Here is a 144,179-nt window from a genome sequence, read left to right on the forward strand (position 1 = left end):
ACCAGTTTGTATACCATGGGTCAGTGGGACTGGGCTGTGGAGTGACACTACTGTAGGTTTGGGCGTACGAGCATCTGCCTATTATGCGACCGATACATTTCAGAGGGAGAGGTCATGGATGGAGTTTTGTTCATCTGTATGACATGATCACCTCGTAGCCATGGATTGGTAGGTTAGAGCATTGGCGGCGAGTGATAGATGACATTGACGTAGTCATCTTGAGGCCATATCTAGGATGCAAGGAGTGGGAGGATGATGTAGTGGAGCTGCCTTACACCTTCTAGAGTAGGTATCTGATTGGGCGGATGCCCTATATACTGGAGAGAGAGCTGGTGGACAGAGTATGTAGGCAGTATGGCAGGATCCAGAGGATGCCACGAGGCTCGGGTATGTATGCCCGTACAGTTAGGGATCAGGCGCAGTTCGGGCCTTTATTATCATATGATCAGGCGCTGACACAGCTGGCAAAGATGGTGCCCCTACCCTGGGATATGTGCCCAGAGATCAAGGATGCCGGGATGGATGCGGAGTATGTAGCATATTGGGCCGAGCATCCATTCCCTCGATTGACAGATCTAGGAGAGCTACTGGAGGGAGATGGAGGAGGAGATGATGATGATGATGGTGGGGGTGATGGGGGCCGAGGCCGACAGAGGTGGAGGGGAGTAGTTGGGGAGAGGAGGGTGGCACCTCGGAGGGAGGGTGGATAGGAGGGACAGGCCTAGGTGGTGAGGGGTCGCGGTGGATTGCCCCTATAGGTACCAGCAGCACAGGGTCCTAGAGCACAGGGACAGAGATAGGGACAGGTACAGGGACAGGTGCCAGTACAGGCACAGGAGTAGGGACAGGGATAGGTGCCAGTATAGGCACAGGAGCGGGGACAGAGACAGGTACAGGGACCTAGGCATGTACCGAGATAGGTACCCATTCAGGCACCAGTACAGGTACAGGGACAGGCACAGGGACAGGCACCCGCAGAGGGAGAGCCACAGGCAGAGGCAGAGGGTGGGGATCTAGAGGAGGATGAGCTGATTGAGCTCAGGGAGATCTGCCAGGGCCAGGTAGATGAGATATAGGATCTAGAGAGGGAGAGAGACCGTCTCAAGATGAGGCTCAGGGATACTGAGCGAGAGAGGGATCAGGCGATTCAGTGCTATACGGAGGCTGAGACAGCGCTGAGGGCAGGGAGGCAGGTGGCGGAGGATGCAGGAGTAGGCTACACATATGTCTTGCGAGTTGGAGAGGAGATTTCCTACTGGAGGGATATTTATTATGGTGCGATGCCAAGAGATCAGTGGGCGAGGAGCTTCCATAGACCATCGTGGATAGCGATAGCTACGGGAGGGAGCCGGAGGAGATAGGCATCGAGTGGTGGGGTCATGGGTCCTCCACCACCACCAGATAGAGGGGATAGGCAGGGCGGGTCCTTCGAGGGCTCAGATTCCATCGAGGCCAGGCGGCTCCGAGGGAGGGAGTTCATCATAGCCATAGAGGGCTCCCTTGTATCAGTATTTGTACCATTTTTGTATTGTAGACACCTGCGGGTGATTTTGTAGCCATATGATTTTTTTGACATCATTGTACCATGACACTTTATATATATATGAGATGATTCATTTTTGCGGCAGCTATATGCATGTGTACCTATGTGATGAGATGTTCTTATGATGTATGTTTTATGATATGGATGCAAATATGTATATGATGCAATGCAATATTTTTGTTCTTTTATGTTGTATATGTGATGCATGATGCAAATGTAAGTGTATGTAATGCAAATGAATATGATAATGCAAATGTAAATTGTGCTAACAGGTGTTGTGTGCAGGATGTGATGCAGTTGTGATATCTATATGTATGTATGAAATGCTTATATGTGGTAATGCAGGTGCAAACTAAATGAAATGCAAATATTTTTGGTGTGTCATTATACTCAGTCATGTGATAGCAGGCTACGCGGACTCGAGAAGGATGATGGAAGTCAATCAAGAAAGGGGGATGGAAGATAGAAGATATGAAAGTGAAAGAGCTTCTTGTGCATTATCATCATTGATTATTATGGCAAGTAGGTTATGATAATCGAGGCATATATTTGACCCAGAAAGTCATTGTACCTGTTTCCATGGAGACAAGACAGTCACAAACAAGGAATGCCCTAGTTCATACTAGACTCACAGTGTCCTCATATCCTCGGACAAGTCATAGCATTACTAAGAGACAATCCACAGACAGCAAATGCAAATAGGTGACGATACCCCATCCTCGCCTTTCTAGTCAAAGACATCCTGGAGATAGAATCTCTAGTCAGAGACATCCCGGAAAAGCTAAAAGACATGTCACCAAAAGATAAAATCAAAAGAAAACCAAGACTCAACACCAACATCCACTGTAGTCCTCAAGTTTAGTGTCTCTTGTCACTTGTATAAGTCAAATTTTGATTGTGGTCACAATGTTTACTTTCACAAAAAGGATAGATAGCACTGAACCATATGTTGTCTGAGTCTGTTGAAAGATTTGATTTGTTGAAGCCCATTGTCGCTGCTGTGTCTCATCTGAAACTGAGTGAATCCATGAAACCGATACTTTATTGCGAAGGAGATGAAACTTTATTGCAGATCTATGATGCAAATGTTGCTCTATTACGGATTGTGCGTGGATAGACTGAAGGAAGCTAGAAGAAACTGTACTCCTCAAAACATGTGATGTTCTCAGTTCCACACCCATCACTAGACGTAGGATTTGCCTTAGCCACAGATAGGATCTAGTTTATTATCGATGGAAAAGGAGGTGAAAAGGGAGGTTTATTATGAATGGCTAACCAATCTTGGGTAGATCAATAACAAGCCATGATGGGAATGGGTAAGTTTATTGTGAGTGAATGGGTTGTGAGTGTGTGCAAAGTGAAATGATGAAAGAGAATCCTGAAGGAGGGAGGAGCAAAGTCTCTATGCATGGTGCTGGGAACCTAGTTTTCACCATGGTACTTGCCCAAGGCACCAACAAAGTGGTTTTCACCATTGGACGAAATTATTTCTCTTTACTTTTTTCGATTTTTCAATGTTTTTGTGTCACAAGGCGCCTGTTTGCCAGGTTTTCACCAAGTAACGATTTTTTTGTTTTATAATTTTTTTGTATTTTTGAATTAGGATATTCTGAAGAGCTATGTGTAGAACCTGCGAAGGTGCATGCTGTTGATAGGATCCTCCAAAGGTTCACCTTCTGTAGTTGAGAGCTGATATGCACCTGATCCATATGCTGTTGTAATGATGTAAGGACCAAGCCAATTTGGTTCGAACTTGCCCCTCTTCTCTCTGTCTTGCTGATCCTTGGGGTTTTCTCTGAGAACCAAGTCATCTACCTCAAATGTGCAAGGCTTGACTTTGTGATTGTAGCTGTGACTCATTCGTTGTTGGTAAGCCTTGAGATGATTAAAAGCAGTTTGCCTCCGTTCATCCAGCAGTTCTAGTTCTTGTAAGCGAGAGACCCTGTAATCTTCATCAGTGATGATGTTTTGCAAAGAGACCCGTAAAGAAGGTAACTCGACCTCAATAGGCAAGATTGTTTTAGCGTCGTAGACAAGTGAGTAGGGTGTAGCTCCTGTAGGTGTGCGGACACTTGTGCGGTAGACCCAAAGTGCAGGATTGAGTTGGATATGCCAGTTACGGCCAGTGTCGTCGACTGTCTTTTTGAGGATTTTAAGAATTGTTTTATTAGACACCTCAGCTTGGCCATTACCTTGGGGGTAATATGGTGTGGAGAAATGATGGGAAATATGGAAGCGGTCAAAGAGTTCATGAACATCTTGATTTTTGAAGGGACGCCCGTTATCAGTAATAATGGAATCAGGAATACCATATCGGCAAATGATATAGTTAAGGATCAAGGTAGCAATTTGTTTTCCAGTGACTTGTGTGAGAGGCACAGCTTTAATCCACTTTGTGATATACTCTGTGGTTGTGATAATGAATTTATGACCATTGGAAGAAGGAGGGTGAATCTTGCCTATGAGATCAAGTCCCCACTGACAAAAGGGCCAAGGAGACGTGAGTGGTTGTAGTTCTTGTGTTGGTGCATGTATGAGGTCTCCATGAATTTGACATTGCTTACATTTCTTGACAAACTGATATGAGTCTTTTTCCATATTCGGCCAGTAATATCCAGTCCTGATGAGTTTCTTGGCCAAGGTAGGACCACTAGCATGCGGACCACATATCCCTTCATGCACTTCACGTAACACAATCTGAGCTTTGTCGCTTTCTAAACATCTAAGAAGAGTGCCATCTAGACCTCGTCGGTATAGGATATCAGCTAGAATGACATATCAAGAGGATTGGCGAATGAAAGTACGGCGTTGGTTATTTGATAGATCAGGAGGTAAGGTATTGTCGCAAAGATATGTGAATATGGAACCATATAACTGAGATTCGGGACCAACAACACATATCATTTCAGTAGGAGTGATCTCATATGAAGGAACCAATAGGTTGTCTACCAGGAACTCATAGCAAGTTTCATTTTGAGGTAGATCAATTAGTGAAGCAATTGTAGCCATGGCATCTGCAGCACGATTCTGCTCTCTTGGTATCTGCTCAAAATCTATCTTTGTGAAGTGTTGTTTCAAATCATCCACCATTTGTTTGTAAGGCATTAATTTTTCATCTTTTGTTTGGTAATCATCAGTTTCTTGATGGATGACAAGTTGAGAATCCCCAAAAACATGAAGTTCTTGGATCTTCCATTGAACTGCAATTTGTAATCCAATTGTTAATGCCTCATATTCCGCTATATTGTTAGTGCATGGAAATGATAAGCGATATGATTTTGGTATAGAATCGCCTTGAGGAGTTATAAAGAGAATACCAGCGCCTACCCCATGCTGTGTGTATGAACCGTCAAAGTACAGTTGCCATGGCTTTGCATGTGATATTGTTAAAATGGATTCATTTGGAAATTCTGAATTTAGAGGAACATCATCAATCATGGGGGCATCTGCCAATTGATCCATGATTGCTTGTCCTTTTATTGCTTTTCTATCTACATACTCGATGTCGAATTCACTCAGGATCATTACCCACTTGGCCAGTCACCTAGTAAGTGTTGCTTTATTGAGAAGATATTTTAATGGATCAATTCTTGCAATCAACTTAGTCTTATGAGTAAGCATATAATTGTGTAATTTCTGTGAAGAAAAGACCACAGCGAGACATGCACGCTTGATTGGTGTGTAGTTTAGCTCATATCCCACCAATGTGCGACTGATATAGTATACTGCTTTTTCCTTGCCATCAGCAATTTGTTGTGCTAGGAGTGCCCCTAGTGCTGTTGGAGTAGCTGATATGTATAGTAGCAAAGGCTGATCTAGAATTAGTGGCATCAAAACTGGCGGATTCAAAAGATAATCTTTGAGCATCTGAAAAGCTTGTTGACAGTTATCATCCCATTTGAACTTGATATTTTTATGTAGCAGGTGCTGAAAAGGATTACACTTATCTGCAAGTTGTGCTATGAATCTTTGTATAGACTAGAGTCTCCCTTGTAAGGATCAAAGTTGACTGATATTTCTGGGTGGCGGCATGTCCAAGATAGCCTTGACTTTTGTAGGATTGGCTTCGATTCCTCTTTTGGACACAATGAATCCAAGGAGCTTCCCGGAGGTTACTCCAAAGACACATTTCTTAGGGTTTAATCTTACTTTGTATTTTTCCAACCGATCAAAGATGACTGAAAGTATGTCCAAATGTGTATCTCTGTCTATTAATTTACCCAAGAGATCATCAACATAATCTTCCATGGTTATATGCATGAGATCATGAAAGATAGTGGTCATTGTTCTTTGATATGTAGCACCTGCATTTTTCAGCCCAAAGGGCATGACATTCCAATAGAAAGTTCCCCACAGACAAGTGAATGATGATTTGTGTTGATCCTCGGGTGCAATCCTGATTTGATTATAACCAGAAAATCCATCCATTAAAGATAACATTTCATGACCTGTTGTGAGATCAACGATCAAGTCAATATTTGGTAATGGGAAGTCATCTTTCGGACAAGCTTTGTTGATGTCTCTAAAATCTGTACATATTCTGATGCTGTGATCTGGTTTACTGACAGGTACTAAATTGGAGATCCATTTGGGAAAATCAATTGGGTGTATGAATCCGACATCCAATAATTTCTCTAGCTCTTCCTTGACTAGTAATGCCACTTGTGGATGCATTTTCCTCAATTTCTGTTTCACTGGCTTTGCCCCCGGTTTGACTGTCAAATGATGCATTACCAAATCTGGATCTAGTCTAGGGATATCAGCATATGACCATGCAAAGTTGATTTGTCATTCTTTGAAGAAGCTTATGAATTTTGACCTTTTGGACTCTGTCAATGATTGAGCCAGGAATATATTGTGTGGAACTTCTTCTGTACCAATGTTTGTTTTGATAGTATCCTCTACCAACGTGGATGACTTTTCCTCATATGATGCTGGAAGAATGTCGAGCCTTCCATCTTCGGGTGCCTCAGAGAGTTTTTCGCCCTCAGATACATCCTTTCTTTTTACTCTTTTGGGATCAGATAGCACCACAGTGTGGTTTTCACCATAAGACCCTTGATTTGTTCTTATTTTCACATTTTTGCGACTGGAAGGTCCGACACCCTCACCAAAATATGCCATGTTTTTTAGTTCTATGGTGTATCCTGCTTTATGGTCCCCAGGGGGAAGATCGTCTCGTATGCCAAGATAGTCAATAATAGCTTCGTCATTTTGAAATGTGTCAAATTGTGCTGGTCCTTCATAATCCCAGTCAATGAGTTGGTGGTGAACAAGGGGAAGGCTTTTAATGTTTTCGGAGTTTGCAGGGCTAAGAGTGAAGATGTGGTTATATTCAGGTATATCGAGGCAATCATCGAGGTCATCGATGGCACTCTCCTCATCAGTTTCGATCGCAAGCGAATCCAAATTGTCGTCACTAGTAGCGCCTTCCGGGACAGGTGTCCTCATCCTATGTGATTTCGACTTAGAACCTTGAGACGAAGACTGTGTGCAATCCTTATGGGTTGTTTCTTGACCAACTCTGAACTTTTTATAAAATTCCTCTTCTTCTGTGGGTTCATCTAGCTCTCTGAATGTCTCAGTGAGCTCATAGTCACTGGAGGATTTGTCTGAACCCCATTCCCATTCGTTGGAATCTGTGGAATAGTAATCCTCTTGTTGAACTTTGGCAACTTTGATTTGTGATGCCTCTTCTGTCCTTTTAGTGTGGATCTTGGAAGTCAGAAAACCAAGTCCCTTCGAGCGTTCCCTTTTTACAGTCAATTCATGTTGTAAGGGCTCCATAACGCCTTCTTTACGTAACCCAAGAGGGCTTTTTCCATCATACCCAAATTTTTGTAGAATCTTGAATCCTTTGCCATATTTCTCACAAGGTATATTGATCTGATCTTGTGTGTCATCTTCAATGTCTTTATAGATCATTTTGTATAAATCTTCCTCTTCTAGTTCACCCCATCTTTGAAAGGTAGTAGGATCCCATTTGAGTATCATGATGGATATTTTCTTGTTAGGATGTGGCCTTCCATATTCTTTTGGAGAGCTCATGACTTGTCATAAATACATGATCTGATTTAAAGTGTATTCTCCCATGCCTTTGTCCTAAAATTTTCCTTTAAGTTCACCTTGTTTTGATGTCAAAGGTTTCAATGACTTAGGGTCAATGTATGCCGAAGAAGGAGCAGCCTCATGATTACTGGGAATGATGGTTTCAGTATGTGATCTCGGGTTATTGCAATATATGAACGGATTAGGATCACCGTTAACTGTTACCTTGACTCCATTATGAGGAAACTTAATGCATTGATGATATGTCGATGGGACTGCCCTCATTTCATGAATCTAAGGATGTCCTAGCAATATATTATAAGTGAGATCCAGATCTAGGACCTGACAAACCACATCCTTTGTGCCTGGCCCAATTCTTAGAGGTAAGGTGACTGTGCCCTTGGATGAGCGCTCTTCATCATCATATGCCTTGATGGTGATTTGATTTGTTGAATTCACAGCTTTATCAGAATATCCCAATTGTTTAATTGTGCTCAATGTACAAATGTTTAGACCTGCTCCTCCATCTATCAGGACTCGTTTGATTCTATGTTTGTGTATGAAGGCTTCAATGTGTAAAGGTGCATTATGTGGCTAACTTACGGAGGCATCATCGGCTTCTATGAATGTAAGGGAATGTGGAACGGATAGGTATCCCACCATGGCTTGAAACTAGTCCACGTTCAGATCAGTAGGAATGGTGGTGTCTCTCAAGATTTTGTCAAGAATAGCTTTATGAGCGTGGGATATGCGTAAGAGCTCAAGGATGGAAATGAGCGCGGGTGTCTTCCCTAACTATTCTACAAGGTCATACTCAGGTTTGGTTGATGAAGAAGCGGTATTTTTAGTGGATGCACCTGGCAACATAATTTTACCTTGACGAGTTGTAACATGACATTCAGAGGTATGTTCGGAAGAAGATCCAACACCTCTTAGGACAATCTTGGGTCTTTGAGGAGGATTCTCAGGATTTTTGTTCTTGATGGTAATAGTAGAGATATGATTGTCCATCGAGATGTGATTGATAGTTGAATCATAGTTGTAAGGTGCTCTAGTATAGTTGGCCTGATCATCTGTGACTTTGGCTTTTCCCTTGTCATGCTTTGGGAATAGTTCCTTAAACATCTCATGTTCTTGATTAGATGAGTGTCCCTCAATCTCAATATCACCTCTATCAATGAGATCTTGCACAATGTTCTTCAGTCGATGGCAATTTCCTATCTTATGACCCTTGCTCTTATGAAATTCACAATACTCATCATCATTCCACCAATTTGGTTTGACCTTTGGTTCATATGGAGGAAAATCTGGAATTGTGATCACTTTGTTTTCCACAAGCTTTTTGAAGACTGATTCAAGTGGTTCTCCCAATGGGGTGTACTTCCTTTGTGGTCTAGAAGTTGTTTGAGTATTCACTTGATTGTTTGTAGAACTTGATCCCGAAAAGATGAATTTGGGTCGCACTGTGTTGGCATCAACAACACCATCATTGATTGTGTTTTTGTTTTTATTCCAAAATCTTGGCTTGTCTTTTCCTTTAAAGTCATCTTTGTTTTCCTTGAATATCTTAATGACTCCTTGTTCAATTAGAACCTTTTCTGTTGCTAAGCCTTTTTCAATAACATCCTTGAAGGTGGACAAACAAGTTTTCCTTAGATCATAGCCAATGTCCTTGTTAACATTTTGAGTGAACATTTCTACCATTTGTTTCTGTTGAATTTCACAAGAGCATCTGCTGGCTAGATTTCTCCATCTTTGTAAAAATGACGCAAAAGATTCTCCTTCTTTTTGCTTAGTATTGCACAAAGTAGTGATTGAGATATCTGTCTCTATATTGTAGGAGAAATGTTGAATAAATGCCTCTGCTAAGTCACCCCATGACTTAATACTAGGTGGTAGTTGAGAGAACCATTCCATAGCTTGATCGCCTAAACTTTGTGGGAACAATCTCATCAAATATGTTTCTTCTGCCGCTACCTCAATGCAAGCTATGAAAAATTGTCTTATGTGTGCCTTGGGGTCCCCTTTTCCTCTATACTTGTCAAATTTAGGCATCACAAAGTGTGCAGGAAATGGAGGCATTGGAATGCTCTTGTCAAATGGATAAGGACATATGTCTCTCATTGTGTACGTTGGCTTTGGTGCATTTATGTCCTCCATTTTCTTTTGTAAATCTTTGATTTGTTGCTCCAAATTGCTTTTAGGTGGAGATCGACTTCTTGAAGCATACCCCATGTTTGAAGCACCAATTTGAGGAGGGGCATATTGCATATATGGATGATATTGATCATATACATGTTCATATGGAGGAGGTCTATATTGATGCGGTATATATGGAGCACTTGGTATAGCTTCATGTTGAGGAACCTCATATCTATTTTGTGCATGTATACCATATTCTATAGGCATGTCATGTTCTAATGTGTTGCCCCCAAATTTGACATGAGGTTTCCTTGTGTCCAAATTTTGAGCATGCCTTTGAATGTCCAATTGTTTTGGTTGATCCATAGCTTGAGCATATCTATCTGCATAAGACTTCCATAATGGTCTTCGAAGGTAAGTATCATATGTTTGAGCATGTGTATGTGGGACTTCTAGTTTTTGAAGTAAAGCTGATGGTGATTTAGGTACCATATGTGGTCCTCTATTTCCTCCACTATTAGGTCTCCTTTGATCCATGTTGAAGTGATTTTGTTGCAAAGGTCGGTTTTCCATAAGTTGAGACATGTCAAACTCATGAGGTATTTTAGCTCCACTTTGTGCCATCATGTGTAAAAAGTATTGTCTATCCCTCCTCATTATTTCCTCAACCAATTTATTGAAATGGGGATTCATAATGGATTCTTCTACATCTACTGAATGTATTGAAAAGTTGTCCACATTGTCATTGTGTGTAGCATTGTTGTTTGTAGTGTCTGTGTTTTCCACATTTGGAATGTTTCTATAAACATCCATGTCAGGCAATGTAGTGTGCTCAGGATTGAAAAATAAATCGTTATCATACTCATAAGAACTCATGTTTGCGGATTCTTGAGCCTCTTTAGCTTTTCTCCTAGATTTTTGAAGACGGGTTTCAACCATGAACTAGGTATTGACCAAGATGTGAGAGACTAGATGAAAATGGAAAGAGTATGGAAGACCAAGAGTTGTATGGAGTGTAAATGAATCTGAGGTGTACTTGCAATGTCCAAAATGTAAGACCAAGTATGTATGTAGTAGAGTAGGTGTGACTTCCAAAGAGAGGATAGTTTCTCTTGATGAGGTAAGCTGACCTTGACTCTAAGTAAGACCAAATGAGACCCAAAGGTAAGAAACCTTGATGAGGGACCACTTAGCAAAGTGTAGTTGTATGTAGTGTGTTGACAAAGTATGATGAGGACAAGCAAGTTACCTTTTGACTCAAGTTTAGACAAGTATGAATGTAAAATGAGATGTGAAGCAATGATGGACTGTATGAGACCCAAAGACAGGTTGAATGCTAGATGAAACTTGAAGAAACAACCTAGGAAGCTCAAGTATTCTGAAACTAATTTCTCTTGTTTGCTGGACTGTAAAATTTTTCAATTCTAGACACAGACTCTTCTTTATACTTCACAGACGCGATTCCCAGACACAGACGTGTCTCTGTTCGACACAGACGCTGCTAGACACACAGACGCTATTATGCCCTTCACAGACATGCTTATATGACTCAGATGCGGTTAAAACAGACACAGACACGTTTCTGTAAACTTTGTGCAATTTTTCCAATCTGTGAAGTCATTTTGTTGTGACCAAATTCGACTGTTTGACTATTTTTCGTGACAAGAGGACACAATGTTGATGAGGACTCAATGTTTGCAAGTTTTTTAGACTCCAAAAGTGTGTTGTTTGATGTAAAATGTTTTGCATACACTTGAAGACACAAAAGACACAATGTTTTTTTGTTTGGTCTTGAATGTTTGAATGTTTAACATAAGACAAGCACAATTCTTATGGCTGGCCAAGACAATAGTTGTTGATCCCACATAGGGTTTTACCCCCGAGGCTACGCTATTCAAAGTGGATACTTAGATGGTTGACCTCACTGGCTCCACCCTCGGCACTCACTTCTTGGGACAGCCAAGCATCAGTCCCCATGAAAACTCCCCATGGCAAACTTTGTATCTCTACTAAGAACCGTATGTGTGTGGGCCGCTACCAGAGGTCCGACCTCTTGCCCCAACAACTAGAAGGATTTGGGCTTCTAAAACAAAAAGGTGCTAGTAAGGGCATCCACTCGTGTGGCCATACATGCGGCACTTTCAGCTCTGTAAATATAGAAGGCTCCCAGCCGGCAGGGGTTACGCCCTACAAATGATCAAATAAATTTGATCAAATGGGTTTATGGGGAGACATAGTGTCGGTATGAACTAATCAGCACACATTATTCATAGTTTTCACCATGAATACATTTGATTATAGTGGTTCGGATGAGGTGGGTTTTCCTCGCTACCACTTGGGTCGTTCTCTTCTCACTAGTAGTCCTAATGACCACACGGGAAGATAGGCCCTCTAAAGATTAAACAAAAAGAGCCTATTGCTCAAGACACAAAAGACAATGATTCAATTTTAGTGCACCATTTGAAGTGTTTTCTAGTCTATGAAAACAAGGCACACAACAAAATTTCAAAACCCTAGCCAAGGACCTGCAACAAAATTTGTTAGTAGTTTGGGTTGTTTCAAATGATCACCCCTTCTTGCAAGCACACAAGTTAGGTAAATTTTAGAAACCCAAAAGACTTTGTGAAAGAGGGGCCTTCAACAAAAACGTTTTGCTTCCAAGACAAGCTGCACAAACTTAGTTAGCTAGATCTGAAAGGGTTAGTCCAAAAATAAACCAGATCTGAAACCCTAAGTGTGAAATCCAAAAATTGAATCAATGAAAATTTGGAAATTTCGAAACAGTAAATACACAGATGCTGTTACCCTCGACACAGATGCGTCTAGATTACACAGACGTGGTTTTGTGATTCACAGATGCACTTTAAAATCACAGATGGCCTTCTCCAACACAGACGCGGGTAGAAACAACACAGATGCGTTTCTAAAACACAGACGCTCCAGTCTGAAACCTGCAAAATAAAATTTGTCAAAAACACAGACACGATTCCAGATTCCATAGATGCACCTGAAAATCAAAGACACGATCCGAAAGTTCGCAGACGTGCAAAAACCTAAAATGTTGTCGAAAAATGTCTGATCTGCAACTTCAAAAACACAAAATCTGCAACAAGAAGGTTAAATGCAAAGGGACAAGAGTCCCACCAGGCGTGCCAAAATGTATATGGTGAAAATGGATAACAATAATAACAATATTGAAAGGCTAAATGAATCCAACCACAAAACCCTAGCCTAACAACAACAAAGATCCACCATAACATATGAAGATTACCTAAGACAATGCAAATAAAACAAAATCACAAAGATTATACCATCACATGTCCAATATGGTTTTGATCTCCATTCTTCCTATCTCCATTGATCTTGCTTGATATATTTGCTCTCAGATTTTATATGCACAAGAGCTCAACAAAGAACGGAATGTGGTTGCAAGTAGGATCGTAATGTAGTCAAAATGATCATTAGCATGAGTGATTAGGTTTTGATAATGAAGAAGGCATCTCCTTAAATAGAAGACACAATATGAAATGGAGGGATAAGATTGAGAGGTGTAAAAAGGAGGTCGGCTATGATTAGAGGGTAGGTAAAAGAAATAATAAAATAATGAAAGGGGTAGGTAGTGTAGGAATTAAGAGATGAATGACATGTGTCATGTGTAGAAAAAGCTAATGAATTAATTAAATAAATAAAGATTTATTTAATTAATAGAAGAAGTAGGATAATTAAATAAATAAAAATATTTATTTAATTTAGGAAAAGGATAATTTAAATAAATAAATGTATTTATTTAAATGAGAAATAAGGCTAGAAGAGGATAAATGAATTAATTAAATAAATAAAGATTTATTTAATTAATAGAAGAATTAGGCTTAGATAATTAAATAAATAAAATATTTATTTAATTAGACTGGACAATTTTGGGTGTCTACAGGTACTAGACCTATTCTGGGTCCACCATGCCAAAGCAATGTCTTCAAGCAATTTAAGCATGATCATAGAACATCTTCATCATCCTAAAATCCATCTATAAGCTGCACCAACACCACTTATGCATCCTATCATGATTCCTCAATGAAATCTATGCTAATAAAGCCATAAACCAATGTCGGTAAGGGTTTACAAGAGTGTATGATAGTATCCAATACCAAGTCAATAACAAATAAGCAAAACATGCTCCAGTAGAATGTATCACATGTAACCAATCACATTCCATAGATTCACACATGTCAAAAGTGTTCAATAGATAATCCCTTTTTCCGGTAACACTAGATCTTCTACCGGTAATGAGAACAAGTCTGTCAATAACCATCCATAACAGCTAGTGCTAGTAACCAACCATAATAGATAGTGTTGACATCAATGACAAAACATCAATGCAATGCATAAATCATTCATCCATAATGCCAACATTTTTATCATCAATTATAAGTAATTAAGGTTTACTCTTTGGAGTTGCTCGAGATTGTTTTCTCTCATCCTAGGATCTAGCACACACACAAGGTTCTTGCATGCACTATTTTACTTTACAAATCAGCTATTCATTAAGGTGGGAATCCCCAAAATAGGGGTTTTACTAAGGAAAAACCCTACATAACCACCCAAAACCCTATTTTTTACCTCTAGTTACAGCTTCAGATCCGAGCATCGCTGCATGCTTCAGGACTGGCAAACTTTACAAAGATTGTTCTAGAGGGCATAATTCATCAAAAACCCCTAGGACAGGGGTGTGGCACCCAGGTCTTGCCCCAGGATAGGGGAGTGGTGCCCTGGTCCTCCCTATTTTAAGAAAGATTTAGGAGAGCAACAACTTTTAGGTCTTAGATTCTAGTTTTACAGGTATAGCTTGAGGTCTGCAGAATCAGGATAGTGGTGCAACACCATAGTCTAGCACATTTTATCTCAGATTTATGATATAGGTGCACCTATGAATTTTCTTCTTAATCCGTACTTTCCAGCATAATTTCAGTTATTCTCAATCTTTCATTTTTATACTAGGGTTACTAGTGTATACTTTCATCTTTCCTATCTCTCATTTGTAGAAAGGGAATAAAAACCCTAAGAGGTAATCCTTGTCTCTCTCTTCCTTAGAAGAAGTTTCTAAAGTATGTTACCTCTCTAGGCTCTTTCATATTCTTTGAGTGTGTATGTAAGATTGGGATTAATGTTTTCTTGCCTAGTCTTACTTTTTCCCATAGACAATATGATATAGATAAAATATGTTGTTTTTGGTTTTAAACTCTCTAGAATATATCTTGAAAATGTCATTCCACAATAATGCATTGTTGGGGACTCATCATTCCAATTGAAAAATTACCCTCTCTCTCTCTATCAGTCCCCAAATACTCATGCCTTCCTTATTCAATCATACAGAGGGGTTTGTATCTATTGTGTAGAAGCTATATCTTTATTTAGTACTATTATTATTGATTTTAGGGGTTTTCATGCCCCTTAATGGCATGATCACCTCTCTACCCAACCCTGTGCTATTCCCATATTAACTTTGGTGTCTCATCTTATAGGTTTATTCATAAATTCTATGGTCTTGACCATATTTGTTTAATACTAGATGTCCCTTGCAATAATGTTTGACAAATCAAACCCAATTACAGTGGTGATACCCATTTGGATGCACCACATTGTTCTAATGTAAAAATATTTAATATATTTATCTTTCTTATTTGCTTTTATTTTTCTCAATTTATTTATATACATGATCTTAAAATGTCAACTTGTAATGTTTTTCAATATAGTCTTTTACAATAATATCTATTTGTCTTAAAATAACTAAAAGTTCCATTAATTTAAATTACCACTTGATCAATTCATACTCATTAATAATAACTTTTTACAAAATTACTTGTCACAACTAAGAAGTCTTATACTTATTGTTACACTCATTCTTGAATCATGGAAGCATGAAGTCTATGTTGACAGGGACCATTATAAGCATACTGGTAAAATCTACATATACTAAGATACATGGTATTTTTAAGTTTAACTTAAATATCTATAATATTTGAGAGAATAGTATGACTATTCCTTAATCATCAATAGATAAGGTTTAAATATAATAAAACATATTGCATAAGGCTGCTAGTATTTTTTTCATATAATATTAAGCCTTTTGAGTTAGTTGATCCTCAAATATTTTAACTTTGTATCACTAGAGAATATTCATAAAAAATAGTAATCGATAGCTCTTGATATATTTCACCTACATCGTAAGGGTAAGTCCGGTTATAGTCTATTATACAATGGGTAGCACTTGACATCCATTAGATACATGTTCCTTACAACAATATGTTATAACCTAAGATATGGTGATTATCCATTGGTATTAATTATTTGCATGTATCTCTATGTGTGATCAAGTCTTACCACCAATCCAAAAGTGAATGTATTTTTTATTCTACTAGGTCAGAGACTTAGTGGAGAGCTTATGTACCTTGTTGGCATTGCACACTCCAATGAGAAATTTTAGGTGATTGAAGGTATTTTCATTGATGACAACCTTAAAATTATGTGATATTGGCAGACACCAGCACTAATGGACTCTACACCGATGTACAGTTCACCAGCATTGAAAAGGAAGATTACTATCACCCTGGCCGGAAAGAATTTTGTGTAAATGTATTTTGTATTTAATTGTAAAAACCTTTTGTAAGACGAATTGGTGGATTGCACTATGACTCATATAAGTATGAGATCATTATAGATCATTTAGATGTAGATGGAAGGATTATTGTAGACCTAATATACAAATTGTAAGGCGAATTTTGGATAAAGGTTTATGTATATTGCAGAGTTTAAACCGGTATTGAACCTAGCATAGTAGATGTTGATCTGAAGCAATACATGACATTGGATTTGTATAATCCATTTTGTAAGTCAGTGTGACTTCTTTTGTAACTGAGCAATGAGCTGTAGGCACTTGGCCTTCCTACATGTGCAGGCCCCTATTGCAAACATTAATATTGTCTAATTGGTCAGTGAGCAAATATTATGGGTCACAAATCCCACCGAGGTTTTTCCCACACTAGTTTTCCTCATCAAAAATACTGTGTTATGGTGTGTCTTTCATGTTGTGGTTGTTGCTCTTGTTTACTGCATTATTTCTGGTTTACCGGTACACAATTTTGAAATGCTTTTCATGTTATAATTCAAGTAAATTCTTTTACCGGTCAGATACTGATTCACCCCCCCTCTTAGTATCTTTGGGAATCCTAACATACCTAGCATCCAGAATTCCTAAAAATTAAATGATGGCGAAGATCTTTTCAATAATTCATCTAATTATCAAATCATATTTTATCAAACTTTAAATTTAGTGAAAAGGATTAAAAAATCACAATATCACAAAGTGAAAGACCACTCAATTTGCATTTGTAACAATTAAGAAAGTACAATATCATTATTATGCATATTTAGAATAATAATATTTCATATTTGAATATAATATTTAGACTAATTCTTTCTCTAAAGAAAAGGTTGAGAGATTTAAAATAATCCATATTACTATGATGACAACATTTAACTTAATTCACAAATGGGTATATTTTTAAATAATTTATGTTATAAGTTAAATTTCTCAAGGTTATTATTGATAAAAATTAAAGAGAATGAATAAAATTTTCTATGTCTCAAATAGTTGGATCCAAAGAATCTTAAATAGGCACATTAGTGGAGAGTTATGCTTCTTTCAAGAGACTTGTCTCTACATGACAAATATATTTAAACTAGAGTTTATATTTTAACACCCCCCATAAACTATATTTTATCATATAACGTAACTAGATGATGGGGTCCACCTATAACAAATAGGTGGGTTAGAAACCCATGTACAATAAAGAATACTTAACATAATTTCTTTAAAAAATATATAGTTTATCTTTCCTTGTTCATTAGTATTCAAGAGTAAGATGTCTTTCTTGATTATCTCTAGAAAGAAGGTGATGCATTTTGAATATCTATGTGATAAAAACCCTCTCAAATATTGGTAAAAAAAAGTAAAGTGTTTCTATATATCTTTGCGATCAAAATATTCACAAGTATCAACACAAAAGGATGGAAAGTTTCATAATATCTTTTCAATCAAAACCTTCATAAATATCAATAAAGAAATGAAGTGTTTCCAAAGATCTTTGCAATCTAAACCTTCATAAATAGAAATAAACAAATTGTTTCCATAGGATCTTTGCAAATAAAAAAATTTAACGATCTTTATGACGAAATTTTTTAATGATCTTTGCAATCTATTGAAAAAATGATAAGTTGCAATCAAGTCTTCCACAACCAACACAACAACTTCAATTATTTTTGCAACCAATATTGTAGCATTTAAAATATGATTTTTGCAAACAATATTACTTAGTTTTGTATATATATTTTTTTTCCTAACATAAGAATATTTATGCTTCTAAAATATCTGGAACATAGTTGTAATGTTTTGCAAATTAGATGTATCAATCTATTCACAATTAATTTGTATACTACTTTTTAAAGGTTGCTCCTTTCACTTTCTAGTCCAATATAATTTTTATAAATGATTCTTCAATCTACATATGGTACAAGGATGAAGATCCCAAGATGCTTCCTTTTTGTGTCCTTGTCTATGACAATGAAAACAATGCACGTATTGCATTATGCTAGTTGTTTTGTTTGAACTTGTAGTATTTGCATCATCAATTTTATTTTTGTCACCATTAACATATCCAAGCCCTTCTATTTTTTATCTCACTATTTCATCAATAGTTTCTACAATTCCTTGTCCAATTTTTCTCAAACCTTAACCTTCATATCCTAATTTTTTCATTATCTTAAACCCAACATTTGCTAAGATACATTTATTTTCATTATCCATACAACAAGCCTCACAAATAGTAGGAATTAAAGATTGAACAATTATGTTCTTATCTTCAATAATACATTTTTTATCAGAGAGTTATTTAACTATATCACATTGTTCATTGATTGAATAAAATAAATAATTTGTATTTGATGCAAGAGCATCCCCAGTTCATGGCAATCTTGAATCAACCAAAAATATTTTCCTTTTGTTTTGCTTTATGTTTGTAGTTTCAAAATTTCTTTCTGTGTGTACTGGGTTTGTCTCACTGGAACCTATGGAGTTGGATTCTACTTGAAGACTTCATCATCTTTCTTATTTTTGGACAACATCACATTAGGATCATTTTAAGGCAAGTTATCACTATCAGTTTCCAAGAATGTTTGTTGGTACCGGTTGACAGTTCTTTGCTACCAGTTGCTTGAATCTATTTTGGTAATCTATCAGAACCCCTTCCAAAGCTTCAGGAGCCTAGGGCATTGATTCCGATGTCCATTGGCATGTGGCCAATGTTGGCATATCAACAGAGTTGGATGACATGATGATATTGTATGTTGTCACTGATGCCAATATGTTGAAGGGTGAACCGGTATATGTAAAAGAGTGAAGTGGTATGTTGTTGGCAAGTGAATCGGTATATGATATGAGAACTGGTATATGTGAAAAAGTGAAGTAGTATGTTGGAATGAGAACTGGTATATGGGAAGCTTTGTATTGGGGTTTCATTTGTTATGACTACCGGTTGGTAGTCTCAACTTTAGGGTTTCCAGTTGATGGATTCCAGGCTTGTGTGATTCAACTGATGACATCTTGTGATGAGTTAGCATAGTTATGAAGATCAAATCGTGTTGCCACATTAGACTTGTACGCATGAAGGATCTTGCATGAAGAATATTTATCCTATCTACCTCAAGAATGTGTAAAGTCTTTGTAAATAGTGGAGAGCACGTGATGGGCTATCAGCTTCCTGAAGCGACAAAGAATGAATGTCGGAGAACATCTTGAGATCTTTTCAAAGACTGTTGTATTTAATGCACTATGATTAACGGTCAGGATTGAACCGACTAAATTGATAAACCTAAATGTTTAGGGTTTAGGGTTTATGCTACCAACCTATCTATTTTCTGTAAGGTCCATGATGTTTTTCATTTTATAGTTGTTGGCAAATGTTATGTGTGTATCCAAGTGAAGAGATGCCCGATTCTTGCCAAACCGGAGTAGTGTGTGTATACTTGCAGAGAATGATTGTAGAAGCAAAGGAACAAAAGAGGATCTGCCTTGGCATTGTGTGTTGTTTTTTAGATCAACGATTTAGCTATTGACTTCTAACCATTTCAGCAGATGGAAATCCCTTAACCGGGTAGCTTTAACAGGAATTTGTGTAAATCCTTTAACATGGTGACTCAATTCAATGAGTTCTTCAAATCCTCTTGCGAGGTAACCTTTAACAGGGCTCTAACCTTTAATCAGGTATTTAACAATCCCTTAATCGGCAAAGAAGATATTGTGGGTATTCATCCCCACTGTGGTTTTTCCCAGTTGGGTTTCCATGTGAAAAATCTATGTGTCATGTGTGATGCTTTTTCATGTGATGATTAGAGTTTTATGTTAAGTGGTAATGCATGCTAGTCCTGTGATTATTATATGTCTAATGATGTATTACCTGTCTATGCATATGAGTGAAGTGAAAATGAGATGTTTGGTGAGGTAAAGATATAAGTATTATCTAGTTTTTATGCTTGTCACAGTCATTCTGTGTTTTACCAGTTGTATCCTATCTTCGATGGGTGATACTATTTTCTGGTGAGTGTTGTTTTTGCTATTTAAGTTGTTGAGAAAAGTTTTTTCTTGTACTGATTCACCCTCCCTCTCAGTACCAGTTTGGTACTAACTATTCATCATTATTCATCAATTGGTATCAGAGCATCCTCTAGGTCCTCTGTGTTGTAAGCTTAACCGCTCGAGGAAAAGATCCTTCTCTAATGATGAAGAGGGAAGGTCCAAAGTTTAAGAGAGATAACTTTAAGATATGAAAGGACAAAATGAAGATTTACATTAGAAGAATGGGTGCTCAACACTGGAGCTATGTTAAGAATTCTTATGTTATACCTACTGGTACTCTCACTGATGATCAAAAAAGAGAGATTCAAGAGGATGGGCAATTCATGGAAGCCCTAATCAACAGTCTATCTGACATTGAGTTTATTGATGTTTTGGATAAAGACAGTTGCAAAGAAGTATGGGATACTCTAAAAAATATCTATGGAGGTGATGAGCATGTAAAACAAGCTAAGGAAGAGAGCCTTAGGAGAAATTTTGAAGACATATAGATGATTGAAGGAGAGACCTTTCAACAATATAGAATAAGAATCAAGACTATTGTTGGAGACATCAAGAGTGCAAGAGGTAAAATAGATAATGCGACTGTTGTCAGCAAATTCTCAAGATCCTTGTTACTAGTCTATGCAATAATGGTTGCTGCTATTCAGGAGTTGAGGTCTATAGACAAGACAAAGGTATCCCTAGACTCCATTATTGCTAAGTTGACTATGTATGAGATAAATAATTATGATGGTAGTATTCAGAAGACTGAATCAACCTTTAGAGCATTTGCTACTCCATCTAGAAAGGGAAAAGAAGCTAGTACCAGCTATGAACGAAGACAAAGCAAAGAAATGGATGATGAGGAGATCCTGATTGAATTTGAATCTCTACTTGCCAAGAGACTTCCTAAGGGAATTGGTAAATACAGAGGTAAGATCCCTTTGAAATGCTTCTCTTGCAATAGGATAGGACACATTTCTATAAACTATCCTAATGGTGATCATAAGGACAAACCAGAGAAGTTCAAGAAGTTCAAAGGAGGAAATAGCAGAAACTATTTTGTAGTAGTTGATGAAGGTGTCACTGGTGAGGAATCAGAAGATGAAGAAAGTGAAGACATTATGTTTGTAGCAGTAAAGGAAGATGTGTCAGACAAGAAGGCTCTTATCTCCCGCTTTGGTAATTCCAATGAGTGCATTATTGACAATGGTTGTTCTCACCACATGATTGGTGACCAGAGTAAGTTTCTATCTCTAGAAGAGTATGATGGTGGTGTGGTTCGATTTGGTAGTGATGCACCATGTATTGGAAAAGGTAGAGGGTCCATCTCTCTTAATGAAAAAAGAAGAGCTGATAATGTGTATTGGGTAGAAGGTCTCAGGCACAATCTTTTGAGTGTTGCCCATCTGAATGACAATGGACTCACTCTAGAATTCAAAAATAAAGTGTGCAAAATAAAAGGAAAGAGTGGTGAACTGATGGCCACCTATATGCAGACCAGAGGTAACTTATTTCAGTTAAATGCAAACATTAGTACATGTTTAATGGAGAAGTTTGATTATAGATGGATATGGCATAGGAGACTCTGCCATGTAAAATTTGATAGTATTGTGAAGGCTAGTAAGATCAAGGTAGTTAGAGGATTACCTGTGCTAAACAAACCAAATAATCCTTTGTGCAAAGAGTGTCAACTAGGGAAAATGTCTTCCTCAACCTTCAAAGGTAAATCTTTCACTGCAGATAATTTACTTGATCTTGTGATACTGATTTGTATGGTCCTATGAAAAGAAAAAGTGTGCAGGGAGATAGGTACTTCATGATTCTCACTAATGACTACTCAAGAATGATGTGGGTCACATTCTTGAAAGACAAGTCTGAAGCTTTTGGAAAGTTCAAAGCCTTCAGAGCACATGTTGAAAAAGAAAGTGGTAAGAGAATCAAATGCCTTAAAACTGACCAAGGGGGTGAGTTCACTTCTAGTGAGTTCAATAAGTACTATGAAGAAAATGGCATCAAGAGGCAACTATTTGCCCCTTGAACTCCATAGTAGAATGGCCTAGCAGAAAGGAACAACTAGACTATAGTTGAAGCAACTAGAACTATGTTGATCTAAGGAAATGTTGCTCACACTTTTTGGAGAGAAGCAGTGAGCACTGCAGTCTACACAATGAATTGGGTACTCATCAAGAAAGGTAAGGATAAAACACCTTATGAGTATTAGATCAGTAAGACTCCTATAGTAAGCTACTTTAGAGTGTTTGGTAGCGAGTGTTATATCAAGAGAAGTGAAGACCAAAGAAAGTTTGATGCAAAATATGATGAAGAAATATTCCTAGGGTATTCCACCAAGAGTAAAGCTCTCAAGTGTTTCAACAATAGGACTCAGAAAATTGTTGAAAGTATCAATGTAAGAGTTGATGAAACTTCTGAGAAACCTAAGGAAACTGATATTGAGCAAGTGGTAGATGAACCAGTTGTAACCTTCTGGGAACCGGTTACAAAATAGCCAAGTTCCAGTAATAGTGCTTCTACACCAGTAGATGTTGATGATGATTAAGATGAGGATGAAGAAGAAAAGAAAGAAGAATCTATTAAGATCATACATAGGTATGTAAAGCTGAATCATGATCCAAAACTGATCATAGGAGACAAGGATGCAAGAATTCTTACAAGAAGAAAGGTCAAAGAAAACTCTTGCATGATCTCTAAATTTGAGCCTAAAACATTTAAAGAGGCACATAAAGATGAAGAGTGGATCAAGGCAATGGAAGAGTAACTTGACCAGATAGAAAAGAATGGTATATGGTCCTTGGTATCTAGACCAGAGCATAAAAATGTCATTGGCAGCAAATGGGTTTTTAGAAATAAGCTGAATGAAGATGGCACAGTCATAAGAAACAAAGCCAGACTAGTGTGAAAGGGATACACTCAAGAAGAAGGAGAAGACTATGGAGAAACCTTTGCTCCAGTAGCTAGATTGGAAGGAGTTTATATGCTTCTTGCATATGCAGCCTTGAAGGGATTCAAAATATATCAAATGGATGTAAAATCTGCATTCCTGGATGGAATACTTGAAGAGGAGGTGTATATAAAGCAACCAGATGGGTTTTCCCTATTAGAGAATAATGACATGGTATGCAAGCTACACAAAGCCTTGTATGGATTGAAGCAAGCACCTAGAGCATTGTATGAATGCTTACACTCCTATCTTGTGAAGATTGGATTTGAAAGGACAAGTGAAGATAGCAATATCTACTTGAAGTCAGACGGAGACTAGATTCTAATATGTGAAGTATTTGTTGATGACATAATTTTTGGTGGAGATGACAAGATGAGTCATGATCTTATAGATGAGATGAAGAAGGAGTTTGAGATGTGACTTAGAGGGGAGATTAAGTTCTTCATTGGACTATAGATTCAACAAATGAAAAATGGTATCTTTATCACTCAATCCAAGTATGTCAAAGAGGTGTTGAAGACCTTTGGAATGGAAGATGAAAAAACCAGTTAGTACACCCATGGTGATCAGTTGTAAATTGTCAAAAGAGGATGACTCAGCATTGGTGAATGAGAAGGAATACTGATCAATGATTGGTAACTGCCATTATGTAGTACATAGCAGACCAGACATTGCACATGCAGTGGGCATTACTGCACGGTTCTAGAAAAGTCCAAGAGAATCCCACTTAGTAGTAGTTAAATGGATTCTTAGATATCTGAAGGGAACTATTGACTATCGATTGTGGTATCCATACAGTAACGATTTAAACCTCAAAGTGTTTACAAATGTTGACTGGGCTGGCAATGTGGATGACTGAAAGAGCACAACCGGTGGTGCATTCTTTCTTGGTGGTAGACTAGTCTCATGGATGAGTAAGAAGTAAAGTTGTATCTCTCAGTCTACAGCAAAAGCAAAATATGTTTTAGCAAACATGAACTGCACTTAGATGATATGGATGAAGCATGTGTTAAGTGGTTTCAAAGTTCATGTATCTGAACCAGTGAGTATATTCTGTGACAACACAAGTACAATTAATATTTCCAAGAATCTGATTTTGCATGCTAGAACCAAGCACTTCAAGCTCAAGTATCATTTCTTAAGGGAGAAGGTTCAAAACAAAGAGGTTGTATTGGAACATGTTTCCAGTAAGGAGCAATTAGCAGACATATTCACCAAGCCTCTACCGAAGGCTACATTTACATATTTGAGAGGTGAATTAGGGGTGCTGCCCCTTTAAGAGGTAAACTAAAGGTGTATGTTCCACATTAGTCAGGTATTGCATTGACAAATCTTTTTCAGGATTGGTGTGTTGAAGGATGCTACTCCTTAGGGGGAGCAACATAGTGGAACATATCTGTTTGTGCCTCCACTTTGGCATTGTTGTCAAAGGGGGAGAAGATATGTATAGTATTGGGGAGAAGATGTGAAGTGGAGAGATATCTTTGTATATTTCCATCAATGCCAAAGGGGGAGATTGTTGGCATATGAACAGATTTGAATGACATGATGATATTGTATATTGTCATTGATGTCAATATGCTGAAGGGTGAACCGGTATACTGATGAAAGCATACTGACATATGAACTGGTATATGTGAAAGAGTGAAGCAGTATGTTGTTGGCAAGTGAACTGGTATATGATATGCGAACCAATATATGTGAAAAAGTGAAGTGGTATGTTGAAATGAGAACAGGTATATGGGAAGCTTTGTATCGGGGTTTCATTTGTTATGACTACCAATTGGTAGTCTCTGCTTCAAGGTTTCTGGTTGATGCATTCCAGGCCTATGTGATTCAGCCGATGACATCTTGTGATGAGTTAGCATAGTTATGAAGATCATATCATGTTACCATGTCAGCCTTGTGAGCATGAAGGATCTTGCATGATGAAGATTGATCCTATCTACCTCGGGAATGCCCGAAGTCTCTATAAACGGTGGAGAGTGTGTGATGGGCTATCAGCTTCTTGAACTAGCAAAGAATGAACGTTGGAGAACATCTTGAGATTTGTTCAAAGACTATTATATTCAATGCAATGTGATTAATGGTCAGGATTGAACCGACTAAATTGATAAAACTAAATGTTTAGGGTTTAGGGTTTATGGTACCAATCTATCTATTTTCTATAAGGTTGATGATGTTTTTCATTTCGTAGTTGTTGGCGAATGCTATGTGTGTATCCAATATAAGAGATACCTAATTCTTGCTAGACTAGAGTAGTGTGTGTATACCTGCAGAGTATGATTGCAAAAGAAAAGTAATAAAAGAGGATTTACCTTGGCATTGTGTGCTATTTTTTAGATCAATGATTTACCTGTTGACTTCTAATCATTTCAGCAGTTGGAAATCCCCTAACCGGGTAGCTTTAACAGGCTTTTGTGTAAATCCTTTAATAGGGTGACTCAAGTCAATGAGTTCTTCAAATCCTTTTGCGAGGTAACCTTTAACAAGGTTCTAACCTTTAACCGAGTATTTAGCCATCCCTTAATTGGGTGATCCCTAGCAGGATCAGTTTCTAGCAGAACCTATTGTAAAAGTCTTTAACCGAACTAGGCTCCTAGCAGAGCGGAATTCAAAAGAGTTCAAAGAACAACTTGTGGGTATTCATCCCCACCATGGTTTTTCTCAGTTAGGTTTCCACGTGAAAAATCTGTGTGTCATGTGTGATGCTTTTTCATATGATGATTAGTGTTTTCTATTAAGTGGTAATGCATGTTGGTCCAGTGATTATTATATGTCTGATGATGTATTACCTATCTATGGATATGAGTGTAGTGAAAAGGATATTTTTGGTGAGGTAAAGATCTAAGTATTAACCATTTTTTATGCTTGTCAAAGTCATTTTGTGTTTTACTGGTTGTATCCGGTCTTAGATCGGTGATACTGTTTTCTAGTTAGTGTTGTTTCTACTGTTTAAGTTGATGAAATTTTTTTTGCTTGTACTGATTCACCGCCCCCCTCTTAGTACCAGTTTGGTACTAACTATTTATCATTATTCATCAACTGACCCTTTCCCATGATCTAAACTTCAACCTTTGGATTTTTTGGAGGAATCTCTTGGTGGAGGCCGACCTTGTTGCTTTTACATGTTAGGTCTTTTTCTTTGAGCTTTGATTCCTTTTTGGGCCGACTAGATCCTCTGGGATCATATACATTATTGTAATTGAACATTAGAATGTAGAAGGAAGTAATTAGACTGAGCATACAAGATAGATATTAAGATTTAAGGTCCTGGTTGTGACCTATTCTGCATATTCTAGTAGGCCTACGTGTCAGTTTATGTAACCCAAATGATTACCGATTGATTGTATTCAAATTTCATGTTATAATTAAAGTTGTTCTACATTGCCTCCATCATATCCTTGTGTTTTTGTTGTTGCAGTTGTAGAGGACTAGTGAAGTATGGTGCAGAGAGGAACTAGGAATGGTGGAGCACATGGGAATGCAGACCCTGCTATGATGAAAATGTTATGGAGGATAGCAGATTAGTTGGAAGTCATGGAGACAACATAGAGAAGAGGGTAACATATTGAAGATGTAAGGGAAGATAAAGGAGAAGAATCCCCAGTATAATAAGTAAACCTATCAGTGGTTGATTTGGATGAGGAGAGGTTTTTAAGGGTTTTGAGTAGAGATAATACTAAACCACATTTTACCCCACTAAAATATGATGGAAAGTTGGATTCTAATGAATCGATGGATTGGATCTCAAAGATTGAAAATTATTTCTTGATTTTTAGAACACCACAGAGGGAACGAAGGTGAAATATGCATGTACCTAGTTAAAAGTTCATGCATCTCTTTGGGGGAAACATTTGTATGTTGATAGATAAAGGAGAGGTAAAAAGGAGATTAAGACATGGGATTAGATGGTTGCTAAGTTGAAATCAAAGTTTATACTGGTTGATTATCAAGTGATTCTATTCCAAAAGTTACAAAATTTGAGATAGAAGGAATCTAGTGTGAAGGAATACATTGATGAATTTTATAAGTTGCCTATCAGATATGGACATGTTGATAATGAAGTGAAACAAGTTGCAATATATTTGAATGGATTGTACATGTCTATACAAGATGACCTCAGTTTGATCAAATTCCAGAATTTTGAAGAGGCTTACCAGTATGCCCTAAAAGAAGAAGAGAAGTTAAACTAAACACATGAGCAAAGATAGAGAGGGAGAGGTGGAAGATTTACTAGAGGTACATTTCAAGGAAAGAAAGGATACACCAGAGGTAGAGGAACCTGTATAGATTAGACCAAGGACAAGGAAGTAAATAAATAAGGTAATTAATACCAGAAAGATGATAGAAATCTATACTGGAGGAGAGAATGAGATGGCTGCCAGAGTGTGAATTTTAGAAGACAAGACAAAAGAACATTTAGAGGAACTTTCTATAAGTGTGGAGGAGGAGGACATCATACATTTCAATGCAAAAAGAAGGAGAATACCGAAAGAGTAGTAGTGGTGGAAGAAAACCCCACCGGTTTAGCTAGAAAACTAGAAGATGGAGATTTGTTGATGATGAGGAGAGTTTTGTGTCATACTGGAGAAGACAAAGAACCCTTGGAGAGGAGAAATTTGTCAAAGAACAAATGTAATGTATCCGGTAATTTTTGCAAAGTTGTTATTGATAGTGGTAGTTTAGATAATCTTGTTTCAGAAGAGATGGTGAATAAGTTGAACTTGGAAAGGTCGAAACACCCTATGCCTTATCAGATAGCATGGATTCAGGATGAACATAGGTTGTTGGTAAGTGAGCAATATTTGGTGAAATAAAAAATTGGTAATTATCATGATGAAGTCTTGTGTGATATTATGCCTATGGATATTTGTCACCTCTTGTTAGGTTGAACTTGGTAGTTTGATAGACATGAAATACATGATGGGACCTAAAGATCATGTTGGTTACCCAAAATGGATGGGTTTACATTGCCACTGGATAGAGACTAAGCCGATTCCTCCAAATATCTATGGAGAGCCATCTCTAAATATCAATATCCATCAAGCTTGGACCAACATTAACAAAGACATAAAGTCCTTGTACACTTTGGGCTTTGCAGGACCCGAGAGAGTGATCCCTTCAGTGAATCTCTTGCTCTCTGCAATGATACTTTGGAATTAACTGAAAACAAAGCATATTGTCTCATGAAAGAAGTCAAAAAAAAGGGAGAATGCTCAAGGATGGAAAGTCCTTCAGTGATCCTCAACCTTAAGCTAGAGTATGAGAAAGGGAGGGACAACTTTTAGAAAATACATAAAACTTTAACAAGTGATATCCCATTTTCTTAAAAGAAGATAAAATCATGCACAGGAGAGTAAAGATTAGGAAATATATTTGCATTAATATCATAAGTTATATTTTATCAGATAATAGTCAACAAATTCAAGTATAGAATAACCAATTTGAAAAGGAAACTCACAACTGTTCTATTACTTTTTGCTCTGCAAAATTACATTATAGTCCCTACTATTTCCTATGACTCTCTAGAACTACATGGAACCTAACACTGCAGAATAGACCTATCTTTACATAGAACCTTCTCAGAAAATTTAGAACACTAACTAATGGCCTTGATTTCCCTTTTATAGAAATCAAGGGAGCAACAAGCTTCAGGCCAAAAGACACTTGTTATAAAAATCAAGAATTATAGGTTGTATATAATTTTGTTACAAAATATTTTGTATCCACATGCTAGTGCTCATGATGAGGTGGAACTAAAATCTTTAACCGATTATTGGTAGAAAAAAAAACACTTGAGTTGCATCGATATCACCCAGACACTTCCAGATGGACCCTTAGATGCTCAGTCTTCTCTATAGCATTTTTCTTCCTTAAAAGGAAAACAAATCCCAACATGCAACAATAATTTCCCACTGAAATAGAGGAAAATCTCCATCCCTTATGCCCCGAATTAGAGAAAATGGAAAGAGTAGCTTGGGGGTAAACATGATTTATTGAGAACGCATTGCAACTTCCATGTTGCTGCAGAGATGATTGGCTGCCAATCCTCCCTGGAACAAATCCTTCTTTCAAATTCTTGTGAGCTCCTTCTTCGAACACGCTGCCAATGAAATGTAGAGTAAGAGAAGAGGATATGCCCTGGGTGGCTTTTCCTAATAAGAAAATTCTTTCACGCCCCCTCTAAAAATCCTTTGATCTTTTGCAACCGGTATGATAATGAGCAACATCATACTAGAGAAAAAACATCCATCCAGTGTCACAAAATATGCAACAACTCTATTCATAATTTTGTTCAAACACCATCCTCTCATGATGAAGATTTCTTCTCAGAAAAATGAAGAACCTTGTATTTGTTTCTACCCATTCTATCATCTTCCTAGTGAATTTATAATCAGAAATCCTTTCAATGGGAAGCAGTGCTAATGCACATGAAGAATTATCATCTTGGTATCTTCTGCTCACTTTGTCAGCTATGGATTTCAGTAATCATGCCTACAACTCAAGACATCACCATTTTATAGGCCATCACTTCATTGCCATCTACATGTGTTCATCTTATGTAAATGATTTTATTCTGATCTTATTTCTTTCGCATTGTATAGTTTCCTGCTTCAGGATTCCTATCAACAAGCAAATATTTGAGTTTATCAGAGAACTCGTAATCCATCATATCAAAACGTGAAGCTTTTCTTGATCCTTTCATATCTCTAAGCTATCATCTTGGACTATCTAATCAATCATGAGTCGACAAGTGTGTATCCATGTTAATCTTACTTCTTCCCCATGGGCTACGACCATTGCCTCTAAAATCCCTCCTAATTTCACATTTGAAACTCAACTACAGATCTCACCCAACATGGCAAATCTAATGGTCATTTTTTATCGACTTAGCATTTGTCCTTCCATCTGTATTCACGGACCCACAAAATCTGACTACATAGTTCCATATCATCTTTCAATCTAACTCTATCAGTGTTCTTACCATAGGTCTTCCTGGTTTGTCTGGCACACGTGTCATCATCTCATGATTCCATGGTCCATAACCTCCTTGCAACTTCCACCGCTGGGATACGGGGGTCGTTAGCTTTGTTCAAACTTTACTTCTTTGCATAATGCCCATTAATTCTTCCAGAATTTATAAATCAAGCACCTTTTACCTCAGGATAAAATATCTCCTTTCATTTTAAACACGTACAAATTAATGGGACTGTTAGTAGACCAACCTTTACTTCCTAAGAATTGATAACACAATGCTTCAACTACTTATACTGCCAACCTTATTGGTTTCCACTGATAACACGTGGCACAATCTCGTGATGTCATGGTCTTTATAATCCTCGCATCTTTGATTACAAGAAAGCACAAACCATTGGATCCATTCTATCTTTAGAAACCTGCTAAAATACTTAGGAACTTTGGACTCAAAGAAATCATGGGTACAAATATTTAAAAGGAGACCGATCATATGGAAATTTTTGCAACTTTAGGAAAAATCATATTTCACAAACCGGTTAACCACTCCTTAACACTTAGGAAATAAAATGGCCTCGCCCATGGTAAGCAACCCTTGGCTTTAAAGTGGGATAAAGTAACAACAACATTTATCATTGCTAGGGTTTTCTTCACAAAACATAAGGAATCTTGATAAGTAGTAAACCCTAGACCTTGGATCATTTACAGAGAATACAAATAAAACTAGAAAAATTAATGTTTGAGCTCAAAATTGAAAATTTCATGCAATCCATTTTCAGAGCTATCAGATCATATACACCATTATGCTAAATGGGATGTCGCAAAGTTTGTTACCTTTGGCAAAGCCTTTGAAGAGTGAAGTCTGTACAAATGCTAGGATTTATTTGGTGGATGGAACAAAATTCCTGGGTGGAATGAGGCATGAGAATGTATGTTTTTCCTTGGTTCCTAATAAGACTAAGAGATCAGAACCAAAAGAGGAACAATCAGAGGAGGTAATGAGTTGCTGACAAAATATGAAGATATCATTTCAGATAATGTTCCTAATGGATTACCACTAGTAAGAAGTGTCAGTCATTGCATGGATTTGATTTGCGGATCTAGTTTTCCTAACAAAGCTATACATCAGTTGACACCGACAAAGAATGAAGAGGTAAATAGGAAATTGCATGAACTATTGAAGAAAGGTTTGATTAGAGAAAGTTTGAGCCCTTGTGTAGTTCTAGTAGTTCTAGCACCTAAGAAGAATGGAGAGTTGAGGATGTGTACCAATTCAAGAGCAATAAACAAGATCACTATGAAATAGCGGTTTTCTTTGCCTAGGATAGATGACATAATGGACTATTTGAGTGGAGCAAAACTTTTTACAAAGATAGATTTGAAGAGTGGATATCATCAAATTAGGATCAAAGAAGGAGATGAGTGGAAGACAACATTCAAGACAAATGAATCACTATATGAATGGTTGGTAATGCCTTTTGGGTTAACTAATGCACCAAGTAATTTCATGACGTTGATGAATGAGGTATTGAAGAAATTATTAGGTAAGTCTTTTATTGTTTATTTGGATGATATTATGATTTTCAACAAGACAAAGGAGGAGCATTTGTTGCATTTGAGACAAGTTTTGTAGAGGTTGAGAGAAGAGAAGTTGCTGATAAATCTTAAGAAATGTACTTTCATGAAGGAAGAGTTAGATTATTTGGGATTTTTGACATCTGCTAATGGATTGAAGATGGAACCTAAGAAAGTAAAAGCAATTGTTGAGTGGCCTACACCAGAAAGAATTGGAGAGGTAAGATAATTTTATGAATTGCCTGGTTTCTACCAAAACTTTATTAGAAATTTCAATTCAGTTTGTAACCCTATGACTAAGACCATGAGAGGAGACAAGAAAGAATTCAGGTGGACCACTGGAGCAAACAAAATTTTTGAGCTATTGAAGTAGAAAGTGACTGAGCGGCCTGTGTTAGCCTTACCGGATTTTAGCAGAGTATTTCAAGTTGATTGTGATGCAAGTGGGATAGCAATAGAAGCTGTCTTGAGTCAAGAAAGGAGAGAAGTAGCTTATTTTAGTGAGAAGTTGAATGATTCTAGGAGAAGATATTTAATGTATGATTAGGAATCCTATACCATAGTTCAAGCCTTCAAGAAGTGCAGACATTACTTGTTCCCTAAGGAGTTTGTGTTGTATACAGATCATCAAGCTTTGCAATATTTGAATAGTGACGGTAAGTTGAATCAGAGACATATGAGATGGGTAGAATTCTAATAGAGTTATACCTTTGTGTTGAAGCATAGAAGTGGGAAATATAACAAAGTTGTTGATGCATTAAGTAGGAGAAGGAATTTTCTGACAAAGATGAGGGTGATAGTATTAGGATTTGAAGAGTTGAATACCATGTATGATGATGACTTGGATTTTGGAGAACCTTGGAAAGCATGTAAATAATAGGTTATGGAAGATAGGAGTAAGTGGCTGGATTATTTCATTCAAAATGAGATTTTATACAATGGAGTTCAATTGTGCATACCTAAGAGTTCTATGAGGAAGAATCTGATTAAGGAGAAACATAATGGAGGATTATCTGGACACTTTGATGTTGACAAAAATGTAACATTGGTGAGTGAGCAATACTTTTAGCCCCGGATTCATAAGGATGTTAGGAAATATGTGTAAAGTCGTAAAGTTTGTCAAGTTGCAAAAGCGAGCAATTAGAATGTGGGATTGTGTAAACCTTTGACAATACCGATAAGACCTTGGGAGGATATAAGCATGGATTTCATACTAGGATTGCCTAAAACATAGAGAGGGAATGATTATATATTTGTGGTGGTGGATAGATTCTCTAAGATGGCTCATTTAATATCTTGTAGGAAGATATCAGATGCAGTGCATCTACTAGACCTATTTTTCAAGGAAATAGTGAGATTACATGGGTTACCTAAAAGCATAGTTTGGAATAGAGATACTAAGTTTGTTGGTTACTTTTGTAGAACACTTTGGAACAAGATGAAGATAGATTTAGGATTCACTTATACTTTTCACCCACAGACTGATGTATAGACAGAGGTAGTAAACTAGAGCTTGGAAAATTTGCTGAGATGTTTAGTTAGAGATAAAACCCAAAGTTGGGATTTGATTTTAGCACAACAAAAGTTTTCCTATGATAATTAAATGAGTAGGAGTACCAAAAAATACCTTTTGAGATTGTTACTGGAGTGCATCCTCAAGGTATATCAGAATTAAGGGATATTAACAGTGAAGACAACAGAAGTTCAGAAGCAGAAGACTTTGCAGATCACATGGCAGCCTTGCATATTTAGGTTAAGCAATATTTTGAAGACATGAACAATATGTATAAGGAAAGGGAAAATGAGTAGAGGAAACATAAGGAATTTGAAGTTGGTGATGAAGTGATGGTGAATTTGAAAAAAAAAAGAGATTCCCAGTTGGAACCTATAAAAAGTTGTAGATGAAGAAGCTTGGAACCTGTAAGATCTTGAGGAAATTCAGTTCTAGAAATGCATATGAAGTGGAGATAGCACATGAATTAAACATATCACCTATATTCAATATTGCAGACCTTCATAAGTATCATGAACTAGAATTCAGTGAAGATAGTGTAGTAGCCTTGGAGAAATAGTTGCCCCAAAAGGAGCCAAATCAGATTGAGGACATTTTGCATAGTAGGATTAGGCATAGCACCCAAAGTAGTCAGTATAAGGAATACCTGGTGAAGTGGAAGAGCAAACCAATGGAAGATTCATCCTAGATTTCTTAGGCAGAGGTAGACCACCTTGGTTTTCTTCTGACCCCAACAAAGTGAAAGAGTCACTTTTTCAACGACCTTGGATGTCTGATGTAGGAGCATCTCAGGTTCATGGCAATCTTGCATCAACCAAAAATATTTTCCTTTTGTTTGCATTTTCAGCATTTCTTTCTTTGTGTATCGGGTTGACTCACCGGATCGTGTGGATTTGGATTCTACTTGAAGACTTTATCATGTTTCTTATTTCTAGACCACATCACATTTGGATTGTTTTTTGACAAGTTATTGCTATCAGTTTCCAGGATAGTTTCATGTTACCAATTGACAGTTTTTTGTTACCAGTTGCTTGGACCTATTTTGGTGATCTAACAAAACCCCTTCCAAAGCTTGTAGATCCTTTGGCATTGGTTTTGATGTTCCTTGGTGTGTGACCGATCTTTTTTCATGATTCAACCTTTGTATTTTCTGAAGGAATCTCTTGGTGAAGGTCGACCTTGTTGGTTTTACATGTTAGGTCTTGTTCTTTTGGTTTTCATTCCTTCTTTCACCAAACAGATCCTCTTGGATGATAAATATCATTGTAATTGCACATTAGAATATAGACAGAAGTGACTAGACTAAGCATAGAAGATAGATCTTGAGATTTAAGGTCTTGGTTGTGACCTATTTTGAATGTTCTAGTAGGCATGTGTGATGGTTTATATAATCTAGATGATTACGCGTTGATTATATTCATATTTCATGTTATAATTAAACTTGTTCTGCATTTCCTCCATCATATCCTTGTTTTTCTATTGTGTTTACTCTAGCTGGCCAGTTTGGACTGATCTCTTTGAGGTTCCTCCTTACTGGTGACTACTTCAGTATCACACGAAATATTACATAATGTAGGCTTCATGTTTAGACTCTAATTTTCTTTTATGTATGCTTCAAGGAATTGACTAAAAAGATTAGCTTCCCTCAATTTTAATTTTTCTTCCCTATGTAACATGTTTTCCTCTTTTAAGTCTTTATTTTGTTCTCTATTTTTCTCTAATTAATTTTCCAAAGTATCTTTCACACTTATTAAGTTTTCATTCTCTTTCTTAGTTTTCTACCCACTCTTTCCCATTAAAATAAATGATTAAAATTTACCTTGTTTAAATAGTTGAAAAAGAAATTCTTGCAAGCTTCAACCATTGCAAAATTTGTTGTCCTTGATAGTTATTTCCCTTATCTTTTGTTACCTCTTCTTTCAAGAATGCAACTTCTCTCAAATAATAAGACTATGATTATATCTTGTCACAAAATTTTAGCATTTCCGTTCAATTTTTTCAATAATGATCATGACAATTATTCTTAGAGCACATTGATAATTATCACAAATTTGCACATGTCTACCTCTTTGAATTCATGGAAATCATCTTTTTTAAAATCCTCTTTTTATTGATCTCAATCTTTATCTAATCAATGACACTTTCTCTTGTGGCTTACTTGAATTCTTAAAGAAATTTTAATCTTTCTTAGATGTTTCAATAAAAAACTTTTGTCCCATGATATCCTTTCACTGATAATGTGATCTCACTTAAAATGGTGGCAAGAAATACCACAACTTTTTTGTTTGAAGACTCCAATCACATTTTAGCAATTTCCTTTGCATTTTTTATGACTCTTGGTAGCAAAGGTATAGCTTTAGTCCTTCCATGTCTTAATAGGCTTCGATTGTCCTTTAGCAACTAGTGACTTTTGTAGGTTTGGTATGCATAGAAAAATGTAGAATCTAGATTTGATGCATTCATATTTGGCTAGTTGACATCTGTCCACACACCTAACGACTATTGTCAAAATATGTAACATCACTATATTTCCTTCACTCAATGAATTTCTTTCAATTACCCAACAAATTGCCTAACTTGCAATGCCTTCTTAAAATCACTTTTTCTGGTTTTGAATTTCTCTTCACAACATAGGTTCAATCATTAGCTTTGATACCATGATAAAGATTAGAGAACATGAATAATACTTTTAGTGTATCAAATAGTTGGATCCAAAGATCCTTAAATAGGTACCTTAGTGGAGAGTTGTGTCTCTTACAAGAGACTTGTCTCTAGATGACAAATATATTGAAAATATAGATTATATTTTAACACTTATCACATGCCAACTCAAAATCAAAGTTAGAAAGCACTATATGCTTAGGGTTTCTAAAGAATAAAATATTTGTAATCATGATGCATCTAGTGTATGTCTAAACATTATCCTTTTTCATATTTTAAATTTTATTTTACATATTGTAGAGAAAAAAAAAAGTAATACACGATTTCAATTTAAATTCAACTTTAAGAAGAAATAAATTGTAAAACACTTTGAATTTTAAGATAAATGTATAATGGATACAAGCTTTTATTAATGAAAACATGCATTATTAAATATATTTTATTTTAACATAAATATTATTATTTCTTTTAAATTTAAGATGTAATAGCCTAATTCTAATTAAGTTATTCTAATATGCCGACCCTGGGGAACATCAAATAAGTTCTTGAAAACTTGAATTAGGGTCTAACGAATAGAGTAGAAAGGCCCAAAATATTTATCAGATTCAGTTCTCACTTGACTTCCTCATTTTGTCGCTCTGATGTGGGAAAGTTGGAAGGAGTATGAGAGAACGAAGAGTGCACAAAAGTGTATAGATGCCTCTTTAATATTTTCTGCCAAACCGTCAGTACCATGTTTTACATAAACTCCAAAACCAGCATCATTATCGTTATTCTATTTCCATTGCTGACACAAACAAGATGAGATTTTTCCTCTTCCAAGCACCTCAAACAAAACGGCACCTGCCAACCTGAACTATCAAACACTGCCGGTAGTTCAATCACTCCTCAAACAAGATGAGATTATTAATTCACATGTTTTTCCCACCTACTCTTGAACACAACGCCCCAATCCTCTTATTTAAGCACAGCATACACTGTTATTCAATCACTCGTCAAACAAGAATGGATCCAAAGAAATTAGGAGTCATGTAGTTTGCGAAGAAGTTTTTAATACTATTAATGTTGGTGTTTATATTTGAAGGGGTGAGAATGGTTTCAGCGCAGTGCGACACTGACAACGAGTGTTTTAGCCACGATGAATGTCCTCCTGCCCACTTTTGCTGCCCTTGGGAGATTGCACGCTGCGCTGATGGTGGAGGCGTCTGTGCAAGAAATTGTGCCTGACCACCATATCATATTTCCCTACGTTTGTTGCCCGGATGCTCCTTGTCAGTTGCTGTTTTGTTGGTAAGTAGCTGTAGAAATAAATGCTATCTTCATGGCTTATAATCAAGTATCAGTCCTAAATAGCATGTATTAGTCCTAAATAAAGAGAGCCATGTAATACACACAGTCTTCATGGCTTGAAACTTATGTATTCTTTTTGTAGGCTTGTGAGTGGAGAGGGATTATATGTAATCAAGTATGTGGTATGTAGCATGTATTAGTCATAAATAAAGAAGAGCCATGTAATACACTCAGTCTTCATGGCTTTTGAATATTGCAGAAACATATGTTTTCCTTTGTGGGCGTTTGAAGTGCATTTGTTTTGAATGACTGCGCTGCATCAAGGAAAATTTGTTAGTGAAATTCTGCGTGTTTAAAATTTATTTCTCTCTAAAATATGTTTTATTGAATGGTCAAATGCCAACAAATAATCTCTTACATTCATGTAAAAATAAACTATTTATAATCACTTGAATTTCAATAATATGGGTTATAATCATACATTCAAACTTCGTACAAAAGAAAATAATTAACTTTCAAACTTAATGCAAATCAACACAAAGCAGTTCAGAACCCATCTGAATGCATCTAATTCCCTTTCTCTATTGCAAATATTAATATAAACCTTCAATACGTTCGGCGAATCAAAATCTCACAATAACCTTTAAGCCGCGAATATCTTTTATTTCAATAAGGCAAAACTTAAGGAGAGCAGCAAATATAAGGTATTCGGGCACTACAATGAACTCGTTGAGAGAACATTATTTAAAAATATTTTTACTTTAAAGAAGATTTCTATTATTTTTGAAATATTATATATGTAAAATGTTTATAATTTTTTGTGAAATTAAAAGATATATAGAGTTTCATGAGGATCAAATTTTATTGGGTAAGTTTGTGATATTTTATATGGATAAGATTGAGATTGCATTTCAAATAGCTTTGGCAGAATGGAAAATTTTCAATCCTTATGTTTAAGATGAAAGAGGTGATTTCAACATACAGCAGTGTGGTTTGAACTCTTGATTCTAGTGGGTTGTTAAAGATATTTAAAAATATTTATCCTCGTATTAAAATATATATTTTTTCATCATTTAAATACTAAAATACATTAGTAAAATACCTATGCTATTTCTTATCAAGTTTATGCTTACATTGATGTGAATCCTTTAATATGATAACATATCAACAAGTGATTAACTCTTTATTAGGTTAATCTCATGGTTGTATCCTTAAGTATCTTCAATTCACCTTGTTTGTGTTAATAACCATTTCACCTTTATAGGCATTAATTCATAGAAATTTCTGCCTAATTCAATATTGTCACTTTATCCCTAAAGGTCACTTTTTGAGTCACTTGAAATTGATTGTGGTCAACCTTTAAGAGTGCAATAATTATATGTTAATCCTAAGACGTCAAATTATACTTCTAACTTTCCCATCCTTTCTATTAGTTGCTATTATCTAACTAAACAATATTCCATGTGACATATTTCTATTTTATAGTGTTCATAGACATTCATTTAGCACTCAAACACATTATGATGGAATTGAAGAATCATTAGAGTCATTTACTTTCAAATTAAGAGTGTTTAAGGAAACAAATCTACATCGTCGTCATCATATTTCCACTTCCTTCATTTTATTTATCCCACAATTAATGTAATGAACCCTAATTAAGCTCACGCGCAAACCATTTATCAGTTGCATACATTCCAACTTCCCATAAAAATATAATATTCACATCAATTTTATTACTAAATAAGATTTAGATGTCAAAATCTTTATTTCTAATACAAACTCCAACATTTCAAATTTATTTCCAATGTCCAGGCTTCACTGTTCCTAATTTGGAGACTTAAAATCTCCCAGAAGCATCTTAAGATGACCAATCCAGCCTTATCACTTTACTTGTTACTAGTTTGGATGATTTTCTAAGCCTCCTTTATGTAGCTAGCTACTATTTTTTTAGGGAATGTTGCCTATGTGAATGTTTTCTCTTTGAGATATTTTACATGTTTTCTCATATCTCCTTCAACTAGGATTGGAGGTAGATTTGTTTTGAGGAAAGATCTCCTCTCCTCCAAGAATCTTCTTTACACGTGTTGCAAGATATCTCTTTTTCAACTATCTTATCCTTTCTTGTAAGAGTATTTCCTCTTTGGCTTGGATTTATTAACATTGTTGCCTAAAGGATATCTCCTTGTTTCTAGCTTCCTTAAGACATTAACATGGGGCTATGTTGACATCTTAAGAGGGTGGAATACATATCACCCCCTTTGTACTACATTGTACTATATTTTTGCATGTCTTAAATGAGGTGTTCATTCTTGAAAGAAAAGAAAACAAAACCTTACACAAGATACTTCATACCCAAAACTAGATGCAACATTGATATATGTCTTCTACAAGGTGTACATTCTTGAAAACAGAGAAAATAAACTCTTACACGAGATGTCTTCAAAGAGAGTAATATATTTTTCTTGCACAGGGTCACACATTCTCGAAACCAGAGCAAATAAAATCTTATATGAGATGTTCCCAATATCAGGCCCACATTGCATTTAGTATCTTACATAGGTGGTTGCATGCTCAAATCTAAATAAACTATGGGTCACCTAGAAAAATACATGTATAATATGTAGCCATGTCCTCTCTCATTCTTCTTCTCATAGATCACCTAAACAAAAACATGTAGAATGTGTATCCCCGATTTCTCTCTTTCTTCTCATGAGCTCATAGATTTTCTATTTGTAGTTAATGGATGATGCATTCTTTTTCTATTTTATGTGATCACTTGTTTTATTCAGATGGCATTTTTTAAGAATGATATTAGTGCTTGAGACATTTTGATATCAAGGTCTCTTTGGCTAGTTGACTAGAGGTCTTGATTTTTGTTTTTTATCTTTTTTGTGTTGTGTATCTTTTGTCTTTTACCTTTTTCTGCTTTATTGGCCTTTTTCTTATTGTTTTGTGTGCCCTTTTATGAATTTAAGTGATTTAATATCCTAAGATTGGGAGCTTGGTTCACCAAAATTAGTGATTCCTTATGCTCCTAATTTCTCCTCTCTATCATCTACTTTACCATGAGTATTTGCATAGGCTCATACACTTGTTAAATTGGGGGCTAATGTAGTATCATAAATGGCTGTCAGACCAATTTACATATCATGTTTGTGTCCCTACTTTATCAGGTCTCCTCCTCATCTCCTATTTAGGACCATTTAGTGTCTTATCTCAAGTTTTGATGCTATATCGACCCACCAATTGCTTTCCTGGAGGGGTACCCTTCTCCTTGGGACTAAATTGAGGTCCCTAACTAAGAAGGATCACAATGCTAGCACCTTGGTCATAGGACCAAAGAAACCTCACCCTAGTCCCTCTTAGTTGGGAACTATTTTGAAATGGGAGAGGGTCCCTAATTTGAAATAGGAGAGGGGCCCTATCTCTTTGACAAAAAATTATTATTTTCAAGTTCATGGCATTTCATACAACATATCTGATCATATATAAGAAACAAAGCATCATCATGAACACTTGTAGATCCGAGGTATTATTTTCTAGCATTTATTTCAATATTTTCATTATTCTATTCAAGGTTAATTCCTAAACCAGGGTTTGACTTAGGAAAACCCTATTCCCAAAGAATTTTCCTTCCCTTTTGTGTGTAAGAAATAGGTATGAAGCTATAACTTTTAGGATCAACATTATTAATAAAGACTAATAGGTTCCCCTTTGGACAACAAAATCTTTGGAGGACCAGAATGAGCGACACTTCGATCGTAACAATTTAGCTTAAAATTTTGGGAACAAATCCAAACATTCATATGTTACTTAGATCCAGATTCCTAGCTATATTTGATGTTTGTAGCTCATTGTTTATGCATAATTTCTTGAATATCAGCACATTCGCCCTAATTTCAACATTTTTACAATTCAACTCTAAAAGAGGGAATCAAATCCTAACCAATCAATCTAATTAGATTTATCAACCCTATCTCTATTGGATTGATGCTAGATCTATTGGAATCAACCCTCTTTAATGTAATTGGTTCCTAAGAAAAAATTAAGTATTTTACATCTTGTGGTGGAAACTCTAATTTTCAGCATATTACACCTATTGATAATATTCTTATATAGGTTGCGTCATCTTTTGCCATCTTTTATACTTCCTCTTCTTTCACCCTCCCGAATTCTATGGCCTAGCCTCCTCCATTTTGGGTTGGGTTTTGAACTCCAAACTAGTTACTTGAATTAATATCTTTTTTTGGATTCTCCTTCATAAAAAAAATCCTTACTTTGGGCAACTATTGTAAAATTTCCCTCTCTACAACTTATAGAAATTTTTATTTTGTGATAACTATGAGTGTTCTCTTCATATCATCCTAGACTACTCTTTTCTTCAAATGAAATTTTTGGTCTCACTTTTCTGGTTTATGTAGTATATTCCAGGTCTTCCCCAACTCCCTTGCTAATATGTGGGTGTAATGGAAATCTCCCACTTCTAACTCTACCTTCCTCACATGGCATGGAGGATTTAGACAAAGATAAATAATTGTCTTTAGAAACACCTCTCTCCTTATTGAGGTTGTGGCCTCTAAAAGTAGTTGGCAATTATGGACAATGTTATTGTGAGGTTGTTCATGTGTTAGTTCATCCTAGAGTTGTTCTTTCAAATTATGATATTCAAGTTGATTTTAATTGGAGACTCAATTTTGACAGTCCAATTCACTTGATGAATCCTCCTATTCCTATAGTTAATATCTTTTGGAAACTTCCTCCCTCAAGATGGGTGAAGATGAAATTTAATGGGGTAATGAAGTCTAATCAAGGTCTGGCTCGTTGTGGGAGAGTATTGAGGGATGAAAATGGTGGGATTATTTTGGTGGTGGCACTCCCTTTGGGAAGTCAAACAAATCAACTAGCTCAGGTTGTTTCTTCCTACCATGGTCTTAGCCTAGCCTCTCAATTAAATTATTAAAAAGTATAGCTTTAATGGGATTCTAAGAATATAATTCAACTTCTTAAGGGGTATCAAAGTCCTTTTTGGACTATCGATACTTGGATAAGGCATCCTACAAATTTCATCCATTCATTTGAAAATTGTATCATTTCCCATGCTTTTAGGGAGGTTAATTGTGTTGATGATTATTTTGCTAACATTGGGATCCACAACAATGCTAGAAAATTATGGATTAAGGAGGATATGTTGTCATTGACTGTTATGGATTTCATGGTGTATGATGGGCTGCATGATTATGTGGGAAGAATTTATTAATTTTTATGGTGAACTCTTTACATTATGCTTTTTGTACCATGTTCCCTGCCTCCCATGCATTTTTGGTATTTTTCATGTTCTTGCTTGGACTTGGATATTTTATTTTCCTTAGTCTCTAGGTGGTAGTGTAAAGTTGAGGGATTTTAAAAAGAGGGGTGAAAGGAACTGTATGGAGAAAGTTAACTATGAATTGGTGAATAAGAATACTACTATCTACCAAATTTTGCAAAAATGGGATTCTACCTCTTACTTGGAAAGGCTACATGGGTTTGACCATAAATATTTTAAAATTTTTGTCAATGGTTTGAAGGAGACTTATGTCCTAGTGTGTGTCAAGAGGATTGACCTCATGAAATATCTCTCCTCTGAGATTACTAGCATATAAATTGATAGAAAGAAGGTCTCTAGACATAGAAAGGCCTCAAAAAAAGCAATGGAAAAATTTACCAAATGCAAACAAGGGAAATTTCTAGTTAGGAAGCCAAAGAGAGGCTTTAAAATGAGCTCCATTAAAATCCTTTGGGTTGTTGTTATAAAGGTACTCATAGATTATTTATTCCTTCGTGGTCATTTTATGAACATTTTTAGGCATCATTTTCAGCTATTAAATCATTTAAGATATAAGGAAAGGATATCTTTTCCCTTTTATCTCTTATCTTTCCTAAATGATGAAATCAACGATTTTAAAAAGAACCCTAAAAACCTTATTCTACATGAAGGCCTCATTAATTTCATCATGTATTATATAAAATCTCTACCTTTCCATTTGAGGAGTAAGCCTAATATTTCTAAGGATTTGACCACCCAGAGGATGAGGAGTTAGATTTTGTTATTTTGAAGCATGAGTGGTGGGAAACTAAAGAGGACTTTGATGTTAGGGTGGGAACAAAAAGGGGGAATCCTAGTAGTAGTAAAGTTCATAAGAGGCACAAAATAATGAAGAACTCCCTTCTTTCCACTAACTCTAAGGAACAAAGTGATTGTCATTCTTCTCCTTCGAGAGATTCTAAGGATAAATTCCTACTGATAGAGGTAGTAAATCTGCATTTCCACAATGTAATTAAATGATTTGCAAGCAGCATGAGTATTTTGGTCAAAAAAATAGAAAGGTTGCAATAAGGTAACTCTTAGTTCATTGATCTAGAGGAGAAAATAATTTACAATGGTGTTGAAGAGGACAAGAGCCCATTAAACCATACCATGGGTCATCTCAAGAAGGTTTTTGATTAGTCTCTGAAGAACTTGTAGGGTATCTAAAAAAATTATCAAGAGGAATCCCAACATGTGGCCAAACTAGTTGAGGCCTTGAAGAACCTTAAGTAACTTTTCATCTTTTACCTTTTCTAGTCTGGGCCTAGTGCCTTATTGGTTACCTAGTCTATTTCCTCTATCTTTTAGTTAGTTTCCATTTTATTATTATTTTGTTTATGTTTCATTGAAGGCCAAATTTTGTATATAGGTTTTTAGGTCCTGTAAAACCTATTTGACCCTTTAATAAAAAATAAATAATTAATGTAAAATGATCTGGAGCTGATACTAGTCAGTACTAACTTAGAACCAGTTAGAAACCTTTGTTCCTCTATTTTCCTAGATCTATACACTAACTTCTTATTTCCTTTAGAGATACCTATTGTTGCATTGAACACTCTTCTATTCTCTATTTCTTCTACACATTCCTCTACTCAAAATATTGTTCATACCAAAAGAAATTCTTCATGTTCTACCCACAAAAAAATTATAGTCGTGTACTTTATTTCCACTTTTTGTTAGTTGCTATCCCTTGTAAAATTTCATCTCAAATTTAAATTCAAAATAACCAAATTATATTTACTCTATTTATAAAATAATTTAAAATTATATTACATCTTAAAGATAAAGAGGGAATAAGATACAAAAATACCTCTGATGGGCCTAACTAGTCATAGGTGGGTTCTAATAGGAGGGGTTGAGATAAAAAATTAGAAAAAGGACACGTATTGAATCTCTTCTAGACCACCTGCATTTTCAATCATTCTTTGAAATGGAATAACTATAGAATAGTTCCATCCTTCAATATTGAGTCTAGAAATAGCTACATTTGTAAGACTCATTTTCCATGTCTCACCAAAACTATATAAACTAATTGCTACAACTATTTTTGTTTCATTCTCCCTTTCAAATAGTTAAGTCACATGATTCACTTGATCATGTATTCAAACAACATGGTGAGGGAAATATGCACATGCACAAATTTTAATTTCTCTTATATCAATAGAAAACTATTAAAAAATAAAGTGACTACACCATTATTTTATACGTTCAAATAAAATTAATATATTGAATATTTATTCACTAGGAATCATCTTTGTTGCATTTAATTTTAGTTTATAAAGTTAAACTCTCTGAAGCTTGTAAAATACTTATTGAAATTATTTACACTCAACTTCCTATAAACAAATTAACAAAATAGTAAGCTATTTAAAAATTATAAAACTTTTCCTTCAATCTAATACTTGTCAAAAGTATTCATTTGAAAATTGTTAACGATTTTATATCTTATCTTATATTAAAAATTGATGTTATGATTTATAGGAAGATTTGCAAGGTTCCATTCAAGGATTTCTTATTTGTAAATATATATTTTACTTGGTTGTGATGCCAAGCTATATTTAGGTAGTGAAATTTAATAAATATAAAATATTTTTCAAACAATTATTAAATAACAGATAATTATAATAAACTCTTAAAATCACGTTGTATTATCATTATACCATAATAAAAATGATATTTTCTAATAATATTTGTAAATGTTTTTGAATAAGGGAAAACAGGTTTTGATGGGCCCCTAAAACCCATTACAACTGAAAGATTATAAGATATATTTTAAACTGAAACAAACGCACAAGAAAAAAACCAAGAAAAGGATAATTGATGAGCAGAAAAGCCACCAAACTAGAGAGAACTAACAACAAACAAGACCAACAGAGAAAGAGCCCAAGTTAGGTTAAGTTCTGAAGCATCTCAGCGGCTTCTAGCTCCATTTGTTCTATATTATCAGTCGCTCGCTTGATATCATCAATTTCCTTTCTTTGGCTTTGCATATTTCTAGTGCTCACACAAGTTCTTCTACCAAGCCTTGTCTCCTTATCATTAGGGGTATCTTTCTTCAAATCAATGATATCCGTAGAGGCCTTATCCCCATGGTCATTCACAAGATTACCAATAAGAGCCTTCATACTAGTAGAGGCAACTTGAAGGATCTTATGACTTTGCTCCCCAATATTCATGAGTGTGTTCTCAACTCTTTCGAGTTCTTTTCAATAGCCCCTGCTCTGTTCTCAAAGATTTGGAAGCTATTCCGATAAGCATTAATGATCTCCTCACCATTACTAATAGCTTTGATAAGCTCACTGAGATATTCAGAGAGGGAGTTAAATTTACCTAGGCCAATAGCTTCTAAGGTCTCAATTTTTCAGGCTTCATGGGCTTGCTTGTTTTTTATGCCAATAGTTTCCTTTTGCAGGTAGAGGAACACCTTGTTGAAGTTATCCGTGCCATTTTTGATACAAAGGTCGATATCCAGATGATGTCCTTCCTAGGCCTTGTCTCTAGTAGGCTCTAAATTCACCTCAAGAGTCACCTCCCTAACATGAAAGCTCTGAGCTTCTCTCATAGCCATGTCTAGACCCTTATCCTTAGAACCAGTCATGAGAGGCAACCGATTGTTGGTTACCACATCCTTATTTTTTGGAGTTTTCCTTTTCTTCTTTTGGCTCAAGAGGATTTGGACCTCCTCACTTTTAGTATCCATGTTGTCATCAGTCTCATTTTCCTCCTCATACTAGCTATCATCATCCTCACCCCTTTGCTTCCTTTTTGTTGACCCTTTGTTCTGTAGCTCATGCCCTCATTTTCTGTTTCTCTTGCTTGGCCCATCAGTTTGGTAGTCATCCTTTGCCTCATCTTCCATGTCATAGCCATCACCATCCTCATCATCAGAGTTGTCCAAATCCTCTTCCGACTCAGAAACCTCATCAATGTTCAGATGGATGGTAGTATTATTGATGTGATTATACAAAATCACCATCAGACCTTCATGCTTTGTTGGATTGGTATTGGGGTTGGAAATTGCATCTTTTAACCTAGCATTTAGGGTGCATAAAAGATAATATGGAATGAAAATTTTCTCTCTATACCAAAAATGATTAAGAATGACATAATGATAGTTGTAAACCCTAATAAATATACCATCTAAAGTGATAAATTCCATAATAGAAAGAAAAACCCTTTGCCAAATTCAGTTAGTTACCTTTGGCGAGTAGTAAGTATGGCTGCCCTTCACCAATCTAGCTTTCTCCTCCTCATCCATAGGAAATTTCTTCACAATCGCATTTGAAATCTTCCTATCCCTATAGAACTTGATGCCATCCATTGAAAGACCCATAGCCTCAATGATCATAGTTTCAGTCACCTTGAGCTTCCTATTGTCAATGGTCAATGTACCTTTATTCCAACCCTTTTTAAAAATTCTTGTAATTTCGAGCTGTTTCTCTTGCATTCTCTCCATGAAATCAGTCATCTTGGCATCTTGAAGTACCGCCCAGACTTGAGGACAGTTCCTCTATTTATCAATATTGGTAGCCTTCATTCTCTTGTGATTTCCACCCTTATTGTTATTGATATTTGTCAACTGTGATTTCCTACAAATACCTTTGCTATGAACTTTCTGTGAGAAACCACTAAAAGCCTATAGAAATTTCTATTGCTTTTTCTTGATAGGGGAAAAAGCACCCATAAAGCATATGAAGTGATCCTGTAATTATTAATGTACCACCTTCTCAGCTACATACAAAAACCAACTCCTGCTGCCATGACCTCCCCTATAATCTCGGGAAATAATTTCAAATCCATCCTTGCTATTCCAGATCTTGATTTTCTCACTCTATACTACGTTATTGGCAGCCCAATGAGCACACCTATTGGCTTCTCTATAATCATGGGAAATGTGGCACTTATCAAACCCCTCAAGCAACTCCCTAGCAGAATCAATGATGTTTTTAATCATCCACAAGGGTTGGTGTTTACCAAGGAGGCAATTAATAATGTTTTTTGAGTCACCATATAACCATAATACTTTGACACCCAAATTATAAGCTAATTTAATAGTTTGGACGGTGCACATATCTTTAGCCAGATGATTAGTCTGAATGCCCAAGGGAAACACAACCACATCAATACTAAAGCCAACACCATTCTGGATAACTCCATCACAACCACCAGACCTTGGGTTACCTTTAGTAGCCACACTTATTGCCTCCAAGTGGAAACCTAATCCTTTATGTGTTTACCCATGGTCTCATGATGAATCATAATATTAAAGTGACACTTGGATAATGAGGTAATTGAGGATAAATATATTTACTTTTAAGTTACATGATATTATGGACTAACTATTGATCATGTCCCAGGTTGTGTGGGACCGATGTTACTTATATTTTAAGTGGTAGAAACCATTTGTATGGTATGATATTACTACTATGTGGTTAGTGAATCACCATTATGATTTTTTGGATTATGATCACGTGGTTTGAGAAATACCATTATATATTTATGAGTTCTATGTGGTGTAGGACCACCATTTCCCATCCTCCCCCTTTAGTGACTCGATTGAAGTCACAAAGTGATCATATTGTAAAATATTAATGATATTTTGACTTATATTCTTTCTAAATGATTGATGTAGTGAGTAGATTTGAATTTATTCAAGTTATTGACTAAATTCATTTTGGAATTCTCCTTACTACCTCAAGTTCTAATTATTGTGACATTTCATTTAAATTTTTTTAATTGTTTAATGGCCATGATTAAAATTTCATCTTCATTTATGTATTTTCATTAATTGATTCTATTTTTGTTTAAACAAAGTTTCTTTTTTTGAAGCTTTATCCAATGTTTTTATCGGTATGGGTGTATTGATGTGAAATATAGAAACTATCATAATCATGAGGATCCATGGAAGGTTATATGGGGGGGAGTAGATGGCATGCAGAATATTTATGTAGGGTAAATGAGACTAGAATGGGATGGTTACATATTATGTCCACTAGATCTATGTGATATTTCATGCACATGTTCCTTGGGGAGGACTTGATGGCAGCTATTAATTTGATACTTAATCTTAGAAGAGAATTTGAGAATCAAATATTATTGTATCTCTTGTTGTTGGCATTATGGAATGAATTGATTATGTGTTGCATTGATGTTTTATCATTGATGTTAACACTAGTTGTTATGATTGGTTACCGACAGACAAGTTTTGGTTACTGATAGAATATCTAGTGTTAGTGTCAGAAGAGACTATCTGTTGGAAACTTTTGGCATGTTTGGATCAGTAAAGTATATTTGATTTCATGTGTTATATGCTCCATGAGCATGTTTTATTTAGCTAGTATTGGCTTGGTAATTAGATTCTATCATACACTCTAGTAAACCCTTACCGACACTGGTTTAAGGCTTTATAGGAAGAGCTTTCATTGAAGAATCATGACAAGATGCACAATTGGTGTTGGTCCATCTTCTTCGAGGATTTTAGGATGTTGAAGATTCTCTTTGATCACATTTCAACTGATTGAAGACATTGCTTTGGCGTGGTGGACCTAGAATAGGTTCGGTACCTATCTAGGTTATGGATCGATATCAAACTAACTTGTACTCCATACATTATTGGGATGCTTCCAGATGATTTATGGATTTTTTATTATTATTTTAGTCTTAAGATGACATGGCATATCATTGTAATATGGAATTATGTAATGATCTTATTGTACTATATTTAGCTAGCCAACCTAATTGGCTTCAGTCTTAGGGTGTATGTAAATAAGAAGTAGAAACTCTTTAAAGTATCATGGTTATTGAAAAGGTCATGGTCAAGGAATGTAATGTGTAAATATTTTAATATCATTCAGGAAGAGGAGTTGTGTAGCGTCGTAAATTGTACGCACTTGCTAGGGTGGTACAATTTCACACCTAGTTTAGCACCCGCCTTAGTGCATTTTACATTCTGCATTGCATTTCTCCTTAAGCACTTAATTAATCAAATTAATTAGGTCTAAGGTCCTATTTCATCATTCTCTACATCATAAAATTGGGCCCTTTTCACTAAAGCGCGCTCTTCGCATTTTATTCCTCCAATGCACCACTTAATCAAAAACCCTAATTAAGTCCTATTCCGAACTTGGGGGCTTGGTTTCGGGGTCAAAACATCTCGAAATCACGTGTAACTTTGGGATTCTCTCTAAAATCATCATATCCGACGGCCCTGAAAATTTGGTGAAAAGTTGTCAGGACCGTGGCGCCCGGAGTGCAACATGGTCCCGGACATTTTTCCCAAAATTTTAGGAGCACGATCCAATCATAAAATAAAGCTTAACCCCAAGAAATTGGTGGGATATTCAATCTCTAGGTCGGCCAAAATACGAATTTATGACCTAGGGTTTCATACATAAAAGCTCTCTTTCCTCATTTGAAGGGATCTGATTTTTGTTTCCAGGAACTTCATATGCAGCGAAAGGGCAGATCTTTGAAGACTTCAATATCTTACAACATCTTTCTATCAAGCATCTATCAAATTCATTCATCCACTTAGGGCTTGGAAGACATTGAAGAACAATAGGAGATTACCGACTGAAGATTGGCTTGTACTCCTCCCTTAAGGGTTGGGTATGATTTCATGTTGTTTTCATGTCTTTACATAAGCTTCAATACATCATTTATTCATGCTTTAGATCACTTTGCATCTTGATTTAGAGCATTTACGTTATCATTTACAAGCAATTAGGGTTTACTTTCTAGGTTGCTCTAGTTTGCTTTCTTGCATTTTAGGACCTTGCACACACACTAGGTCTGCACACACAATACATTTTACAAAAACAACTTGGCTATTCGTCGAGGTGGAAATCACCAAAGCGGGGGTTTGACTAAGGCAAAACCCTATATAGCTGCCCATACACCCTTTTCCAGATATCACTGCAAGTTTCAGGATTCAGACGACGCCGCGGGATACAGATCCGGAGAAAGAAGGTCGAGACAGCACTCTGTATCAAATTGCAGAGCAGAAGACTGAGACAGGGGCGCTGGGCGCCCTGGTCCTGCCAGGACAGGGGCGCTGGGTGCCCTGGTCCCTGGGATAGAGGCACTAGGCGCCCTGGTCCTCTGGACAGATAGTTTGCAGACAGCTTTCCAACAGTGTTCCAGAGTGCAGAACAGCAGTTTCCGGTGCAGTTTTCAGGACAGTGGCGCCCGTGCCCCCATCCCGAACATTTTTAGTCTGATTTTGACTCCGGGTACACATCTGCATTCTTGTTTCATCCTTGTATTTACAGTTGTTTATTGTTTAATCTCAATTCTGTAATCTTGTTATTAGGTCATACTTGCATTTTGGGATTAGGGTTTGAACTTGCATTACTTGATCTTACAATTTCAACAAGGGAATAGAAATCCTAATAGATATTTCGTGGCTCTCTCTTTCACAAAAAGAAGTAGCCAATTGTGCGATATCTCTAGGCTCTTTCATATTCCGTAATGTGTGTCAAAAGGTAGGATTAGGGCATGTTAACCTAGTCTCGCTTTTTCCCCCACACATTTTGGTGAACCCGATGTGAATCTATCATTGCTTCGTCTTGCATTACATTTGTTAGATCTAGATCTAGATTTAGTGTGTTTTCATTTCATTTTCATTAAAGAGAAAAAAAAGAAGAAAAAAAAAAAGTGTGTTTCTTTGCATTGTGTGTTTAAATTTTATGCAATCTTTTCAAAATGTCAGATTTTTATTTGCAAAATGTTCATGCTTTTGATGATTATTATGAGTATAGCCAAGATGAATTAGATGAAGCTTTAGATGAGTTTTTAAACCCTAAAGATGCCAAACCTTCATTTTACCAAAAACTCATAAACCTTGTTACTATGCCATTTAGGTGTGATGAGAAAAATAAGTCGAATGATTCCTCTCAAGGATACATTCCTATCAACTCTTCCCCTGAATCTAGTAACATGGTTGTTTTCAATAATCCCCTCTATGAGGAGATGTCTCCTTTTGAATCAAAAGACAAACCTTTTAACCGATATGATCATGCTTTGTTGGATGATGCTCTTGATGACTTTGTGGCTTTATCGAAATCTTTAAACAAGAACAAGGCCTCTAAATTGGTTAACATGATAAACTTGAATGAACATAATAAGCCTCTCTTTGAAGTCCAAGGTGCTTATCCTTCTCCCACCTTTCAAGTTCTTAAATCACCTCTCCTTACTGTCCAAGGAAGGTGTGATCATGATTCCTTTCGTACCTCGAATAAACCAATCATCACCGTGCAAGGAAGAAAACCTGTAAGTCCTTACAGTTATGCTAAACAAATAACTAGAGAGAGTTATCATGCGGTTGCCCATACTTATCATACTAGAAATAATAGGCAACCTAATCCTCCTCCTGTTATTCCAGTTTCCCTTCCTAATCCTCAACCAATTCTTCCTCAAGCTCCCCGTATTTCGCAAGTTATGGGTAAGGAATATGATCTCATAGAACAACTTAAAGCTACCCTTGCTAAGATATCCCTTTGGGATTTGATTCAAACTTCTTCCGCTTATCATGGAATGTTACAAGATGCCTTGAAAGATTTGAATGTTCCTCCACCGAATACATCTAGTAATATAGCATCTTTTGTTAACTCTGTGATGAATCCTAAAGCTCAAATTGTGTTTACCCAAGATGAGTTGCCTACTAGTGAAATTCAACAACAATATGATCCCTTGATGATTGTGGTTATCATGAAAGACACTGCTATAAGACGAACACTAGTAGATAATGGCTCTGGCCTTAATGTGTGTAGCATTAATTTATTGCATAAGATGAATGTGGATACGTCTCTTATTGAGCCTGACTCTCGTCCCATTCGTGGCTTTGACAATGTGGCTAAGACTTCATTAGGTATCATCACCTTACCTCTCACAGTGGGACCTATTACTTTGCCTACTCCTATCCATGTTATGCCGGGAAATTTAACATATAACTTGTTATTAGGGAGGCCTTGGATTCACAGCATGCAAGTTGTCCCCTTTACATTGCATAGACAAGTTAAATTCTTTTATAACAATAAGACATACACTTTGATGGGTGATACGAATTTTCAAGCTTGTCTACAAACATCTACTTCCAAAGGGAGTTCTTCTAAGCCATCCTCGTCTAGTGATGACTCTTTAAACAAGAAACCTATCGATGAATCCTCGCTCTCCGATGATCGGAATTCTTTGGATGAGTCTGGAGCTCCTGAAGAAGATCCTTCTCAACTTGAAACTACACATAAAAAGGATTTTGATCCTGAGAAGGTTCTCGTAGAGGATGATTGGGGATCTCTTGATTTTAACCCTACCTTTGTAGGTGAATATAAGGTTCCTTCTAGAGAAATTAAAATTGAAAAGAAGGAAGAAGCTTAAAATCATAAAGTTGAAAAGAAAGAAGAAGCTAAAAATCAATCAACCTTACCTGAATCTATGAGTAATAATTTTGTGGCCACTTCTCAAACTTCTTCTCCTCACATCTATAATTATGAAGAGTTTGATTCTTTGTCTTATGAAAAACCACCTTCTCTTCCTGAAATGGTTGATCATTATGGTCGTGGTTTTTGCATTTTTGCTAAACATGGGTATCATGGAAAAGGTTGTGGTGCTCATGAACAAGGGATAAGAGTTCCTCTAGAGACTAATTTTCACAATTATGCCTTTGGACTTGGCTATAATCCCTGCAGACGTACTAAAGCTTCTAAAAGACCATGCATTAGTGTTAATGCTATTTCTACATCTCTATCAATGCAGCACCCTGAGTATATTGATGGGGATCCTTTGGGTGACTGTGCTTTGGATATCTTCCCTACCAATGATGCTTTAGCTGAGTTCTTGGGAGCCTATGACACTCTTCCTCGTTATCATCACAATAGGGGACTCCCTTATTGTTTGAACAGCGAAGCCTATTTTCGAAAAGAGATTGATAATGATGAGATTGTGAAAGAATTCCCTCAGTTAAAGGACACTCCTCAACAAAGTAATCTTCTCATAAGTGATACCACTGATGTTAAGATAGACCTTTGCAATAAAGAGAAAGTTATTAAAATTGGGAAATGTTTGGATGAAGAGGAACAGAAACAATATGAAGAACTATTGCATGAATTCCCTGAGATCTTTGCTTGGGCATATTCTGACATGCTTGGTATAGATCCTAAGATTGTTACTCATAATATTGTCTTAGTTCCTGATGCTAAGCCCGTGAAACAAAAGATTCAAAAAATGAATCCTAAGGTGGCTTTGCTTGTTAAGGCTGAGATTGAAAAACTATTGGAGGCTGGATTTATCCGCCCTATTGACTATTCCCCATGGATTTCAAATATTGTCGTTGTGGCTAAACCAGACAACAAAATAAGAATGTGTACTGACTTTCAGGATCTAAATAAGGCTTCTTTAAAAGATGATTTCCCTATTCCAAACATTGACATGATAGTTGATTCTACGGCAGGACATGCCTTGTTATCCTTCATGGATGGTTTTTCGGGCTACAATCAAATTTTTATTAACCCTCAAGATCAATTCAAAACTGCTTTCACCACTCCTTGGGGTATGTTTTGTTGGATAATGATGCCTTTTGGACTTAAAAACGCCGGTGCGACTTATCAACGAGCGATGACCCTTATCTTTCATGATTATATGCATAAGATTTTAGAGGATTATGTTGATGATATTTTGGCCAAATCCTTTCTTCGCATGGATCATGTTAAAGTCCTTCATCAAATCTTTGAAAGAATTCGTAAATATCACATGCGCTTGAATCCCCGAAAATGTGTTTTTGGTGTGGATAGTGGAAAACTATTAGGGTTCATAGTTTCGCATCGTGGGATTGAGGTGGATACTAAGAAAATAGATGCTATTGTCAACATGCCACCTCCTAGAAATGTGTCTCAACTTAAAAGCTTACAAGGAAAGATTCAAGCTATTCGTAGGTTCATGTCTCAGCTTGTGGATCGTACCTTTCCTTTTACTCAACTTCTTAAAAAGGATATCACTTTTCAATGGAATGAGGATTGTCAGCAAGCATTTGAAGATTTAAAAGTGTATTTGGCTAGTCCTCCTATTCTTCAACCTGCCGAACCTTCTAAACCCTTCCTTCTGTATATAGCTGCTTCCTCTCATGCTCTCGCAGCATTGTTGGCACAACATGATAAAGATGGTAAGGAATGTCCGGTTTATTACATAAGTTGTACCTTACTTGATTATGAGACCCGATATTCTGCGATAGAAAGACAATGCTTGGCCTTGGTATTTGCGACTCAGAAATTGAGACATTATCTTTTGAATTCAGAGGTCCATGTCATGGTAAAGTTTGATCCTTTGAAGCATCTTTTCTCTAAAACTGATTTATCAGGACGTCTAGCTAAGTGGGTTATGATGTTAACTGAATTTGACCTTAAATTTGTTTCACAAAGAGCAATTAAAGGACAAGCGTTGACCGATCACTTAGTTGAGGCCCCTTCACCTTTCTCCTTCCCTAACCTTGAGTCCTTTCCTAACGACTTCATTCTTTCTATAGAGAAAGATGAAACTTGGGAGTTATACTTTGATGGCTCTAAGTGTCGTACGGGATCAGGGGAAGGTGTTGTTCTGATTTCTCCTACAAAGAAGTCCATTCCTTTATCATATCGTCTAAATTTCCTGTGTACCAATAACATTGCTGAGTATGAGGCTCTTATAGCGGGAATAAAAGCAGCCTTAGCTCTGAATATAAAACACATACATATCTATGGAGATTCGCAATTGATTATAAGACAAGTAACATGAATATATCAAGCAAAACAAGACAAATTATCACAATATAAAGACCTTGCTATCTCTTTATTACAAAATTTTGATTCTTATACTATGGAACCCGTTCCTCGAAAAGATAATCGACATGCGGATGCAATGGCATGTGTGGCTTCTCTTGTATCTTTAGAGGACCCTATGGTTGATCTTAAATTTGTTATTCACAACCTTATTTCTCCAGATATTGTAGACGATTCTAGCCTGGTAACATGTTGTGACTTTGTAGACTCAGACGAATGGTACTCGCATATCGTAAGATATTTGACTGATGGTACCTTTCCTGATTCCGCTAATAGGAACACTAGGGCTAGAATCCGCAAGCTGTCTGCTAGGTATATCATTCTTTCTAATGTCCTATACCGAAGGGGTTATGATGGTCTTCTCCTTCGTTGTCTTAACAAGTCGGAAATCCCTGTTGCTCTTGAAGAGGCACATTCAGGTGCCTGTGGGGGGCATTTTGGGGGCAAATCCTTGGTTCATAGATTGCTTCGTATGGGATACTATTGGCAAACTATGCAGAAGGATTCCTTTTCATTTGTTAAAAAATGTAATCAATGTCAACAACACAATAATCTGATTCATGCTCCTGCCCAAGAACTCCATTCTCAAGTAGCTTCTTGGCCTTTCTCCGCATGGGGTTTGGATCTTATTGGAAAAATCTCTCCTCCTTCATCTCAAGGACACACCTTCATTATAACCGCAACAGATTACTTTACAAAGTGGGTAGAAGCTATTCCCCTTCGCTCTACTACTGCTGAAGTGATTTGTCAATTTCTTCTAGAAAACATTATTTCTCGATTCAGGATACCTTCCACTATAATCTCAGATAATGGGACATCATTTAAGAACAAGGACGTGAAGAAATTCCTTGAGAAGTATCATATCAAACATCGATTTTCTACACCTTACTATCCTTAATCAAATGGCCAAGCCAAATCATCCAATAAGATAATTGAACAAATTCTTCGCAAAGCCGTGAATAAGCATGGTAAGGATTGGAGTAACCAGCTGATCTATGCTCTTTGGGCCTACCGAACGAGTGTACGAATTGCTACGGGAACTACTCCTTATAATCTTGTTTATGGTGCTGATGCTATTATGCCCTTAGAATTAGAGATTCCATCACTTAGGGTTTCTCTCAAAGGTATAGTAGATGATGACTCTTATAGAGAACAACGACTTCAACAGCTTGAGATGCTTGATGAACAGCGTATAAACGCTCTTGAGCATATTCAAGCATATCACAAAACTCTACAACGAAGCTATAATGATAAGGTCATTCAATGTTCCTTCTCAGTAGGCGACTTAGTCCTTTATGAGAATCAGCGCAATGTGAATGCCTTACCTGCAGAAAAGGGAAAATTTAGTCCTAATTGGCTTGGACCATATATCGTTATTGAGGATTATGGATCAGGTGCTTACAAAATAGCGGATGTAGATGGTACGCCTCTTAAAGAACCTATCAATGCTATGCACTTGCGTAGATATTATGCTTAATTCTTCGTTTCTCATTTATCTTCTTTTCAATTCTTCAACATTGGATAATATGTTAGTGTCTCTTAATTAAAGCAAAATAGAATTAAATATTATATTGTTTAATCTATATTGCTTCGTTCCTGACAAGCGTGTCTTCTTACTTTATGGTTTGTCTTGAATTCATTTATGTAAATTGTGAAAGATTTACATTTCCGTTATGCTAGCATATTATACAGTGTCGTTATGTGTTAAGTAGAATTGTATCATGTTGTGTTTAAATTCAGAATTAAATCACATTAGTTATATGATTCTTAGACTTAATGCATATTTCTTCCTTATCATCAATGTTGTACTTGATTAAATATTTTAATTAAGTCACACATGTATCAATTTAATCGTGGAGCATTGAGAAATCAATCACATGGAAATTAAATTCTGAACATACATGTACATTTACCAAATGAATTAGATTTAATCAAAACAAAATATACATTGTTTTAAGCATTAAAGATAACACATTTGAGACAAAGAGAAGCATTTATATATATATATATATGTGGATCGTATACAAAAACAGGTCACTGTATATCCAAAATGTGACCTCTCTTTTACATCATAAAATCATCTCCTATCCCTAGGGCTAGTGGCTAGAGAGTGTCGACTGGACGCTCCCTCCTGATCTGGCCGTGAAGGTGGACCCATGGGTGTGTAGCGCGATACAGATCGTGAGTGACTCTGAGAGGAACTCCTGCGATCCCTATCCATAAGGATCGCACGATAGGTGGTAGCCTCAGCCTGAGCTGCTGCTAGATCTCGCCGCGCCTGCTGGAGGTCCTCTGATAGGACTCTCTCTCTCTGCTGCGCCCGCTAGACGTCCTCTGATAAGACTCTCTCTCTCTCCCTCCATATATCTACCTGTACTCAGAATGGGGAAAACAAGTCCTCATGCCGACCCGCATTCCCCTGAGGCCTATAGGCAATCTGTGAGGAACTGGGGATCTGTGCTATCATGGAAATGTCTGTCATTTCCTACTGAATCAGGGAGCGCCACTCCTGCACATTAGCTGTGGCAGTAGAACAGATTTTTTGTTAGTACCATTCTATATCATCAAAACATTAATCAATCAATATAAAACTACTATACCTGGATCTCCCTCACGCCAGTAGGGATCATGATATGGTACCATCTGTGCCTAGGCACCACTAGGCTCCCCTCGCTTGAATAATCTGTGCATGATGGGTGTAGGCTGGACGATACTAGGAATAGGTCTCCATATCGCCTCATGTTCCCCCTATTGGGGAATAAGAGGTGGATCCAGAGCTATGGTATCGTCTCCTGAATGGTGGGGAGCTGCATCCGATTCCTCCTCATCATCTCTATCCTCCTCCTCGTCATCCCCATCCTCATCCGCATCATCACCTGCATCTCCCTCGTCCTCCTCTCTATCTATATCCTCCTCCTCCTCCTCCTCGGCACTGGACTGATCGCCTATAGGTGGATCAGGATCTCCCGCCTCCTCATGATCCTCTCCCTCCTCTGGCTCCTCTGACTTGGATCCCTGGTCCTCGTCTTGGTCTCCATGTCTCCATGGGCCTGGATAGCCTGTCGAATGATCTGGTGAAAAGATAGGACCTGGATATGATCTCATAAACCATGAGACGTACCTACGCTATGCTCTAGGCTCTGCAGAGTAGTCAGTGACTACATCCTGATCAGATCCCTCTAAGTCTGTAGTCTCAATGTCATCTACCGTCGGTCTCGCTACTACTCTAGGTCTGGGAAGGACCCGTGAGTGTCGAGTATAGATGGGCACATCGGCTGGAACACACTGCTCTAGCCCGAACTGCCTCCGTACTCGGTCGAAGTAGAAGGGGACTATGATGTGTGCATATCGTCCTCGCAGTAGGCGGTTCCTCTGTAGGCATGCTAACTGTCTCTCCATACCATCCCATCTATGCATCTGTAGGTAAGGTCTCCACACTATCACCTCGGATGTCAGTCTGTCAAAAATAACTCTCCAATATAACAAATCTCCAGATCTCCACTCGCTGGTAAGTGGATAAGCAAACACCCTAGGTCACTCGCTCGCTGTACTCAGCAGAAAGCCGACGGGCCTGGTGCATGTGAAGTGCTCTAAAATCCACACCTGCAGAAGTGTGCATGTCATCAAACTGAACCCCTGTCTGAATACATACTCCTCAAGGTCATGATAGAGATGTGCAAGCATACTCCGACCCCAAGCATACACTCTCCTGTGTCTCTCCATCGCTCTGATACACCATGTGAGACCCCCATGCATATGCATCCCTCGCCCATTAGGGCAGACGGCTAGTGCTATGATGGCTATCATAAGGCATCTCCGAAGGGGTACCTCGCCTGTAGGATGTAAGAGCTAGCTGACCATGATGCAACCTCTCGTCTCGCTCGGCATGACTCTCCCTATGCAATACATCTGCTCTCTCTGATGATCCTCCGCTGATAGATCGGTCGCGTATGTAACTGTTGCTCCTCTGATAGGAAGATGAAGTATACGGTATACATCCTCGAGTGTGACCGTCAGCTCTCCTACTGGAAGGTGAAAAGTGCATGTGTCAGGATCCCATCGCTCCATCAATGCCATCAGCATCGCAGGATGGAACCGAATGGCCGGCATGAGAATCACAGACCACAATCCCACAATCGATAGTGTGTCTCTCTCTGACTGAGTCAGCCGCGGAATCTGATCTCGCAAAGTGCGAAGAATATGTCCTGCTGTATGCTCTCTCATGTACGGGAGACCCTGCAACATCAAAACATGACTGTCATCAGTACTCGATCATCAAGAACGCTAATGCAAACTGTCATACATTGTATGCCAGCCTTGTAACCCCTCACCAGGCCCTGATTGGGGACCATGGCACCCTGTCAGGGACCATGGCGCCCTATCAGGGACCATGGTGCCCTGAGGGGACCATGGCATCCTGTCAGGGACCATGGCGCCCTAAAGGGACCATGGAACCCCTGTCAGGGACCAGGGCGCCCCACAGGGACCATGGCGCCCTGGGTGGGCCCCGGTCAGCCTTCAAGGCCCGCATATGATCACAAAAAAGTCAAAATGCGAAAGAATCAAAAGTCGAACGTTCAGTCAACTCACCTCATCCAGTGGCTCATCGTCGATCACGGCCTGGCATAGGATCTCGATCCTCGTGGGATGCTCTGGTCGTCGTGAAGGCATGATGATGGCTATGTGGGCTCCGCTGCACTGAATAGTATTCTGAAATCAACAAAGTGATGAATACAAGTGTCACTTTCGAGGTATATACTCTCGTTTGCTTATTCTTACTTTTTGAAACCCTAATTCTCCTCTGTCATTCATTTTATCATAACTTGAGTTTGGGAGATGCGATTTTCAAACTGTTTGTTGCGTTGGAATCATATTTTCCTTCCCCTACTCTCAGGATGTTCCAAAAAGTGCTCTGATGAAGCCTATTTAGTGAACACCCCTCATCAATACTCTCTTACACAATTTGTCGCAAGTAAACATGCTACCCTGTTTCATCTCCCTAATAAGCAAGTCAAAATAGGGGGGGCATATAGCTACTCACAGATTTCATCACTTTCCCTAGTAAGCATTAGGTGATTTTGTGATCTAACGTGTGTTTTGTAGGGTGCGGTTCCTAACTGTGTACTACAGATACCGCTGGGGGCTTCGACTGACAACTTATGGATATATCCTTTTTCAAATAATGTTTACTTTTCTGTACTTTAGCTTGCATATGCACATAGTACTCATATGACCGCTAAAGTGGGGGCTAAATGTAGTGTCGTAAATTGTATGCACTTGCTAGGGTGGTACAATTTCACACCTAGTTTAGCACCCGCCTTAGTGCATTTTACATTCTGCATTGCATTTCTCCTTAAGAACTTAATTAATCAAATTAATTAGGTCTAAGGTCCTATTTCATCATTCTCTACATCATAAAATTGGGCCCTTTTCACTAAAGCGCGCTCTTCGCATTTTATTCCTCCAATGCACCACTTAATCAAAAACCCTAATTAAGTCCTATTTCGAACTTGGGGGCTTGGTTTCGGGGTCAAAAAATCTCGAAATCACCTGTAACTTTGGGATTCTCTCTAAAATCATCATATCCGACGGCCCTGAAAATTTGGTGAAAAGTTGTCGGGACCGTGGCGCCCGGAGTGCAACATGGTCCCGGACATTTTTCCCAAAATTTTAGGAGCGCGATCCAATCATAAAATAAAGCTTAACCCCAAGAAATTGGTGAGATATTCAATCTCTAGGTCGGCCAAAATACGAATTTATGACCTAGGGTTTCATACATAAAAGCTCTCTTTCCTCATTTGAAGGGATCTGATTTTTGTTTCCAAGAAGTTCATATGCAGCGAAAGGGCAGATCTTTGAAGACTTCAATATCTTACAACATCTTTCTATCAAGCATCTATCAAATTCATTCATCCACTTAGGGCTTGGAAGACATTGAAGAACAATAGGAGATTACCGACTGAAGATTGGCTTGTACTCCTCCTTTAAGGGTTGGGTATGATTTCATGTTGTTTTCATGTCTTTACATAAGCTTCAATACATCATTTATTCATGCTTTAGATCACTTTGCATCTTTATTTAGAGCATTTACGTTATCATTTACAAGCAATTAGGGTTTACTTTCTAGGTTGCTCTAGTTTGCTTTCTTGCATTTTAGGACCTTGCACACACACTAGGTCTGCACACACAATACATTTTACAAAAACAACTTGGCTATTCATGGAGGTGGAAATCACTGAAGTGGGGGTTTGACTAAGGCAAAACCCTATACAGCTGCCCATACACACTTTTCTAGATATCACTGTAGATTTCAGGATTCAGACGATGCCATGGGATACAAATCCGGAGAAAGAAGGTCGAGACAGCACTCTGTATCAAATTGTAGAGCAGAAGACTGAGACAGGGGCGCTGGGTGCCCTGGTCCTGCCAAGACAAGGGCACTGGGTGCCCTGGTCCCTGGGACAGAGGCGCTGGGCGCCCTAGTCCTCCGGACAGACAGTTTGCAGATAGCTTTCCGACAGTGTTCCAGAGTGCAGAACAGCAGTTTCCGGTGCAGTTTTCAGGACAGTGGCGCCCGCACCCCCATCCCAAACATTTTTAGTCTGATTTTGACTCTGGGTACACATCTGCATTCTTGTTTCATCCTTGTATTTACAGTTGTTTATTGTTTAATCTCAATTCTGCAATCTTGTTATTAGTTCATACTTGCATTTTGGGATTAGGGTTTGAACTTGCATTACTTGATCTTACAATTTCAACAAGGGAATAGAAATCCTAATAGATATCCCGTGGCTCTCTCTTTCACAAAAAGAAGTAGCCAATTGTGCGATATCTCTAGGCTCTTTCGTATTCCATAATGTGTGTCAAAAGGTAGGATTAGGGCATGTTAACCTAGTCTCTCTTTTTCCCCCACACAAGTTGATCGATAATTGGTGATCAAATTGGATTCATAAGAGGATTTAGTCCTCCGACATTGAGCTTAACTGGGACTATAATCAGGAATGGTAGATGCTATTTCTAGCAGTTCACTCTATTTCATTTTGTCCATTTATCTTGAGATGGTTTGAGCCTCTCTGTAGTCAATGAGAGTCTTTGGTAATGAGAAGTACGCTCTAGGCAATGTTCCTTCCTGTAAGTGCAGGCCCCTCATTGTAACACATACTTTCTACAGAAGTATCATCTGACTATGGGTGGGCCTCCCACCATGGTTTTTCCATTTTTGGGTTTTCCACATACAAATGATGGTGTTATGTGGTATGGTTGCTTTACATTTATTATTTGTTTAATTTTTAAGTTATATTATTTACTGGTATTTATTCCTACTGGCATCTATCTACAGTTTACTGATACTTGATTTATTTAAGGTTTTATTGTGGATTAAAAGTTATAATCTATTAACAACTGATTCACCCCCCCCTCTCATTTGCTCACTGGTTATCCTAACAATTGGTATCAAAGCTTTGGTCCTCTTTTGCAGAAGCTTAACCGCTTGAGGTAGATCCCATGGCAACTAATCCACTGGCTATTATTTTTAGAAGAGAAATCCCTGCTTGATAAAAACAAATTATGGGATATGGAAAATTTGAATAGAGACTCATCTTAGATGTCTTCACAAGGATATTTGGGAGATCAGTGAGAAAGGATACACACCTTATGATCCGGCATCTGTCAATCCTACTCTTGGAGACTTGGATAAGGATATTGAAAATGATTGCAGAGCTAGAGAAGCCCTCTTGTGTGCACTTACTAGTCAATAGATTATGGGATTGACTGACAAATCATCGGCTAAGATTATGTGGGACAAATTGAAAACTCTGAATGAAGGTGGCCCTACTATCAAAATTGCTAAACTTGATGGTTATCAGCTAAGATATGAAAACTTGAAGATGGAAGATAATAAAAGAATTGTTGTATTTATGAAAAAAGTAAATGAGATTGTTATGGGAATTCAATGTTGTGGAGGGTTTCTAAGTGAAGATGAAATAGTTTCCAAAGTCTTGAGAGCCCTTCCACCAGATTACAACATGAATACAACTACAATTAATGAGTTAAGGACAATGGAAGACACTTAAGTTAACAGAGACATTTTGATTGGGAAATTATCTTCTTTTGAGCTTGAAGAATTTGGATCTTCTGGAGCTATAAAGTCTAAACCTTCTTTGCATGCATCATCATCAACATCTACTGGAAATAGTGATTGGAAATCCCTATATGCAAAGGAATTGGAAGTCATGAGGAAAGAAGATTAGGAACTCGAGTGACTTGAAGCCTTATTTTCTAGAAGAGTACTTAAAGGACCAACCGGAAGTAAGTATGATGGAAAAGCACATTTTAAATCTTTTGCATGTAATAAGATTGGTCATTTTGCATCTAGATGTCCTGAAAGGAATGCAAGGTTTGAAGAAAGAGTTAAGAAATATTTTAAGCCTAAATAGAACAGATATAGATTGAAGAAAAGCAAACAATGCAACATAGTAGATGAGGAAGGAGTAACTAATGACTCTGGGGATGAACTGATAGAAGACTCTACTAGTGGATCTAGCAATGGTAAGGAATGGGTGTTCTATGCTTTGAAGGAAGATCAACCAGACTCGACTCTCAAGAATGAAGAGAAGGCTCTGGAAGCTAAAGTTGAAGATAAGGATGAATGGGTGATTGATAGTGGATTCTCACATTATATGACTAGAGATAAAGTGAAATTTTTGTTCCTACAAGAATATAATGGTGATCAAGTCAGATTTGGAGATGAAAAGCCATGTATGATCAAAGGTAGAGGCATTATTTCTTTGGATGACAAGAATAACACTAATAATATCTATTTTGTAGAGGGTTTGAAGCATAATCTTTTGAGTGTTGGTCAATTGGTTGAAAAGGGTTTTCAACTTCAGTTTAAAGATAGAAAATGTGAAATTATTAACAAGATTGGTTTGAAGATTGCAACCGATATTCAGATATGAAGTAACATCTTTCACTTGAACATTGGTAATAAGATGTGTTTGATTTCTCATAGTGATGAGATTTGGCTATGGCATGAGAGGTTGTAACATGTTAATTTTGATTGTATTGTTAAGATCAATTCAACTAAGGTAGTTAGAGATATACCTAAGGCTATGAAGCCTCATAATCTGGTATGTAAGGAATGTCAATTAGGTAAGCAAGTTAGAAGTTACTTTAAGAGAATACATGATAAATATAATGATGTACTTAATTTGATTCATAATGACTTAAGTGGTCTAACAAGGACTAGAAGGTTTCAAGGTGATAGTTATTTCATGCTGATTATTGATGACTATTCTAGAATGATGTGGACGACTTTTCTAAGGGAGAAGTCTGAAGTGTTTGAGAAATTCAAGATCTTTCAAGTGAAGGTTGAAATGGAAACTAGATTTAAAAGAAAATGTATAAGATCAGATCATGGTGGTGAGTTCACTTCTCATGAATTTAAAAGTTATTGTGACACAAATGGAATCAGGAGACAACTATTTGCACCTAGGACACCTTAGCAAAATGGAGTAGTTGAAACAAAGAGGAAAACCATTTTTGATGCTACTAGATCTACAATGATGGTAATGAAGAATGATGAACAACAAATACCTTAACTGGTACTGAGAGGGGGGGTGAACCAATACATAAAAATATTCACAACAACTTATCAAGTTAAAACAATGATAACCGCTTCTCTTCATTATTGGACTTAATGATGGAAATATCGATTAAACACAGTAATACTTCAAACAACATAAAATGGTAAAATTAAACACTTCAAATACATTCAATAATTGATAACTACTTCACCCATAAACATATGCATGTGGTGTATCAATAATACCATAACCATTAGCTCTGCATGCATAATCACTCAAACAAAGAATACTAAATCATCACATGAAAAATGTATAACACATGACACATAGATTTTTCACGTGGAAACCCAAATGGGGAAAACCATGGTGGGGATGAATACCCACAAGCTTGTTTTGAAATCTTTTGAAGCTCGCTTTGTTAGGAGCTTAGTCCGGTTAAAGACTTTTACAATAAGGTTCTTCTAGGCACCGATCCTGTTAAAGATCACCCGGTTAAGGGATCACTATATACCCTGTTAAAGGTTGAAACCTTATTAAAGGTTACCTTACTAGAGGATTTAAAGAGCTCAATGAACTTGAGTCACCTGGTTAGAGGATTTATAGTAATCTTGTTAAAGCTACCCAAAAAAGGGATTTTCCTTCTATTGAAATGGTTAGAAGACAACAGGTAAAACTCTGATCTGATAACAACACTATATGCTAAGACAGATCCTTTTCAGTTCCTCTACTCTGCAATCACAGTCTATAGTTTTTTCTCACTCATCTAGCAAGTATCTCATCACTCGGATATATACACAACTTTTTCCAACACTTACAATAACAAACATCATCGACCTTATAGACAACAATTAGGTTAGTAACGTAAACCCTAAACCCTAAGCATCTTAGGTTTATAATTACAAGTCGTCCAATCCTAACCGTACAAAACATTTAGCATAGAATGAAACAATCTCAAACAAATCAGAAGTCATTTTGCATCATCTATTCTTCACTGCACATAAAATCGGTTAACCCATCAAACTTTCTTCTAAGACCGCTAAGAAGAATGTTCATTCCCGAGGTAGACATTAAATGTAGTTGATCTTCACATGCAAGATCCTCAAGGAAATCCTTCACATGCACAAAACTGACGCGGCATCTTGATCTCATCCTTATCTCTTAGCTAACTCATCATAGAATATCATCGGTTGCATCGCACAAGCCAGATTGCTAAACTGAAAACCCTAAAACTGAGACTACCAACCGGTAGTCATACTTAGTGAAACCTCGACAACAGTTCACTACATCTTTTCATACCAGTTCTCCAACTTGATCACCAAAAATAACTTCTTCCAATCTTCATACCGATTAACCTTAACTTATTAACATCAATGACAACATACATTATTATCATATCATCATATGCCAACATACTGGTTCATCAAATGCCAACAATCTCCCCCTTTAGCATTGATGACAATACTCAGTGTAGCATTGCAACTAAAAACATCATAGACTAGTGCAACTATAATATATATCTTCTCCCATATCATATATCTTCATCAATAGATATCTTCTCCCCTATCATCATATATCTTCTCCCCTATCATCATATATCTTCTCCCCCTTTGACAACAATGCCAAAGTGGAGGCATAAGCTTCCATACTCCACTATGCTACTCCCCCTATGGAGTAGCATCCTTCAACACATCAATCCTGAAAGATTTGTCATTGTAATACCTGGCTGATGTGGAGAAAACATCTTTAGTTTACTTCATGAAGGGGAAAAACTGGTAGTTCACCTCTCAAATAGGTAAATGTAGTCTTCAGTAAGGGCTTAGTTAATATGTCTACTAGCTACTCCTTACTAGAAACATGTTGTAATATGGCCTCTATATTTTGACCTTCTCTCTTAAAAAATGATACTTGATCTCAATGTGCTTAGTTCTAGCATTCAATATTAGATTCTTGGAAATATTGATTGCACTAGTATTATCACAAAATATACTCACTGAATTAGATATAGGTACTTTGAAACCATCTAATACATCTTTCATCTAGATTGCATGATTGAAGTTCATAAATGTTGCCACACATTCTACTTTAGCTATAGACTGAGAAATATAGCTCTATTTTTTTGCTTGTCCAGGAGACTAGTCTTTCACCAAGAAAAAACGCTCCACTGGTTGTGCTCTTTCGATCATCCACATTACCTCCCCAATCTGAATTGGTAAAAAATTTGAGATTAAAATCACCATTGTTTGGATACCACAATCCATAGTCAACAGTCCCTTTTAGGTACCTAAGAATCCTCTTGAATGCTACCAAGTGGGATGCTCTCGGACTTTTCTAAAAATGAGCAACTATACCTACTGCATGAGCAATATTTGGTCTGTTGTGCACCACATAGTACAACTTATTGATCATTGACCAGTACTCCTATCACCATCGGTGTACCAGCCAGTTTGCTCTCCTCCATGCCAAAGGTCTTCAATAGTTCTTTGACATACTTGGACTGGGTAATAAAGATAACCTCTTTCATCTGTTGAATCTGTAAACCAATGAATAACTTTATCTCTCCAATTAGAGACATTTCAAACTCTTTCTTCATTTCATCTGCAAATTTATGGCTCATTTCATCATCTCCTCCAAAGATTATGTCATCTACAAATACTTCATAGATTAGAATCTGATCACCTTCAGATTTGAGGTATATGTTACTATCCTCACTTGTTCTCAAAAATCCTATTTTCGCAAGATGAGAGTGTAACCATTCATACCATGCCCTTGGTTCTTGTTTCAATCCATACAAGGCCTTGTGTAATCTACACACCATGTTACTATCTTTTGATAAGGCAAACCCATCCGGCTGCTCAATATACACTTCCTTTTCTAGGATTCCATTCAAGAATGTAGAATTTACATCCATTTGGTATACCTAAAATCCCTTGAGTGTTGCAAATGCAAGTAGCATTCAAACACCTTCTAGTCTAGCCACAAGAGCAAATGTTTCTCAATAGTCTTCTCCCTCTTCCCGAGCATATCCCTTGCATACAAGTCTTTCCTTGTTCCTCACAACTGTTCCTTCTTCATTTAGCTTATTCCTGGTGACCCATTTGTTACCTATGCCATTTTTATGTTCTGGTCTGGGTACCAAGGACCATGTTGCATTTTTTTCTATCTGGTCTAGCTCTTCTTCCATTTCCTTAACCCAATCTTCATCTGTAAGTGCTTTTCTGGAAGTTTTGGGCTCCAATTTAGAAATCATGCAAGATCTTTCTTTCACCTTTCTTCTTTTGAGTATCCCTACATCTATATCTCCTATGATCTGCTTTAGATCATGATGTAATTTCACATATCTAGGAATGACTCTAGCCGGTTCTGCTAGCTTTTCCTCTTCTTCTTCACTTACTTCTTCTTCTTCACCTACTCCAGCTTCTACCAGTATAGGAACACTGAGATCTTTTCTTGTTTCTTTCTTAACCATCTCCTAGAAGGCTCTGCCCTGTTCATCAACCCTCACATTGATACTCTCAACAATTTTATGTGTTCTATTGTTGTAGCACTTGAGAGCTTTACTCTTAGTGGAGTATCCAACAAATATTTCTTCATCACATTTAGCATCAAAATTGCTTAGATGCTCACCTCTCTTGATGTAACACTTACTACCAAATACATTAAAATAACTCACAGTGGGAGTCTTCCCAGTCCAATACTCATAAGGGGTTTTAACTCTACCTTTCTTGATGAGTACTCAGTTCATAGTATAGACTACAGTGCTCACTGCTTCTCTCCAAAAAGTGTGAGAAACCTTTCCTTGGATCAAAATTGTTCTAGCTACTTCAACTATAGTCTTGTTATTCCTTTTTGTTATGCCATTTTGTTGTGGTGTCCTTGGAGCAGACAACTACCTCTTGATACTGCTATCTTCATAGTACTTGTTGAATTCATTAGAAGTGAATTCACCTCCTTGATTAGTTCTGAGGCATTTATCTTTTGACCACTTTCCTTCTCTACTAATGCTCTAAAGGCTTTAAATTTTCTAAATGCCTTAGACTTGTCTTATAAGAATGTGACCCACATCATTCTTGAGCAGTCATTAATAAGAATCATGAAATACCTATTTATAGGACCACACAAATCAGTATGCACAAGATCAAGTAAGTTTTCTATTGAAAAAGACTTACCTTTGAAAGTTGAGGAAGACATCTTCCCAAGTTGACATTCGCATAAATCATTCTCTGGTTTCTTAAGAAAAGGCAATCCTCTTACTAGCCTTTACAATATTACCAAAGTTGATATGAAAAAGTCTCCTATGCCATATCCAACTATCATCAAACTTCACCATCAGACACCAACTTATCTTGGCATTCAACTATAACAAGTTATTTTCTGGTCTGCTTATGGGTGGCAATAATTTCACCACTCTTTCCAATTATACTGGAGACTCCACCTTCAAACTCCAGGACGAGTCCTTTATCATTTAGCTGAGAAACACTCAACAAGTTATGCTTAAGACCTTCTACCTAGTAGACATCATCTGCACTTCTCTTTCCATTCAGTGAGATGGATCCTTTTCCTTTTACCAAGCAAGGTGCATCATTGCCAAATCTGACAACACCTCCATCATATTCTTCTAGAGACAAAAACTTTCTCCGATCACTAGTCATGTGGTGAGAACAACCACTATTAATAATCCACTCATTAGAGTTGTCAATGTGAGAGACAAGTGCTTTCTTGTTAGATACTTCCTCCTTTCTAGCTACAAACACTATGTCCTCACTCTCTTCATCCTTAGATTCTTCATTAGTAACACCTTCATCCGCTACAACAAGACAATTTCTTCTATTTCCTCCTTTATACTTTCTAAACCTCTCCAGTTTATCGTTGTTATCACTATTAGGACACTTAACAGCTATATGTCCTATCTTATTGTAGGAAAAATATTTTAAAGGAAGCTTACCTCTGTATTTTCCATTGCCTTTTGGATGTTTCTTGGCAAGAAGAGCTTCAAACTCCATTAGAATCTCCTCATCATCCATACCTCTTCTTTGCATGGATTCATAACTGGTACTTACTTCATTTCCTTTTTTGGTTAGTGCAAAAATTTTTCTAAAAGGTGACTCAGTCTTCTAAATACTACCATCATAGCTATTCAGCTCATATGCAATCAACTTTGCAATGATAGAATCTAAGGATACCTTGGTTTTGTCAATAGAACTTAGTTCTTGAATATCAACAACTTTGATTGCATAGACTGGTAACAATGATCTCAAAACTTTACTGACAAAAGTGGTATCTTTAATTGTTCCACCAGTGCTCTAGATATCTCCAACAACAGTATTGATCATTATGCCATATTGTTGAATGGTTTCACCTTCAACCATCCTCATGTCTTCAGATTTTTCTCAAAGGCTCTCTTCCTTAGCTTGCTTGACATGCTCATCACTACCATAAATAGTTTCCAATGTGTCCCATACGTCCTTAGGAGTGTCCTTATCTTATACATCAATGAACTCAATATCAGACAAACTGCTAATAAGGGCTTCCATGACTTGCCCATTTTCTTGAATCTCTCTTTTCTAATCATCAGATAAAGTGCCAGTGGGGATTACATAGACATTCTCAACATATGTCTAGTGTTGAGCACCCAAACTCTTGATATAGATCTTCATTATGTCCCTCCATATTTTGAAGTTTTCTCTATTGAACATAGGACGTTCCCTCTTCATCATTAAGGCAGGATCTTTTACCTCAAGTGGTTAAGCTTATATCACTGAGGACCTGGAGTTGCTTTGATACCAATTGATGAATAATGATGAACAAAAAATACCGTAACTGGTACTGAGAGGGGGGATGAATCAGTACATACAAAGACTTTACAACAAATTATCAAGTTAAAATAATGATAACTGATTGTCTTCATTACTGGACTTAACCATGGAAATACTAAATCATCACATCAAAAATGAATAACTCATGACACACAAATTTTTCACGTGGAAACTCAAATGGGAAAACCCACAATGGGGATTAATACCCACAAGCTTTTTTTGAACTCTTTTGAAGCTTTCTCTATTAGGATCCTAGTTTGGTTAAAGACTTTTACAATAAGGTTCTACTAGGAACTGATCCTATTAAAGATCACCTAGTTAAGGGATGGCTATATACCCTGTTAAAGGTTGAAACCTTGTTAAAGGTTACCTTGCTAGAGGATTTAAAGAACTCAATGAACTTGAGTCACTTGGTTAGAGGATTTACAGTAAGCCTATTAAAGCTACCTGACAAAGGGATTTTCATTCTATTGAAATGGTTAGAAGACAATAGGTAAAACTCTTATCTGATAACAACACTATATGCTAAGGGAGATCCTTTTCAGTTCCTCTACTCTACAATCACACTAAAGTTTTCTCTCACTGGTCAGGAAAGTATCTCATCACTTGGATACATACACAAATTTTACCAGCACTTACAATAACAAACACCATCGACCTTATAGACAACAATTAGGTCAGTAACAAAAACCCTAAACCCTAAGCATCTTAGGTTTACAATTACAAGCAGTCCAATCCTGACCATACAAAACACTTAATATAGAATGAAACAATCTCAAACAGATCACAAGTCATTCTATATTGTCCATTCTTCACCGCATATAGAAATCAGTAACCCATTATGATTTCTTCTTAGACTGCTAAGAATAATGTTCATTCCTGAGATAGACATTAAATGTAGTCCATCTTCACATGCAAGATCCTCAAGGAAATCCTTCATGTGCACAAAACTGACATGGCATCTCAATCTCATCCTTATCTATTATCTAACTCATCATAGAATATTATCAGTTGTATCGCACAAGATAGATTGCCAAAATGAAAACCCTAAAACTGAGACTACCAACTGGTAGTTACACTTAGTGAAACCCTGACACCGGTTCACTACATCTCTTCATACCGGTTCTCCAACTTGATCATCAAAAACAACTTCTTCCAATATTCACACTGGTTGACCTGAACTTAGTGACATCAATGACAACATACATTATTATGATATCATCATATGCCAACATGTCGGTTCATCAAATGCCAATAGATGGAAGCCAAATTGCCTCATATCTACTGGATAGAAGCAGTGAGTACAACAGTCTATACATTCACCAAAGTTTACATCAAAGTTGAAACCGATTAGACCCCTTATGAACTATGGTTTGGACATACACTTATTGTTAAGTATTTCATAATTTTTGGAAGTAAATGCTTTATCAAAAGAGATGATTCAATTGGAAATTTTGATCCTAGATGTGATGAAGGCATATGCTATAACAAAAGATTGCAAAAAATTATGGAGAGTGCTAATGTGAAAGGGGATGAATAGTACATAAATCATTTTATGTCATATGATACATAACCAATAGTATAAATGATCATTACTGAACTGACAATTCCTCAACCGGTACAAGAAGCTGAGATAGTTACATTGGCACAATCAAAAAATTCAACTGTGACTCATGATCAGTGCAGTGAACCTGAAGTACAAAAGACACCTAGGTATGTAAGATTAAATCATTTTGAAGATGAAATTATTGGAGATAGAAACAAGGGAGTTATGACAAGAATAAAACTGGCAAATGAAGAGGTATGTCTTATTTCTCAAGTTGAACTGGCAACTGTTATTCAAGCTTGTAAGGATAAACATTGGTTAAAGGCTATGGACGATGAATTAGATCAAATAGAAAAGAATGAAACATGTTCTTTAGTTCCCCAACCCAAAAATAAAAATTTTATTGGAACTAAATGGGATTTTACGAATAAAATGAATGAGGATGGTCAAGTTGTAAGAAATGAGGCTAGATTGGTTTGTAAAGGATATTCTCAAATGGAAGAAATTGATTATGAGACATTTGCGCCTGTAGCTAGAATTGAATTTGTTAGACTATTTCTTGCCTATGCAGCTTATAAGAACTATAAGGTTTATCAAATGGATGTTAAATGTGCATTCTTGAATGGTAAGCTTGAGTAAGAAGTTTACATTGAGAAACCTGATGGATTTTCACTGACAGATGATAAAGATATGTTTTGTAGATTGAAGAAAGCTTTATATGGTTTGAAACAGGATTGTAGAGCTTGGTATGGAAGGCTGGATAAATATCTTTTGAAGCTTGGTTTTACTAAAGGAAGTTTTGATAGTAATCTATATTATAAGATCATTGATAATGATATTCTAATTATTGAAGTTTTTGTTGGTGATATCATTTTCGGAGGTGAAGATAAATTGTGCATGGAATTGACTAACAACATGAAAAATGAATTTGAAATGTCCATGATTGGTGAGATGAAATTTTTCTTAGGTTTGTAGATTACTCAAACTAACAAATGCATTTTTATCTATCAAACTAAGTATTTGAGGGAATTGTTGAAGAAGTTTGGTATGGAGAATTCTAAACCGATAAGTACTCCTATGGATACAAGTAAGAAATTGTATATCAAGGATACTTCTACACCAGTAAATCCGACAAGGTATAAATCTAGGATTGGTGGTGTATTATATCTAACTCATACTAGACCTAATATTATGAATGCAGTAAGTATTGTTTAAAGATATCAAAGTATTCCTAAAGAAAATCATGAATGTGTAGTAAAGAGGATATTTTGGTATTTGCAAGGAACAATAGAATATGGTTTATGGTATTCTAGAAATGATGATTTCACTTTATGTGCATATACTGACTTAGATTGGGAAGGTGATAATGATGACAAGAAGAGCACTTCTGGTGGAGCTTTCTTTCTTGGAAAGAAACTGGTTTCATGGATCAACAAAAAATAGTCATGCATTTCTTTATCTACTACAGAGGCTAAGTATGTTGGAGCAACAACTAATTGCACACAAGTCTTGTGGATGAAGAAAATGTTGAAGGATATTAGAGTAAATTATAGTGAATTGGTAGTTATCTACTGTGATAACTCTACAACTATTGACATGTCTAAGAATCTGGTATTTCACTCTAAGACTAAGCATATTTCAAAGTATAACTTTCTGAAGAACAAGGTTGAAGCAAAGGAAGTCAAACTCGTTTATGTGAACACTAAAGAACAGATTACAGACATATTCACTAAACCGTTGTCTAAGGAATCATTTGAGTATTTGAGAGACAGGTTAGGGGTTTCTACCCCTCTGATAGAGACTTGATTGATGAAGTTTGTCATCAGACCAACATACATTATCAGAGATATTATTCATTCTAGCAGTGACGAGTGGTGCTACTACTCAGGGGGAGTAGTCAACTTTGAGATTCAGAGGTTTATATCATTGCTTTGGTATTTGTGTCAGATTTATGGCATTGATGTCAAAGGGGGTGATATATTCATGATGTGAAAACAAGTTTTATACATTAGGGGAGTAACAATAATGAGAAAAATCATTTATAACCTTACAGGGATATCATTCTTAGGAGAGCTATTTTGGCAATTCTTGGTACTTAGATGTTTTTCACATCTAGTATTGCCATCAATGCCAAAGGAGGAGATTGTTGGCATTATGGATGAACTGATTATGTGTTGCATTGATTTTTTGTCATTGATGTCAACACTAGCTATTATGATTGGTTACCGACAGACAATTTTTGGTTACCGATAGAAGATCTAGTGTTACCGACAGAAGAGACTATATGTTCGACACTTCCAAAATGTTTGGATTAGTGAAGTATACTTGATTTCATGTGTTATATGTTCCATGAGCATGTTTTGGTTAGTTGGTATTGGCTTGGTAATCAGATTCTATCATACACTCTGGTAAACCCTTACTGACACTGGTTTAAGGCTTTACCAGTATAGATTTCATTGAGGAATCATGACAGGATGCACAATTGGTGTTGGTGTAACTTCTTCAAGGATTTCAAGATGCTGAAGATGTTCTTTGATTATGCTTCAACTTCTTGAAGATATTTCTTTTACGTGGTGGACTTAGAATAGGTCTGGTACATATCTAGGTTATGGATCGGTATCATGCTAACGTGTACTCCACACGTTACCAGGAAGCTTAAAGATGATTTATTGATTTGTTATTATTATTTTGGTCTTAAGCCGATATGGCATATCATTGTAATATGGAATTATGTAATGATCTTATTGTAATATCTTTAGGTGGTTGACCTAATTGGTTCAAGCCTTAGGGTTCATATAAATAAGAGGTAGAAACTCTTTGTAAAGTATCATGGTTATTGAAAAGGTCATCATCAAGGAATGTAATGTACGAATATTGTAATATCATTCAAGTAGAGGAGTTGATCAATAATTGGTGATTGAATCAGATTCAAAAGAGGATTTAGTCCTCCAGTATTGAGCTTAATTGGGATTGTAATTAGACATAGTAGATGCTATTTCTGGCAGTTTACTATATTGTTTTGTTGTCCATTTATCTTGAGATGGTTGTAGGATATCTGTAGTTAGTGAGACTCTTTTGTAAGGAGCAATACGCTCTATGTAGTGTGCCTTCTTGCAAGTGCAAGCGCCTCATTGTAACACATACTTTTTGCAGAAGTATCATCTGACTATGGGTAGGCTTCCCACCATGGTTTTTCCCTTTCTGAGTTTTCCATGTATAAATCATGGTGTTATGTGGTATGTTTTCTTTACATTGATGATCTGGTTGATTATTAAGTTGTATTGTTTACTGGTATCTGTTCCTACCGGTATTTGTCTGTGCTTTACCGGTACTTGATTCACACCCCCCCTCTCAGTTGTTCACCGACTATCCTAACAGTTTTGTGAGTCTTGTGTTGTGCTAGTGTATTGTAAATCCATTGTGTGATCTTGTTTGGAATTATTGCATAAACATTGTGATATTATCAATACAATATGGAATAACTAGAAACAAGAACTAAACCAAAGCAACACATATTATACAACTTAACTATAAATTTAAACATTGAAATTGAAATTTTAGAGGCACGAACATATTGATTCATTTTTGGGGTACAATTAAGTTATGTTAGTGAACTAAAATGAGCCATGTATTAGTATACTTCCATACAAATTTATTTTAAACATACATTGTTTGGGATGATTTTACAATCCATGATTACATTGCAAATAAAATAATTATGTGAATGATGCAAGCATAAGATACATTGTGACTATTAGAAAAATGTGTTTCACTATCTGAGTTTTTATTCCTAAATTTGTGATGTTCCTAAAAAATAGAAGTATATCTTTAACAATTATTATTGTTTGGGTTCTATATTTCTTAAAGTTAAGGAAAATGAGTATAAGTGTATAGTATATTTTTGTATGTGCATGTGTTTCTATAATTTAAGTTTCTGATCCATAATATTAATGTTTAAAATGTTCAATAATTAAAGTAAGATCTTAAAATGAGAATTGTGCCTCTATCTTAGGTCACTTTTGGGAGGAAGTCAAAGACAAGGAAAGGTGGGTGTAAGACCTCACCTTATTAAAGACTAATGTAAACTTAATTTCTAAATACATCTAAACTTCATACGGTTTGTGGTGGCGGGAAAGCAAGGTTGGGTGACTAGGACCTAATCCAAGTTTTGACAACACATTGGGAATATGAAAGAGCCTAGGTAGATAGATCACTTTGGATTCTTCTTTTGAGAAAGAGAGAGCCAAGGATTACCTCTTAGTGTTTCTATTCCTCTTGTTGCCAATGATGAGAAAAAATAGGGTTTGAATAATCAACTAGGCTAGGAGATAAAGATTGAAGCATAAATGAACTCAGAATTGAACAAACTTGTAGATCTGAAATTGAGATACTAAAATAATGAAAGTGGGGGGATTTTGGATGTGTACCTGATACTAAAAATTGAACAAAATTGACCTAGACTAGGGTGCCATGCCACTATCCTAATTCTACAAACATGAGGCTCCAACTAAAACACTACAAACTGGAGGTCCCAAAGCTGCAACCTGCTAAAAATAACTAGAAAGAAGAGGCAACATGGCATCATGCAACTCTCTTGGGTAGGAACAGGGTGCCATGCCCCCATCCTAGGTAGATTTTGGAAGATCTGATGATTCTTGGTAATTCATGTGCCTTTTACTAAGCTGAAAATGCCTTCGGGTACCTATTTCTGCACCTGCAACTAAAAAAGGAAGGTTTGGGTGGCTATACGGGGTTTTCCCTTCATCAAACCCCTATTTTGGTGATTTCCACCTTGAAAAATAGACAATAATGTACTTAAAATGTGTGTTCTAGAAGCTTGTGTATGCAAGATCCTAAATGAAAGCAAACAATCTAGAGCAACCCTAAAGAGTAAACCCTAAATGCTTGTAATTGACAAAGTAAATACTCTAATTCAATGATACAAATTTATCTAAAGAATGAATTTAAATATGAAAATTGATGTAAATAATCTCATGCAAAGACATAAAAATAATATGAAATCATACCAATCCCCAAGGGAGAGATATTGCCACTAGATCTCCTATTACTCTTCAATGTCATCAAGACTCCTAATTGATGATGAATTCTTCACAAATGCTTGATGAATTCTGTTTAATATTGTTGAATACTTCACATAAGCTTCTCTTTCACTACATATAAGGCTCCCAATGCTTTCTCCAATAGTCTTTTCCTATATTTGATGAGATGCCTTCAAATGAAGAAAGAGAGCTCTTATATATGAAACCCTAGATCTTAATTTTGACAAAATTTCTTCTTTAGGCCAACCTAGGAATTGAATTTCCCTCCAATATTTTGGTATTAAGCATTATAATATCATAATATTATGCTCCCAAAATTTTGGGAAAAAATCCGAGGACCGTAGCGGTAACACACATGGTCCCACCAACTTTTCACCCAATTTTTAGGACCATTAGATATGATGATATAAGAGTGAATCCCAAAGTTACAGTTGATTTTGAGGTGTTTTGATATGCGAAATTGAGCCTTAAAGGTCAAAATAGGACATAATTAGGGTTTATGATTAAATGATTTATTGGAGGAATAAAATAAAAAGGTGCACACTTAGGCTAAAGGGCCCAATTTTATGATGTATGAAGTGATGAATTATGACATTATATTTAATTACATTAATTAATTAAATTCTTAAAGGGAAATGATAATGCAACATGCAAAGACACTAAGGTGGGTGCTAACCTAAGTGTGAAATTATACCACCCTAGCAAGGGTGTACAATTTATGACAATACATTTATCCCCCACTTTAGTGGTCATATGACACTACATGCATATGAAAGCTAAAGTACAAAAAAGTAAACATTCATGAAAAAGGATATATCTACAAGTTGACGGATGAAGCCTCCAGTGGTATCTGAAGTACACACTTCGGATCTGCATCCTACGAAAACATATGTTAGATAAAATCACAAAATCACCTAAATTCTTACTAAGGAAGGTGATAAAAATTTGAGGTTAGCTATATGCCCCCCTGTTTCGGCCTGCTAATTTTAGTGAGTTGAAATAGGGTATGATATTTACCACATAAAATTATGATAGAAGATTCATGACAAATACTCACAAGAAGATTTGATGCAGGATCAAAAACTAATGGAGAATCATTTAGTAAGAAAGAGAACTTAGCCTCAATTCCAACACATGAAAGAGTGTGAGGATTTGAGAGCTCTCTAACACAAGATGAAAGATTTAAATGGAAACAAATGGAAAAAGAAGTAAGAAGAGATAGAAAGCATGACTACACACTTTGGTGATCCATGAGAAGAAAAAAAAATGAACCATGGACATATCGTCCCGAAAACTAGCTGATCCATGAGGAGAACGACATGGAAAACTATCCCCCGAAGTCTATCTAGGTGATCCATGTAAGGGAGGAGAGTGAGAAAACCATTATTTCCACTCAACATCGTGCATGTGTGTGCAAGTAGAACAAGGATACCTACCTTTGACACCAAGAAGATATCCATCATTCAACAATGTAATAAATCAAAGCAAGAGAAAGAATACTCTCCAAGCAAGGATAACCTACTTGAAAAGAGATATCTTGTTGTATAAGTGTAAAGGATATCTTTGGAGAAGAGGAGATCTTTGTTCAAAAGACATCTACCTTCAAGAGGAGTTGTCTTAGACAAATATAACATCTTCTCGAATGAATGAATGCAAGAGTTTTGAAAAGAATAGAGGATTGAGATAACCTCAAAGAGAGATTATTTATAACAACACTCTTCTAAAAGAAGGTAAGAGATCTGCTTCAAGTATATGCACATGCACAAAATAGAAGGGTTTATTATAAAATATACTACTCAATGAAGAAAAGAAATTTATGAATGATTAAAGACTTCCAACACCAAGGAGGTCTTAATTAAGAATATGTAATTAAGATCCCCATTAGGGATGCATGTTACAACATGAGAGAAGGAATTCAAGTATGAATACACCTCTACAATCAATTAAAAAAATCACTATAGAAGACACTACTTCACAAAGGGGAAATTTTAATCTTAAAAAGGAGAGATGTTTGAAATCATTTTTGTGCCCATATATATAGGGAGAAGAGATGAGATAAAAATAGACTATTACGTTGCTTCCAAAAGGTATGATTGCATGTGAAATTGTACCATCATGAATGAGAATGAGCCCCCAGTAAGTGAGCTACCAATGTCACATAATGATGAGTGACATAATATCCATTAATGTTATTTAAAGAAACGATAGATTGATTGAGGTATTTGAATTTGACATGTTAAATGCTCTACTATAAGTGAGATTAAAAACATGTATAAGAAGATGAATGTTAAAAAGTCTTTTTAAAGAGAAAATCTTATAGGAGAAGAATAAGCCACTAAGTCATACTTCTCTTGCACAAAATAAATTTTGGGAAAGGGATAAGTATTTTTCATCAAAGCCTTATTCCTAGAAGAAGGGATTTTAGAATGAATAGAAATAAAGTCTCATAAGTAGGATTAGAAATCTCTTGAGGAGATTCATAAAGAGATTTATTCATCACCAAGATTTCTTTATGAGGGGGATGAAAGTTGGAAGATGTAGAAGACAATTTAATTGAGGTGAGCTAATCATCACTACTTGTGATATTTTTCCAAGATCTAGAGGAAATGTACATCACAAATAAGAGAGACAAAATAGATGATAGGAATAAACTCTATTCTGTCAAGATGAAAATACTGATCAATTGGATGATCAAAAGTTGTCCTTACAAATAATGTAGATGAGTCTGCTTATATAGGCAACGCTAGGGATATGTGAGCACACAAGCATGACATGTGGCTCAATAAGAAACAAGGGCAAGTAGTAAATAGGTGTGGGTAGGTAGGACAAACAATAAAATATTCCACATGAGGTGGAATGTAAAAACAAGATAAGATCAACATCATAAAATGTGGAAATTCTCCTACACACACTATCCCAATGTAGCACAAACACCAAAGTGTCTCATACCCAAACTACTATTAAATGTATGTACCTAATTAAAGTGTAATAATATCCATGATGAATAATTATTTACACCAAAACTACTAAATATAGTATTCACATTGAGAGATGGTCTTTTAGATGATTTGGTGGGCTTAGAAGGATTATATCCAAGTCCAAATGAAGCTTCATGTGGATCATGTTCTAAAGAAACTTTAATTCCTTGTTCATTTACGCGACAACCATTTCCATCATAGCCACTCTTAGTTAAAATGTCAAAACTAGGACCATAAAGTGATTCCAAATTAGAAGGATATGGTGATTCCCCATAGGCCTCAGTGCTATATGAATTAGATGAAGGATTTGAAGAATCATTTGAATTAGAAGCAGACTCAAAGTGGTTACTTAGTTGTTTAGACAAATTAGGTTTCTCTTTGGGTTCCTCCTTATATTTCTCCTTCTTAGTGTTAGATCCTTTCCAAGATACTCTATACTCTCCTAAAAATGTAGGGTTAAAGTTTAGAGATCCTCAATCATCATCTGTGAGCACTTCTTCGAGAGAAAAGCTATCCTTGGGAGAAAGTTCTGATTGAGTAGAAGAATCAGGAGTACTAGAAGGAATAACATCATTGAAGGGAATGGATGTTTTTGAAGAAATAGGGGGATGAGGAGAACAATGGGAAGTTGTTGAACAAGAAGATTCAAATTTTAATTATTCCTAAAATTTGGTATCAGCTAATAAGGTGTATGTCATATTATTGTAAATGAATTTGACTTGCCCATGCAAAGTTGAGGGGACAACTTCCATGCTATGAATAAAAGGTCTCCCTAATAGAAGGTTATATTTCAAATTAATAGGCATAACATGGATAGGTGTATTTAACACAATAGGACCTACCTTAACAGGGAAGGTTATGACACCTAGACATTGTTTACCAACATTATCAATGCCCCAAATAGTAAGAAAAGAAAGTTTGATGAGAGCATGATCCATTTTAATCTTATCCAATAAGTCCACACCACAAACATTAAGTCTAGATCCATTATCGACAAGGGTTCATCTTATAGCACTATCATGGATAATAGCCACAATCATAAGAGGATCATATTGATTTTAAATTTTAGGAGAAGGTAACTCATCTTGTGTGAAAACAATTTGAGGTTTGGATTTGTTTGTAGGATCAATCAAAGAAGACATATTAGTAGGTGTCACTACACTTGTGGGACATCTAAATTTTTTAAAGCATATTGTAACATACCATGATAAGAAGGTGAAGTTTGAACCAAATCCCGAATAGAACTATTAGTAGGAGTGGCCTTAAGTTATTCAATGAGATCATACTCCTTGCTAAGATTTTATATGTGAGGTCCTTGAGGAAGGGTATGTTGAGAGGGAGGAAATGAAGCTTGGATAACTAGAGGAGGACTAGGTTGCCTATTGTTTCTTGTGTTGTAGATATGAGCAACCGCATGATAAATCTCTCCAGTATTTTTCTTAGCGTACTCATAAGGTCTCATAGTAGGATAACATCCTTGTATAGTAATAAAAGGTTTCTTAGGAGTGGAAAAATAATCATTAGCATAACCACCTTCAATTCCTAAGATAGGCTTACATGGGGAATTTTGAGAAGGACAAGCACCTTGAACTGTGAAGAGGGGTTTATTAGGTGTTTCATTCACATATATCAAATTGATTAAAGATCGTTTAGGACTATCAAAGGTGTTCTGAGAAGAAGAATGAACAAGATTGTTCGTAGAATTGTTGGTAGTCTCTTCTTGCACTAAAATGATATCATGGATAAGACCAATTTTAGGAGGGAGACTAGGGGTAGGCATAGATATTTTAGAAGAACGTGTATTACTAGGAAGGGTCATGTCATCCTCTATCATCAAAGGATCTATATTGGGAATAAAATCTCTAGGAGAAGGATCAAAATTACTCTTTAAAGTCTTAACTTTGAGAGGGAGATCTTTGAAAAAGATGTTAACCATCTTATCTTGAACTAGGGTATCTTTATTATTAGAACCAAGTTCAGGAGAGGGAGATGCTTTACCTTTAGCGGGAGAATGATTGAGATTCATGGAAGGTGAGATGTTATCAAGGGAGTCATAAATCATGATTTTATCCCCTTTGGCTAGGATTCTCTCATTGGGTAGAGAATAATCAACACCTTCTTCTAATGGTTCATCCCAAATAGTGAGGTCATTGAAGAAAGTAATATCATGCACAAAGATTTCCTTATTTTTATTTCCAATTATGGGACAAGGGATAACATTGTTTATTAATTCTCCATCCCTAGGAAGGAGAAAATCACTACACGTATTTAAATCATCCTCTTTCCTCAAAATTTCTTCAATAGGATCTTTATGGGATACAACATTAAGGAAGTTGGTCATGGTTTCATCTGGTTTCTCTAAGGCATCTTTAGGGGTAAGACAAACTTCAAGAGAAGGGAAAGAATTTCTCATTAATGCACCATCTCTAGTGGGAATTTTGTTGGAATCAAAAGAGGAAATGCCATCACTAGGAAAAGTAGGGAAATTACCATCTTCTTGCACAAAACTAACCTCATGAGGGGAGTATTCTTTAGGAGGGAGATGAACATCTTTCTCCAAAGATTCATGCTTAGGAAAGAGATCTTTGGAAGAAGTGTTCATAACCTCTTGTTGTACTAACATGCCCCCATTGGTAAGACCAAATTTAGGAGAAGATAAGTCAATGTCCATAAATACCTTTTCACTTAGGGAGGCATCATGTAGGGAAGGTAAGGTAACATTAAGAAAAGTGTTTATGGTATCATCCTCTTCCTCTAAGATAACTAGATGGGAAGGGTGGATTTTAGGAGAATTGTCAAGATCACTCTTCAAATATTTTAGGCACTAAAATGTTGTCATAGATAGTAAGAGGTTCTTTAATAGATGAAAAAAATGAAACAAGGGAATGAAACATCATGACAAAAAAGATTCTATTTCAACTGATAACATATGAAAAATAGAAAAAAATGTTCAATTTTAACCAATGAAAGAACTCTAAATTTTGATTTAGAAAATGAAGTTTATGTCTGGAATGTGTTCCAAAATTAGATCTGAAATTAGTGATCCAAATTAATCTATCCGCAAGTCCAATTTTGAAATGAAAAATTATGGTTTTAGCAAAATTAACCTCTAAATTTTTAATTTTGCAAGGAATTGAAACTTGTAAATGTAAATTTGAATTTAAAATAAAAAACAAACTCAGATCAAAGAACATAAATCATAATTAAAGAAGGTTGGATTCACGTTGGGTTCACCAAAATGTGGTGGCGGGAAAGTGAGATCGGGTGACTAGGACCTAATCCCAGTTTTGCCAACACATTGGGAATACCAAAGAGCCTAGGGAGATAAATCACTTTGGCTACTTCTTGTGATAAAGAGAGATCCAAGGATTACCTCTTAGGGTTTGAATGATCAACTAGGCTAGGAGATAAAGAATGAAGCATAAATGAACTTAGAATTGAACACATTTGCAGATCTAAAAGTGAGATACTAAAAGATTTAAAGGGGGAGGATTATATATGTGTACCTTATGCTACAAATTTAACAAAACTTGGCTTGACCAAGGTGCCATGCCACTTTCCTATTTCTAAAGACAAGAGGCTGCAACTGAAACGCTGCAAACTGGAGGTCCTAAAGTTGTAACTTATTAAAAATAATTGAAAATGAAAAGGGACCATAGCACTGCGCCACTTTCTTGGGTAGGACCAGAGTGCCACACCCCTTTCCTAGATATATTAGGGAATATATGATGATTCTAGGTGATTCCTATGCCTTTTGCTAAAGTGAAAGTACCTCAGGGTACCTATTTCTGCACCTACAACTGAAAAGGGAAGGTTTGGCTAGCTATATAGGGTTTTGCCTTATTCAAACCCCTATGTGGGTGATTTATAGCTTCACAAATAACTCATAATGTACAAAAAATGTGTGTGCTAGAACCTAAATGAAAACAACAAACAATCTAGAGAAACCCTAAAGAGTAGACCCGAAATGCTTGTAATTGACAAAGTAAATGCTCTAAATCAATGATGCAAAGTGATCTAAAGGATGAATGTAAATATGAAAATTGATGTAAATAAGCTCATACAAAGACATGAAAATTACATGAAATCATACCAATCCCCAAGGGAGTGATATTGCCACTAGATCTCCTATTACTCTTCAATGTCTTCAAGAGTCCCAATTGATGATGAATGCTTCAGAAATGCTTGAGGAATGTTTTTGAATGTTGTTGAATACTTCACATAGGCTTCTCTTTCAATACATAGAAGGGTCCTTATGCTTTCTCCAACAACCTTTTCCTATATATTATGAGATGCCTTCAAATGAAGAAAGAGGGTTCTTATGCATGAAACCCTGGATCTTAATTTTGATGTAATTCCACCTTTAAGCCAACCTAGGAATTGAATTTAATGCCAATGTTTTGGGGTTAAGCGTTATAATATCATAAAATTATGCTCCCAAAATTTTGGCAAAAAATCCAAGGACCATGGCGGGAATGCACATGGTCCAACCAACTTTTCACCCAAAATTCAAGGTCATATGATATGATCATATTAGAGTGAATCCCAAAATAACAACTGATTTAGATGTGTTTTGATATACAAAATCAGGCCTTAAAGGTCAAAATAGGACATAATTAGGGTTTATAATTAAATAATTTATTGGAGGAATAAAATAAAAAGGGGCACACTTAGGGTAAAGGGCCTAATTTTATGATATATGAAGTGCTGAAATATGATTTTATATTTTTAATTAAATTAATTAATTAAATTCTTAAATGGAAATAATAATGCAAGATGCAAACACACTAAGGCGGGTTCTAACCTAAGTGTGAAGTTGTACCACCCTAGCAAGGGTGTACAATTTAAGACACTATAGGTTTAAATATGTGGTTATGTAATTATTTGATTGGTTAAGTCCTTATGTGTGTTCTCTGTCATCTAATCTAGGATGATAATTGAATAATCCTTATGACTGATTAGTATAAGAGGATTGATCTCTTGCATTGAATTTCTTTTAAATAGCTAGAAGGGTTAGCTCCTATTAGATTGATATAAAGAAATTTAACAAAGTTCATGAAATATTAAAAATATCTAAGATTATAACAGAATAACACAGACCGTAAGTGAACTTTTTCCAAATCAAAAGGATCCAAGCTAGCCAAAAATAGATCATCTATCAACCTAGACCTTGACATAAATAAACCAAAGAGAAAATAATAGCATTTTCATAGACTATAGAAAATGTACCAAATATTGTTTGACCACTAACCAACCCATAAAGTTGTTCACTCTTTATCATTCCTCACCTTATTTGGATGAATATCCTCGACCTACATACTCCATTCAAGCCCCTCTAGATGAACATAGGATTTAAACCTCTTGAGATCTTTATTGGTCTTGATCCTTGTCTAATTCAGCAAGAATTTTAAACTCCTAGTAGCCACATGTTGGTTGTCCTAGTATTCTTCCTCACCATCAAACAAAAAAAAGGGAATTTAGGAAAGGGAATGCATTTAAATTCATCAATGAATGTGTTTAAATCCTTGCATTGAACTTATTTAAAATTTTATTAGATTATTATAAGATGCATGGACATTAGAATTGTTTGATATGATAATAATTATAAGATGGAATCAGCATGCCATACTAATGGTTCACAAGATTGTGAGAATTCATGTAATAATTAGAATAGATTATTATTGTGCTAGAGAGGAAGTGCGTAAAAGGATGAATTTATAGACACCAAGACTAAACTAAATCCCCTTTTGTAGTTCCCAAGTGTAGGCTTTACTAGGGAGTTGAGAGTATTATTGTTAAGATGATTTTGTTTTGGCCTTAATAATATGGGTCTACTTTAAACATGTTTTAGTGAATAGTTGATTGGTGATACTTATATTAGGTTAGGGTATGGAGAACCTTGGTTAATTCAAAACTCATATGAATCTCTATATGGGTCCTTAATGGGTGTTATTTGGTCATTTTTTTTAATCTTTATGTAAAAATAGGCCTCTAGGGTCAATACCTTGGATTTGGAAATGTCTAAGATATGTGATATTATCCTTTCGCATTGATAGGACCCTTCAAAAGCTCACTTTTTTTAATGTGACATGTTTCAGTTTGGAAGAAAGTGTTTACGGTTGATATCACTATATATCTTGAAAATGTTGAAGAGAATAACCATTACCCACTTCCCCACTTGGGGAATGAGAAGATATTAGAAAAAAAATATGGTTCAAGAAGGAGGGGGATTTCATAGATGGTAAAGGAGATAAACTTGGAAGCTTGGAGAGAGAGATACATATGCTTAACTTTTGTTGCATAGTCTTTTGTAGAGGCAATGTTATAGATTACTAGAGGAAACACACATTAATGTGGATACAAGAGAGATGGGTGTATAATGAGAGATTAAACTATGTCCATAAGTTATCACCATAGATTTTAATGGTAAAAAATGTCTCTTACTTTCTTGATGGTATGGCTAGGACCTTAGAGGTCTCATGATTCCATTAAGGATGGGAGGAGAGCGATATGTAATTTGTGTGTGTTTTGACTTAGACATTTCATTTATAAGAAGGTTAAGATAAATACTTTATAAATTATTTTTCATTGGAATACATTTAATGATAATTATATGTGTTGTTTTAAAAAAAAAATTTAGAGACACCTTATAATGTTTTGTTTGAGAAAAATATTAAGTAACAAAATAGCAATATCCTTTCCTTGAGATATTACTTACACATTGTTAGTTAATTTTAGAAAAGGACACAAGAAAACATTAGCTTCATGACATGCATTTTGTTAGGAAGCATATTTTAGAAAATATAGGGAGAAGAGTTCAAACTTGTGTTTATAACTTTCCTTTATTAACAAATATGTGTGGAAGAAATTAAAAAAAATGAGCTAATATCTTGTTGTGGTGGTAAAATATGTTATTACAATACATACCATAATGTTACCTAGTTCTAACGACTGGAAATCAAACTGAGTTTCTCAACCTCCTTTTTATATTTTTTATTTAATTAATGAAAGATGTACACTTATATTGCATTAACTAGTTATTGAAGGCAATAACAATACTTGATTGTTTTTGTTTTACAAATAAAGAAAAATAATAATATAGAAATAAATTCCACTACAAATATGAAAGATATGGTGTTACGCGCTATGTTCTTCCAAACAAAGATTGAATCTTTGTTACTTTAGTTGGCACAACTATTGTAGTTATTAGAAGAACCCTTAGTTTTATTCTTGTTCTATTATATGTCAAGTAAGGGATTAAAATACCACCATCTAAATCTATATAGATAACCTCAGTTTAAATATTGAATATAGGGTGATCATAAAGAAAAGAAAATAAATTTAGGTTTACAAGGAAAATAACCACTCAATTAAGTATAGGTCTTAGAGAAATAAAATATTGTTACCTCAAAATAGGTCATCTATTATATTAACAAATAGGTTTACAAAATAACAATCTTGATTTGTTTCCTTACAGTCTTTGTCCACACACTTGGTACTAAAATCTAAGAATTTTTTTTTTAAAAATTTATTTTCCTAACTAAGGTATTAAATGATAGGAGTAGGGGGCTTCTCATTTAAATGAATTTATCTAGATTTGTTCCAACATAAGAGGAGTTATATTATTATACTTAATAGACAAAACATACTTAGGTGTTCAAAATTTATGCCCAATCAAATTATTCAAATATACGTATGTCTTATCCAATAAAGTATATATGGAAATGCTATAACCACACAAAAGACATGCCTCATTCCTTACAGTTAAATTTGAAACCAAGCTGAAATGTATTGTGATCCAGTAAATAAATGTGTTATGCAATCAGAAATGAGTTTTTAAATTAAAAATGGTTAGTATGAAGTGATTTTCTCTCTCACACATGACAATCTCTCAGATATTTGAATAGTTCTAGACTACATAGCCATGTGGTAATTATTATAGATAGTGATTCCATTCATCTTGATTGATACTTCTCAGACAGGATTGAACTATCACACCTTTTGGAAAGAACATAACAACTCAATAAATTTGTACAATTAAAATACAAGTATAATAAAAAGAAATAATTGATTCAGTTTGAGATTTGGACTATGCTAGGGTTTTTCCATGTTTCTTCTATTAGTTTCCCTTGCATCTTTGTATTGTCACACCACATTTACTATAGGATTTTTGTAGCTTAATATGGCCTGAGGAAGCCTCATCCCAATAGTTGATATTGGTGTTAGAGATTTGGTTCTGGGTTACTATAGCACCTTGGAAAAAATGACCCAAGAAATTTGTTCCCAAGGTTTTTCACAAGGTATGTTTACCCTTAATGTTGTTATTCTTGTTGAGGATTTTGATAAAACTTGTCATTGGCTTGAGAAGTTTACTTTAATTGGTTACTTTGTTGGGAGGGTTCTCCTTGAAAGAATGCTTTATGAGTGAGTTGTCAATGTCTACGCCTATCATGAGGTCCACCTAGATGGTGTCCAAAACCTCACAAAAGGTTTTTTCTTTTTTCATTTTGTTGAGTCTAATCATGTCCAAGTCATTTTTCAACATGGGCCCTAGTTTGTGCGGTCGTCGCTTTTGGTTTTACAACCATGGTCATGAGACTTTTTTGGTCTCTAATGACAAAAATCTTAATGTTCTCATCTAGGTCAATTCCTACTTTACCTTTTCCATGTTGGCCATTTTTGTAAAACATGGCCAAATCTCTTGTCAAGGTCATTTGTATTGGGCTCGATCATTTTTATCAAGCTCATCCATAGAACCAAGTTTATGTTGAGATCTATTTGTCTATGATTACCCATTAATATTCAAATTGGTGAAATTTGTCACACCCAGAAGATCCTATATTTGAACCTTCCAAATACTTGCTTTTGTTGCCAATCCTTGGAGAATAAGATTAAGGATTATCCTCTAGTGGCCCCCAAAACTTGTTATCCTTCAAACGAGACATAGTAATCATCCTCTTTGAAGCTCCTAAAGCCGAAGAAGTTTGACAACCATTAATGAAAAATAAAAAAATATGGGGCTTCTCAGAAGTCTTCAACTTCTAGTTGTTCTCAGCCATTGCCACTACTCCAACCGCAACCACAATCATAGAATGAGAAATCTTCTCACCCATTTTTCCATTAGCTTTAAACCCTAAATTATAGGATAAGGATAAACATGGACAAGGTGGTGTACCCTTGGATTGGGTGCACACTCCTCTCCCTGCTTCCATAGTTACAACATAGTTGACTTCCCTTTATTGCACTCACAATTATTCTAGGCATGGTGAGGAAGATGGGTAAGCATTGAAAAAATGCTAGGTTTCTCAGCCACATAATATCTTCTTGTAGAACTGCTTGTGCTCTCTTGAGGATGAGGATGGAATCCATAAATTTATTCCATGGATTTTTTTCTGGAATGCTTGAGATCTTATAGACCTCTCCAGAAATTAATTTATAAGGAATACTATATAGAAGGTTGTTGGTTCAAAAGTTCTTTGTTTGCAGGAGGTTACAATTTTTGTATTTATGTTGCATGTTTCTTGTCGTTTTATTTGGCTAGGTGGCTAGATTTTTATTTCTGAACATGAAGTGTGTTGTGGAGGTGTTCTCTCCATTTTGGTGCCACATTGGTAGGCTTGCATCATGGCTAATGGTTCAAATCCACTAACCCAATGGTTTTCGTTCTCTTGTCAACTAACAATCATTCCTATTGGGATCATTAATGTTTATGCTTTTAATGATGTTGTTGAAAGATATTATTTTTGGTGGTGGGTTGTTGACTCATTGCCTCCCAAAAGTTGGCTTATGTGCAGGGATTTTAATATGATATAAGATGCCTCTAACAACAAGGGTTTAATTCCTTTCCATTGAACATTCATTGCTTGAGATGCGTACATTTATATCTATGATAAATTTGACATTTCTGATCTCAATATACCTAGTACAATTAAAATATGAACCACCAAGATAAGTATTTCCACATTGAAATTATAATTGAGGATTAAAAGGGGACCTCTATGGGTAAGGACATGGGTTCCTTGTATTGGAATCAATGAACACTAAGAGTCAAAGTGAATTAGTGTTCTACAATTTTTAACTTTCTTGAACTGATTCGTAACCACTTAATGCAAATGAATAAAAGAAAAGTGCATAAACTCTATACAAACAAGCAAAAAATCATAACACCATAATTTTGTATATGGAAATATAGGAAGGGAAAAACCATAGTGGGATCAGGACTCATGATATTAAAATACTATGATCAAGAGTATAATAATATTACAAGGGGAACGCATATGCATTTAGGCACACTACCTAGAGCTCACTGCTCGGTTAAGAAAGAGGGATGAAATCCTTAGAGGACTCACCATCCTATAGATATTTACAAATAATCACTTGAATGTTTGAACTAGTGAATAGCATCTATAAATGCCAAAGTGTAGTTCCAATTAAGCATAGACTATCTTACTTTCACTTTTTGATGCACTACTCTGTTCTACTATTTTGTCATACACCAGAGCATAGATCCAAAGATTGTGCACATGAAACTACACACAAAAAGTCATATAATATTTGCACACCAACATTGATCACCAAAATGATCAAATAGATCGGTCTTATATATCCGAATCACTTATTTTAGGTCACCATCACGTTGACTCCAAAAAAATTTGCAAAACATGAAATGTGTAGAAACAAGTAAGATCAATCTAATTACAAATGGACATGCAAATGAAAACAAATTGATTATATGCTTCACATATATCGACTTGACAACCTTGAACTCAAAACTAATCAATAAAATCATCCCAAAGATTTTGCATGAAAGACTACACCACTAATCACCCAAATAACCCTGTTCTTCCTAAAATATCAAATGCTAAACCTTCAATCTTGCATGAGAATCAATACCGAAGGCTAGGATTGGAAACTAAGATATTCCAATCATCGAATCAACTACCTCTTCCTCCACAATGAAAATTGTGAATCCAAAATTGAGCTCTACTCAATGTACTCTTACTCTAACGAATACTATGTTCCACCTTCAAGACCTAAGCAAAGTAGACTTCACACTTCCGGTAGAATGATTCTGCACATTCTAGATAAAGCTTCGGATTTGAGTTGTCATCAATTTCAACTCCCAAATTCTCCTCAAACACTTATCTCTTTTGGTATAGTGTCTCTTCCCAACAATCTCCCCCTTTGGAATTGATGGCAACACTTGGTGAAAAATGACACTACAAAATTTCAAAACATCGAAAATACAAGAGTCCAACAAGCTCCCTCTAAGAATATACAAAACTTCTCTCTCCCCCTTTGACATCAATGGAAAAGGTAGGTATCTAATCAAAATTCTATGTACAATGATATACACAACAACTTACAAAAATTTGAAGATGTCTACAAAAACTATCCTCAGTGACTATAAGTTGTCATCCCAACCTCTCTTAAGGATCTCCAAAATGTTGATGAGAGCACTAAAAAGATATGCATGTATTTATACTCCTCTGAGATCTAAAGTAACACTCTTATTCAGTGCATTCATGGCATCATGTTGACTGCTATGTAGAGTATCCAATCGATGAGTGATTAGGTTCCTCAGCTTTGCCACTCTATCAACTATTTTATCTTTCTCTTGATTCAGGAAGTTGATTTTATCTAGTAGATTAATCACCTGAGATTCATAATGACTAGAAAAGTGGCCTTGGGGGTATAGGACTGAGATATATTGGTTTGTTGTCCTTCACACTCCTTGATCTTCTTATCAATCTCTATAGTGAACTTCAGCAATAGAAGACATGTCTTGTATAATTTGTATCCTTTATCCAATGCCTCCTAAATTCCCTTCACAATGGTAATTAGACTGATCATATTTCCTTCAAAATTCTCAAAACTATCCTTAACCTCATGGCATTGAAATGGCTCAATACTATTACATAAGTAGTTTTCACTAGGGATTCAAACTAGGAGTGCACTGACTTAAGCATACTCCTCATCTTCTCAGAGGGTGAGTCAACTGTGTCTTGCTTGAAATATGACACAATTTTCTTAAGACTACTTGTAGATAAGGACATAATCTCTATGTCCTCAATGTAGGACTTCAATCAGTCTTCACTGACTTTTGCTTGGGCAATTGTTACAAACTTGAGTGCTTGAACAAGATATAAGGAATTAAGATTGATAGGTCCTTGGATAATATTTATGTCGCTTATTATTTGGTTTTCCTTTTTAGATTCTATGGTGTCTATTACCATTGGAACCCATTCATGTTGGCATTGGCATGAAGATTGCATTGAGAATATGTTATGTTGTCATTGATGTCAAATAACTAGTAATGTTATTATTGTAATAATGTTTTGTAACCGGTAGGAAGAGCTAAGTGAAAGGAAACTATAATTGGTAGGTAATTTTGTGGAGTGAACTGCAATTTCTAGTTATTGGAGAGTTGAACCGGTAAACCCTACCTATTGTTTTGATAAACCCTAACCGATTAAGTTTGGTGAATTGGTTATATTGGTTTATGATCTGATAATGAGTGGTAATGATTATGACACGTATGTATATTGTATAAAGAGAGTTTCAAAGAGTTTTTGGCCCATTGAGTTAATGTTTTTGTCTAGAGAATGAGCAAGTATATTTCATGTAATGCAAAGTGCGTGATGAGTTACTAAGTTCGATGAAGTGGTGATCAAGGAGCGGTCGAGGATTTCTTGTATGATGTGTAGATATTATTATGTAATCTAATGGTTATACCTAAACCGACTTGTTTTGTAATCTCAATGAGATAATTAGGCTTTTGTTGTCTTACCGACCTAATTGATTTGTTTATAAGGTCGATGAGTTGCTTTAGTTTAAGTGTTGGAAAATTTGAATTGAGTGTGTGGTTGCCCAACAGGATGATGTATCTATAGTTTGAGTAAAGGCAGATAGGAGCACGAAAAGGATTTGAACAAGCAAGTGAAGTGCTATTCAAATAGATTAGCAAACTCCTATTGTTTTCTAACAATTACAATAGTTAAATCCCCTAACAAGGTAACCTCTAACAAGCTTGGTGTTATTCAAATCCTCTAACTAGGTGATCCATTATCTTAAATTCTAAATCTTTTACAAAGGTTACTCCTATTGAAATGTGGCTATTGATCAACAAAGTACTATACACTCAGCACGTATCCTCACCGGGATCTTTTTTTGATGAAAACCAACATTGTAATAAAACCCTAAAAAGGCCGACTTTGTTTTTGCCCTAAAAACACATGTTATGAGCGGCTGGGATGCTTAAGGCATTGTAAGGTTGATGTACTATTTGTGCTGGATAATAAGAAAGATTGGATAGCTGTGTATGGTGGACGTAACCCATTCTGGGTGAACCATGTTAAATCTCTATGTTATTCATGTCCTATTTTATTTCTTTATCTTTTGTATTTAAATCTGCATATAATTGTTAGTTCATATTTGCTTCGGATCTACTTGAAACCCTAGCAATAGGTATTAGAGCGAGGTTTTCTATAAATTGGCAGGACTTTCAGATTTGAGTTGGACCAATGGAGGATTCCAAATTCAAGGTCAAAAAGTTTAACGGCTAGAATTATCAGTTATGGAAAATGCAGATGGAGGATTATCTATATCAAAAGGATTTGTGGTGGCCATTGGAAGGAAAGGCAAAGAAACCGACCACAATGTCAGATGAAGAGTAGGACATTTTAGATAGAAAGGCACTGGGATCCATTCAATTGTGCCTTGCACCATCTGTAGCATTCAATATAACAGAAGCAAAAACGACTGTAGATTTGATGGTGACATTGGCTAAGTTGTATGAGAAACCCTTGGCTTCGAATAAGGTATTTCTTATGAAGTGTTTGTTTAATTTGAAAATGAGTGAGGGAGGATCTGTAGTGGAGCACTTAAATGAATTTAATACAATTACTAGTCAATTGTCTTTGGTAAAAATTACTTTTGCAAAAGAGGTTAGGGCTCTCTTGATTTTATGTTCTTTGCCAGAAAGCTGGAATAGCTTGGTTATGGTTGTAAGTAACTCTGTCTTTGGTAAAAATACTTTGGTATTTGATGATATTGTTGGTGTTATCCTAAGCGAGGAAATACAAAGGAAAAGCATAGGTGAGATTCCAACATCATCGGGTAGTGTTTTGAATGTGGAGAACAGAGGAAGATCAAAGGAAAGAGGAAAAGGCCCTAGGAATGAGAAGTCACAAGGGAATTCAAAGAAAGGACACTCTCAATCTAGAGGAAAGAAAGATTTCTAGTACTGTGGAAAGCCTAGTCATCTAAAGAAAGATTGTTGGTCTCGAAAAAACAAAGAAGGAGACAAAAATGAAAATGACAATAAGGAAGCTAATATTGCAAGTAATACTTTACAAGATGCTTTAACCTTATGTTTGGATAATGTTAATGATTCTAGGTAATAGATTCTGGGGCTTCATTTCATGCTACACCCCATAGAAAATATTTTCTAGATTATGTTCAAGGTGATTTTGGATAGGGATATTTGGGTGATGATGAGCCTTGTCAAATTATTGGAAAAGGAAAGATAAAGATCAAGTTGCAGAATGGAAATGACTGGTTTCTGCAGGAAGTAAGACATGTTCCTAACTTAAGAAGAAATTTAATTTCTGCAGGGCAACTAGGTAGTGAAGGTTGCATAGTTACCTTCTCAGACAGTATCTAGAAGGTTAGTAAAGGATCATTAGTAGTAGCTAAAGGTGCGATGGTAGGCACATTATATCTATTTACTGGTAACACTTAATCTACCTTAGCTGCTATAGATAAAGTTACTGCAAGGACAACAACAATAGATGTTGCAAGAACAAATTTGATAATGTGGCACCATAGGCTTGGGCACATGAGTGAGAAAGGGATGAAAATCCTTCACTACAAAAATCTATTGTTAAGACTAAAGAAGATTGATTTAGAGTTTTGTGAAAACTATGTTTATGGCAAACAGAAAAGAGTCAGATTTCTCAAGGTTGGGAAAGAGAAGAAGAGTGAGAAGTTAGAGCTTGTGCATTCAGATGTATGGGGACCGGCTTAGGTATCATCTCTTGGTGGCTCTTGTTATTATGTTATTTTTATTGATGAATCAACTAGAAAAACATGGGTATATTTCCTAAAACAAAAATCAGATGTTTTTGAAACTTTTAAGAAATGGAAAGCTTTGGTTGAGAATGAGACAGGAAAAAAGTTGAAGTGTCTCAGATTGGATAATGGAGGTGAGTATTGCAGCAAAGCATTTGAAGATTACTGCTCCTTAAATGGGATTTGAAAGAAGAAGACAGTTCTAGGAACTCCATAGGAAAATGGTGTGTTAGAGATAATGAATATGACTATCATGGAACGCACGAGGAGCATGAGATTGCATTCTGGATTGCCCTTACATTTTGGGGCAGATGTTATACATACTGCTATCTATTTGATAAATAGAGGACCTTCAACCCCTTTGGATGGTGGTATTCCAGAGGAGGCATGGACTAGTAAAACGGTAAATTATTCTCTACTAAAAACTTTTGGTTGCGAAGCTTTTGTCCATGTTGATAAAAAAAAATAGCACCAAGCTTGATGCTAAATCTCATAAATGTACCTTCATTGGATATAGGATAGATGAATATGGCTATCGGTTATGGGATTTTGAAAATAAGAAAATAATTAGAAGTAGAGATGTTATATTCAATGAGAAGGTCATGTATAAAGAACAAATGTATGAAAAGAAGCATGAACAGGACAAACAAGAATATGTGGTGTTGGATGAGATTCCTGAAAATGAAATGCCACAGGTACTTGATGCTCAGCAACAACAGATTGTCCCACAAACTCTTGCAAGTGTTAGATGTTCTACGAGGACAAGTAGACCCCCTAAAAGATTTTATCCTTCTTTGTATTCTATTTTATTAACGGATTCTTGTGAACTAGAAGAATATGAAGAAGCAATGCAGGTAGATGCCAAACAATAGTGGGAGCTAGGCATGAAAGAGGAGATGGACTCCTTGAAGAAAAATAAGACTTGGGACTTAGTCCCTTTACTTGTAGAAAAAAGAGGCTTTCCTAGCAAATGGGTTTATCAGCTAAAGGAGGAGGAAGGAGGTCAGAAAAGATATAGGGCCAGACTTGTGGTAAAAGGTTTTGCACAGAAAAAGGGTATAGATTATGATGACATATTTTCTCCAGTTGTAAAAATGACTTCAATTAGAATTGTACTTAGTCTTGTGGCTGCAGATGATTTACATCTTGAACAATTAGATGTCAAAATAGCTTTTCTCCATGGAGATTTGGAGGATGAAATTTACATGTTGTAACCACAGGGATATGAGGTCAAAGGTAAGGAGAACTTGGTGTGTAGGTTGAAGAAAAGTCTGTATGGCCTAAAGCAAGCACCCCAACAATGGTATTTAAAATTTGATAGTTTCATGGCTGAACACGGTTATCATAGATGTCATTCTGATCATTGTGTATATTTTAAGAGGTTTGATAATGGCAGTTATATTATCTTGTTGCTTTAAGTTGATTACATGCTTGTTGCTGGGTCTAACATGCAACATATAAATGATCTTAAACAAAAATTAGCCAGGTCATTTGCTATGAAGGATTTGGGTATAGCTAAGCAAATTCTCGGTATGAGGATTACACGGGATAGGAAAAATAGAACCTTGAATTTGTCCCAAAGTGAGTATATAAAGAAGGTGTTGAAAAGATTTAACATGCAGGATGCAAAAGCAGCTAGTACACCTTTGGCTAGTCATTTCAAATTGACTAAGGACATGTGCCCAAAGGCATAGGAAGAGGTTAATAAAATGTCTAACATCCCATATTCATCAGCTGTTGGCAGTCTAATGTATGCAATGGTATCCACAAGGCCAGATATTGCACATGCAGTGGGAGTTGTGAGCAGGTTTATAAGTAATCCGGGTATGGAACATTGGAATGCTATGAAATGGATTATTTGGTATTTGAAAGGAACTACTACGAAGGCATTATATTTCAAAGGATCTAATGCTTCTCTAGGTGGATTTGTTGACTCTGATCTAGCGGGTGATATTGATTCATACAGGAGTACTACAGGGTATGTTTTTACTATAGGGGGAACCGCAGTCAGTTGGATTTCTAGGTTGCAAAAGGTTGTTGCAGTTTCAACCACTGAAGCTGAGTATTTTGCTACTATAGAAGCCAGCAAGGAGATGATTTGGTTGCAATGTTTTCTAGAGGAATTGGGTTAGACATAAGAGGATATCCCATTGTATACTGATAGCCAGAGTGGCATTCATCTTGCAAAGAACTCTGATTTTCATTCAAGGACAAAGCACACTCAGCTCAGGTACCACTTCATCCGGACTGTTTTGGAGGAGGGTCAGTTATGGCTTGAGAAGATTCACACAAGTGAGAATCTTGTCAATATGTTGATGAAAGCAGTTCCACAAGAGAAGATGATTTCTTCATTAGTTTATGTTGGTCTTCTTGATTGATAATTATGGAATTTATACTAGTCGAGTCCTAGTGTTTTATCCAGTGTATGTTGCATGTACAATAGTGTCATGTAGTATTAGTCTCCAAGTGGGAGATTGTTCGGTGTGGAGCCTAATCAGTCTCCAAGTGGGAGATTGTTGAAATGTGGTGACTGATCAGTAAAGTACTATACACTTAGCAGATATCCTCACCGGGGTTATCTTGTGAGTTTTATCTCACCATGGTTTTTCCCATTTGGGTTTCCATGTCAAAAATATTGTGTCAAGTTGTGAATATTTTTGTGGTTATGTTTTTATTATGGTTGAATTTCTTAACTTCTTATTTCACTTTGATAAGTCATGATAACTGACAGCAATATGAAATAAAGTTCTACTTATGTCAGTAAAAGTATTTGGATGTTTGTGAGTTTCAAGTTGTTTACTGTTATCTATTGTTACAGTCAACTGGTTTAACTTGACAGTTTTATTCTGGCAGAGATATTGGACTAATAGTTATAAGTTTACTTGAGAGGTTATTTCTAAGAAAGTTGAAAGTTTATCTTCTTTTCTATCTACTGATTCACATTGCCCTCTCAATAGCTAACTGGATCCTTTTTCTTTCATCATACCATCAATTGGTATCAGAGAATTAAAGGTCCCCTAAGGTCTAAGCCTAACAGCTTGAGGTAAAGATCTTGTAGAACATGATGAAGAAGGAATGCCCAAATTATAAGAGAGAGAACTATAGAATATGGAGTCATAGAATAAAAAATTATATCAAGAGTCTTGGAAATCAATACTGGGAATATGTTAATACTCAATATGTTGCACCTTGTGGGATTATGACTGATGATCAAAAGGAGCAACAAAAAAACAATCAAGCACTCGAGGCTATTATCAGTTCTTTTTCTGATGCAGAATATGTTGATGTCCATGGTTTGGAGACTGCATATGAGGTATGGAAGAAACATGAAGATATTTATATCGGTCATGAACATGTGAAGATTGCCAATGAAGAGAGTCTAAGAGGAAAGTTTGATGACATGCAGATGGATATGGGTGAGAATATCCAATAGTATGATCAAAGCATAAAAGAGATAGTTGGTGAGAACAAGAGTGCTACTAGTAAAATGGATGATGCCACAGTGATTAGTAAGGTGTTGATAATGTTGCTACCGGTTTACGCTATCCAAGTTATGGCCATTTAGGAGCTGAAATCTATTGACAAAACCAAGGTAACCCTTGACTCCATCATTAGGAAGCTTACTACTTTTGAATTGAATGGTTATGATTGTAGTACTTAGAAATCCAAATCAACATTTAGAGCTTCTATTTCTAGCCCATCTATTAGGAAAAGAAAAGATGTTAGTCACCGTCATGAATCGAGATACAACAAAGAAATTGATGATGAAGACAGTTTTGTTGAGCTTGAAGGATTGTTGGCCAAGTGTTTGTCCAGAGGTACTGGTCAATATAGAGGTAAATTACCTTTGAAATGTTTTGCATGTAAGAAGATTGGACACATAGATGCTAACTATCCTAATGGTGGTAATGAGCACAAGCGAGACAAGTTCAAGAAGTACAAGGGAAAAGGCAAAATATATTGTCTTATTGAAGTTGATGGTGGTATCAATGATGAAGAATCTGATGATAATGCTAATGAAAACATTATCTTTGTAGCCATTAAAGAGGAGACATCTGATGAGAAATATTTAGTTTCACCCATGGATAATTCTGATGATTGGATCATTGATAGTGGTTGTTCACATCACATGACCAGTGATCAGAGAAAATTTCTTTCTTTGAAGGAATTTGATGGCAAAGTAAGATTTGGTAATGACTCACCCTGCATTGTTAAAGGTAAAAGAACTATTTCTCATAATGGAAAGAGCAGTGTAGATGATGTCTACTAGGTTGAAAGTCTAAAGTACAATCTTTTGAGTGTTGCACAACTCAATGACAGAGGATATTCATTGGAGTTTAAAAATGGTATGTGTAAAATCTATGGGAGAAAATGTGAATTGATTACAATCATCAAATAGACTAAAGGTAACCTATTTCACCTGAATCCTAAAGTCAGCAACTATTCAATTACTAAAATAGATGATAGTTGGCTTTGACATAGGAGATTTTGTCATATAAAGTTTGATAACATTGTTAAAGTGAGTAAGTCCAAAACAATGAGAGGTTTGTCTTAGTTGGACAAACCAGTTAATTCTCTATGTAAGCAATGTCAATTGGGAAATATGACATCCTCAACTTTCAAGAGAAAGTCCTTTTTAGTAGAGCATCTGTTAGATTTGGTTCATATAGACCTATGTGGACCAAAATTATTCAAGGTGATAGATATTTCATGATCTTCACTGATGATTGCTCAACAATAATGTGGGTCACATTCTTGAAACATAAAACAAAGACATTTAGTAAATTCAAGGCATTTGGGGTCTTAGCTAAAAAGGAGAGTTGAAAGAAGATAAAGTGTCTAAGGAGTGATCAAGGTAGATAATTCACTTATGAAGAATTCACTAGATATTGTGAAGAGAATGGTATCAAATGGCAACTTTATACACCAAGGAAACCATGGAACAATGGTATTGTAGGGAGAAACAACTGGTCAGTAGTTGAAGTTGCTAGAATGATGTTGATACAAGGAGGTGTAGCAAAGACTTTCTTGAGAGAAGCTATTAGCACAACTATGTTAGCAAGTTTGAGGCTAAAAGTGATGAAGGTATATTTCTTGGTTATTCCACCAAGAGCAAGGCCTACAAATGTTATAACAACCAGACACATAGAATCATTGAGAGTGCTAATGTTCGAGTGAATGATAATCCTAAAGTCTCAGGGGAGACTAGTGTGGAGAAAAATGGTGAAGATCCTTGCATTTTATTTTTGGAACCAGAACCTATGAAGCCTTAAACTAGTAATGAAAATACTGATGTACTAGTTCAACTAGAACAAGTAGATTCAGAAGATGATGATAGTCCAAAAGAAGAACCTGAAGATAATGATCATGTTATTCTGAGATATGTGAGATGCAATTATAATCCTAAACAAATTATTGGAGATAAGGATGCTGGAGTTCTAACCAGAAGAAGAATTAGAGAGAATTCTTGCATGATCTCCACTATTGAGCCGAGAAATGCTAAGGAAGCATTGGGAGATGATAATTGGGTTAAAACTATGGAGGAGGAGCTTGAAAAAATTGAAAAGAACAATATATGGACCCTAGTACCCCAACTGGTAAATAAAAATGTGATAGGTATTAAGTGGGTTTTTAGGAACAAGTTTAATGAAGATGGTGTTATAATTCACAACAAAGCTAGACTGGTTTGAAAAGGTTATGCACAAGGAGAAGGAGAATATTATGGAGATACTTTTGCACTAGTGGCTAGACTGGAAGGTGTCAGAACTTTACTGGCTTTTGCAGCTCATAAGGGATTCAAAGTATATCAGATGGATGTAAAGTCAACATTTTTGAATGGAATACTAGAAGAAGAAGTATACATTGAGCAACCAGATGGTTATTCTTTAATTGATAAGAAGGACATGGTGTGTTAGTTTCACAAAGAAATATATGGATTAAAGCAAGCACCGAGAGCATGCTATGAAAGGGTTCAGTCACACTTGATGGAGATAGGTTTTCGCAGAACCATTGAAGATAGTAACATATATCTCAAATTTGAAGGGGATTAAATACTGGTTAGTGAAGTATTTGTAGATAATATCATATTTGGAGGAAATGATGACATAAAAAATTACTTTGCAAATGAAATGAAAACTAAGTTTGAAATGTCTCTAGTTTAAGTATGTGAAGGAGGTATTAAAGACATTTGGTATGAGTGACTATAAACCAATTGGGACAACAATGGTTATAGGTTGTAAATTGTCTAAGGAAGATGAAGTCACATCTATTGATGAGAAAGAGTATAGGTCAATGATTGGAAAATTGCAATATGTTGTTCACAGTAGACCATATATAGCTCATGTAGTTGGTCTAGTTGCTAGATTCCAGAAGAATCTAAAGGAAACACATTTGATAGCAACCAACAACATATTTAGATATTTGAAAGGTATTGTTGACTTTGGATTATGATATCCATATGGATGAAACTTTGACTTGAAGGTGTACACGGATGCAGATTGGGTAGGTAATGTTGATGATAGGTAAAGCACAACCAGTGGAGCATTCTTTCTAGGAGGAAGACTTATTTCATGAAGTCAAAAAAATGAGAGTTGTATTTCACAATCTACTGTTGAAGCTAAGTTTGTTGCTTCTTATATGAATTGTACCTAGGCTATCTGGATGAGGCACATTTTGGAAGGTTTTAAGATGAAGTTTAAAGAACCTATAAAGATCTTTTGCGACAACACCAATGCCATAAATATTTCAAAGAAACATGTCTTGCACACACGAACAAAGAACATTGAATTGAAGTATCATTTCTTGAGGGAAAAAGTGCAGAGTAAAGATGTGATCTTGGAGAATATTTCTACCAAGGAGGAACTTGTAGATATCTTTACTAAACCTCTACCTAAGACTACTTTTGAGTATCTTAAAAGTCAGCTAGGGGTTGTACCCTTCATGAGCTAAACTGAGCATGATGTAGATTACATCAGTCCTAGAGGTACTTGCAAAATTTTACAGCATGATTGATGTAGGAGTGGAGTTATTCCAGAGGGGGAGCATCAAGTTGTAGGTTGTTGATGCTAAAGAGTAAAATTTTATATTGCATGTTTTACTTTCAATTTGGTATTGTTGTCAAAGGGAGAGAAAAACTATGTGATTATGGGAAGAAGCACCAATGACAAGCTGAAGACAAGGAGAGTAATGGTAAAATGTAAACTAGGATTCCTATTCACAATCACAACAATCAATGGTACTAATATTTGTATTGCCATCAATGCCAAAGGGGGAGATTGTTGGCATTTGGATGAAGATTGCATTGATGATATGTTATGTTGTCATTGATGTCAATTATGCGGTAATGGTATTGTTGTAATAATGTTTTGTAATCAGTAGGAAGAGCTAAGGGAAAGGAAACTATAACTGGTAGGTAAGTTTGTGGAGTGAACTGGTATTCCTAGGTATTGGAGAGTTGAATCGGTAAACCCTACTTGTTGTTTTGAGAAACCCTAACTGATTAAGTTCGGTAAATTGGTTATATTGGTTTATGATATGATAATGAGTGTTAATGATTATAACACATATTCATATTGTATAAAGAGATTTTCAAAGAGTTTTTGGCACGTTGAGTTAATATTTTTGTCTAGGGAATGAGCAAGTATATTGCATGTAATGCAGAGGGGTAAAAGTACAAAGCTGTGTCACACTCTTGTAAAGGAAATGGCCAGTGCTGATTCAAATTTTTAAATTAAATCAATAGAAAGTGAAATATATGTTTTGAATTTTGAAATGAAGTAAACTAATCAAATCTATATTCTTATGTCTATTTTTAGTTTTTAATTTTAACAAAAATTAAAAAAATTATTCGAATATAGTTTTTGAAGCATTGAATTTTTATTTTTTTTGTAATTATACGAAAAGTAGTATAAAATATACATTTAGTAGACACTTCCAATTGGAAAAGTTGTGGCCCATATATAACTTAGCTATAATGAATGTATATAGACCATATGTTTGACTAGAATTAATTTTTAGTTAGAATTACTTAAATTCGCTTGTGTTGATAAGTTAGCTTGAAACGTAACTCACCTTTGTGCTTTTACCCAAAGCACGTGATGAGTTACTAAGTTCAATGAAGCGGTGATTAAGGAGAGGTCGAGGATTTCTTGAATGATGTGCAGAGATTGTTATGTAATCTAATGGTCATATCCGAATTGACTTGTTTTGTAATCTCTATGAGAGAATTGGGATTTTGTTGTGTTACTGACCTAATTTATTTTTTTATAAGCTCAATGAGTTGTTTTAGTTTAAGTGTTCGCAAAGTTGAATTGAGTGTGTGGTTGCTGAACTAGATGATGTATCTATAGTTTGAGTAAAGGAAGATATGAGTATGAAAAGGATTTGAAGAAGCAAGTGAAGTGCTATTCAAATAGATCAGAAAACTCCTGTTGTATTCTAACAATTGCAGTAGTTAAATCCCTTAACCGGATAAGCTCTAACAAACTTGGTGTTATTCAAATCCTCCAACGAGGTGATCCATTAGCTTGGATTCTAAATCTTTTACAAAGGTTACTCCTAATAGGGTATTGCTTCTAACAAGGCATTATAGCCATTCCCTTAATTGGGTGGTCCCTAATAGGATCAGTTCTTAATAGGACATTTTGTAAAAGCTTTAACAGGCTTCACTCCTAACAGGATGAACTTCAGAAAGAGTTAAGATAGTTATCTTGTGAGTTTCATCTCATAGTGGTATCTCCCATTTTGGTTTCCATGTAAAAAATATTGTATCAAGTGGTGAATTTTTTTGTGGTTATATTTTATTAGGATTGAATTTCTTAACTACTTATTTCACTTTGATAAGTCATGATAACCGACAACAATATGAAATGAAGTTTTACTTATGTCAGTAAAAGTATTTGGATTTTTGTGAGTTTCAAGTTTTTTACTATTATCTATTGTAATAATCAACCAGTCTAGCTTGAGAATTTTAATCTGATAGAGATATTGCATTGATAGTTATAAGTTTACTTGAGAGGTTATTTGTAAGAAAGGTGAAAGTTAATTAGTATTTCTATCTACTGATTCACCCCCACTCTAAGTAGCTCACTGGATCCTTGTTATTTCATCATACCATCAGTTCATCCTTGTCCTTATCTTCTTTCTCTATATCCTCTCCCTTCTCATTATCAACCTTTTCCTTTTTCTTCTTTGATTCAACATTCATCACTAGAGGATTAGAAGTTGCTTCACGAGAGTCTAGAATCTTTTGACTGTCATCAATATCATCTATAGTAATAACTTTCTCAATTGTCTATTCATCCAGTTTTGCAATTTTTGGATCATCTCATATGGGTGGCATCCCAAGGACTTCCAAAATAGACTTTTGAACAGTTTCCTAAGATTTATGAGAAACTACATCATACTTACTTTTTAAGTATTTCCCTCAAAATTTCTCATGTCTCCTTATGTACATCCTCATTCTATACAATCATTATTTTATGTACTCTAGTTTTACTTCTAAATATTCTTTTTATTTTCATTAAAAAATTTGTCAACTTCAGTCTTGGCAACTACTAGATAGAGTTGCACTAGCTCATGTTCCCTTATTATCTCCTCTTCTATCTTAGCTTTTCTTTTTCTCAAATCCAAAATATCATACAAACTAGTAGGAAATTTAGATGAAATTTCTGTAAGTGCCCCACTATATTTATTTAAATACACAATCGTGGCATGTTCAAATGATCTCTTCCCTTTATCATCCAATCGATCATAAAATTGACAAAAAAAAATTATGATTACCTTGTTTTGTTATTGCTTCCTTCACATCCTTAAGAGTTATGCCAGATTGTTCAACTTCAACTCTTAGCTTCTTGCTAGGTTAACCTTCTCTAGAAGGTTGCATCTTGACAAACTTGACAAAAATTGAAATCTTTTTGACCTCTCTCACTACATCATTTGATTCAATCTCCTTTCTACAGTGGCTGCCACATAAACTCTTTTGGATGTTCTATATCTCAAGAATATTATTACAAAGTCTTAAATTGATATGAAGTCTTCTAGAGATCTTTTAGGATCGACTACACAATCAGTCACCATCATCTACAACTAGTTGGAGATCTTAGATACGGAGGGGGGATTTAGAATATGCATAGAAAACTTCCTCCTAAGGCCAAGTGCCTTAGTTACTGAATGAGGTTCCATCACCAGAATCAAGTGTGAACACATTAATTGCATTTGAATCACCCTTTTTGACCCATTTCTTCTTGTATTGCACTCTAATCTCTTGAACCTTCACTTTTCCCTTGTCATATAACTTGTTCTTGTGTACCAAAGAATTCTTGTTCATATTTTTGCTTTCGTAGAATTTTACAATGTGATCGGATTTGTTGCAAGCATAGAAAACAATGTTGTTTCTTCGATTAGAACTACAATTACCTTGATTAGCAATATGTCCAAATCCTCCACAAGCATAGAATCTCATATTTTTCCTATTCACCATACTTTTGTATTTATTTGACTTATGACAATATTTATTGCAATTGAAACATTGTTCAGAGAATGATGAACTATTCTGATTCACCCTATTTCTACATTGACTTGTCATATGACCAAATTTATTATAGACAAAGCATTTACCATTAAATTTATAAGCTTTGGTTTGTCTTACCATAGATCTCTTGTTTTTTTTATGATGAGGTTTAGCATTGCTTTGACCAGATTCGGAGCTCTCTCCTTTCTCATATCCAAGTCCTCGCTTATCATCTTTACTCTTCTAACTCTGTAGAATCTCATCTATCTTAGCTAAGCTAACATTGAATTTTTTTTTATACTTATTAGTAGAGGTAATTTAATCTCTAAAAATTATGATCTTCCTTCCAAGTTCTTGCTCATTATTCTTGGACTGTATCAATTCAGCCTTACCTAGTCATTTTTACAATTTAATCTACAACATTCATTAGATCTATCCTTTAATGACTGAGTACTCATTCCACTTCCTATCTTCAATTTCCTTTGTTAGCTTCATCAAAATGGATTACATTTCATTTTTCAATATAACATTATCGATAGAAAGCTTTTCACATTCATCTATCTAGTCGTTTATAATGTCTATGAATTTTACTACTCGTTGTAGATTGGCAAATTGGATCATGGATCTGGATGTTTGAGTCTATGTTTGAGTCTTTTAAGTTTATAGATTATCTAAATGGATAATTAGGGTGTTGTCATGCCCAAACTTTTGGGCACAAACGAAATAATTTTTTTTTTAAAATACTTAACTTAGTACGACTAACCTAATTAAAATAATGCAATCTAGTTTGGTCTTAACTATGTTTTGAATGTATCAAACAATTAAATTAATTGGGCGATAAAATTATCTAAGTTATCAACGAGCTAATATTTCTTCAAAAGAGTTATCACTAATCTTTCATTAAAAAATTATTAGACTCCCTTAGCAATTAATCTCAAACTTAATATATAATCTCTAAAATTAATTGTCTAATAATATCTTATAGTTCTTTAATTACCTAGGGTCTAAATAAATGGACCTAGTTATTAAATTTAACAACCCTATTAAATAAAAACTCCATAATATAAAATACTTTATAATTTAAAATTTAAATGGGCCACTTGACCCTACAAATATCGCTATATTTTTTATTAAGGGTCTATTCTACCCAAGAATTTAAAATCTTCTTATCACAATGTTTCTAGATTTATTTACTAATTTAAAGAAGCATTAATTAATTTTACAAATAACTACTTGATTCCATATAAATATAGAATTTTAATTCCATATATATATATATATATATATATATATATATATATATATATATATATATATATATATATATATATATATATATATATATATGTACTCCCAAGAAGGGGGGGGGGTTTCTTTTCTTTATGATATTAATATGTTTTTAAATAAATTCTAAAAGCTCACAACTAACCCTAACTATCTTTTTAAATACCCATCCCCACACATATATCTTATTTTAAAGCCTATGGGTGCTTTCCCTAACCTGAAATTAGGGTTAGGGCATGAGTGTGATAACATTAATATTTTCTTTTGTGTGCTGTGTGTGTGTGTAATGATTCTCTTTTAAAGTTTTTTTTTTTAATTTGTGAATGCGTGTGTGTGTAGGTGCAGACGCAGCGGCCCGAGCTTCTTCACTCGGCGGAGCCGAAGGGGAATGGCAGAGAGAGAGAGCTGAGCGATTTTTTTTTTTTGTTCGCGGGAGTGGGAGGAGGCATGGCAGGAGTGCCGTGGGCTGTGGACAGCGCCGCCCATAGCTGCGGCTCCTGCAATCTGTGGATGTCACCGCCCACAGTTGCGGGTTTCGCAGCCTGTGGATGGCGGAGCCCACAGCTGCGACTCCCGCAGCCTGTAGACGTCGCCACCCACAACTGCGGGCTCCCATAAACTATGGGTGTCACTGCCCAAGGCTGCGGCTGTCCACCTTCCATTTGCCAATGTTTTTTTTTTTTTCTTTTAAAACCCTTTTTTTTTTGTGTAAAAAAAATGCGTATTACTTTTTTCTTTTTTTTCTATATATATATATATATAAAGGTAAGAAAATATATAGTTTTTTTTTTGGAATAAGCAGATTTCACATATAATGAATAAATTATATATATATATATATATATATATACATATATATATATATATATATATTTATTTATTTATATATATTTATATATATATATATTTTTGAATGACTTATTTAACAAGTTTATTAGTTTTCTCTTTTTTTTTTTTGTATTATTAAATCTGTAAATACATCACTTTGTTTTTTTTATAAACAGATTTTCAGAATAGCATTTAAAGGAATAATATATATATATATAGCTACCCTTTTAAACTATAACTCTTTTAGGTAATTTTTGAGTTTATTATTTTTGTATATCTTTAAAATGCATGCAGAGATTTTCCTAATGTTATTTGTAGTTTGTATAATGGGAAAAATATTCTTTTTTTTTTCTAAGGACTGAAGAAATATATGCTTAATATTTTGTTTTCTTTTTGTTTAAAAACTATCAATCTACAACTAATATCTACAATGCATTCTAACAGCAATCTTAAAATATAATCCTTTTTGTAACAAGACAAAACTAAAACTAAATGCTAATCTTTTTCCTTTGATAAATAAGCTACTAAAATAAGATTCATTTTCTGCTTTAAATGGGAAAATAAATGACAGATTTATTTTTATTACAGCAACATAAATAACATAAAGGAATATGTAGTAACAACAAATTTTATTTTCAGAATACACAAAAATGCATCTACTTCATTTCTTTTTTTTTTTTAAAAACATGAAGATTTAAATGCAAGCTAATACATTTCATCTTTCTTTTTGCAAAACTAACCAAAGTAGGAGAAATATATTTCTTTAGCAAATTTAAATACAAGGTAAATAAGAATACAAATGGGTTTGAAAACCCAACAAATATTTCCCTTCCATAGGAAGATGAATAACATAAATACACTTCTTTTCTTTTGGAAGATAAATACAAAAATGGCTCTCTTTTTCTTTACAAGCTACAATATTAAATACATTTGTCTTTAAAACTTTTCTACAACATAAAATAGCAACAAAACTCTTTATTCTTTCTTTTCCTATCCCAAGCAACCTGCAATAAAAACACAACTTGACCATGGAGAGCTCACCTCCCAGCCTAGGCTTACTAGAAGCCACCCCCGAGCTTGGAGAACCAAGCACTAGACAGGTTACAAACAAACAAACAACTCAACAACAAAGACAAACACTCAACATGCATCTTCCCATCCCAAGCTACACTTTCACCACACTTTGCGATGATCATTCCATGGGTGGAAGTGGACCAAGTACCATTGGAGAGATTGCTAGCATAATACAAATCAAGCTACCTCATGGCTAAACAAAATAAAACAACTTTCACCTCCACACCTTATGCCCCCTCAAAGGCATAAAAGCTATATTTCCTCCCCTTATGACCCCCAAATGCATACACAAGGCTATACAACAAGGGCCACAAAGGAAACCCTTGAGATCACTCTCCATAAGGAGAGCCTCTCACCCAAGGCTATCATACTCCTTCCATCCCAAGACCATCCTACTCTCCCAAGAGTAGGAGGTCTTGGACACTCCCAAAACAAGAACACATAAACAAAAAGCTTACATTTTCATCCTACAACAATTACATATACACATCACTTTCAACAAGCATTTCTTTCTTTAAAAAAAAAAACATAAACAACATTAACAAAAGGGAAAGTAAAACCAACCTTAATCTGCCAATAGGTATGTTAGACTTAGTTGGGGATGAGCTGCCCAAATCCACACAAACTTTTCACCAACCCTTCACCAAAATTATAGTCTTCCACTAATTTTTTAAAACAAATGCATAATCTCCAACAATGGAGAGTGGGTGATTACTCACTAAGTCCCTAATCCTTGCCTAAGAAGGCCTCTCACACACTTCCCAACCCCTTGGGTGAGGTGAGAGTTCCCATTGGTTGCTCTTCCCAACCTCTTACATATTACTAAAACTGGAAAGGGAAAAGGTGAGGGAGAATGGGGAAGAGAGTTTGACATCAAAAGAGAAGGTTGTCTATCCTAGGAGGAACCTTCTAAGTTGAATTTTCGCTCACCTTGGAAAAACCACTTTTTGGGGTGACTAAACAGTCACATGGGAGTAGTCACATGTTTCAAAATACCCCTAACCCATAGGTATACCCTTTGGACCTTTGGAAAAGCCCTAAAACTGACCCTAGGAGTCCATTTGACCCCTTAGAAACCCAACTGAAGTTAACCTACGGTTCAAAAATGAGTTGACCACTCCCAAGACTCCCTACCCAAGGCAATTTTGGGACCACACTCTTGTGTTTGAATGGCTTTGGTAGAAACAAAACTCCCCCCAAGAGATAAATCAAAATCAATGACACCAATCATCACATGTGTTAAGTGACACAATAAAATACAATATAAAAATCACACATGAAATTTGTCTCTTGTAGGTTTACACAATTACATAAATCAAATTAACACACATGCATCATTTACTTTCACAAATAAAATACATTACAAACGGGGTGTTGTCTCTCCAAATAGACAACCCCTGGCTTAACAAACATACATTGGTCTAGGTTTGGTTCTCCATATAAATTCCATGGTCACATGGCTAATCTTTCTGCGAATCTCAATTAACACATTAGTAATTCCAAATAATCACAATTATACATAATTACATACATGGATTTCATTGCACATCAAACACTCATACATTTGGCAACAATAATTCAATATCTCATTCATTCAAATTTGATTCCACATAAGCAATTAATATAATTCTCAAAATTGAACCATTCATAAAATAAGCATCATTTTTTCTATCATCAAAATGAAGTCCTGCAATTCCAATAATGACATTCACCATTTCAAAGTAATTCTATTCTACGAGCATATAAAGTTTCATAATCATCATGCATAAAATAAAGCATCAACATATGTCAATGTGATCCAAATCATGGAATCATATAGGTTCTAAATCCATAAAGCATAAAATAAAGCATCCATAATAATCTCAATATGCAAATAACTGAAAATGTCAAACTGAGTCAAGGTAGAGCCTCACAGGTGTGTCCACTGGACTTGTATCCATGTATTTTTAAGTAATGTAGGGGCGATCTGTGAGGGACATCGATCCATACATTTTTCATCATTTCTGTTCTGTTTTCCATTTTACTCCTATGACTTTCAATAGTCACTGTCACTGCAAATTTCACATAATTCATCCATCAACTCATTGATAATAAAACTGACGGTTAAGTTCCAATTTCAATTTCAAATATGCGTCTCTCTCCCAAGCTACAATAGGAGGATTTCTCATGCTTAGAATATTCCTTCTACATTCGTCTCTATGAAATATTCACTCCCAAAAATCTCTCCAGCAGTGAATATGGCGGGGTGAATGCTAATCAGAATTGTGATATAAACATTTCAAGTTGTGAACAACTCACAATCTTCTACCAATTCCGCAAGCCATATTCTAGACCCTAAGTGCTGCAAACAATAAATCATTGTTGTATATGGATGTCTGTCATTCAGACTCATATTTAAAATAGCAATGATGTTCAGATCCAACAACCCAATTCATATTCTTTTGCTAGCGAAACTGAATGTTCTTTTTATTAATGTGATCTTGTGTAATCTACAGCGATAAAAGAGAGGGAAAAAACACCAATCCCTTCGAATGTCCCTCTTATGTTTCACAACTCAAATCTCCATCGCCTTGCTATATTATAGTAAAATTTATTGATATGGTGTTTGAATAAATTTTCGCAAATGTATTGTAACGAGTTTGCTTTAGAATACAGTGTTTTGTATCCCCAAATTAGTCGATTGGTGAAAGTTTGCACATGTAATGAAAGATGTGAAATACATTGATATCCAATTTAGCATGTCGTCTCATGCAAATCAAACTAGTGAGCTCTTTTACAATTTATCATTCTTAACTTCACATAAGCTTAAAGTTACTTACTTGAAATCAAAACCTAACTCAATATAAAAAAATAAAGATAAAATATTTAAAATATAATATAAATGAAATTATGAATGATTAAATTCGTTAAAATTAAAGTCAATCTTATTGAAAAATAAGATATATTTGAATTTTTATGAATAAGGAATTTAAAAAATATATATTTTCAATATAAAAAGGAGAAACAATAGATGACATTGACTTAGCCACCCACAACACACCTCTTTATTTTCTAGTCTTCATTCAATGCAAAAGTGGAGCTCATTTAAAAAAAAATAGTTAAATAGAAACAAATTTGATTTATCATATAATATAAGGACATTCTTAAATCATCTACAATAATCATAACTCTACACATAACATGACTAATAGGTTTATTCATATCCTTTTCATATGGAAAACCTCATGCATAGGGCAACATGTAAAATTTAGTTTGGCTATCTAAGGCTACAAAACATCAACTCAATGAAATTTACATTAACATCCAAGAATTTTGTTGGGCCCAAAATACATAATCATAGCCCCAAGTATCAATTTTCATACATGTATTTCTTATTGCTTTTCATTTGTGTAGCAGAAACCCTGAATGTAATATGCACCTTTGTAAAATCCACTAGCATAAGCTTTGGTAACTTCTTTAAATGTTTAGTGAGACTAATGGTGGGTGATAAGAGGACATTAAGATTAATAGAGGGTGTATTCTAGAAATATTAAAATTGTCCATAATATTTTTTTCTACCAAGCTTACATTAGTTTCCAACTAATGATAAATTTTATTTTATCTCACACAATTTCTTCTTTACACAATATTTCAATCATACTAACCTCCATTTTGAAAAGACAATCCCTTGGTTAACTAAAAATATCCAATCTTTACACTTGAGTACTAGCTAGAGACATATTGTATGAATTCCTTCATTCCACATGAGGGATCTCTTTGACTTAATTGTCCACTAGTGCAACTCAAGGTAATATTAATCTCTCACATGACTCATATGAGAAGCACGTGTAACGTATAATCTATCACTAACAACACATGATCCATTGAAGAATGCTCAAAGGAACCCCTAAAATGGAAATGGGCTCCAAAACCAACAAGATTAAACTATATAACAAGAAATATTCTTGGAAGTAGATGGTCATTAAGGTTTTATATATAAGTTCTTTCAAACAATTGATCTCTAATTGATCTCTCCATATATATATATATATATATATATATATATATATATATATATATATATATATATATATATATATATTGTGGTGGTGTCAAAAGTGAGACTTGGTGACTAGGACCTAATCCCACTTTTGCCAACACATTGGGAATATGAAGGAGCCTAGGGAGATAGCTCACTTTACTTACTTCTTGTGAGAAAGAGAGAGCCAAGGATTACCTCTTAGGGTTTCTATTCCTCTTGTTGCAAATGATAAGAAAAAACTAGTGTTTGAATGATCACCTAGACTAGGAGATACAAAATGAAGGACGAAAGAAATTGAAATTGAACAAACTTGCAGATCTAAAACTGAAATACTGAAAGCAAGAAACTATAAATCTAAGTTACTCAATCTAGAACCTATCAAATTTTACTGCAAAGTGGAAGGACTACGGTGCCATGCTAGTGTCCTTGATAGTTTTCTACACTTTTGAGACTTCTGGGTGGTTCCAGTTCCTTTTTGGGATCTGGAACTGCCTTCAGGTACCTATTTTTGAACCTGCAACTGAAAAGGGAAGGTTTGGGTGGCTATATAGAGAAAATCCCAAAGTTACAGCTAATTTTGAGGTGTTTTGCTATGCAAAATCGTGCACACTTAGGGTTTATGATTAAATGATTTATTGGAGACATAAAATAAAAAGAGGCACACTTAGGGTAAAGGGCCTTATTTTATAATGTGGGGAGTGATCAAATATGACTTTAGATTTAATTAAATTAATTAATTAAATGCTTAAAGGAAAATAATAATGCAAGATGCAAACACACTAAGGCGGGTGCTAAACGAAGTGTGAAATTGTACCACGCTAGTAAGGGTGTACAACTTACAACACTATATATATATTTTGATCAGTCACAACTGAAGTGATATTTTTAGCTTTTCCTAGGAACTAAGAACTAGATGAGTAGAACTGAACCCAAAACCTCCCATGTAGGAGGCTCATAGCTAACTATTGTGTTGTCAGGTCATCCTCTATTTAAGATATTTATATTAATACAACTATTTATAACATAAATTTTAAAATATAAATGAGTTAATAAAAAATTAATATAGATAATATATAATATAGATTTTTCTTAAAATAGTATACCAATAATATTATTAAATTATATATATATTATAAATTTTAAATTATTATATTTATACAAACAATAATATAATTTTTTTTAAATAACGGAAAGAGAGAAGCTAAAATGATTAAATTTATATAGCTTATGTTTGATCATTACTTTATCTATTATTTTCAAAAATATTTATTGGTTGTCAATCTCATTGTATGTGCTAATTACAAATAAATAATTGCCAGATATTTTTGACATTTATAATTATATCAATTACTGTCAGATATGTACATTACACCTCATATAGGTGCAAGCACTAGTAAGTAAAAAATAAATGGAATTTGTTTGACTTTATAATGAATAGAATCCCTCCACATTAATTTTCTAAGTGGCCATGTAAAATTTTTTTAGGATTGCTCATTTTTTTTCTTTAATAACAATTATAGGGGCATGATGGTGCTACAACTCTATGACATCACTTTTCTCTCTACGCGCTCATTGTCAATTGGTCAAGTGTGGAGCCAACTCCACAACCTACCTTTGCATTCTCCTTGCTTGGAAGCTTTGAAGTAAAGTTTATATATCAATCAAAGACCACAAACGAATGTTTTCAAATGATGTTATGATAACACCTTGGTAGAATTGTACCTAAAGTATGGAAGCATAGATACGGAAACTATACAGTTTGACAAAATTCCTCAACGAAATGTGTTCTCATGGATCAAAATCAGTGAAAAATATGAAAAAGAAATGAATTTTACTAGATAAAATATAGGAACTTTAATAGATAAAATATAGGAACTTTAATACAAAGTCAATTGACAACACTACCATGATTGTAGGATACTCATAAAGTAGATTTGTTGAAAGAGGCTTTGAAAACTCTCAAGCAAATGCATATGGAAGGGCCAAAACCAAATTAATTTATAGTGTCCTCTTGGCCTATACCAAAATGGTAACTTTGGAAAGAGGGTTTAAACACACACCAAATCCTCATGGTAGGGATATTTTTTTATCAAATATTATAGTTGGAAGGGCTTTGGTAGAGATACAAATAAAATATAGAGTTATAATTAGTACACCTGATTGTTTTGACAAAATGCTTCAAAGAGATGTCATCTCATGGAATGAAATGATTCCAATATCCATAGAAAATGGATTTGATGAAAAGGCTTTAGAAAATATCAAACCATTTTAGTTAGTGACTATAAGTTCTGACCCCCATGACCTGAAGCCTACATCCTCCTTGCTTGTTCCAAATGAGGCTTTGCAGAATTAGAATTGCAATAGCACTAGTGGACATATATGCAAAGTGTGGAAGTATAGACTAGGTAGGTGAACTAAAATAGATTTCCTAAAATAAAAATGTGGGTCTTATGGAATCATGGAAGTATGATGTATATGTTTACAAGGATGATTATGATCTTGTAGGTAAAATCAACATAAACTATTCCATGTGAACAACAGAATCACAACTAAGAATTACTCATTAAAAAATATCCTTTCCATTAAACTCATATCAAGCACCTTGTAATAGCATCAAAATATAATGCCTCCATGTCTATTTATAGGAAGGGCATCACATTTCCAGCCAATATTTCTTAACATATGATTATACTACTCTTAAAATGACATTGCATTACACTTATTTTCAGTATATATATATATATATATATATATATATATATATATATATATATATATATATATATATATATACACTGGTGTCTAGAGGTAATACATTTGTAATTATAAAATTTGTTTTCCATCTCTCCTTTCAATTGAATGCTAGTAAATATTATATTACATTGTGGACCCCATTCTTTTTTACATCCACTATAACCTATGATGACAAGCAAAAATACATACTACTTAATATCATTCGTAGTTTTAGCATAGGCATAAGAACGTGCACAATACCTAAGTCTATTTTTTCACAAGTAAATAGGAAATGTCTCATATATACATAGTGATAGACTAGTAGCAAAAGAAGGATGTAACACTACTAAAGGCATATTTTCTTGATTTGGTTCAGTAACTCTCACCCCTTAAGTGACTCTTAATTAGAAAAATAAATATTAGTATATCTCATACTATATAATGGTTCCCATTCTTTTTTCTAATTCCGTTCATTGGTTGTGAAGCATCCCATGTTACTTTTGATCATCACTAGATAAGCGCTAAATATAATCAAACATATTACATAAGGTCAATAAAGAGTTTTTCATTTAAAGTTAAAGCTTTTGAGTTAGTTGATCTTCAAATATATTAACTCTCTATCATTATAGAATGTTCGTTCAAAAACAATAATTGGTAGTTCTTGACATCTTTCATTAAGTCTGGCTATTATACAATGGGTAGAATTTGGCATCCATCAATACATGTTACTTACAAAGATACAATAATCTATAAAATAAGATACGGTGATTAGCTCTTGGCATCAGTCATTTGCATGGATTTCTAATGCAAATCTACGTGGAATCAAGTCTTAACACGAACCCAAAAGTGAATGCATTTGTTATTCTACCAGGTCAGAAACCTAGTGGAGATGTTCCTTACCTCTTCCAAACACCTCAGACAAAGCCGGACCTGCCGAACTGAAGAACCAAACACTGCCGGTAGTTTATGCCTTGTGGACACAAACAAGAGATTTTTCCTCTTCCAAGCACCTCAAACAAAACGGGACCTGCCAACCTGAATTACCAAACACTGCCGGTAGTTTATGCCTTGCAGAAACAAACAAGATGAGATTATTAATTCCTATGTTTTTCAATCAGAGGGATCCCAATCCACTTATTTAAGCACAGTATACACTGTTATTCAATCACTCGCCAAACAAGAATGGATGCAAAGAATATAGGAGTCATTCAGTTTGCGAAGAAGTTTGTAATACTATTAATGTTGGTGTTTATATTTGAAGGGGTGAGAATGGTTTCAGCCCAGTGCGACTGTCCTTATAACTATGTTTGCTGCCCGGATGCTCCTTTCACTTGCTGTAGTGTATTTGGTAAGTAGTATATATCTGGTAAGTAGCTGTAGAAATAAAAACTATCTTCATTGCTTGTCAGTGGAGACTGGAGAGGGCTTATAAGCAAGTATTAGGTAAGTAGCATGTATTCGTCCTAAGTAAAGAAGAGCCATGTAATACACTCAGTCTTCATGGCTTTTGAATATTGCAGAAATCTATGTATTCCTTTTTGGGCTTTGGAGGTGCATTTGTTTTGAATAATTGCGATGGATAAGGGAAATTTGTTAATGAAATTCTGAAAGTTTAAAATTTATTTATATTTAAAATATGTTTTATTGTAAATTCAAATTGCAACAAATAATCTGTTTTTTTTTTTTCTTGATTAAAGTGGAATACTCCACTAAATTTTACTTATCATTTTTTCTTTTTACATAGGATTCAAAGAGCATACCGGAGGAAAGAACCTTGGGAAGAAAACCTCCGGTCATAGCTTGTAAAATAAACCTATACTAAGAGTTTATAAGACCAGCCGCTTAAAAAATGCGGTCACATGTGAAAGAGCATCTACATAATATCTTATGGTGCATACAAATCCACTGGAGATTTCCCACAAAGTAATAATTATACTTTACCAAAAGAAGGAAGAAGACAGATTAAACCAGAGCCCTGCTCAAGAACCCACAGACCAAAACCACCTACTCAAATACTCTGAGAGGCATGAACAAAGTGCAGAAGCCCAGGAACATGATGTCAAGGAATAGAAGACCAATAACTAGGCCCTTCCAATGGTGGAGAAGAAGGAGGCACCATCTGAATAGGAGAAACCCAAACTGGCGAAGAGCGAATAGTGGACATTGATTCTAAGAGAAAGTGAATTCCTGCAAATATATTGACAGTTGCAACCAAACAGTTTGGTGATACATGGTCTAACAGAGCAACCAAAGCAAATAATGTATCATTGTATAAGTTAGATATCAAACCATTCCTTAAGATTGAAAGGAGTTCCCCATGCCAACTTGAAGATAATAACTGAGAATGAGAGATAAAACCAGCATAATCAAAATCACCAAATTCAAAACAATAATTAGAGAGAGCATTGTCCAAATCAACAGAAGTGTAGAAATGGGGGCTGAAGTATGCATCAAAGATTGCCCTAACCATATTAGAATCCAAAAGCACATCCATACATACAGTGAGAAACTGAGAAGCAATATCCCCAAGAAAACAACCTAAGTTATCCACAATCCATTGCTTTCCCAAAACTTTGCGAAAAGCTAGAGAAAAATCCACTGAATGAATGTGAAACAAATGCCCAAGCTTTTCATCATCCAAAACAAAAGAATCTTGGAAATCATAATGTTTATGGGACATCAAAATGCGATAGCCCATGGATGCCATAAAAAAAAGACAATGCAAAGACGAGCAAGAAGAGGAGAATAAAAGAGCACAAACTCATCATAAGGGAGTAGCGTAACCACAAAAGGTCAGCACAATAAATTACTCGGCACAAACGAAAAATGAATGCAAATGGAAGCATGCTGCCACCCTAATTTAAAATGATGACAATCCATACGAAACAAATAGCTGATCATGAATATAAATAAACCAAGATATCCACACGAGCAAAATCTGTCAACAACCCTCAAAAGACTACCACAAAATGAGTATGAGGAAAGCATATGAAAAACCGTACAAACATCAAGGGAGGACAATAATAAAAAAATTAGAGAAGACTACAAACGTAGAAGAAAAACCTCCCCCGCACACCAAAATATTGTAACCAATACTTGCAATAAAAGCAACATGTATGGGAATAGTGATTAAATAGAAATGCAGTCATTGCATTCCGAACTATAAACATCAGCAAGAGTACATGAGTAAATATTTTTTAGAGTGGCAAAAAGATATGATAAGAAAGTATCCATAGACCATAAAAACCCACCCTATATAGAAAGAGAGGCCCAAGCCCTATCTGAGGTTACACACAAACATGCAGATATAATGAAGTAATATCCCAAATGGATACCACTACTTTAAACTGCATGGCTGAATGAAACTACAAGTAAGGCACAAGGTCATACTTCTCTATTCGAATTGATATCAGTTAAACCGGATGAGGAGGAAGAGAATCGGAGGCTACCCCAACCAATTCTTAGATATCCTCATCCAAAGCTCTATTAGCGAGGAAGTTAGCCACCTTATTAGCTTCTCTAAAATAGTGAGACATAGTGAAAGAATTAAACAACTCAAGCTAATCAAGAATCTTATCCAACCAATACTTTAAATGCCAAGAGTGGGGAGAATGATTTCTGACCATGTAAAAAACTACCTGAGAGCCACCCTCAATAACAACATCGAACAAATGTAAAGAAAGAATCAAATCTAGGCCTACCGAAAGAGCATGAAGTTCAGCCACATTGTTAGTACCATAAGCAATACATTTACATTGAGCTGTAATGATAGCCACCCTATCATCAGAGACCATAATTCCAATAGGAGATTTACCAGGGCTGCCATGAGAGGCACCATCAAAATTCAATTTAACTTTTGAAACTGGAGGAGGCAACCAAACAACTTCCTTTCTATTAATTGGAGGTCATGACTGAAAAAGTGCACCACTTCAAGGAAGTGTTTGCAAGGCTATCCAATTATTAGACACCCAATTATCCCAAGGAGTGTAAGTATTATGTGACCCAGAGCCTCGATAGATGAAAGCCAAAATAGTTTCAGAAATCAACTTTTCAATACCACAAAGCACCTCATGTAGAGGGGAGGATAGTTTCTTAAAAATCCTATTGTTCCTTTCTAACCATATTTTCCAGATTAGAATAGAGGGAGCAATAATCCAGAGAGAAGCATAAAATGCAGATGGATATAAAAGAGACCAACTCATAAAAAGAGAGCTAAGGTCCTTACGTAGAGTAGACTTCCAATTTAACTTGCTAAACAGCCAATTCCAACAATGAGTATCAAAAGGACAATGTAGGAAGAGATGATCCACTGATTCAAGAGACCCTCCACACACAACACAAGGAAAAACCATAGTAATACCCAACCTATCTAATCTCATACCAGTAAGTATTCTATCCTGAACAGCCAGCCAAGCAAAAGCGCCTACTTTGGGCAAGCAGGAAGCATGCCAGAATAGTTGAAATGGCAAAACTTCCCTGTTAACATCTAAGGATAAAAAATTATAACCTTCTTTAACTGAATATTCCCCAGATTTTGAAAAAGTCTAGATGAGCTCATCATCCTTTCCCGAGAAGAGTAATGGACATTTCTTAAGCTCATCCTCAAATGCAAATTTAATGACCAATCCCTAAGACTAGACATAATAGGGAAGCCATTCCAAACCTCATCCCAAAACCTAGCCTTACGACCATTATGAATAAGCCAAGACAAACCTGGAAAAATAACATATCTACATTCAGACATAAAATTCCAGATCACGGAGCCTTTGGGAAGAGTAGAAGTAGTGAAGACAGCCTCCTTAGAACAATTAGGCAAGTATTTAGCAGATAAAATGGATGCCCATTTAGAGGTAGGCTATTTATAAAATTTCCAAACCAACTTAGCACCAAGTGCCAAGTTCTGCTTACCAAGGTCCCTAATCCCGGCACCTCCTTTATCCTTAGGAGCACAAACCCTATCTCAGGCCAACAAGGAGATCCTTTTTATCTTATCAACATTATTATTCCATAAAAAGGATCTCGCAATTGAATGAAGAGCGACCATTGTTTTTTTTCGGAGCCTTTAAAATGGATAATAGATAGATAGGGATCGCATTTAAAACTGCTTTAATAAGCACAATTTTATCAGAAAAAGTTAACCACTTATGGGACCAAGAAAGAATTTTAGCTGAGATAGCCCCAAAAATCCATTCCCAAAAATTGTACTTCTCAAAGCCAGTGTAAAATGGTAACCCTAAATATTTTCAAGGAAATTGACCCACCGTAAAACCCCAAAAATGAGACAACTTGGACTACACCAAAGGGGAGACATTAAGGAAAAAAACTTTAGATTTAGCCTGATTAACCTTTTTCCCAGAGAATGAAGAATAATCCAAAATGAGCTTGTTGATCACCTGAGCTTCCCTCATAGAAGCTAATCCAAATAGTAAAGTATCATCCGCAAAGAAACAATGAGTATGGGATATGGACATATGAGGAATGGAAATCCCCTTCCACATGCCCCTCTCCCTGACACATGAAATAGCCCTACTAAAAGCTTCAGCCAGAATGATAAACAAAAAAGGAGATAGTGGATCTCCTTGCCTAAGGCCTCTAGAAGAGGCAAAAAAACCACATGGGGAACCATTCAATAATATTGATATCCTAGTAGTACTAATACAACCCTGAAGCCATTTAACCCATTTTACTCCAAAACCAAATTTAGAGAGCACAGACAATAAAGCCTACCAATTTACCTTATCATAAGCCTTCATCATATCTAATTTGAGAATCATAGCTAGAATAGATAACTAAGAGATGGAGTGTAGAATTTCATGGGCCACAATAGCTCCTTCTGGTGATCTCTACCAGGGACAAATCCCCCCTGCTCATCCGAGCTGATTCTAGGGATGAGCTTTGCAAGCCGTAAAGAAATAGCCTTAGTAATAATTTTGTATAAAGAGTTACATAACACAATTGGGCAAAAGTCCATAAAAGATACAGGATTCTCACACTTCAGGATAAGAGCAATCAAAGTTGAATTGACTTCCCTTGACATAGTCCGATTACATCTAGCTTCTATTAAAACCAAACGAAGATGCTCCCCAAGAAAGGACCAACATTTTTGAAAAAAGAGAGCAATAAAACCATCAGGACCAGGCGCTTTCTCAGGAGACATAGAGAAGACAACATCTTTGACTTCTTGAATGGAAAAGGGGGCCATGAGCATAGCATTATCCTCTGGTGTTATAAGCTTAGGAATGAAAGAGGCAAAATTATCACAAAAAACAAATGACTACTTAGAGAGCAAGGACTTAAAAACCGGACACCTTCATTGACTATATCCGATTCTTTAGTTAAAACAACCCCATCATAATTTTGAATGGAAGAGATCCGACAATGTTGACGTTTCAACTTAGTTGAGGCATGAAAGAATTTGGTATTATGATCCCCATCACTCAACCATAAATCTCTGGATTTTTGACGCCAATAAATTTCTTCTCTAGAGAGGATCTCTTCTAATTGTGAATTCAAAGACTTATGCTTCTGGAAAGTTGTCGAGTCCATGCCACCAATCATAACCATGTTATTAAGAGCTTCAATCTTTTCCTGAATCTTAGCTTTCTCAGAAAAAATGTTTTTAAAATGCAAAACATTCCATGTCTTGATTTGAAGCTTAAGAAAAGAGAGCTTTTTAACGAACCGAAACATCCTAGAGCCACAAACAAAGGGAGTCGTAGACCACCAAGATTGTAAAAGCAATAAAAGGAAGGATCATGAAACCACATTGGTTCAAACTTAAAAGAAGACCAACTAGGAGCTTTGTCATCAAAAATGGATAACCCAACCAGAAAATGATCAGAACTAGCATAGGGCAAAACTAAGGCAACTACATCTACATTAGAGGAAATCTAATTATCTAAAACCAGAAAATGATCGAGTCTCTTAGCGATCTGAGAGAAGTCCTTTCTCCTATTTGTCCAAGTAAAAGGCCCATTCAAAGTCTTACAATCCACCAAATTATTATTTGAAATGAAAGTAGAAAAATCTTCTAGGATACGTTTGTTAGGAAGAATTCCCCCACACTTCTCATCATTAGATGAAATGGCATTGAAATCTCCTCCAACAACTATAAGTTGGCCAAGAAGAGGGGACAAAATGAGAGATAAATAATCCCAAAGAGATTTCTTATCCTCGATAGATATTTACCCATAAACATTGAACAACCAGAGCTTGATATCCGAAACATGACTTTTAACCAGAGCCAACATCCAAGAGGGGGCATAAGCAATCAGTTTTAGATCAACAGACAAATCCTTCCAAAGGAAAGCCAAACCACTAGAAGCCCCCATCGAGGGGGATATACAAAAATTCCAAGACTTCCATTTGGAAAAAAGCCGAACAGCACCTTGACTATTTAACTTAGACTCTTGCAAAAGTAACACATCACACCTCATTAAATCAAACTAAGATTTAATGAGACATCTTTTGTTAGGGGCATTTAAGCCCCTAACATTCCAAGATACAAACTTCATTGGCCTCGAGGGGAGGAAGTCTCTTCCCTCTTCTCAATTGCTAGATCAACCTTCTCTAGCTCAGACTTTAGACATCGCTTGGAAGCCACTGACTGAGTAAAAGGTGGACTAAATTTTTTCTTTTTACTAGACCCTCATTTTGGACTCAAGAGAGTAGATTGAATACCAGCATCAATTTCAATTTGTGTGTAAAAAGTTTTTGGTTTCCTACCCCTCTTCATAGAATAAGCGGAGGGTAAAATAGGGGAAAATGGAAATTGGAGTAGGGGTTTGCTAATCATAGGATCCAAACCTAAAATTCCAAATCCCTCCCTAGATAAACCCAAAGAAACTTCCACATCTTGCAATTTATTAGACAAGATCTTATAGGATTTTTTAGTTGGGGAGATAGGGGATAGGGGATGATTATTCATAGGATCCATACCTACTAACCCAATGTCCTCCCTAGCTATCACTAAAACATCCTAAGAATTATCCAACAAAGGCTCAAAAGAATTGGTAGATGGGGGAATAACTAGAGAAGAGTTTAATTTGGACAAATCTTGATCAATTGCCTCCACAATTTTGTCTGTAACCTCTGAGTTTAAAGTAATGTTGTTATCAAAAACCATTTTCTGGACTTTAGAAATTAAAATGTCATCAGGAAGAAAAGAATCCAAACAGCTAGGCATCAGACCGACATCTAATAGGGAAGAGGTGAACAGGCCATCCTTCCCAGACGAAGGGAGACCCAACAAACTTGCACCTTCCCCATCCTTCTGCAATACTGAGGGATTTACTAAATCATTTCGCAAAGGAGGAGTAGACTGACTGACCATATCTACTTTAGAAGTGAAATGAACAGATTTAGGTTTCAAAGCATTAGAACGCGAGGTCTTATCTGCAAAAAGAGATACCCTAAAGAGAAACAAAAAGACCAACATCCATTGTAACCGAGGCCTTAGAAAACCAATCAGAATCATAGATAATACACTGATGCCAAATACCATCAATTGATTTCAAATTACAATGGGAAGGAATCATAGCAGAAGGAGCAAGCAAGACAAATATTTTCACCAAGAAAACCCCATCCTCAAACACTGAATGTGAATGTAAGAATTTCCCAAAGGAATCCCCAATTTATTGCAAAATTTCTAAATCCGAAAATTCAAAGGGGAGGCCAGGGACCGAAAACCAAGTGGGTTTATTCTTAACCAGGTCTTGTGGAACAGAAAAAAATGGTTTCCACTCTTGTACAAAAATTAGATTACGCCCTACCCATAAGTAGGATTTTTCTAAAGCCTTCTGTTTAGCATTGACAGAATCAAAAATATCAAGGAAAGTATTTGCAGAAAGAACCTAAAAGTATAACATGCCATACTAGAGAGAATGAATTTCATAGTGGACTTTAGAAAGCAAAACATTATCCCCCCAAACCTGAAGAATAACTGCCAAAGAATGCAAATCCCTTGCTTTTGTGTCCAAAGGAGCATCAATCGCAGAAATACATGGCATAGGAGAAAAAACCTTCTTTGGAGAGGGACTTTTGTTAACAAATTTAGGTTCCAGACCAGGAGCAATAGTGTCAGCTCGAGCCACACGAGTAGGGTTTCACCGAGGATTATGGTTGAGCTGAGGATTTTTCCCAGACCCTCCTATCCCACGTAACTGCGTACGCCCCAGAAAATTCTACCATGGCCCAAAGAAGCCCTTGAAGAATGAAGATCGCAACCTGGCCGGGTGTCCCCGACGCCACTCCAAAATAGGTTTTGCTAATACATCCACCCAAGGCCCATTGCAGAATACCCACTGCGGGATATGGCCAGAGAGTTTTCCAAAGGGATCACGTGGCGGCAACAGATTGCAGAGAGCCTCCTCACCCCAGTGTCGCTTATCCCTAGAAATCATAAATTGCAAAAATTGTGAATTTTCACATTTCCTCATTTTGCTAGGGTTACTGATAATTGAATAAAGATCGCAACAAATAATCTGTTATTTTCATGTAAGTAAAAAATAACTATTTATAATTAGGTGAATTTCAATAATATGGTTTCTAATATTCTGTGGATAATAATACTTTATAGAAATCATTATGTGTATTTTTAAATAAATATTTTGATTCATTAAAATGTTATTAAGATAATTTAGTGATATTACGATTTTCTTTAATATATATGATATTTGATAAATTTTAAGAAATCAAAATTATTTATATAATCAAAAGTATTTATTAATTAAATCTGATAATTCACATAAGAAGAATCACTATGTAATTACAAATATTGGTTAATATTTATTATTTATCAACTAGATCATGCCATTAAAAATAATTGTGAAAAAATATATTCTATGATAAAACAATTGAATTTAAATTACTATAAATTGTGTTTGATGTGTTTTTTGTTGAATTGTACTTTTATTTGAATAATTAAATCTTGATATCAAGGATTTTCCAGATTTTAAAAAAGGGAATGCAAGGTCTCAATGATAATCCAGCATAGTGAAAAATCATAGATGACAATCCATCTTCTTGTAAAACCTTGTCCTAAATCTCATGAGACAATACCTATTTGTATTAATGAACAAGAGAAATTAGACACTAGAACATTTTTGAGATCGAAGTATGATAAGAATTTTGTTTTTCCTTTCATTAAAATTAATCACAATTATAGGCATAAGGAAGGTGATGCGCATTATCTTTTCCATCATAGTTTTCTCATTCTCTAGGAAAGTGTAACCATTTAAGACATTTGTTCAAGAAAAATATGATAGAGCTCACATAGCTCTTACACTTGATCTTGTGCTCTTTCTTGGTGACGAGGTAGTGCCTTAGCACTCTATTCACCTTACATGTTGCACCTCACCCTATGATACTAGTATTTAACATAATTGTGTGATCTTTATCATGAGAGGAAATGCTTTATTTTTTCAAATTACACAAATTTTAGGGAGGCAACATTGTTCATTCTTTCCTCTATGCTTGGGGACTAAGAATCTTAACCCATTTTCTTCTCTCTATATATGATTTCATTGTTCCCTTTAGTGGTTGCATTTTTCATATTTGATGTCCTTTCTTGCATTTAATGGTATGTCTCTTATTATTAATCTCTCCTTATGGGAATATGTGATCCTTCATCTAAATATATTTCTTCCTTCTTTTGAAGATTACCTCTTCTTTCAAGTGGCATTTTACATATATTAATGTCTTTTCTTGCATTGAATATTCCTTCATGTGAATTACATTATGTATTTATGTATGTATAATCTCTCCTTAGAGGTTGTGTAATTCTTCTCATTGTCCCTATGCTTGGGATGCATTGATATTTCGTACCTTTCTAAGGATCCAATTTTCCTTTGTTGAGTGTTGTTTATTTATGATTTGATGTCATTCCTTGTGTAAAGTTTTTTGTTTTCTCAAGGATTCTCTCTTGTACAAGAGGTGTGTATCCTTAACTACAACCTCTTCTTCACCTAGCAATGCATATATATTATAAACAAGCCCTTCACTTTGGGTCAAAAGTGTATCATCCATCATCAAGAATCCCTTTCACCTAGCAATAAGAGGAAGGTATGTGTTCTTCTTCTCCTTCCCTTTTGTTGGTAGAAGATGTTATGCTTGTTCAAGAAACTCCTCTCGGAGGTAGATGTCTTTTGAGAAAAGATCTATTCTCCTCAAAGGATCTTGTTTACACTTGTTGCAAGATATTTATTTTTCAACTATCTTATAAGTATTACCTCTTTGTCTTGGATTTATATATGTTGTGACCTAAAGGATATATCCTTTATGTTGAAGTTGGGTATCTTTATTTCTATCTTACTTAAGATATCAACATAGGGCTATGTTGACATCTTAAGGAGGGGCATATATATCACCCTCTTTGTACTATATTTTTACATGTCTTAAATGGGACCATGTTCATTCTCAAATCTAGAGAAAACAATCTCTTACATGAGATAGTTTATGCCCAAAACTAGACATAGAATTGATATATGTCTTATACAACATGCAAATTCTCAAAACTAAAGAAAAAAAACTCTTACACAAGATGTCCTCCAAACTAGGAATGTATCTGTCTTACACGAGGCTACACATTTTCTAAACTAGAGAAAAGAAACTCTTATACCTGATGTTCACAATACAAAACACACATTTTCATTGGATGTCTTACATAGGTTGTTGCTTGCTCGAAACCAAAGAAAAAAAACTCTTATATGTGATGCTTAGCACTTGAAACAAGACATCACTTACACACATGTACGAGGGTGAGTAGAGATAGGAAAAAACAACTAGACTATTTGTACTCTCCTCCCCAACATGGCTCACCTAGAAAAAATCATCCAGATTCTATATCCATTCTTCCTCTCATTATTCTCATGAGCTCATAGCTTTGCTATTTGTAGTTCATGAATGATGTCTTCTCTTGCTCTTTTATTTGATCACTCATGTTCTTGAGATGGATTTTTTTAAGAATAATATTAGTGGTTGATACATTTTGATATGGTCTCTTCAGCTATTTGACTTGAGTTTTTGTTTTGGGTTTTTAGCTTTTTTATGTTGCGTGTCTTTTGTATTTTCCATTTTGTCTTTGTTTTACTTTTTGTTTCTATTTTGTGTGCCCTTACATGTGTTTAAGTGAGTTAAGATCCTAATATTAGGAGCTTGTTTCCTCAAAATTAGCGATTCCTTATACTCCTTGAGATTATACTCCTAATTGATCCATTATTTCATCTCCTTTATCTACTATACCACTAGTATTGTTGGCAACAACAAAGAAGGAAAACTAAGAGGGGGAGTGAATTAGTTTTCATGGATTGATAAACTTAACTATAAAATAGATTTGATAAACTGTAGCAATAAAAAAATAAGAACAACACACAAAACCAAGATTTTGATGTGGAAAACCCAGTTGAGGGAAAAACCACGGTGGGAACCTACCCACAGTAAGATGATACATTGTAGTAGTATGTGAAAATATTACAATGGGAAATACATATTCATTTAAGCACACTGCCTAGAGCTCAATGCTCAAAAGATAATGGCCCAGAAGGCTAGAACCCTCAGGGAAGTCTCATTGACTTACAACAAGATTTAGACTACAATCTGGAAGAAATAAACTGAAAGAATAACATCTCCAAATGCTTGATTACAATTTTGGTTAAGAATTAATGTTTTCCCTGCAACATCAATCTCTCCTCAATCACAACACTAAAAGATAGATCACTTGTTCGCACATAAACATCTCTCTGATAATGTAGACATGACCTCGATACCTACATTACATGATAACATCACCTATTTATACAATTGATTAACCTTGATAACAAGGTTGGTTAAACCCTCAACTCAAAATTACAAAATTACATCACACAATACAAAGATCGACCACCAGACCAATACAATAATGTACATGAAATAACATGACCTAATTCAAATTCTCAAATGCTCAACTACACCAGAAATCACATCAAGATCAACCGCAACATGGAACACCACCAGAAATACCGCATAACACAAAAATCACCACTTGTTTAGCAAAATCACCAAAAACTTGCACAAATATCAATTAGGATCATAAAAAAAATAGGACACAATTAGGAAAAACCAGTAAACATGTTACAATCATCAGTAACAATAGCACCAACACTACTTATCAAATATTCATCTGTCAACGTCTGAAACTCAGGATTACTCAAACAACAACAACTGTCATGAAGAAAGTCATGAAGAAAGATAACTTATGGAGCACAAAATCACAACCCATCTAAAATATAGATACAAAAGAGCATCCCAAACAATATCCCAAAATCTTAGATCATGAACTAATCACACCAGAATATACCAAAGGAAATTCCAAACCTTGCAAAGCACCAAAACACCAAAACAAAACTGCAAATTAGATCATAAGATCTTCCCAATCTATAATCACCGAAAAAAATCATAGGAATATGTTGACATCAATGAAAACAACATATCCCAGCAAAAACAATGACCAAAACTATCCAACAATCTCCCCCTTTGGCATTCATGGCAACATATGAATGTGGAAAACAATCAATGTGAAGAAAGAAGATATCGCCATCAAACTCCCCCTAAGATCAAGACAAATAAAGTAGTTTTTCACATGATCTAGATATCTCCATCCAACTCCCCCTAAGATCAAGACAAATAAAGTAGTTTTTCACATGATCGCTCTCCCCTTTTGACAAAAATTCTAAATATACCAAAACAAAAAAAAAGACTCTCCCCCTTAGAATATAAATTTGAGGAACCTCTCCTCATAAAACACAGACTACTCCATGAGAGGAGAAGCACCAACTAACCAATCTAGATAGAAAGGTAAGGCTCTGAGATCCACCACACTAATGCAACTCAATGCATCTATTTCTCATCAGGAGGGGTAGATACCCCTAACTTGTCTCTCAAGTAGACAAATGTATCTACAGGCAAAGGCTTATTGAAAATATCAACAATTTGTTCCTTTGTAGATACATACTCCAGCTTCACCTTCTCTTCACTGACTTTCTCTCTTAGGTAATGATATTTGATTGACACATGCTTAGTCTTTGAATGTTGAACCAGATTCTTTAACATGTTAATAGCACTGGAATTATCATAGTAAATGACAGTACGTTCAACATAGATAACTCTGATATTCTTCAACATTTATTTCATCCAAACTATCCGAGTGCAATTACTAGAAACAACAATGTACTCATCTTCTACAGTAGATAAGGAAACTAAATCTTATTTCTTACTAGCCCTTGAAACCAATTTCGTACCCAAAAGCAATTCTCCATTGGTAGTGCTCTTTAAGTCATCTACATCACTAGCCCAATCAGCATTAGTGTAAGCACATAATATGAAATCATCATTCCTTGGATACCATAAACCATAATCTATAGTTCATTTCAAGTACCTAAATATACTTTTTACAATAGGGACATGACTCTCTTTCAGATCAACTTCATATCTAGCACCCACACACATAGCATGCATAATGTCTGGTCTAGTCTGAGTAAGATAAAGCAGTCCACCAACCATAGATATATACAAACTGTGATTAGCTTTTGGAGATTCATCATTCTTAGACAATTTACAACCAGTTACCATAGGAGTTCCAACTAGTTTGGAGTCATCTAAATCAAAATTCTTTAATAATTCCTTCACATATTTAGTTTCAGATATAAATATAACTTTTCAATCTATGAAATCTACAAACCTAACAAGAATTTTATCTCACTAATCTAGCATACCTGGCTCTAGGGGCTTGCTTCAATCCATAAATAGATTTCTTTAGTTTACATACTATGTCTCCATCATTTGATAATGAAAAGCCATCAAGTTATTTAATGTAGACTTCTTCCTCAAGATCACCATTTAAAAAGGAAATTTGACATCCATCTAATAAACCTTAAAATATTTATAGGGAGCATATGCAAGTAATATTCTAACAGCTTCAAGTCTATCCATCGAAGAAAAAGTCCCCTCATAATCAATTCCCTTTTTCTATGAATATCCTTTACAAACTAGTCTTGTTTTATTTCTGACAACTTCACTAGCTTCATACAATTTGTTCCTAAAAATCCATTTAGTACCTATAACATTCTTATCCTTAGGTCTAGGCACAAGCTCCCATGTGTTATTCTTTTCAATTTGAACTAGTTCTTCTTCCATATATATCATCCAATTTTCATCTTTGCAAGCTTCAATAATATCTTTAGGTTCAACTTTAGAAATGAAACATACTTCTTCAGCAACTAACCTTCTTCTAGTCATCACACCATTGTTTTTATCACCAATAATCTGATTTTCAGAATGATTCAATCTTACGTACCTCAAACTCCTCTAATTGTTCTAATTTTTAGGTTTCTACACTTCTTCAATGACAATAGCAACATCTAGATTAAATATTTCTAACGGATCAATTTGCTTAGGTTCTTTAGTCTAAATAGGGGCTAAAATAATATGTTGTCCATCACCATATCTACATGCTCTGATCTCTTTCCCAAGGTTCTCAGATCCACCTTCACATTTGCACTTTTCACTATCTTTCTCATTCTTTTATTGTAGCACCGGTAGGCTTCTCTCTTAGTAGAATATCCCAAGAAAATTCCTTCATCACTTCTAGCATCAAACTTTCCTATATCCTCATCTCACTTTATATAACATTTGCTACCAAATACTTTAAAATATCTCACAATAGAAAATGGCCAAATTGTTGGCTATTTGAAGGAATTGATGATGTGTTGCATTGATGGTTTATCATTCATAGCAACACCGGTTGTTTTGGTAACTTTACCAACACCCTTTTGGTCCTAATAGGTTGTTTGGTTTCTGGTTGGATTAGATTCAGTATGATCCAGTATGCTCCGCTATGTTTGGGTTATGGAATTGGCTCATTCATGCTACTTAGATTTATGTTTAGTTAGTTGGTCTTGTTCTAGTGATCGGATGCTATCTTGTGTCCTAGAAATCTTTGTTTGGTAATGTTTGAGACTTCATTGAATGAGATCATTTCCTTAGCATTTATGGACCTAAATTTGGTCCGAATTTATCTAGGTTATGGACCAGCTCCATGTAACATGTGGATTGGACTTCTCGATACGTTTCCAGGATATTTTATGGTTCACATATTATTTTTTTGGTCTCAGGCCGACATGTTTTGTAATTATGTAATTGTTTTATTGTCTAGTGGTCGACCTTATTATTTGTGGTCAAGGGTTTCTATATATATGATGTAAGATCTCATTGTAGATCACAAGAAATAAAATAAATGGATATGTAATGAGCAAATAATGTAGTAATCATTTAGGAAAAAGATTTGGTTGATCATTGGTGATCGAGTTGGGTTAATGAAAGAGAATTTCATCCTTTGGTATTGAGCTTATCTAGAACTGCACTCAAGCATAGGAGATGCTATCTTTGCAGTTCATTATTTTTTCTAGATTGTAGTTTCAATTTCTATGTATTTAGTGATACTTCTTTTCGTGATGAGTAGTGCGCTCTAGGTTGTTGGCCTTCCTGCAAGTGCACACTCCTTAATTGTAATTCACATACTTACTGCAAAAGTGTTATTTGACTGTGGGTAGGGTTCCCACTGTGTTTTTTCCCTTTACCAGAGTTTCAATGTACAAATATTTGTGTCATGTGGATGGTATTTATTCTTTGATTGTTGTTTACTCTTAATTAGTTTATTTGCTATTTCAGTAATTATTTTATGCATTCCAATATTGATCTATTGGGTTCCGATATTAAAGTTTTAATTGCTTAATGTTCTGGTAATCTGAGACAACTGATTCATAACCCCTCTCAATTGTCTTTCGTTTATTTGAATTGTCTAACACAAATCATAGCTAATAAGGAGGCTTACTAGTATCACCTTTAATATGAACTCTGTTGAATGTATAAATAGTAGTGCAAATAGCTTCTCTTCAATAGATCTTTGGAACATTTCCTTCAATAAACATATTCCTTGCAACATTCAAAACAATTCTATATTTCCTTTCAACAACTCCATTTTGTGTCGGATATCTAGGAGTAGATAATTGTCTTCTAATCCCACGCTTCTCATGAAATGAATTAAACTTAATGAAATAAAATTGTTTACCTCTATCAAATCTCAAATATTTCACCTTCAATATAGACTCAGTCTCAACCTTTTCTTTGAGTATCTTGAATTTGTCCAATGCTTATGATTTCTCCTTTAAAAAGATAATGCACATCATCCGCAAATAATCATCAATTAGTAGAATAAAATATCCATCAACCTATACACTTCTAAGATTTGTAGGTCCACATAGGTTAGTATACACAATATCTACCAATCCATCAGATGTATACTATTTCCTCTTGAAATAAATCCTTGTTTTCTTACCCAACTAACATTCCTTACATACCGGATTAACAAGCTTAACAATATTATGTAGATCTCTAACAGCTTGGGTAAAACTGATCTTAATCATTGAATCAAAGTTTACATGACACATTCTCCTATGCCACAACCAACTCTCATCTATCTGAGAAATCAAACAATTTTTCTCACTAGCATTCACGTGAAAATTGTTACCTTCAGTCTTAGTTCCAGATGCAATGTCTATACCAAAGGCAATTTGGATCCTGCATTTTCCATTTTTTAATTGTAGATCATAACCTTTATCAAGCATTTGTACAACACTCAAAATATTATGCTTCAAACCTTCAACACACAAGACATCATCAATTTAGTCTTACCTTTAAAATAAATAGAACCCCTACCATGGATAACACAGGCTTTGTCATCTCCAAATCTTATTATTCCATAATCTTTCATTTCCATACTCAAATTCTTTTATTTTATCACCAGTCATATGATGTGAACAACCACTGTGAATGACCCATTCATCCTTCTCTTCAACTTTAGAAGCTAAACATTTCTAATCAATGGAACAACTTGTGTAATCAACAGGTACCGATCCATCTTCTTAAATGGCAATAAAAAGAAATTCATCTCCTTCTTATTCTTCATCTCTAACACCTTCATCAATAATATAATAACAGTTCTTTTGATTCCCATACTTCCAATTAGACTTGTAGGGCTTATCATAATTCTCATGCTTCTCATATATGTCATTTCTATCATGTTAATCAAACTTATCACGCCTTTCATACTCGGCCATTCTTGTCGGGCATCTAGAAGCAAAATGTCCTATCTTATTACAAGAGAAGCAATTCAAAGGCAATTTTCCATCATACTTACTAGCTCCTTTAGGCAATCTCCAGCCAATCAATGCTTCAAGCTCATCCATCTCTCTTTCTTTCTCTTCAATCTCTCTTCTCTCTCTTTCGTATCTAGATATTTTACACTCACCAGGATCATACTTCTACATACTAGATAAAAATGATTATTCTCTAAATGTTGTCTAAAACTTTCCATGTGATTCTCCAACTTCACTCAGCTCAAATGCAACAAGCTCTCCAGCCAACACATCTATTGTCATTGTAGTCAAACTTTGGATCTCATCAATAGCAACAACCTTATATTTATAAGGAGGCAAAGTTATCAGGACCTTGGCATCAATTTCATCTTCTTCAAGGCTTCCAATGGCAGATCTGATACCTAGAACAAGGTCATTCACCTTATCCATGAAAGAATGTATGTTCTCATCTTCTATTACATTCAACATAACATCTTTTCCTTTCAAACTTTGCAACTTAGTAACTTTCAATTGTTTATCTCCTTCATACAAGATTTCAAGCTTCTCCCAGATCTCATGTGTAGTCTGAAGTCCCACTACATTTGTCATTTCAAAATCAGTCTGGGAACTAAGCAATGCTTCCTTTTTTCTAATATTATGTTCATCTTCTTCGATCTCATGAATAGTAGTCCATTGATTCTAAGGAATAGAATAGGAATCATTTATAATCTTCCAGTAATCTTCTCCAAGATATTTCAAGTGAACTTCCATCTGATTCTTCTATAAAGCATATTAACTTCCATCAAATCTCTGACTATCCTTAAAGATAATACCTCCTATTTTACTTTCCATCTTGGATCTCCTCAAGTGGTTAAGCTTCTTTTGGAGGATTTTTCTTGCATACCAATTGCTAGCGAGGAAGGAAAATTGAGGGGGGGGCTGAATCAATTTTCATTGCATTTATAAACTTAACTATAAAATAGATCTGATAAACTGCAACAATAACAAAGATAATAATAACACACAACACCAAAATTTTAACATTGAAAAACCAATTGAGGGAAAAACCATGGTGGGAACCTACCCATAGTAAGATGATACTCTACAGTAGTATGTGAAAATATTACAATGTGGAATGCACATGCATTTAGGCACACTATCTAGAGCTCACTCCTGAAAAGATAATGGGTTGGAAGGTTACAACCCTCAAGGAAGTCTTGTTGACTTACAACAAGATTTGGACTACAATCCAGAAGAAATGAACTGAAAGAATAACATTTCCAAATGCCTACTTACAATTTCAGTTAAGCACAAATGTCTACCCTACAACACCAACCTCTCCTTAATCACAAAACCAAAAGATAGATCATTTATTCACACATAAACCTCTCTCTGATAATGTGGACACAACCTCTAAACCAACATTACATGACAACGTCACCTATTTATACAATTCATCAACCTTGAGAACAAGGTTGACTAAACCCTCAACTCACAATGACAAAATTATGTCACATGATATAAAGATCAACTATCAGACCAATACAATAATATACATGAAATAACATGGACCTAATTAGAATTCTCAAACACTCAACTCCATCAGAAATCATGCTAAGATGAACCGCAACACGCTACACCACCAAAAATACTGCATAACATGAAAATCATCACCGATTCAACAAAATCATCAAAAACTCGCACAAAGATCAATAAGGATCATAAAAAAAAATAGGGCACAATTAGGAAACACCAGTTAGCATGTCAGAATCATTATTAATGGTTGCACCAATGCCACTTATAAAATCTTGATATGTCAACGTATGAAACTCAGGAATACTCAAACAACAACAACTATCACAAGAAAAGATAACTTACAGAGAACCAAATCATGAATCATTTGAAAGGAAGATACATAAGACCATCCCAAACAATATCCCAAAATATGAGATCATGACCTAATCACACTGGAATATACCAGAGGAAATATCGAACCTCGCAAAGCACCAAAACACTAAAACAAAACTATAAACCGGATCATAAGATCTTCACAATCTAAAATCACCGAAGAAAATCAAATGAATATATTGACATAAATGACAACAACATATCCTAGCAGTAGCAATGCCCAAAAATATCCAACATGTATTTTCATAAGCTCATAATCTCATTAAATTTGGGGCTAAATATAACATCATAAACTATCACCAGGCTAATTTGCACCTCATCTATGTGCCCTTACTTTAGCATGTCTCAACCTCATCTCCTATTTTGGTTCGTTTAATTCCTTATCTCTAGTTCTCATTCCATGTAATCTCTAGTTATGATACTATATAATCTCTAGTTCCGATGCCATGTACACCCACTAATTGATTTCCTAGAGGGAAACCCTTCTCCTTGGCACTAAATTGAGGTCCCTAACTGAGAAAGACCAAGGTTTTAGCACTTTGGTCCCTTTTAGTTGGGAACTAATTTGAAATGGGAGAAGTGCCCTATATCTCCACGTAATGTGCCCTATATCTCCACGTAATGTGCTGGAATATAAATATCTACAGTATTGTGTAGGTCATCAGACTACATCCCTATTCAAACATATACTCTCCTATGTCATGGTAGAGGTGGGCTAATATTCTCTAACCCTAGGAGAATACCCTTTGATGTCTCTCCATAGCTCTAAATATGTAGGTGAGACCTACATGCATGTGAGTGTTGCGCCCATTATGGCACATGACTAATGCAATAGTCACAATTAGTGTCCATCACTAGCGAAACCTCTTTGCTATGATGTAGGAGCCAACTGATCATAATGCTACCCCTCATCGCATTGGGAATCTCTCTCTCAATACAGTAGACATGGTCCCTCCTATAATAGGTAGTAGTATGGTTGGCTAGGTATCTCACTATCTCTCCCTAATGGGAATATGGAGTATGCAGTATACATACTCAAGTGTGACTGGCATCTCCTCCACAGGTATCAGAAAACTGGAGGTATCCATATCCCATCTCTCCATCAATTCCATCAACATCATCAGATGGAACTTGATGGTAGGCATAGTCATCATGTAAAAACACCATGAAGAAATTCTCTATCATGTGGTGAGAGCCATAAAATTTGACTCCATAGCTTTCAGAAGGTATGACCAGTAATATACTCATGAATATAGGGAAGAATCTACAAAATCGAAAACATCAAATCATAGTAATCGCTCAAATAGATCATAATCATCTAACAAAAAGAATCATCAATCTATCTTATCTATCTGACATTTGATCCCATGTGACCCTTGGCCTCTCTAATCTAGAACTAGGGTGCTCTGAGTGGACCAGGGTTCCTTTCTGGGACTAGGGTTCCCTGAGAGGACTAGAGCACCCCCTCGGGACTAGGGTTCCAAGGGAGGACCAGGGCATCCTAGGGCCCATGTGGCCCGAATAGAGGGCACAACGCATGATTTAGGCAGTGACATCATCAATATTCAAAAGCAATAGAAATAGACAAGTCAAAGAAGAGTGAACAGAAAGTCAACTCACCTCATCAAGTTGTTCACCGATCAAAATGGCTAGATGTAGGATCTCCATCCACGTGGACTGCTTGGGTTGACATTAAGGCATGATGACTGATGTGTGGGCTCCTCTATAGTGAATAGTATTGAAAGTAAAAAAGTGACAAAGGAAAGTGTCACTTTCATATTTATGAGATATGCACTTTTTCTTATTTATAATTTTGAGTTATAAACCCTAATTTGGCCCTTTTCACTTAATCTATCATAACTTGAGCTAGGGAGATCTGATTCTTATGCCCGTAGTGGCATTATAATTGTGATTTTTCCCTCTTTATTTGTATTTGTTCAATAAAGTATTTATATCTACAATCGAGCCTTGTTGCGAACGTGTTTCATCAAGGTCTTCATCATAATTTGTTGTGGTAAACATGATATCATGTTTCATGTCACTAATAAGCAAGCCAAAACATGAGAGGCATATAGCTATCCATGAATTTCATCACCTTCCTTAGTACTAATTAGGTGATTTTGTGATCTAACATGTGGTTTTTTAGGGTGCGGTTCCTAACTATGTACTATAGATACTGTTGGGGTCTTCATCCAAGCACTTATGGATATACATCCTTTTTCAAATTATGTTTATTTTTTATGTACTTTACCTCACATATGAACATAGTATCATATGACTGCTAAAGTGGGGCTAAATGTAGTGTCATAAATTGTACACCTTTGCTAGAATGATACAATTCCATGCTTAGTTTAGCACCCGCCTTAGTGTGTTTTGCATCTTTCATTTCCCATCACATTTAAGCATTTAATTAATTAACTAATTCATATTTTACCTCTTCACATGTTATAAATTTGGGCCCTTTACCCTAAGTGTGCCCCTTTTCATTTTATTCCTCTAATTATTCATTAAACCATAAACCCTAATTATGTCACATTTCAACCTTTCAGGCCCGATTTTACAAATCAAAACAACTTGAAATGAGATATAACTTTGGGATTCACTCTAATATCATCATATATAATGGCCCTAAAAATTTGGTGAAAAGTTGGTTGGCCCATGTGCACTTTGCACACGAACCCTAGTATTTTTCCCAAAATTTTGGGAGCATATTTCTATGATTGTATAGTGCTTAACCCCAAAATATTGGTGGAAAATTCAAATCCTAGGTCAGTCTAAAGATAAAATTAGGATCTGGGGTTTGATACATAAGAGATCTATTTCTTCATTTGAAGGGAATCTAGAAAAGAACCTTTGGAGTGAGCATTCTATGTAGCCAAAGAGAAGATCTTTTGAAGTCTTCAAAAGCATTCAATAATACTTATCAAGTGTTTATCAAGCATTCTTTCATCATTTGGGAGATTTTGAAGATTTAGGAAAGCAAAAGGAGATCACTGACTAAAGCTTGGCTTCTACCTTTCCCTTAGGGTTTGGTATGATTTCATGTTGTTTCCAAGTCTTTATATGAGCTTCTTTATATAAATTTAATTTACATTCATTCTTTATATTTCTTTGTATCATTGATTTAGGGTATTTTTTTTTAGGATAACCTATGAACAACTGAGATGGGGTGGGGGGGGAGGTGAATCAGTTATTAATAGATTATAATATTTAATCCACAATACAACCTTAAACTGGAGCACATAAATATTCAAATAGCTATAAAGCATGAGATAATGTTGGTAGACATAGATACTGGTAAGCAATGTAACTCAACAATTAAGCAGATAATCAATACAAAGCAACCATACCATATAACACCATGACGTGTACATGGAAAACCCGGAAAGGGAAAAACCATTGTGGGAAGCCTACCCATAATCAGATGATACTTCTGCCAAAAGTATGTGATATATTGAGGGTCCTACACATGTAGGAAGGCACAATGCCTAGATCATACTGCTCATTACAAAAGAGTCTCACTAACTACAGAGGTTAAAACCACCTCAAGATAAATGGACAACAATCCAATCAAGTGAATTGTGAGAGATAGAATCTACCATGCCTAATTACAATCCTGGTTAAGCTCAATATCAGAGGCCTTTGACCTCTTCCTTAATCCCAATTCGATCACCTATGATCGACCTGATCCTTTGTATATGATATTACAATTCATGACCATGATACACAAACTACAATGAGATCCTACAATAATTTATACCAACCCTAAGACCTAAACCAATTAGGTTGGCCACCTAAAAGATATTACAATAAGATCATTACATAATTCCATATTATAATGATATGCCTTGCCGACTTAAGACCAAAACAACAATAACAAATCTATAAATCCTTCTGAAACATCCTAGTAATGTGTAGAGTACATGTTAGCATGATACCGGTCCATAACCTAGATATGTACCAGACCTATTCTCAGTTCACCTCACGAAAGCAATGTCTTCAAGCAGTTGAAGCATGATTAAAGGACATTTTCAACATTCTGAAATTTGTCTAGAAGCTGCACCAACACTACTTATGCATCCTGTCATGATTCCTCAGTGAAAGCTCTTATGATAAAGGTTTACAAGAGTGTATGATAGTATCCAATACCAAGTCAATACCAACTATCCAAAACATGCTCCAGAAGCATGAATCACATGTAACCAATCACATTCCATAGATCCATAATAGATAATCTCTTCTGTCAATAACACTAGATCTTCTACCAGTAACGAAAACTTGTCTATTGGTAACCATCCATAATAGCTAGTACTAGTAACCTACCATAACAACTAGTATTGGCATCAATGATAAAACATCAATGCAACACATAATCAATTCATCCATAATACCAACAATCTCTCCCTTTCGCATTGATGGAAACACTAGATGTGAAAAACATCTAAGTACCAAGAAGTGCCAAACAAGTCTTCCCTTGTGGAAGACAACCAGTAATCTCTGTGAATGATATCTCTATAAAGTTCTGAATAAATCTCTCCCCCTAATGTATACAACTCCTTTTTATTTATTTTCACATCAATATCTCTCCCACATTAACATCAATGAAAACAATTTGACAAAAATATCAAAGCAATAATGTAAACCTCAAAGTTGACTACTCCCCATGAGTAGCAGAACCACTCATCAGTGATAGAATGAGTAATATCTTGATAATGCATGTCAGAGTGATGACAAAATACATCAATCAAGTCTCTATAGGAGGGGTGGAAACACCTAACCCGTCTCTCAAATATTCAAATGATTACTTAGATAACAATTTAGTGAATATGTCTGCAATCTATTCTTTACTGTTCATATAAACCAATTTGACTTTCTTTTCTTCTACCTTATCCTTTAGAAAGTTGTGTACTTTATTAATGTATGTTTAGTCTTAGAGTGAAATACCGAATGTTTAGATATGTCAATAGTTGTAGAGTTATCACAATAGATAACTACCAGTTCACTACAATTTACCCTGATATCCATCAACATTTTCTTCATCCACAAGACTTGAGTGCAATTAGCTGTTGTTGCAACATACTCAGCTTTTGTAGTAGATAAAGAAATGCATGACTATTTTTTGCTGATCCATGAAACCAGTTTCTTTCCAAGAATGAAAGCTCCACCAGAAATGCACTTCTTGTCATCAGTATCACCTACCCAATTTGAGTCAGTATATGCCCATAAAGTGAAATCATAATTTTTGGAATACCATAAACTATATTCTATGGTTCCTTGCAAATACCAGAATATTCTCTTTACTCCGCATTCATGATTTTCTTTAGGATTACTTTGATATCTTGAAATAGTACTTATTGCATTCATAATATCAGGTCTAGTTTGAGTTAGATATAAAAGACCACCAATCATAGACTTATACCTTGTCAGATTTACCAATGTAGAAGTATGCTTGATAGATAATTTCTCACTTGTCACCATAGGAGTACTTACCAGTTTGGAATTATCTATACCAAACTTCTTCAACAATTCCCTCAGATACTTGGTTTGGTAGATAGAAATTCCTTTGTTAGTTTGACTAATCTACAAACCTAACAAACATTTCATCTCAGCAATCATGGACATTTCAAATGCATTCTCCATGTTGTTAGCAAATTCCATGCACAATATATCTTCACCTCCAAAAATGATATCATCAACAAATAATTCAATAATCAAACTATAATCATCAGTGATATTATAGTATAAATTACTATTATCACTGCCTTCAGTAAAACCAAACTTCAAATGTTATTTATCCAACCTTGCATACCAAGCTCTAGGAGCTTGTTTTAAACCATATAAAGCTTTCTTCAATGTGCAAACCATGTCTTTATCATCTATCAGTGAAAATATATTAAGTTGCTCAATGTATACTTCTTCCTCAAGTACACCATTCAAAAATGCATATTTAACATTCATTTGATAAACCTTATAATTCTTATAAGTTGCATAGGCAATAATTTATCGAACAACTTGAATTATAGCTACAGGTGTAGATGTCTCACCATAATCAATTCCTTCCAAATTTGAGAATATCCTTTACAAACCAATCTAACCTTGTTTCTTACAACTTGACCATCCTCATTTAGTTTATTCCTAAAAACCCATTTAGTTCTAATAACATTTTTATTTTTAGGCCAAGGAACTAAAGTCCAAGTTTCATTCTTCTCTATTTTATCTAATTCATCTTCCATATCCTTTAACCAATGTTTATCCTTACAAGCTTCAATAACAATTGCTAGTTCAACTTGAGAAATAAGACATACCTCTTCATTAGCCAATTTCCTTCTATTCATAACTCCCTTGTTCTTATCTCCAATGATTTGATCTTTAGAATTATTTAATCTTACATACCTTTGTGTCTTTTGAACTTCGAGTTCACTGCTCTGATCATCAGTTATAGTTGAATTTTCTGATTATGCTGGTGTAACTATCTCAGCTTCATGTACCGGTTGAGGCATTACCAGTTCAGTTATGATCATTTCTACTGTCGGTTCCCTGGCGTATGATAGAGGATGATTTTTGTACTACTCATCCACTTTCACATTAGCACTCTCAACATTTGTTTATAATCCTTTGTTACAACATCTATATGCTTTTCTTTGAATTAAGTATCCAAGAAATATCCCTTCATCAAATCTAGCATCAAATTTTCCAATTGAATCATCTCTTTTGATATAGAATTTACTTCCAAAAATTCTAAAATATTTAACAGTAGGTGTATGTCCAAACCATAGTTCATAAGGGATCTTACCGGTTTCACCTTTGATGTGAACTCTATTGAATGTGTAGACTATTGTAACATTGCTTCTCTCCAGTAAATATAAGGAAACTTGGCTTCCATCATCATAGATCTTTTTGCATCCAAGATGATTTTGTTCTTTCTTTCCACTACTCCAGTTTGGTGAGGAGTCCTAGGTGCAGATAGTTGTCTCTTGATTCCATTTCTCTCACAATAACAGTTAAATTCATGAGAAGTGAATGCACCTCCTTGATCTAATCTTAGACATTTGATTTTCAATCCAGTTTCAGTTTCAACCTTCACTTTAAAGATCTTGAATTTTTCAAAAGATTTTGACTTCTCCATTAGAAAAGTCACCCACATCATTCTAGAATAGTCATCAATAATTAGCATGAAATACCTATCACCTTGAAAGCTTCTAGTCCTTATTGGACCACATAGGTTAGTATGAATCAAATCAAGTACATTATTAGATTTATCATGTATTCTCTTATAAGAACTTCTAACTTTCTTACCCAAATGACATTCCTTACATACAAGATTATGAGGCTTCATAATCTTAGGTATATCTCTAACTGCCTTAGTTGAACTAATCTTAATAATAAAATCAAAATTAAAATGACATAACCTCTTCTGACATAACCAATTCTCATCATTATGTGCAATTAAGCATGTCTTATTACAAGTGTTCAAGTGGAAGATATTACCTCCAGTCTGAATACCAGTTGCAATCTCCAAACTAGTCTTGTTAATGATTTTGCATTTTCTATCTTTAAACTAAAGTTGGAAACCCTTATCAACCAATTGACCAAGACTCAAAAGATTATGTATTAAACCTTCTACATAATAGGCATTATCAATATTATGGTATCCATCCAAAGATAAAAATTATATTCTTGCAAGGATAAAAATTTCTCTTTATCTCTAGTCATATGATGTGAGCATCCACTATCAATTACCTATTCATCCTTATCTTCAATGTTTTCTGCCAAGGCCTTTTATTAATTCTTGATATCCAATTCTATTGGCAATTAACACTCAATGGATTTATTTTGTTGTCATTGATGGAAACAAGATTAGATAGAAGTCAACAAGAATTGATGGAAGTCACAAACCAAAACTAGGATGCATATACTGGTAGATACTTGCATTGGAAGCATTCAGGGCTACACCGGCACTGACACAGGCACCGACACCGACATCAGTACTTCAAAGAAGCCAACATCAAAGAAGATTTATTTTGTAAATCATATTGTAATTATTGTCAAGGCTGACATTGAATATCTTTT

The sequence above is a fragment of the Cryptomeria japonica genome, chromosome 11 (genome assembly GCF_030272615.1).
Source record: "Cryptomeria japonica chromosome 11, Sugi_1.0, whole genome shotgun sequence".
Lineage (NCBI taxonomy): Eukaryota > Viridiplantae > Streptophyta > Pinopsida > Cupressales > Cupressaceae > Cryptomeria > Cryptomeria japonica.